Source organism: Megascapheus bottae, chromosome 18, assembly GCF_031878675.1.
Source record: "Megascapheus bottae isolate mThoBot1 chromosome 18, mThoBot2.hap1, whole genome shotgun sequence".
Classification (NCBI taxonomy): Eukaryota; Metazoa; Chordata; class Mammalia; order Rodentia; family Geomyidae; genus Megascapheus; species Megascapheus bottae.
The window spans coordinates 6651099-6772994 of NC_143526.1; the positions used below are offsets into that span (position 1 = coordinate 6651099).

The 121896-nt window shown below is 42.3% G+C and overlaps 3 protein-coding genes and 1 pseudogene across 3 annotated transcripts in view; 1 reads left to right on the forward strand and 3 right to left on the reverse strand.

The window, feature by feature from the left end:
- Positions 1-16086, forward strand: part of Cmtm7 (CKLF like MARVEL transmembrane domain containing 7) — a 29545-nt gene extending 13459 nt beyond the window's left edge. The window contains exons 2-5 of the mRNA XM_090351802.1: positions 5926-6099; positions 9165-9263; positions 13583-13664; positions 15646-16086. Coding sequence (XP_090207928.1) covers positions 5926-6099; positions 9165-9263; positions 13583-13664; positions 15646-15659 — 369 coding nt within the window. The 3' untranslated portion in view covers positions 15660-16086. The remainder of the gene's footprint in view (positions 1-5925; positions 6100-9164; positions 9264-13582; positions 13665-15645) is intronic.
- LOC150050037 (large ribosomal subunit protein eL39-like) lies at positions 8181-8948 on the reverse strand (annotated as a pseudogene).
- Positions 16087-26285: 10199 nt separating the features above from the next.
- Positions 26286-49868, reverse strand: Cmtm6 (CKLF like MARVEL transmembrane domain containing 6). The gene is made up of 4 exons (XM_090351803.1): positions 49681-49868; positions 36066-36242; positions 32640-32738; positions 26286-29143 (listed from the first exon to the last, which is right to left on the reverse strand). Exons 1-4 carry the CDS (start codon positions 49813-49815, stop codon positions 29012-29014), a joined length of 543 nt encoding a protein of 180 aa, XP_090207929.1. The 5' UTR covers positions 49816-49868; the 3' UTR covers positions 26286-29011.
- An 11040-nt stretch (positions 49869-60908) lies between these two features.
- On the reverse strand, positions 60909-97974 carry Dync1li1 (dynein cytoplasmic 1 light intermediate chain 1). Its single transcript, XM_090351804.1, has 13 exons — positions 97722-97974; positions 97475-97548; positions 81985-82101; positions 80867-81097; positions 76693-76862; positions 74706-74799; positions 71699-71834; positions 70659-70770; positions 68874-68933; positions 68405-68449; positions 67734-67854; positions 65825-65974; positions 60909-61800 (listed from the first exon to the last, which is right to left on the reverse strand). Exons 1-13 carry the CDS (start codon positions 97865-97867, stop codon positions 61688-61690), a joined length of 1569 nt encoding a protein of 522 aa, XP_090207930.1. The 5' UTR covers positions 97868-97974; the 3' UTR covers positions 60909-61687.
- Between the last annotated feature and the right edge of the window lie 23922 nt (positions 97975-121896).

Below are 121896 nucleotides of genomic sequence, written 5' to 3' on the forward strand. Positions count from 1 at the left end.
CCTCCAGGAAAAGCACTGCGTGGTGAGATTGTCCTCCGTGCCTCATTGGTAACCCTGGTAACAGGCACAAGGCCGCATGTGTGGCTAGTACTTGATAAATAATTATCAGATAAATAACTGTATTCTTGTTTCCTTTTTCAAAATTAGGGTGATTGTGGTCTGGCATGGTGGCTCGTGCCTATAATGTCAGTTACTTTGGAGACAGAGGTAAGAAGATTGTGATCTGAAGCCAGCCAGGCAGAAATTCAAGTCAGTCTTTAAAAAAGGCAAACTAGGAGCCAGGAGTTTGGCCTAGTGGTTAAAGTGCTTGCCTCGCAAGCATGAAGACCCAGGTTCGATTCCTCGGTACCACATACATAGACAAAAGCCGGAAGTGGTGCTGAGGCTCAAGTGGTAGAGCTCTAGCCTTGAGAAAGTCCAAGGAAAGTGCTCAGGCCCTGAGCTCAAGCCCAGGACTGGCAAAAAAAAAAAGGCAAACTAAAGGCAAGAGAGCTAGGAAGGTCTCAGGATGTAGAGTAATTGAAGACCTGAATGCAGTCCCTAGTACTGCCAAGAAGAAAAAAATGAGAGGGGGGGATGGAGGGAGGGAAGAAAGGAAGGGAGGAAGGAAAGAAGGAAACTAGTGTTTTCCTTGGCCAAGAAGCTAAGGAAATTCTGAAAACAGATGTAGTAGTTAGCTTTTGCTGCATAACAAATACCAGAAAACCTAGCTGGCAGAGCATGTGTTTACTGCCCACGTGAAATTGTTCAGGTAGGGTCTGGCTTGTTGCCATAGCTCAGGTGGCTGCTGGTATCTGCCCTGGGCTGGCTCTAGTCATGGTAATTAGAGTGGCACCATATTCTCCACCTGTCTCCCAGGGACTAGCAGGCTGGTCATGTGGGGGTGCACATGTGTAAGAGCCCCTGCCCCAGACAGACAGACAGACAGATAGACAGACAGAGGGAGAGGGAGAGGGAGAGAGGAAGGAAGAATATGTCACTGGCATTTTTGGAAAGCACAGCCACAGAGCCCTCAGCAAGGGTGGGGACTTCTTACTGAGGCCCAGAACTTAATGTCTGCAGGAAATTGGTTTGAGTTCCCAGAAGTTTTCTAATCTTGGTTTTGCTGACCTGCCCACATCCCATGCCTTGACTACAAACAAGGCAGCAAGCAGTACACAAGATACAGAAGGTAAGAAGCAGACTGGTGTGTAGCCCTGGGACTTTAGGCCATGCCTCCCTGCCTCAGTCTCCCCACCTATAGAATGAAGGGAAGAATAGTGCTACAGAGATCTAATCATTCAACAGCCTTACACCCGGCACATGGAAAGTGCCTATTAACTATTAACCATTCCTTAAAATAATCACTGGTGGTTGTTAGCATGATTTCAAGCACCTAGTGGAAAAGCTCACATCTCAGTATGTACTGTAGGTTCTGCTTATCCTTACCAATCCAGAAAGTTTACTGGGGAACCATCACATTTTTTTGTTGTTGGTTTTTGTTTTTTTAGTACTATAGTTTGAACTCAGGACTTTGCTCTTGCTAGGTAGAGGCTTTACCACTTGAGCCATGCCTCCAGCTCTTTTTGCTTTGGTTCTTTTCAAGAAAAGGTTTTGAGCCAGGCCTGGTAGCTCACACCTGTAATCCTAGCTACTCTGGAGGCTGAGATCTGAGGATCAAGGTTCAAAACCAGCCTGGGCACAAAAGGACCTGAGACTTATATCCAATTAACCTCTAGAGAATGGCTCAAGGGTAGGGTGGTAGCCTTGAGCTGAGGAGCTCAGGGACAGCGCCTAGGCCTAGGCCGAGTTCAAGCCACAAAAAAAAAAGAAAAGAAAAGAAAAAGAGGCTTTGAACTTGGCCTAAGCCTGTCTGGAATACAGCCCTCCCCTTTCTGTTTCCCCACATCCCTGTGATAACCAACACATACTACACCACATGTAACTATTGATTGTGTCTCAAAAACATTTTGCCAGGCTGGCCTTGAGCCAAAGTCTCCAAATCTTAGTCCCATAAGTAGCTAAGATTACAGGCATGAGCTATTATGGCCATTTCTGTTTTAGAGGCGGCTGTTTTAGTTTTTGTGGATTTAGTTGCTATGGGTACAGTACTAAGCATTGAATTCAGGGTCTTGCACTTGCTAGGCAGATGATCTACTATTTGAGTAATACCTCTAAGCAATGTTTGCTTGTTTTCACTTTAGTGAAGATAGGTTCTTCCCCATAATGGCCTCAAGCTGTGATCCTTCCTTTCTGCATCCCTCCATGGTAGGATCTCTGCTGGATCCAAGGCATGTCTTGATTTAATCATTTAACCTCATTAGGGAAGCTCTGGAGCCATTAATTAGCTCCTGATCCTAGAAAAACCCTACTTGTATATAAAGAACTTGTCTGGGTTCATCCAGTTCCCTAGGCCATAGAATCATGACTTCCTTAAAAAAAAGGGGGGGGGCGGGGGGGGGCTGGGGGCAGGAGTTTGGCCTAGTGGTAGAGGCTTGCCTAGGATGTACAAAGACCTGGTTTCGATTCCTCCAGACCACGTACACAGAAAAAGCTGGAAGTGTTGCTGTGGCTCAAGTGGTAGAGCTCTAGCTTTGAGAAAGCCCAAAGACAATGCTCAGGCCCTGAGTTCAAGCCCCAGGACTGGCAAAAAATAAATCAATTAGGAATAACTTGTGCTTCATATAACAAAAGAAAAAAGCCATTTTTCCTTTGTAAATTTTTTTTTCCTGGGCTGGGAATGTGGCTTAGTGGTACAGTGCTTGCATGCATGAAGCCCTGGCTGGGTTCCATTCCTCAGTACCACATAAACAGAGAAAGCTAAAAGTGGCACTCTGGTGCATGTAATAAAGGCCTTGCCTTGAACACAGAGAAGCTCCAGGACAGAGCCCAGGTCCTCAGGTCAAACCCCAGAACCAGAAAATAAGAAAATTCATTAAATTTATTTCCTGTTTGTTGTTGTAGAAAAATATGAATTTAACCAGGTGTAGTGGCTCATGCCTGTAATCCTACCTAGCTACTCAGGAGGTGAGATCTGATCTTTAGTGCCAGCCCAGGTACTAAAGACTCTTACCTCCAATTAATCTCTAGAAAACAGGAAGTAGCGTTGTGGCTTAAGGGGTAGGGCAGTAGTCTTGAGTTGAGGAGCTCAGGGACAGCGCTCAGGCCCAGAGTCCAAGTCCCACGACTGACAAAAAAAAAAAAAAGGTGGTTCGTTGGAGGTGAGAGGCTCAAGGACTTTCCACCAGGGCTAATTCTGAGCTACGACCCTCAGACCTCAGCCTCCTGAGGAGCTAGGATTACAGGTGTGAGCCACCGTGCCCAGCTCCATGGGCCTGTTTATTCACTCATTCCACAAGTGTTATGGAGAGCCCACAAATGATTCAGCATCCCAGCACTTGTGAAACACAGCAGTGAAGCAATGAAAGCACCACGTCTCAGGGCTTCTATTCAGGAAGTAACAGACAGCAAACAGACAAGTAGAATGGACACCTTGCAGGCCCTCTGAAGGACTGAAGCAGAATGATTTAGTGTGTGGCGTCTACAAAGGATAACGTCTTTATAACTTAGTTAAAACTCAATAGGCTGAGATGTTGGGGCCGGGAGTTTGGCCTAGTGGTAGAGTGCTTGCCTAGCATGCACGAAGACCCAGATTTGATTCCTCAGTGCCACATACTTAGAAAAAGCTGGAAGTGGTGCTGAGGCTCAAGTGGTAGAGCTCTGGCCTTGAGAAAGTCCAAGGACAGTGCTCAGGCCCTGAGCTCAAGCCCAGTACTGGCAAAAAAAAAAAAAAAAGCCTCAACAGGCTGAGATGTGAGGATCATGGCTCCAAACCAACCCAGGCAGGAAAGTCCCTGCGCTTATTCTCGCCAATTAATCACCAGAAAACCAGAACTGAAGCTGTGGCTCAAAATGATACAGTGCTAACCTTGAGCAAAAGAGCTCAGGAACAGAGTCCAAGCTCAGAGACAGAGCCCAAACCTTGTGATGATCTAAAAAAAAAATGGAGCTACAGTCTGCAGGCATGAATCCTTGTATGGCAGGGTAACTAGCTGCAGTCCTTTACAGAAAAACAGTTACTCATTAGCAATATGAAGGATGGCCGGTGCCAGTCTTAGCCTTCGGTTTGGATCAGCTAAGCAGAGTCTTCTTTGTGAACTCAGTGAACTGTATTTGCAAGCTGAGAGTTCTTTTGCTATTACCAAGGATGGGAAATAAAAGTTTTTTTTTCAACATTTAGCACTTTAACTGCAGTTTCATGATTTAATTCTCATTGTAAACTCTTTCTTTTCTCTCTCTCTCTCTCTTCTTTTCTTTCTTTTTCTTTTTCTTTTTTTTTTTTTGCCAGTCCTGGGGCTTGAACTTGGGGCCTGGGCACTGTCCCTAAGCTTCTTTTGCTCAAGGCTAGTACTCTAGCACTTGAGCCAAAATGCCACTTCTAGTGTTTTCTGTTTATGTGGTAATGAGGAATTGAATCCAGGGCTTCATGTATGCTAGGAAAGCACTAAGCCACACTCCCAGCCCTGCAAACACATTTACTATGGTAGGGTTTTTCAACAGTAATGCAATGGTGTGGGGGACAGATGATTCTTTGTTAAGGGCGTTTTCCTAGGCATTATGGATTTTTCACTGTTCCCTGGCATCTTTTTACTAAGTGCTAGTAACAACACATCCTTGCTGGGCTAACCAGCAGACATTGCCAAGTGTCTTATAGGATATAAAATCACACACACACACACACACACACACACACACACACACACACACACACACACACACACACACTTTGATACTGTTCAGTATTTTTGGTGATACTGGGGCCTTAACTCAGAACCTCACTTAGCTTGCTTCTTCCTTCCTTTCTTTATTTCCTTCCTTCCTTTCCTTCTTCCTTTCTACCTTCTTTCTTTTTTCCCAGCTGATACTGGGAACTCTGGACGTGAACACATAACCTAGGTGCTACCCCTGGGCTTTTTTGCTCTACTACTGGAGCCATAGCTCTATTTCTAGCTTTTTGGTGATAAGATTGGCGTTGAGTCTCATGGATTTAATTTCCCACACAGGGTTTTGAACTGTAATCCTCAGATCTCAGCCTCAGAGTAGCTAGGATGACAAAGAAGAGCCACCGACACCCAGCTTCACTGTGGTTTCCTGCTTCTGGCTGGTGCTCTGTTGAGCCACCCCTCAGGCCTACCTTTTTGCTAGTTATTTTGGAGCTAGACTCTTGAGGACTTTTCCAACCTTGATCCAGGTCAAATCTCAGCCTCCCTAGAATAGCTAGGGTGACAGGCAAGAGCCACCCCCTGGCTTGTCCTCTGTTCTTTGTGAAGGTCTGGCAAATGAATGACTGGTTCTGCTTGGTAATATCCTGTATCCCTGATCCCGTCTGAGAAGACGTCCTGCAGGTACGATGTAATAAACTTCAGATGCAGAGTTTGTGGTTCTAGCCAGTGTTCACAACTGGTATGTGGTTGAAAAACTTGTCCTCCATGAAATCAAATTCTGTCCCTCTTCTGATCCATTTCTCTTGGAAAGAACCTGACCTGTGACAGTGTATCAGTCCCAGCCTGCAGGAGACATTGGTTGTTTCTCTATTGTTTGTTCCCTGGTGCTTGTCTTTAGACAGTTGGCTTTTCTGTGAGGTCTCTGTGTTTACTTATTTGATTGGTCTCTGTGTTTACTTATTTGATTATGTTGATCCTAGAGCTTGAACTCAGGGCTTTGTGTTTTGCTTGGTTTTTTTGTTTTTTTCTGCTCAAGGCTGATGCTCTACCATTTGAACCACGTTTCTAGTTGTCATTTTTGCTGGTTAACCTTTTGCTGGCTAATCAGTGGAATATTCTGCTGGGCTGGCTTTGAACTGGGATCCTCAGGTCTCCTAAGCAGCTAGCTAGGATGATGGGCCTGAGCCCCTGGTGCCAGCTAATGTCACGATGTATGTCTCAGGTCACTCTACTGATTGCCTTCATCTGCGTGCGGAGTTCTGCATGGACCGACTACAGTGCCTACAGCTACTTTGAAGTGGTCACCATATGCGACTTGATCATGATCCTCGCCTTCTACCTGGTGCACCTCTTCCGGTTCTACCGCGTGCTCACCTGCATCAGCTGGCCCCTGTCGGTAAGAGGGGGGACAGGATCTGCTCCCAGGGTGCCTGGATATTGGCTCAAGTCCTTCCTATCCACACATTCCTCCTCCTCCTTTTGTTTTTGTTTTTGTTTTTTCAGTCCTGGGCTTGACTCAGGGCCTGAGCACTGTCCTTGGGCTTTCTCAAGGCTAGTGCTCTACCACTTGAGCCACAGCACCACTTCTGGCTTTTTCTATGTAGGTGGCATTGAGGAATCAAACCCAGGGCTTCGTGCATGCTAGGCAAGCACTCACCACTAGGCCACACTCCCAGCTCCCACATATTCCTTCTTTCAAAACACCCTTTGCTGCTTCAGCTCTGAGTTTGAGATTCTACTGATTTCTGAAACATTTTCCAGCAGCAAGAAGGTCCTGGCTCTCACTTCAATGTTGATGTTTCGCAAGTGACAGAGAATAGCAGTGTAAGTTGGCGGAACACAGACGTATCCATGAGTAGCTAGGATTACAGGCATGCGCACCAGCACCCAAGCCAACCACCCATTTAAAGTATACAATTCAAAGGGTGGCATAGAAGTCCAGGTGTGCACTGGGCACGGTGGCTCACGCCTGTAATCCCAGGCTGTAAAGCCCATGGGACTCTTCAGTTAACCTCCAGAAAACTAGAAAAGGAGCTATGGATCAAGTGGTAGAGCTCTAGCCTGGAGCATTAAAGCTGAGGGACAAAGCCCAGGCCCTACGTTCAAACCCCAGAATCAGCATGCAGCCATAAAAAGTAGCTAGTGGGCACTGCATTCCTAGCTACTTAGGAGCTTGAGATCTGAGGGTTAAAGTTCAAAGCCAGCCCAAGCAGAAAAGTCTGTGAGACTTTTTGTTTGTTTGTTTTAATGATACTGAGCAGGGAGAAGGTGACAAGAACTCTGAAAAAGAAGAGACCCATGAGACTGTTCCATTCTTGAGATCTATTGGTATACCACTCAGCTGGTGAGCCTTTTCTTGCCTGGGTCCCTTGTTGGTCAGGGCTGCCCCCAGTCCCTCTTGTGCTTTCAATGGCATCTTTGCAGGCCCTGCAAGACTTCTGGACTCAGCAGCACTGGAAACTTGCAGCTAAATTTTAGGGTCTTGGCTCTCTATCTGGAGAGCTTCCATGTGTAGCTACGTTCAGTGAGAATTTGAGAAATATTCCTTTATCAGGGCAGACAGCTGTGAAATTGTGGAGAATCTTTGTCACCATTCCACTGTAAAGCTGCAGGTCCTCTCAAAAAAATGGATGAGATTATAAGACTTTTGGTTGATCAGTCAGTTGTAGGGCTTGAACTCAGGGCCTAGGCTGTCCCTGAGCTCTTCTGTTCAAGGCTAGCACTATACCACTTGAACCACATCTCTGCTTCTGGTTTTCTGGTGCCTGACTGGCCTCCATCCATGATCCTCATATCTCAGCCTCCTGAGTAGCTAGGACTATAGGTGTGAGCCACCAGTGCCCAGCTGTGTGTGTGTGTGTGTGTGTGTGTGTGTGTGTGTGTGTGTGTAGGTGTGTGTGTGCTCGCACGCGCACTGATCCTGGGCTTTGAACTCAGAGTCTGGGCACTGTCCCTGAATTTTGTATTCATTGCTAGAATTCTACCCTTTAAGCTACACCTGTACTTCCCACTTTTTCGTGATTAGTTGGAGATAAGAGTGTCACAGACTTCCAATCTTTTTTTTTTCCAAATGTAAGCTTTCACATATTATTCACTGTGCCCATCCTTAAAGCAACAAAAGAAATATCCATTTAAAAAATGCCCAACCGAAACCGGGTGCTGTGGCTCATGCCTGTAATCCTACTCAGGAGGCTGAGATCTGAGGATCATGGTTCAAAGCCAGCCTGGGTACTAAAGACCGTGAGACTCTTATCTCTAATTAACCACTAGAAAACCAGAAGTGGCGCTGTGGCTCAAGAGGTAGGGTGGTAGCCTTGGGCTGAAGAGTTCAGGGACAGCACCCAGGCCCAGAGTTCAAGTCCCAGAACCAACTAAAAAAACAATAGAAAATGCCCAACTGTCAGTCTAGGCAGTAGCGACATTTCAGCTTGATCAGTTCATGGCAGAGCATAAACCGTGGGCATCTGGTGCAATGCCTCACCGGCCCAGCATGGTTCTCCTCCAGTGTCTTAGAGTTGTACCTGTGTCTGTTACCAGTTTTCATTGGAATCCACTGGGGACTGGGGTGATTTTGCTTTTGTTTCTTGGCGAGAAACCACTTGATTCTGAAAGTCTTGTAAGAAGACATGATGGGAAGCCCGTGCTTGGCGCTGTAACCACGATGGTGAATGACAGCTGAGACTTCCCGTCTTGATCCTCAGATTCCAGCCTCCTTAGTAGCTAGGGTTACAGGTGTGATCCACCAGTGCCTGGCTTTGGCATCATTCTTTGGTCTCTTTTCTGTACTGCTTACCTGCCAGGTGTACAGCTGTGGTGAAGAGAATAGATCTGTTTCTGTCTGGCCTTTTCTTTTTTCTTTTTCTTTTCTTCTTGGGGGGGAGGGGGTTTCTGGGGCTTGAACTCAGGGCCCAGGTGCTGTCCCTGAGCCTCTTTATGCTCAAGACTAGCATTCTACCACTTGAGCCACAGTGCCACTTCCAGCTTTTTCTGAATAGTTAATTGGAGCTAAGAGTCTCATGGACTTTTCTGCCCAGGCTGGTTTTGAACAGCAGTCCTCAGATCTCAGCCTTCTGAGTAGCTAGGATTACAAGCGTGGGTCCACTAGTGTACAGCTTTTCTTTTCGTCTCTTTTCTTTTTTCTGGGGGGGGGGGGGGAACATGGGGCTTGAACTCTGGGCCTGGACGCTGTCCCTGAGCTCATCAGCTCTAGGCTACCACGCTACCCTTGCCACAGCCACATTTCCCTTTTTCTAGTGATTAACTGGAGATAATAGTCTCACTGCTTTGTAGTGCCCTAGCTGGCTTTGAACCTCCATCCTCAGATCTCAGCCTCCAAAGTAGCTAGGATTACAGGCATGAGCCACTGCATCTGGCTCAGCTAATTATCTTTTCTGATGCCCATTTGTTCCCTAATAGAGCCAGGAGTAACACTCCTACTCACTGCTTTGCTTTTGCCCTCAGGAACTTCTGCACTATGTAATCGGTACCCTGCTCCTCCTCATCGCCTCCATCGTGGCAGCCTCCAAGAGTTACAACCAGAGTGGACTGATAGCCGGAGCGGTGAGGGCACCCTCGAACCAACCCTTACAAACATTTTCTTGACTCAATGCTCATTTTCCTCCTGGTGGGTGGGGAAGAAAAGGGAGTGATTTCTAGAAAGGGGTGGTGTTAGGGGGGAACTCTGTGTGTGTGTGTGTGTGTGTGTGTGTGTGTGTGTGTGTGTGTGCGCGCGCACGCACAAGCGTGTGTGCGCGTGCGTGCGCGCACCAATACTAGAGCTTGAACTCAGAGCCTAAACATTGACTAGAATTCTACCACTTCAGCTACAACTCCACTTAAAGCTTTTTTTGGTGATTGACGAGTTACATGGACTTTACTGCCTCAGCTAACTTCAAATCCTGATCCTCAGATCTCAGCCTCCTGAGTAGTTAGAATTACAGGCATGAGCCACTTGCACCCAACCAGGGGCCTTTTCCTTTTTTTTTTTCTTTCTTCCCTTTCCTTTTCTTTTTCTTGGTTTTCTTTTCTTTTTCTTCTTTTTGCTAATCTTGAGCTTGAACTCAGGGTCTGGGCACTGACCTTGAGCCTTTTTGTATTCAAGGCTAGTAATCTACTACTTGAGCCACAGCACCACTTCTGGCTTTTTCTGAGTAATTTCTTAGAGATCAGAGTTCTGTGGGCTTTTCTACTCGGGCTGGTTTTGAACCTCGATCCTCAGATCTCAGCCTCCTGAGGAGTTAGGATTACAGGCATGAATCGCTGTCACCCAGTGAATGCATACCACCGAAATCCATCCAGCCTATCTTCAAAGAGTCTGACACTGCTCATAACAGAGGGTCCCAGAAGGTCCCAGGATGTCAGGATGTAGGCAGATTCAGATGGCCTTAGCAGTCCAGGCCAATCTCTCTTACATCTGTGACTTAAAACAGGCAGTAGATGCCTGTTTCCAGTGCCCTGGAAAGCATTTGCCTTAGCTCCAGGCAGAGAAAGATGTAGGAGGCCTCGTTTGGACCCAGGGAACTTTCTATAATCAGTACCATCTGCCATGACCCTTGGCATTCTGGATTGACAACAGTGTTTTGTGACCAGGAATCTTCCCACACGTTCAGAAGGTGAGAATTTTCCCCTGCTTAGCACCATGGATGAAAGTGGCAGGGGAAATACAAGATATAGTGGTGGGAAGACATGTACGTATACACGTGGATGCAGTTACTTAAGATTGATAAATTTGCCTGCTTTCTGATTCCAGCTCATTTATAACCAAGTGGCCTATGGTCTAGCAGTCATTTTTGAGAATTGCAAGGAGTTTTTTTTGGTTTGGTTTGGTTTGGTTTTTGCCAATCCTGGTACTTGAACTCAGGGCCTAGGCGCTGTCCCTGAGCCTGTTTGTTCTCAAGGCTTGTACTCTACCACTTAAACCCCAGCACCACTTTGGGCTTTTTGTTTTAGTAGTTTGACGCAATCCTTAGATGTCAGCCTCCTGAGTAGCTAGGGTTGGAGGCCCATGTTGAGAATTGTGAACAATTTTATAATAAGCTCTGCCAGGCACTAGTTGTTCCCACCTGTAATTCTAGCTACTCAGGAGGCTGAGATCTGAGGATCGTGGTTTGAAGCCAGCTGGGGCAGGAAAGCCTGTGATACTCTTACTTCCAATTAACTAACAAAAAGCCGAAAGTAGAGCTGTGTCTCAAGTGGTTGGTAGCGTATCAACCTTGAGTGAAAAAGCCAAAGGATAGCGAGCCAGGCCCTGAGTTCAAGCCCTAATATTAGACGACCCCTACCCTCCCCCCCCAAAAAAGAGGGTACCTAGTGGTAGAGTGCTCATCTCTCATGCACAAAGCCCTGGATTTGAATCCTCGGTACCACATGCATAGAAAAAGCTGGAAGTGGTGTTGTGGCTCAAGTGGCAGAGTGTTAGCCTTGAGCAAAATGTTTCCATGAACAATGCCCAGGCCCTGAGTTCAAGCCCCATGCCTGGCAAAGAAAGAGAGAGAGAGAGAAAGACAGAGAGGAAAAGCTCAGTGCTATGATGTCTTGATTGTTATATTTCAAAATTCTTCTGGATGTGGCGCCTGGGGGTAGGTTTGCTCCTTGTAATTTCACTAAGATACAGAATGTTTCTTTGAACATCACTCAGAGACAACCAGCTTCACCTAAACCCTAATGCCCTCCTCCCCCCCAGACAAGCTCCCATAATCCCCAGCTGGCCCCTACTCTGTGCAGTCTTGTGAAGGCTAGGGCGGGCACCTGCAGGTTAGGAACTGACCGAGGAACGCATGCCCGGTGCGCTTCAGGCGTCACACATCCAGATTCCCCCTGGGCTTTATAATCAGGTTTCACATAACTGTCAGTCCTAGAGTCCTGATAGCTAATGTGTGTACATGCGTGCACACGTGCACACGTACGTATCACTACTGGGGCTTAGCTCACAGCTGGCACTTCACCACTTGAGCCACACTTCTACTTCTGATATTTTACTTGTTACTTGGACATAAGAATCTCTTAGAATTGTCTTGCCTGAGCTGACTTTGAACATAATCATCAGATCTCAGACTCCTGAGTAGCTAGGATTACATTTGAGTCCCCAGTGCCCATTAAGCTTGTTTGGTTTTAGTGCCCTTGGCACCTGGCTCAACTAACAGCTAGCATTTATCATCTACCAACTTTGGACCTAAGGCCAAAACTAATTCAGAAGAAATAAAACAAGAGGGAGAAAGAAAGAGAGAAGGAGGCAGGGAGGGAGGGAGGGAAGAAAATGTTCATTTAACTTAGGACATGGCACAATTAGCACAAAAGCCTTTGTCTTCTAGAATAGCATTCTCTACTGATTTAATCATAAACTGTTTAATTATGCAGTGCAGGCAGTCAGAGCATGTATGGTATGTAATGTGCTAATTGTTCAGAGCAGACAATGCCAGCCTGGCCAGGTCAGGCTCTAATGGGCTAATTATGTGCTATAGACAATTGGTACAATTGAGAACAAAGGGAAGAAGGCTGGGGGAGGGGGTGTGCAGGCCGGGGTGTGGTGTGATGGTGGGGGTGGGGGGACAGTGGTAACCAGCAACCAGCCTGAAAAAGGAAAGCAACTCTTGCTGAAAATCCAATCTATCTGGTGGCTCCTTGAGCTCTTTCCATCCATCTAAAGACTATGGGTCTCAATGATGTGTTAGCATTGTTAGCATTTTTCAAGACCATGGCCTTGAACTAGGAGCCTGGGCACTGTCCTTGGGCTTTTCAAGGCTAGCACTCTGCCACTTGAGCCACAGCATCACTTCCAGCTTTTTCTGTGTATGTGATACCAAAGAATCGAACCCAGGACTTTGTGCATGCTAGGCAAGTACTCTACCACTAGGCCACATTCCTGATCTGGGTTTTAGTTTTGTTTTTTCTTTCTTTCTTTCTGTCTGTCTGTCTGTCTTTTTAATTGTCAGTTGTGGGGCTTGAACTCAAGGCCTGGACACTGGCCCTGTGCTCTTCAGCTGAAGCCTAGGGCTGTACCAGTTGTGCCACAGCACTACCCCTGGATTTCAGTGGTTAACTGGAGATGAGAGTCTCACAGAGACTCTTCTGCCTCAGCTGGCTTTGAACCTCAATCCTCAAATTTCAGCCTCCTGAGTAGCTAGGATTACAGGCATGAGCCACCAGCACTCCGCTTGGCCTGGGTTTTCCTTTAACAAGCATGTCCTGGTATGCTTATATACTATAATCAAGAGACCAGAAGTATATAACTCTGTTCTTTTTGTTGTTGTTTTGCCAGTCCTGGAGCCACAGCACTACTTTTGGCTTTTTCTGTATAGGTGGTATTGAGGGCTTCATGAATGCTAGGCAAGCACTCTACCACTAGGCCACACTCCCTGCCCTGTAACTCTGTTCTAAAAGCAGTGTAGGAATAAAGTTTTGAATGTGTCACAGTGAAAAGAAAAAAACAAGTACAAATATAAAACTAGATACCCAGGCCTCAGCCTTTGGCTTGTACACCACCACAAAGGCAGAAAAATGCTAACAATGCTAACACATCATTAAAACCCAGTGCAACACTAAAAACTTAAAAGTCCAGATAAAAATATTCAGTTCTATTTTTGTCTTAGTTCTTGGTCCAGAACAAAGTCCAACTCAGTTATAAATGTAAACTTGAGCCCAGGCTCCAAGATTGCTCAGGGTGGTGACCCAGAGATCCAGCCAGCCCTGACCAGGGCATGTGAGGACAGAAAGCTGGGGAGCAGGCTTCTCTGGGCTTCACCTGCTCCAGGAGGAGGGGCTATGCCAGACTAACTTCTAAGCCTTCTTCCGTGAGAATGGGGAGCACTCACAGATGAGAATCGGATAGGATGCAGTAGTAGACAAGGCCGGTAACCATCCTCTCCTCTGTCTCATTGCAGATCTTTGGGTTCCTGGCCACGTTCCTGTGTCTGGCCAGCTTGTGGCTGTCCTACAAGATCTCATGTGGAACGCAGTCGGCAGGTGAGTTCTATCATCTGTACTCACAGCACCCCCAAAACACTACTCAAAAGTACGGAAGGTCTTTTTGCCCTACGAGACAGGCCCACAGACAGCTCAGGGCACTGGAGAACAAGAAAGGTCCATTGGCTGATTCTTTTGGTAACTCCTCACAACTTTTACCAATGCCTTTAAACAAATATATACAGATTTATGACTTTTAATATTATGTATTAATTTTGATAGTCCTGGGGCTTGAACTTAAGGCTTCAGCGCTGTCCCTAAGCCTCTCTGTGCTCAAGGCTAGCGTTCTACCACTTGTTTTATTTATATTTTTCTGTTTTCTGGAGAATCCAACCCAGGGCTTCTGCATGCTTGGCAAGCACCCTACCACTAAGCCACATTTTCAGCCCATGAACTGTACATTGCCTTTTGTGCCTGTGTGTGTATGGTATGCAGGTTTGAATTCATGCCTTGTGTAGACCCTCCACTACTTGAGCTATACCTCCAGCTGGGATTTTTTGTTGTTTTTTGTCAATTGTGGGGCTTGAACTCTGGGCCAGGGCATTGTCCCTGGGCTCTTTAGCTCAAGGCTACCACCCTACCCCTTGAGACACAGCGCCACTTCTGGTTTTCTGGTGGTTAATTAGAGATGAGTCTTACAGTCTTTAGTGCCTGGGCTGTCTTTGAAACAAGATCCTCAGATCTCAGCCTCCTTAGTCGCTAGGATTACAGATGTGAGCTCCCATACCTAGCTTGTTTTTTGCTAGTTATTTTGAAGATGGAACTTTTTGTCCAAGCTGGCCTCAAACTATGATCCCCTACATCTCAGCCTCCTTAATAGGTAGTATCACAGGCATGCACTACTGGCACTAGCTGCTCAGGAGACTGAGATCTAAAGATCATAGAAGCCAGCCCAGACAGACACTTATTTCCAACCAACTACCCTCAAACCAGAAGAGGAGTGGTGGAATACCAGTGGGAAAAAAGCTCAGAAACAGTGGCTAAGGCCTGGAATTTAAACACACACACACACACACACACAAGCAGGGGGCAGGGCAGGTGCCAATGGCTCATGCCTAAAATCTAGCAATTCAGGAGGCTAAGATCTGAACATCAAAGTTCAAAACTAGCCCAGGCAGGAAAGTCTGTGAGACTCTTTTATCTCCAACAAAGTACCAAAAAATAAAAATTAGGGGCCGGGAGTGCTTGCCTAGCATGCATGAAGACCCAGATTTGATTCCTCTGTACCACATACATAGAAAAAAAGAGCCAGACATGGTAGTGAGGCTCAAGTGGTAAAGCTCTAGCCTTGAAAAAAGTCCAAGGACAGTGGTCAGGCCCTGAGCTCAAGCCCAGGACTGGCAAAAAAAAAAAATAATAATAATAATTAAAATTAAAAAGTCAGATGTGAAGCTGTAGCTCCTATGATAGAGCACTAGCCTTGAGCTAATAATAAAGCTCAGGCACAGTGCTCAGGCCCTGAGTTTGAACCCCAGACCACCAACAGAAAAAGGAAGGAAGGGAGGGAGGGAGATAGGGAGGGAAGGGGGAAGGGAGGGAGTGAGATAGGGAGGAAAGGAAACTAATGGAGTTAGAGGGCTACCACCTTCAGAGAATGGTCTCTAGGAGGGGAGGGGAGAGGCAGGAAGCCCCTCTGTACTGCTTATCGCTTATAGAAATGTTTTGGGGTTTTTTTTTTTTGCCAGTCCTAGGGCTTGAACTAGGGCCTGAGCATTGTCCATCACTTGAGCCACAGCGCCATTTCCAGCTTTTTCTATGTATGTGGTACCAAGGAATCAAACCCAGGTCTTTGTGCATGCTAGACAGGCACTCTACCACTAGGCCAGACTCCCGACCCTACAAATGTATTTAAGAACCATAAAATGTTCCGCAGAAGCTGGTGCGGGATGGAGGAGCGCATGGATCAGGACTTGGCTCCAGTCCATGCTTCCTGGGTGAGCTCTGTTCCCAGCAAGCTGACTCTGACCATTTCCTTCCTAAGATGCATCTGCCTGATGGAGCGGCCACAAACCTCTGGAGACAACCTGTGGGTTCAGGACGTTTCACACAGGCGTATATCAGGCATGGCTTCTGGACTGTTCTACACCAAGTCCTGCCCAGGCTGGTGGGTGCCAGGAAGAACCCCCTCCCGCCTCCAGACCCCCTGAAAGAACACTTTCCTTTGGGGAACCTCTCTGCTTCCTGCTCTTAGCGGCACCTCAGGTACTGATGGCCCAGGGGTTTCTGCACTGCGCAGAAAGGGCCATATTCATAGAAGCAGCCACCTCAAATTCCTCAACTTGTCATCCGGTCCTGAGGTCAGGGCCTGTGTAGAAACTCCTTGTGATCAGCCTCTTTCCCCCTCCTTCCCTGGTGCGTGCGTGTGCGTGTGCCTGTGCGTGTGTGCGTGTGTGGTTTTTAATAAAATGTTTGATTACAGTAAGTTCTTTTCTTTTTCTTTTTTTTTCTTCCATTCCTGGGGCTTGAACTCAGGGCCTAGGTGCTGTCCCTGAGCTTCTTTTACTCAATACTAGCACTCTACCACTTGGGCCCCAGTGCTACTTATGTCTTTTTCTGTGTATGTGGTACTGAAGAATGGAACCCAGAGCTTCAAGCATGCTAGGCAAGCACTCTCCCAGCCCCATGCAGTTTTGGGTTTTTTGGAGGGGAGGGGGTTTGCCAGTTCTGGGGCTTGAACTCAGGGCCTGAGCATTGTCCTTGAGCTTTCTCAAGACTAGAACTCTACCCCTTGAGCCACAGCACCATTTCCGGCTTTTTCTATGTATGTGGTACTGAGGAATCGAACCTGGGTCTTCATGCATTCTAGGCAAGCACTCTACGACTAGGCCAAACTCCTGGCCCCTATGTACAGTTTTTTAAATTTAATTCATTTATTTATAGTTGTGCCAACACTGGGACTTGAATTTAGAGCACTGGGTGTTGTCTCTTAGCTTTTCCACTCAAAGCTAGTACTTTATCACTTGAACCACAGCTCCACTTCTGACATTTTGCAGGTTAGTTAAGGAATCAGAGACTTTAGTTCCCAGACTGGTTTTGAACCTCCATCCTCAGATGTCAGCCATCCCGAGGGATTAAGATTACAGGTATGAGCCCCGTTCCATATACAGTTTTTAAGTTGGTGTTTGCATCCTGGTTTTTCTGGATTATAGGCTTGCTCATCTTGAAAGGAGAAGCTCAGAGTTCTGGTCCCAGAATGGCATTTCATCTTGTCCTAAATTTGGTCATGGGGCAGAGATCTATGGGCAGTATCTGGGAAAGTGTCCGAGCGTATGATGACTCACAGGGCATCTGAAAGGGCACCATGCCTCCAGGTGGCTGAGCAGTGCCAGCTTGGTTGGCTCCTCGGAGCCATACACAAAGGGGCCAGGTTTGACCAAGGGACGAAGAGCCCGGTTTATCCATTCAGGTCACCCTCTTAGAGAGCACAAAGCGCTGTTTTCTATCTATATATGTGTACTGAGGAATCGAACCCAGGTCTTCATGCATGCTAGGCAAGCACTCTACCACTAGGCCAAACTCCTAGCCCTGCCAGCTCTGTTTTTAAAGGGGGTCATACTACCAGCATCATGGCACTAACATTCACACAAGCAGAGCTAAAGGCCAGGGGGAAGAGAAGCAGGCTGGGAGTGACTCCACATGCCTATATTTGGGGCCTAGCTGCCTTTCTCAGCTCCTTATTTTTGTGCCAGAGAGAAGCAGCCAGGCTGCTGCCTGGAACTCTTGGAATTCAACAACATACCAATGTGCTTAAACTAGTGACTTTTCCAAGCTTAGCTGCCAGAACATCTTTTTTTTTTTTTTTTTTTTTTTTTTTTTTTTTTTTTTTTTTTTTTTGCCAGTCCTGGGCTTGAGCTCAGGGCCTGAGCACTGTCCTTGGACTTTCTCAAGGCTAGAGCTCTACCACTTGAGCTTCAGCACCACTTCCAGCTTTTTTCTATGTATGTGGTACCGAGGAATCGAACCTGGGTCTTCGTGCATGCTAGGCTAGGCAAGCACTTTACCACTAGGCCAAACTTCCGGCCCCTGCCAGAACATCTTGTAGGGAGGGAGAGGTAGGCGAGTCTTGGGGCTTGAACTCAGAGCCTGGGCACTTTCCCTGAGCTTTTATGTTCAAGGCTAGTGTTCTACCACTTGAACCACAGCTCCACCTCCAGATTTTTTGGTAGTTGATTGGAGATGAGTGTTTTACTGACTTTCTTGCCTGGGCTGGCTTTGAACCTCCATCCTCAGATCTCAGCCTCCTGAATAGCTAGGACTGCAGCTATAAGCAACCTGCAGGAAAAGGAGCATCTTAATGTTATCAAAGCTGACTGACGGGCAGGGGGCGAGAGGGGGACAGCAGAGAATATTAAACTAGTGGACCTGAAATACTTCTGAAGTTAGGTGGGAGGGAAGACTCGGTAGGAGGCTGCCAGATTAACCTCGCCCAGGGGGCCAGTGGTGTGGCCAGAGACTAAGGGGACAGCTTGGGGGAGGGAGGTGGGTGTGTCGTGGCCATCTCTGAAGCCCACTGGCTCACACCTAGCCTAGCAAAGGGAACACTGGTTTTGTTATTTGAGTTCAAGGGCTTGAACTCAGGGCCTGGGTTCCCAGGAGCAATTCAAGGAAAGTTCTCCATTGCTGTGTCTACAGCCACTCTGGCCAGCAGGGCCTCCTTCAGCCTGGCTGAGCCCCAGGGTGGAAGGGACTGGGTGACGGGGTCTCGAGCCTCGCCATGGGGGTGGGGGGGTGTTCTCAGTACCCATAAGAATACAGAAACAACCAACAAAGCTAGAAGTAGAGATTTGGATCAGGTGGTAGAGTGTTAGACTTGAGTGGAAAATTCGAGGACAGCAAACCACAAGACTGGCAATAAAGAAACCCCTGACCTAAAGAAGTTTCCTGGCAGTCGGGCTGTTTTGTACTAGGGAGATGCCAGGAGCAGTGGTCCAAGTGGGACCTACAGAAGCTTCCTCATGAAGACCACCACAGAAACCTGGTCCCTCTGAATCTCCGAGGTAATGGAGACAACTGGTAAGTTGTTAGGCTCTTATTGTCATTTTCTTTGTGAGAAGAAAACGGGGGGGGGGGGGGAGGGAAGGAGACACACACACACAAAAAACCAGAACCCCACAGAGCTGTGCAAAGAAAAAAAGGAACTAGCTGTCATCTGATCAGGCTGAAAACGGTAGAAGGAGAAAGGCCCATGAGCATTGCTCATGGCAGCCACAGCCTATCAGCTGGGTACTGGGAGGGGAACCTGCCACCTGTCAGCCCCTCACTGTTCACAGGTGCCCCATTCACCCAGAAAAAAAAAAATGAAATTTGGATTTTTTTCTAGCTAACCATCTCCCAATTTATAAATGTTGCTGAGAGAACTTCCTGAAAATACCCTCTAGACAAAAAAAAAAGAAAAAAAATCCCTGTCTGGGGTACATGTAGCCAGTGGGGGCCTCAGTTTGCCCCACTACTCAAGCAGGGACCTCAAGCAACAGCTTTCAAAGTCCCTGCAGTTCTAAGGGCAAAGTGGGGAAGTCAGCAGAAGTCAGGCCTCACTGGTCTGCCAGCTGCTTCCTGTAGCGGGCAGGTCCTCCCTGGGGAACCCCGGAGTCCCCTGCCAAGAGCTGCGTCTGTTTGCTGTCCTGTCTGTCCCCTCTCCTAGTGGATGGGTTCTGCTTGTTGTAAAAACAAAACTGCTGCCTAGGTGGCCTCAAGCAGCATGCGCCCTCTGGCGGCCATGGGTGCTCACTGCTACTCTAGTCCTGCCAAAGCAATATTAGAAAAGATGAGTTTGTCTGACCAGGGCTCAGCATAGAGGTAGCACTTGAATATTTTTTTTTTCTTTGGTTGGTTGTAGGACTTGAACGCTGGGCCTGGGTGTTGTCCCTGAACTCTTCAGCTCAAAACTTGAACCACAGTGCCATTTTCGGTTTTCTGGTAGTTAATTGGAGATAAGAGTCTCATGATCTTTAGTGCCTGGGTTGCCTTTGAACCATGATCCTCATATCTCAGCCTCCTGAGTAGCCTGGCCAGTCCTGGGCCTTGAACTCAGGAGTTGGGCTAGCTCTACCACTTTCGCCACAGCACCACTTCTGGCTTTTTCTGTGGTACTGAGGAATCAAACCCAGGGCTTTGTGCATGTTAAGTATGCATTCTACTACTAAGCCACACTCCTGGCCCCATCACTTGAACATTTCATGTGAGTCTTATGTGCAGATTCATCGTCATCCCCTTGATTCATGGCATACTCTGAACATTGGTCAGTGCCAGGCCTCCTTCCTTTGAGCTCATTTAGTTTCTTATAATGTAGTCTGCAGTAAATCAAGAATCCTGATAGCCTACATTTAAATGTAATTGTTTGCTTCTCCATCTTGTCCTATTCCAAATCTGAGAGGCATCGCACTCTCCACTCATCACCTATGTGCTTTCCTTATTCTAATCCAATTGCAGCTGTATCTATTGCTGTGAGTGCATATGTAATGCTGAGTTCATATTTAATTGAAGATACCATGCTGAGCCATCTTGGAAGATTTGACTATGCAACACTTTCATCCTATTTGTCTCACCTCTTCTTTGAGAAATGGGGGTGTTGCCTTCTTGCTCCACTTGCTCATTCCTGGATAGAATTCTACAACTCAAGCCACCCCTCCACTATGGCGTTTTGCTCATCATTTGGAAATGGAGTTTCAAGGACTTTTTTGTCCCTGAAGAAAACTGTGATCCTTACATTTTCAGCCTCCTGTGTAGCTAGTAGGATCAGAGATGTGAGACACTGATACCCGGCTTTACCTTTCCTTTAACCCAGTCACCCCTGGATCAAGTGCCAGGCTGGCAAGGACTTTGGTCATTTCATGCCAATGTGACCTGACAGCTCAGCTTCTGGAATCCATTCTCCTCTCTCAGCAGACATCTAGGAGCTTTATTTTCTTTTTGTTTTGGGATGTGTCTGTGTGTCTGTGTCTGTGTACTGGGCCCGGGCACTATCCCTCAATTTTTTTGCTCAAGGCTAGTGAGCCACAGTTCCACAACTGACTTTTTGGTAGTTAATTAAAGAGTCTCATGGACTTTCCTGCCTGGGTTGGCTTTGAACTATGATCCTCAGATCTTAGCTTCTGAATAGCTATGATGACAGGCATGAGCCACCAGTACCTGGCTTATCTGGAAGTTTTCTTGCAGACACTGTCCTGGACCTCCTTGGCATCTACACATGCGCAGCCTGCCATGTAGACAGCCTGTAAGACTCCGCCAAACAGTATTTTCTACTCTCTCCTAGAACAGATGGAGGCACTCTTTACACAGTCTCTTAGAGGCCAGTGCATAGGGACAGCTGGGCCAGGCCTCTTTGATTGGCTCTTCGATTCCTTCCCTGCTTTATGCCTGACAAGGGGGGTTGACTTGGATCAACTGGACACAAGCTGAGCATGTGTGGTGTCTATATCAACAGCCTTACTCAGGGCTGAACTCGAGAAACAAGAACAAAGAGAAATGTTGCCCCCTATTACTCCCAGGTTCCTTATATAAAAGTGTCATATTTGCATACATACAGCTTTTGTATATTTTGTGTATTTATTATGTTGTTATGTTTCATTTTATTATGTTGATACTGGAACTTGAACTCAGGGCCTGGGTACTGTTCCTAGTATTCTACCACTTGAAGCACAACTACATTTGTAGCTTTGGGGTGATGAATTGGGAGATAAGAGCAACAGATTTTTCAGCAGAGACTGGCTTTGAACCATGATTCTCAGATCTCAGCCTTCTAAGTAGCTATTGTAGGTGTGAGCCAAGATTGTAGGCATGAGCCATGAGCACCAGCTAACCTCCCATAATTTTTAAATCACCTCTAGATTACTTACAGTACCTTAATACAATGTCAGCAGGCATCAATAATGCCATGGGGTATTGTTTGGGAAATAGTGGGAGGAAAGTCTGTGTATGCTCAGAACAAATGCATTTTTTTCTGGGCATTTTCCTGCATTGCTTGAATCCACACCCACAGGGAACCTACAGACACAGGCTGACTGTTCCTAATGGGTGAGGCTTCATAAACAGTGCATTGTATCACTCATATACAGGGAGAAGCTGTCCAAGGAAAGAAGATGGACTGGGGAAGGGGAAGTGGCAAGAGGCTGTGGGACTGGTCTGGGCCAGAGGGCTAGAAAGAGATCCTTATGTCCAAGCACAGGGACAGGAGATGGGGGCAGAAAGAGTCTACTGGCCTCTGAAATTGTCAAAGAAGCAAGTCATAGAACCAGAGATCCATTGCCTACAAAATGAAAACCGAGTAACAAGACCACTGGATACTAGAAATAAAGTAACCCTCTACTAAAAAATAACTGCACATGCTCGTGCGCGCACACGCGCACACACACACACACACACACACACCATGACAAAAAGCCAGGGGTCTGATACGACACAGGCAGAGAGCTACCAAGAGCAAGGCTGCCAAATTACTCAAAACAGCAGTGAATTGATCATGAATCTGAGCCAGCCAGACATCAGTGGCTCACATCTGCAATCCTAGCTACTCAGGAGGTTAAGATCTGAAGTTCCTGGTTTGAAGCCAACCTAGACAAGAACATCTGGGAGACTCTTCTTTCCAACTAACCAGCAAAAAGTTACAAGTGGAGCTGTGGCTCAAGTAATAGAATACTAGCCTTGCACAAAAAAGCTCAAGAACAGCTCCCAGGCCCTGAATTCACAGAAACAAAAATCAGAACCCAAGCAACCTCCATAATTCCTGGGGTACAAGAACCTGAGGCTGTAATCTAAATTACAGCAGAGAGGCAAGGACGAGATGGGGTCCCCGATTCACTATCTGGGGTCCCAGATAGCCCCACATTTACTAGACATTGGCTATCGCTCCATGTGCCTGCTGCTTGCACACTGAAGACTACAGTGAGCTGTCGGTGGGTCTTGTCAGGGTAGACGCACGGGGAAGGGAGAACTTACTAGGTAAGTTCACCGAGGTAACTAAAGGAGCAGGGAGGTGTAATGTTCCTGGGTGTCATACAAAAATTCCTTTTCAGTTGAACATCCCGTCTGGCCTAGTGCATGCTGGGCACTTTCTGTGCATTCAGAAGCACACGCAAAACACAGCAGCCTTTGTTGCTAGAGTGCTAACATCATAAAAGCCAATTGAGTGTTACAAGTTTTGCAGCCTAGGATATGACCAATGCATTATTGTCTAAATCCTTATGTGGAAGGATTATGAATTTACTTTCACCTGGCCTGGCCTACAGTAAACTCAGGGGGTATGTGTGTATGGTGTGGTGTGTGATGTGTGCTGTGTCTGTTGGTACTGCTTGCTCTGGAACTCTGGATCAAGAAGCTCTCCCTTAGCTTTTTACCTCAAGGCTGACGCTGTACCACTTGCCTTCCCCCCCCCCCCCCCAGTGTGGGGCTTGAACCCAGGGCCTGGGTGCTGTCCCTGAGCTCTTCAGCCACTTCCACGACTTCCACTTTTTACCACCTAACTGTAGATCAGAGTCTCTCCTTAGGCCAGGAGTTTGGCCTAGTGGTAGAGTGCTTGCTTAGCATGGATGAAGCCCTAGGTTCAATTCCTTGGTACCACATACACAGAAAAAGATGAAAGTGGTGTTGTGGTTCAAGTGGTGGAGTGCTAGCCTTGAGAAAGCTCAAGGACAGTGCTCAGGCCCTGAGTTCAAGGCTCAAGACTGGCAAAAAAAAAAAAAAGGTTCCTCTTGGATTTATCTGCCTTGGCTGGTTTTAAACCCAAATCTTCAGATCTCAGCCTCCTGAGTAGCTAGGATTATATGTGTGAACCACTGTGCCCGGCTATCTTTGAATTCTTAACAAATATTTACATTCTCTTCTCATTCCAGCTGTCTGGGAGCAGTGGAGGAAGTAGGTGAGGTCAGTACAAGGTCCCCACTCAAAGGTGTATCTTCCTAACATGACTAGCTGGTCACAAGCAGCACACCTGCTAGTTAATTTTTTTTTTTTTTGGTTGGTTGGTCAGGGGACTTGAATTCTGGGCCTGGGTGCTGTCCCTGAGCTCTTCAGCCCAAGGCTACCATCCTACCCCTTAAGCACAGAGTCCCTTCCATTTAATTGGAGATAAGAGTCTCACAGACTTTTTAGTGCCCTTCCCAGGCTGGCTTTGAACCATGATCCTCTGATCTCAGCCCCCTGAGTAGCTAAGATTATAGGTGTGAGCCACCACGCCTGGCTGGTAGTTGCATTTTATTCTTTTACCTTCTTTGGTAAAGATTTATCTTCCTAACACGGCTGTCTGGTCACAAACAGTACAAAGAATACTTAGAACTGGAGTCGAGGGTTTGGAGTGTGGCCTAGTAGTAGAATGCTTACCTAGCATGTATGAAGACCAGGGTTGGATTCCTTGGTATCACATACATAGAAAAAGCTGGAAGTGGTGCTGTGGTTCAAGCAGTAGAGCTCTAATCTTGAGAAAGCCCCGAGTTCAAACCCCAGGACTGGCAAAAAAAAAAATAAAAAAAACTGAAGTTGAGAAACAAATCATTCCAGGAAATATACAAGATGAGGGCAACTTTTGTTTGACAAAAAAAGATTGCTCTTTCCCAAGTGTGGAAAGACACTATCAACCTCAAATTCTTTTTTTTTATTGTAATTAGTAAAAGGGTTACATGATATTTGCCAGGTAGAAGGTGCATTAATTCACATACATTGATATCCTTTCACATGTCTTGGTACCCATTACCCTCCCCCTCAAATTCTTTTTTTTTTTATTGTTGTTTTTCAACCTCATTCTATACGTGGCTACTTCTAAGAATCAGGCAATAAGCTGGTGGTGGTAGCTCACACTTGCAAGGTTAGCTACTTTGGAGGCTGAGATTGGAGGATTGTGGTATGAAACCAAATCCATGAGACACACCAACAAAGAACTGCAAGTGGAGATGTGGTTCAAGTAGTAGAGTGCCAGCCTTGAATAAATGAGGCAAGTGAGAGCATGAGATCCTGAATTCAAGACCTAGTGCTGACAGTCAGTCAGACAGATGGACACAATTTTAAGGAGATTCAGTGAAAAGGAACGTCTTAAGGAAAACAGGAAAGTAAACAATTCTTTTTCTCCTTTTGGACCCTGGGCCAGCCAATGAAATCTGGACATAGTTTCACCATTGCACAATACTAAAAAGAAGGAAGAAGCAGCTAAGAGCAGAAGATGGGCGGGCAGAAAATCATAGTAACTCCAGGCACTGGTGGCTCGTGCACGTAATCCTCACTACTCAGGAGGCTAAGATCTGAGGATTATAGTTTGAAGCCAGACCAGGCAGGAAAGTCTGTGAGACTCTCCAATTCACCACCGAAAAGGAAGAAAGGAAAGAGGGAGGAGGAAGAAGGGGAGGGGAGAAAAAGAAGGGAGGGATGGGGGAGAGAGGGAGGGAGGAAATGGAGCTGTGGCTTAAAGTGGTAGAGCTAGCCTTGAGCACAAAATCTCAGGGTCAGCACCCAAGGCTCTTAATTCAAGTCCCACAACCACAAAACAAAACAAAAGCCACCACCTGAATTAACCTTTGTTGAGCCACTGAATTCCGGAGGTTAGTCTTGAACTGATGGGCTCAAGTGATACTCTTGCCTCACTCAGCCTTGTAAACAGCTACTGGGTCAGATGCCCGACTGGATGCCTTATGAAAGAACTTTTCCTTCCTGCTTGACACGTTGACTTAGGTTTTCTGTTTCTTGCAGTACACTGTACGTTGACACAATGCTCGCTCTCTCTCAACACCAAATAGCAAACTCAGAAGAATGTACCAAAGTCAGTGTGCTTCTGCTGACTATAAAGACCTTGCTATTCTCAAACTCACTGTAGGCAGGAATTCTGCAGGCTGTACAAATAGTCCCAGCCTCAGCAGAGACTCCCTGGCTTTGCTTCACACTTATGCAATCACTGAATGTGCTTGTTTTGTTGGTTACATTGTTTAGCCAAGTCTGGAAGTGTGATCAAGTCCAAATTTATGCCTCTGGAATTTAAAGGCACTGATACTGCAATTTTTTTTATTATTATTTTTGTTTTTTGCCAGTCCTGGGTTTAAGCTCAGAAAATTGAGATCTAAGAATCACAGTTTGAAGCCAGCCCAGGTAGAAAAATCCATGAGAATTTTTTTTTTGTCTGTGGTGGGCCTAGGTGCTGTCCTTGAGCTCTTCAGCTCAAGGCTAGCACTCTACCACGTTGAGCCATAGTGCCACTTCCAGTTTTCTGGTAATTAATTGGAGGTAAGAATCATATGGATATCAGATATCATTCTGAGTAGCTAGGATTACAGTCCCGGGGCTTGAACTCAGGGCCTGAGTGCTGTCCTTGTGTTTTCTCAAGGCTAACACTACTACGTGAGCCACAGCACCATTTCAGGCTTTTTTAAATGTATATGGTACTGAGGAATTGAACCCAGGTCTTCATGCATGATAGGCAAGCACTCTACCACTACACCAAACTCCCGGTCCCTCCACAAGATTATCTCTAGCTGACCACCAAAAAGACAGAAGTGACGTGACTCAGCTAAGGGAGACCTCCCAAACACTGAGTTCAAGCCCCAGTACCAGCACCAAGAAAAAAAAAAAAAAAAAAAAAGGCTACTCAGCCAGCTCCTACAAATGTCATGATTTTAATGACTAATAGATGACCACAGAAAGAAAATATTTTAATTAAATGGATTTATTTAAAAAGTAGACTTCAAAATTTGACATTGAGATAAAAAAAGACCCAAAGGATTTAAATCAACAAATACAAAAATGATTGGCTATAAATAATGTAAAGATATATTTCCCAGTTTCCAAATAAAGCATAATTTAAGTATAGCAATTATAAAATTTCATACTGTAAGTATATTCCCCTAAAATTCTTAAGACACATTCTAAACAATTATTTGTATAAAATGTAACACATTTACCACAGCTGTTAATAAAAAAAAATTACTTGATACCGACTATACTAAGGCTTGCCTGCTTCTGGTCCCACCTTCCTGGAGAGTTTGTTCACTACAGTAGGCCCTGCAATCCATCTCCTTCCACAACAGAATTAAAAAAAAACAAACAAGGAAATAAAGTAGTTTTCTAGAAGGAAAAGACTGAGTGTGTGCCCAGGAGGACACAAAGGGAGTGACCTCAGAGAGCAGCTGCTGCAGTGATGCCAGCTTGGAATGCCTGCCAAGCCTGACCAGGCCTGGTGCACAGGTGCTGCCAGTTTACATCTGGAATGGCTCCCAGAGGCTTAGGTAACTGAGGCTCCTTCCCCAGAATGACAGTTGCAGGTGATGAAGATTTTCTCAGTGGGGTCTAGTGGGAGGTGTTAGGCCACTGAGAGCACGCCCCTGAAGGTGGCTGTAGGGCCTTAATCTCTTTGACTTCTTCTCTTTTTGCTTTTGGATGTCACGGGGTGAGCAACTTGCTTTATCACACAGACCCTACCCTGAGGTACTATCTCACCACAAGACCAAATGGAACAGGGGCAAGTGACCATGCACTGAAATCCCCAAAACTCTTCCTAGGTTTGCTGTTTCAGTGTACTGTCGTGGCAATAGGAAACTGACACAGTGGTGACAGTGAGATAGCCCAGGTAAGTTGCAGTGAGATCTAGATAGCTGCAGGTAACGTTTAAAATGACCAACAGTAGAGTTTGATGTGAAATTCTCCAGGTGCCTACACAAACGGGTTACCTTTGAATGAGTCTGTGCTCTGGTCCTGCGGCCCAGCTCTTCCTCCTCTCTCAGATGACAAGCCCAGTAAAAACATCAGTTTCATTATCTCCCAAGCAGGCAGTGGTGATGCCAACACTAACACCAGCACCTACACTCTGACCAAGTTGTTAAATATAGAACCAGTAACATAGAGCAGAGCCATGTCTGACCCATTTCTGAGCCAACCATTTAACTGAAATTCATCTAATACGTGCTGAAAAACTGAAAAGGATGACATTAAAGGGGACATTAAAATGTACTGTATCCCTGGAAACCTGATTTCAAAGAAAACCTAGCCTAGAAAACCTCCACCAAAGTACAGGGAGATGGAACATATGGGTGCATAGCTCCAGTCTCAGGCAAGACCCTAGGAGGAAAATAAAGAAGTGCAAGCCTATACACAGTTTGGGCAAAAAGGGCACATATCCCAAGTCCTGCAACAGAGAAGTCGGCCAGCTATAGTCTTGTGAATGGTGTGCGTACTCCTTTCTACTTACTATCAGTAGTCTTACTGTGGGCAAGGTCCGGAGAATCACTGCCAAGAGAAACTCCAGCAGCGCCCATGTGGGAAGAAGGACCCACAAGTGACAGCTACACACTGCTCCAAGTACAAGGGCCCAAGATTCTGGAGCCTAATGCATCCTGCAGCATGTAAGAATCAGAGGCTCACCTCTGTCCCATGGGGAAGCGGAACATGGACCATCCTGACCAAAAGTCAGAAAAAGAAGCACCTGCAGAGAAATCAAGGGCTGTGGTTTTTAAAAGAAGACTAGCTCAAAGAAAACCCCAAGAGCCTGTGGAGCCACATTATTTAAGTAGAAACAACCACATGCCAACAAGGTGACTGACTGGTTTGTACCTTAACATGAACTCACCTCTTCACACACACACCAAGTGTCTGAAGTCTGTTTTTATGATTATTTCCACTGTAGTGGGCAAAACTCTAGCCTTATCTTTGGTCTTTAGATGTAGTATCAATTTTTTCCCATTTTTCTATGTGTTACATACCTCCAACCAAAGTGCAGTATGAGGTTGTTGATGATGCTTTATCCATATAATATACCAACATCTTCCATATATTTCATAGTAAACTCTACAAAGTCTCAGAAAAAGTTAATGATCATTCTAAAATGTTATCATAAGTTTAAAGCTGAGTGAGATATAGTAAGGCCAAGTATTATTTTTAAGGAAGAACCCAGACATCAATATCTTAAATATGGGTCACTTAAATAAACATTACATGTCTAATAACTGAACGTAATCTAATCTTCAACAGTAATCATTAACAGCTAAGCAAGTTAATTTTAAAATGAAACAATTTTTAAGAGGCTAAACACAACCATGCTGTTTACACAGCACTACAGTACAATTTAGAAGCTAAGTCATGTAACAGAATGCCCTGTAGCAGAGCAACATAATCATTTATCACCAGTGGAACTATGTGATTTAAACAAGTAATTCTTCCTCTCCTCCTAAAAAAAAACCTGCATTTGAGACAAATTTTAGTAACAAAATTTAAAAGCAATAATAAAAATCCCCCTGACCTAATAATTTGCAGTGACAGCACACAGTCCAATATTGACAGCACTGCCTTCTTGCCGCTGCCCAGGCTTGAACACTGAAACACATGAAGGCTGTCTGCCAGAGGGCATGTGTGCGTGAAGAGCCGCTCTCTTCAGGTCCTTAGCTTTAAGCATTCAGTGGTTCTGTGAGGGCTTCTGCTTTAGTAGTCTCCGGTTTTCTCAGCTGAGCCTCCTGTCGTTTTTCATACAACATAGCAACAAAATCAAACAGGAACATAAAACTTGCTATGAATCCAAACTTGAGGAGCAAAAGAAGAAAAAAAAATTGTATGAGAAAGAATAGAATATAATCTCACATTTCCTACAGAACTCTGCGAGTTCATCGTGCAAACAAGACTACTGATCAATTTTATCCAATACCTACTACTTTGCAATGGTGAAGAAGAAGAAAAAAAAAATAGGCCGCTGGGTGCCAGTGGCTCATACCTGTAATCATAGCTACTCAGGAGACTGAGATCTGAGGATCAAGCCTTGAGCTGAAAAGCTCAGGGACAGTGCCCAGGCCCAGAGTTCAAGCCCCATGACCACCCCAAATGAAAAACAAAGTAGGGGGCCAGGAGTTTGGTCTAGTGGTAAGAGTGCTTGCCTAGATTCCTTGGTACCACATACACAGAAAAAACTGGAAGTGGTGCTGTGGTTTAAGTGGTAGAGCTCTAGCCTTGAGAAAGCCCAAAGACAGTGTTCAGGCCCAGAGTTCAAGCTCCATGACTGACAAAAACAAACAAAAAAGTGCCAGCCACCAAGGTTCAACTCTATAATCCTGGATGCATAGAAGGCAGAAATCAGGGGACTGTACGTTTGAGGCCAGACAAAAACAGTTCATTAGACTGGGCTCAGTGATGTACACCTGTCATCCCAACTATAGAGCAGCACAATGGCTAGGTACAGTGGCACAGGCCTGTCATCCCAGAGACTCATCAAGGCATAGGAGGAATGTAGTTCAGGCTACCTTGGGCATAAAGAAAGACATAGCTCAAAAAATAACCAACACGGGAGTTTGGCCTAGTGGTAGAGCTTGCATAGTTGCATGAAGACCAGGGTTCCATTCCTTGGTATCATATACACAGAAAAAGCCAGAATTGGTAATGTGTGGCTCAAGTGGTAGGATTCTAATCTTGAGAAAACCCAAGGACAATACTCAGGCCCTAAGCCCAAGCCCAGGACTAGCCAAAAATAATTAAATAAAAATAAAAATAAATAACCAACACAAAAAGAAATGGTGAGTGGTTCAAGTGGTAGAGAACCTATTATACAAGTATGAGACCCCCAAGTTCAAATCTCCAGTAATGCCTCTTCTCCCTACCAAAAAATGGAAAGAAGTCATAAAAAAAAATTTCCAAAATAACAGCTGGTAGTCAAAGTTGTACAAGTTATAAATGTCCTGTTCTGTTTTTTGGGTTGTTTTTGTTTTTTTGGTTTGTTTGGTGATACAGGTGATCAGACCCAGGGCCTAATGTATGCTAGGCAAGTATCCCACCAAGCTCAAATATCCTAGCCTAGATGTTAATCTATAAAACTTAATGATCAGTAGAGGAGAAATAAGGTCCTTAAATAATGACATGACACAGGACATTTTAGCGATAGACTAACCATACATGTTTTTAGGTGAAAATGAAGTTACTGATGTCAAACGAAACTCCATTTTGAAAACAAAATGAGGTTAAAGTAAAATTTTCTAGGTAATTATCATACTGTAACGACACAGCGACATGACGCCACTACCTACTTCCTCTTCCTTAAATCACTTCCTCATTGTATTCTAACATATGACTAAACATTCTGAGAATTCTGTGGACAGAGAGAACACCAAGCTTCAAATTTAGCTTTAGCAAAACCTTTAAAGAAAATGGAGGCTAAGAGTGTCAGAAAAGGGAAATTACAGGAGTAATTTCCCACAACTGTATGTAGGGGAACCATTTTTGGCCCACGTGGCCTTGAGCTCATCATCTTCCAGCTTCAGACTCCTCTGAGTGCTGGCACTGAAGATATGTGCCATCATGCATGCCCAGTTTATACCTCTCTGACCATTAACACTCTATGGCAATCCGCTGACGTCTCCTGACCCTTACCTTCCCAAACTCTGACAAAACCACATTCTGTCATTCTGTCTCATAGCATCATAGAACTCGGCTTATTTGGTCCCTCAGTTTTTCCTACTCAAGGTTAGTACTCTACCATTTGAGCCACAGTGACACGTGCTGTTTTTGGTGGTTAACTGGAGACAAGAGTCTCACAGTCTTTCCTGCCCAATCTCAGCCAGGATTATAGGTATGCCACGGGTGCCCAACTAACAAACTGCACTCTTGAATCCATTAACCAGGGGTCTCCAGCAAACTTAACTTTATCACCCACTCCCACCAGATCTTTCTCTAGTCTGGAGTGTGTTTTGTCTTGATGGCATGTATGCATTCCTTCACTTTCCTTGTACGCTTCCTAAATGTTTCAAATACAGACCACATGTCATCTCTACGATGATGTCTGACCACTAGAGATCCAGTCCACACTGGACCTTCTATGTTACACAATCCTGACAAGTGATCTTCTGGTCTTTTGCTCACATACTTCTCAGTTTTATTTGCTTGCTTTTTAAGTTGATTCATTTAAGTCATTTTTCATAATTTAAATATTTACAAAAGGCAATCTCCAGACTATGACTGTCGCTATATTAAATACGTCCAAAGAAAACTGAATACTGAAACAATCTAAGACTTCATCTAAATAAATATATACTTTAAAAAAGGCATTGCTGCCTAGCACAGTGGTTCACACCTGTAATCATAGCTATTCAAGAGGCTGAGATCTGAGGGTAGTGGTTCAAAGCCAGCCCAGGCACTGAAGTCCGTGAAACTGTTATCTTCAATTAACCAACAGAAAACTGGAAGTGGTGCTGTGGCTCAAGGGGTAGGGTGGTAGCCTTGAGCTGAAGAGCTCAGGGACAGTGCCCAGGCCTAGAGTTCAAGCCCCATGACCGACGACAAAAAAAAAAAAAAAAAATTATGAAACTGGGCACCAGTGGCTTATACCTGTAATCCTAACTACTCAGGAGGTTGAGATCTGAGGATCAAGGTTCAAAGCCAGCACAGGCAGAAAAGTCCCCATGAGACTCATTTCCAATTAACTACTCAAAAACCAGAAGTAGGGCTGTGGCTTGAGTGGTAGAGCGCTAGCCTTGAGTACAAAGAGGCGTGGGACAGTGCCTAGGCCTTGACTACAAAAAGCTGGAAGTGGTGATATAGTTCAAGCGGTAGAACACTAACCTTTAGAAAGCCCAAGGACAGGGGATAGGAGTTTGACCTAGTGGTAGAGTGCTTGTCTAGCATGCACTCTGGGCATGCACGAAGACCCAGGTTCAATCGCTTAGTACCACACACATAGAAAAAGCCAGAAGTGGTACTGTGGCTCTTCAGCTCAAGGCTCCTGCTCTACCACTTGAGTCACAGCACCACTTCTGGTTTTCTGGTGGTTAATTGGAGATAAGAGTCTCATGGAAGTTCTTTTGTGCAGGGGCTGGCCTTGAACCGCAATCCTCAGATCTCAACCTCCTGAGTAGGTAGGATTAAAGGCATGAGCCACTGGTGCCTGGCTTATTTTAAGGTTTTCTATTGAAACTTACATTAAAAAAAAAAAGTAAACTACCTTCACATATTTCACATATTGTAAAACTTGCCAACTACTTCCCAAATTCTCTATCTCTAAGGACATGAAAATAAGCAAAAACAATACAAAATACATACACTTGAAGCAACGTTAGCTTCGGTTTGGACATCAGTGGAAACAAATATGATAGACGCCAACAAAAATATGCATCCTATTCCCAGCGTGATGTAAAAATCCTATGCACACAGAAGGAAAACAATGTAGTTAGACTTATGGAAATGTATTTTTAAATTTTAATTTCAAAAGCTTCAGCGACTCACTTTTATACCCAACTTGTAATTTTTCAACAAATTTGGCATTCAAATTCTATCCATGCTCTGGGCTGGACATATTCAGAAAGTACAGTAAGAGATAATCTTTTACTAAGGAAGCTCTAAGGCCATATATGTAATCTTCTTCCTAGGGCATATTCAAATGACTTCTTGATAAGAAAGTATTTAGGACTTGCAAGCACCAGGCCTTGAGTTCAATCCCCAGAACTGAGGTTTAAAACAAAACAAACCATTTTTTTCTCCGTTTCAAAGTATTTATGCTAGGAGAGCTTTTCAAAGAAGACATCAGTACTTTCAAACACCACGGAAAAAAAAGAATGAAAAAAAACTACCTATTAGTATGCAAATCAAAGTATGCGGCAGTGTGCTTCCCAGACATCTGAGCTATTCCCTGTTCCAAGTGGATAATCCAAAGCAAGCTTAGGTGATGAAGTTCTCTACTACAAAGATTCTGTGTCTCTCCCGAAGCAGCTCAGGACCTTGAGGTCCCTCACTGGTTTCAAAGTACTTGCTCTGTACGGCTCACATGCCAACGGAAAACACACTAAACATGTATTCAGAGAGGAAAATTGATAATCACTTCAAAGAAGCTTTACCTGACATTTGAGTTTTCTCCACTACAACTTCCACTCAACCTAATATCTATAAAACTACCCAAACAGAATTCATTTAACATTATACAGAACTTAAGTTTTTCTCTTTGCTTCTGAGAGATATTTCAAATCTACTACACAAACATTCCTATTTATCTGACGTGCATCCAAGACAATTATTTTGGGGATAATATAGTTCTCAATAAATATAACACACAAAATTCATGGGACACAGTACACACCAAAAACAGTTATTAGCAATGTCCACATATTGGCCATGCCAAAAGCTACCAAGCATATTAAATGTTCGATATTGCTTTTAATTTGTTACTCCTTTTCTAGAAGCTGAAATTTTTTTCTTGCTGGGTGCTAGCAACTCACGCCTGTAATCCTAGCTATTCAAGAAGCTGAGATGTAAGGATCACAGTTCAAAGCCAGGCCAAGCAGAAAAGTCCCTATAAGGATCCTTCTCTTCAGTTAACCACTCAAAATAAAAACTGGAAGTGGTACTGTGGCTCAAGTGGTAGAGTGCTGGCCTTGAGCACAAAAAGGCTCAGGGACAGTGTCTAGGCCTGAAGGACAATGCTCAGACCCTAGTTCAAGCCCCAGGACTGGCAAAAAAAAAAAATTTTCAAGAGATATGGGGCTGAGAATGTGGCTTAGTGGCAGGGTGCTTGTGCATGCACAAAGCTCTGGATTCAATTCCTCAGTACCACATAAACAGAAAAAGCTGGAAGTGGCACTGTGGCTCAAGTGGTAAAGTGCTAGCCTTGAGCAAAAGAAGCCCTGAGTTCAAGACCCAAGAGTGGCAAAAAAAAAAAAATTCCAATGTACTATGTTATCTCTCATCTCTTTTACTGTCCCTAGGTTATCTCATATTGTTACAGTATCTCACTTTGTTATCTGATATATTGGATATATTTGTATTTGGTTATTTGAAATTGGATAGGAAAGGGGGAAAATGGGGACCAAGACATGAGAAAGGGTATCAATGTATGTGAAGAATTGCACCTTCTATCTGGCGAATATAATATAACCCTCTATTAATTACAATAAAAAATATATGAAAAAAATAATTCCAAGAGATACGAAAAGGTATATAGATTAAAGTGCTTCAGCACACACACACACATTAAGTATTAACCCAAGCTACTTCTCAATTTAAAATCAAATAATTCTATTTTCTTTTTGTATGGTCATCTCATCAGTAGCTAAAAATCTATGTGGTCATTTTTTTTCTTTCTTTTTTTCTTTCTTTTTTTTGCGGGGAAGCTGGTCCTGGGGCTTGAACTTGGGGTCTGGGAGCTGTATCTGAATCTCTTCATACTCAAGGCTAAAGCTCTACCACTTGAGCCACAGCACCAATTCTAGTATTCTGATGGCTAATTGGAGCTAAGAGTCTCACAGACTTTCTTGTCCAGGCTGGCTCTGAACTGCAGTCCTCAGCTCTCAGCCTTCTGAGTGGCTAGGATTACAGGTTTTTTCCACCTGTGTCTAGCAGTAATTTTTGTTATTGTTTTGTGCCAGTAATGGCTCTTGAACCCTAGGGCCTGAGCACTGTCCCATAGCTTTTTCACTCAAGGGCCAGTGTGCTCTACCACTTTAGCCACAGATCCACTTCCGGCTTTTTACCAAAAGGTAAGTCTCATGAGCTTTTCTGCCTAGGCTGATTTTGAATTGTGATTCTCTGAGTATACAGGTGGCAATTGACTTCTATGGCAATTTCTATGCTTTCCCTCAGAGATGTATGTTCTTTTATATCAACATTGGCATGCGTACAGACCACTACTGACAATTTCAAATACTACTTAAGAAGTAAATTGCTTAGCTGGGCAGGGTGGCTTATGCCTGTAATCCTAAATACTCAGGAGGCTTAGATCTGAGGATCGAGGTTCAAAACCAGCCCAGGCACTAAAGAACTAAACAACGTGAGACTCTTATCTCCAATTAATCACTAGAAAATGGGAAGTGGGGCTGTTGCTCCAGGGGTGGGACAGTAGCCTAGAGCTGAAGAGCTCAGGGACAACACCCAGGCCCAGAGGTAGGGTGGTTGTCTTGAGCTGAAGAGTTCAAGGACAGTGCCCAGGCCCAGAATTCAAGCCCCATGATCCACAAAAAAAAAAAAAATCCAAACCTTACAAATAATAATATAGGGTTAGTAGACTGTCTTATTGAGGCCTGAGTTTATATTCCCACTACTGTCCCCACCCCCTGAAAAAAGAGGTATCTCTAATTTTGTGAAAATAATGCTTCCCTAAGAGACAGTAATTATAAGGGAAATTTCTGAATAAGCAATCAACAAATACATTCTGTATGCACTATTGGCAATGTTTTTCGGACAACTCATAATCAATGAGCAACACTGAAATATGAGAAATAAGTTTAAGCTTTAAAAAAGTGGACTCATTTCAAATCAATAAGTAAACTCTGGGCAGTCTTGCCACGCTTATTACCACCTTACTTTCACTCTCCATCACAACAAAGTCTGAGTTGATTACAAGCAGGGAGTTAGAAAAATGGGTAGTGTCTCATAATAGTGTTCAGTTTTGAAGGCATGTATTATACACAATAAAAGCTCACAAGACTTTTAGATAGTGTTTTATGCCCTTCATACAAAGACTGGACCTTCCCCACTTACCGATGACTTGACCTTTCCTGCATCAACCCGGTCATACAGTGGAGTGCAGTACACAATCAGCAGGAGAAGGCTCAGGAGAAAGGCGCTACAGCTTACAAATTCAAAAAAGTATAGTCCTCCGCACAAAGTACATACTGATATAACCTCTTCACAGATGAAGGCCAGCAGAGACAGCAGCTACAAAAGAAGTGAAACATTTTACATGTTTTTCAGACAACCCATGGTATTCAGTATGTACTTGTAGCCCAAGCTACTGAGGGAACTGAGATAGGAAGATCGAGAGTTTAAGGACAGTCTTGCCAATATACACCAAGACTCTCTTTCCAAAGCCAGCCTACCATCTCTTTACTCAATTTATAAAGACTGTAGCAAACAAAAGCAGTGACTGAACTCCACCTACACATAACTTAAAAGTGCTTTTAGGGAAATACAAGTAGCATTTAGATAACACTGTGCTTACATGTATGTTAGAAAAGTGTACCAACTGGGCAGTGGTAGTTCACACTTGTAATCCTGGCTACCCAGGAGGCTGAGACTTGAAGATCATGATTCAGTAAAGTTTGTGAAACTTAGCTCCTATTCACCAGAAAACCAGAAGTGGTACTGTGACCCAAAGTTGTGGAGCACTAGCACTAGACTTGAGCAGTTTTAGATTTGACAAGATTTCTTTTGCCAGTTCTGGGGCTTAAACTCTGGGCCTGGGATTGTCCCTGAGCTTTTGTGCTTAAGGCTAGCACTCTTATCACTTGAGCCACAGCTCCATTTCAGCTTTTTGTGGTTAATTGAAGATAAGAGTCTCATGGACTTTTCTGCCACAGCTGGCTTGGACAGTGATCCTCAGTTCTCAGTTCTCCAGAGTAGTTACAAGCGTGAGTCACTGATGCCTAGATAGATTTGATATATTTTAAAGTAAAGGGGTGACATAGTCAGATTTATGCTTTTATACATCTTACTAGCCCCAAAATTGAGAGGAAACTGGAGCTAATGAAAATTTGGGGCACAAACTAGCTAGCTGAGAAGCTAAAGTAGGAAATCAGGGAAGATAATGACTAGGGATCATAATAAGAAGAAGAGGGGTTAATCACTAAGAGATGCAGACAAGAGGACATAGGATAATGTACATGTACCTTAAGTTGGTTATTTTGTTTTCTGTGTGTGTGTGTGTGTGTGTGTGTGTGTGTGTGTGTGTGTGTGTGTGTGTGGTTGTCCATTGTGGGGTCCCTAAGCTCTTCTAGTCATGGCTAGTGCTCTACCACTTGGAGTCACAGCTCCACTTCCAGGTTTTATGTGGTTAATTGGAGATAAGACTCTCTGGGGACTTTTCTGCCTGGACTAGCTTTGAACCGTGATCGTCAGATCTCAGCCTGCTGAGTAGCTAGGATTGCAGGTATGAGCCACCAGCCCCTAACTATATCCTAAGTCTTGTTTTGTTTTGTTAGTCCTGGTCTAGGGGCTTGAACTCAGGGCCTAGGTTCTGTCCTTGAGTTATTTTACTCAAGGCTAGTACTCTACCACTTGAGCCACAGCTCCACTTTGGGTTTTTGGTGGCTAATTGGGGATAACAGTCTCATGAAACTTTCCTGCGCTGGCCGGATTCAAACTACAATCCTCAGATTTTAGCCTCCTAAGTAGGATTACAGGTGTGAGCCACGGATACCCAGCTTAAGTACTAAGTACTTTATTTTTGCTTAAAACAAAAAGGCACATTCATTCACGTTTTTTTTTTGCCAGTCTTGGGCTTGAACTCAAGGCCTAGGCACTGTCCTTGGGTTTTTCTCAAGGCTAGAACTCTACCACTTGAGCCACAGCACCACTTACAGCTTTTTTTCTGTGTATGTGGTACTGAGGAATTGAACCTGATGCTTGCATGCTAGGCAATCACTGTACCACTAGGGCATACTCTCAGCCCCACATTCACTATTTTTTTAGGTATATCTTCAAACTGTACATCATGGTTATGAATATCTTTTCATCATTTATGCACTAGCACTTCTAGATTGCTTTTACTTTCAATGAAAGTGAAGCAAGGTCTTGGGCACTTGTGAAACAGTATAGAACCTTTCCAGAGTCAGACTAGTTTTGTTGCCTTAAGAAATTCCTCAACTGATGAATACTTAATTAACTTACCTTTCAGTCCTCCCAAAGCATTCAATATAGTTTTCACAGAAACAATTACTTTCTGCAGCCAATTTTAATCTGCATGATGTTTGATTCTTTATTGTATTAATAGTATTAATAGAACAACCTGGCATGGGAACAGCACACTTCAACTGAGAACAAAAGAATGCAGAAGGCTCAACGGGCTCCTTACTGTCCATGACAGGCTGTGGTGACAAGTGTGGGGTCTGATGCTTGGCACAGTGACCAGAAAATGGTTAGCTGATTGACCTGGAAATTCCTTTCAATGCATGTGCATTTTAACAGTACATAGGCCATTTGTGGTATTGACACTGATATCTCACTGTAGAAATACTCAGGGTTTTTGTTGCTGTTGTTTAAAAGAGGCAAATGCTAGGGAGAGAATCCCATTTTAATGTTCTATGGTTGGGGGAGTATACATAAAGTTAGGTGTCAAGGCAGTTAGCAAATTTATGAGACATGAGTCTCAGAGGAAAGGTATGAGATGCAGAGGATGATAAGGGAGGCAGTGAAGAGGATGAGATCATTCAGAATGAGGAAAGCTCACCTTATACAGCTGGACTAAGGGGTCCCAATTTCTTTTCCTTTCTTCTTTCTTTCTTTCATTTTTTTTCTTTTCTGATGCTGGTCCTGGGGCTTAAACTCAGAGCTTAGACACTGTCACTAAGGGTTTTCCTATTCAAGGCTAGAGTACTAGCAACTTGGGCCACAGCTCCACTTCCAGCTTTTTTTTTTTTTAAAGTAGTTTAATAGAGATAAGAGTCTCATGACTGACCTCAAACAGTGATCCTCTGATCTCAGCTTCCAGAGTATCTAGGATTATTGGCATGAACCACCAAGGCCTGGCAGAACTGCTACTTTTAAGGGATTTGCAAAAGGAGTAACATTAGCAAGAACAATCAGAAACAGCAGTCCAAGTAGGGCAGACAAAGGTGTTTCCATAAGAGTAGTCATAAATGCTAAACAGTATTTAGAGGTCAAGGGTGAGCAACATAGAAACATCAGCATTTAACTGAGCTACAAGGTTGCTAGCTAGTGACATCAGCAAGAAACTCCAGGCAGGGAGAGAAGCTAGGTTACAGAACAGTGTGCCAGCAAGTAAGTGAAACCTAGACAGTGGACTAGATAGAACAGTGGCTTGAAGTATGTCTAGGAATGAACAGCCAGACAGGCCTGGGATGGTGAAGCCAACAGGACAGGAATTTCAAGATAGGGTGTACCAAGCACACATGTTCATGCTTAGACAAAACCAACAAGATAGACAGGTCTGAAGACAGGTAGTGAAGATGCTCCGTGAAGGTAGGCTTCAGTTTGGGACTGGGGCTAGCTAACATTTCTTCGGAATGTAGGAGAAAGGGACCTGGGAATGTGGCTTAGTGGCAGAGTGCTTGCTTCACATGCATGAAACCCTGGGTTTAATTCCTCAGTACCACATACACAGAAAAGGCTGAAGCGGCACTGCAGCTCAAGTGGTAGAGTGCTAGTCTGGAGCAAGAAGCTCAGTTCAAGCTCCAGGTCTGGCAAAAAGAAGCTTCAGGAAAAAAAGGCAGAATGTTCATTTGTTAGTTGGTGTAGTTTTGTGGAGGCTGAGGGAGTTTCCTTCCGGGTGCCCAAACTATGAAAATAACTGATGGATTAGTCATTGTGGCTGAAAAGAATGCTATCTCACTCCTACAGGGCCAATGCAGCAAGGTTGGAACTAAAAGCGAACCAATATATTTCATGGTATTTTCACTAAAAACTCAACGTGGACAGTCACTTAAAAAAAATGTATGAATGCCCTGTGGCCCTGCAATTGTATTCTTGAGCATTTATTACAAAGAAATGAAAATATGTTAATGAAAAACAAAAAAAAAATATGTGCTAGTCAGCTCAAGCCTGCAATCCTAGATACTCAGAAGGCTGAGATGTGAAGATTTCAGTTCAAAGCCAGCCCAGGCAGAAAAGTCCACAAGATTCTTATCTCCAATTAACCACCAAAAATCCACAAGTGAAGCTGTGAGGTTCAAATGATAGAGCAGCAACTCCGAGTGAAAAGGCTCAGGGGCAGCACCCAGGCCCTGAGTTTAAAATCCTGGTATCAGGAGCCTGGTGTGGTGGCTCATGCCTGTAATCCTAGCTACTTGGGAGGCTGAGATCTGAGGATTGAGGTTCAAAGTCAGCCTAGGCACAAAAGGACCTGAGACTTTTATCTCCAATTAATCACTAGAAAATGGGAAGTGGGGCTGTGGCTCAAGGGAAGAGTGATACCCTTGAGCTAAAGTGCTCAGGGACAATGCCCAGGACCAGGGGTAGGGCGGTAGCCTCAAGCTGAAAAGCTCAGGGACAATGCCCAGGCCCAGAGTTCAAGTCCCATGATTCCACACACACACACACACACACACACACACACACAAACCCTTGGCATCAGCATATGTGCACACGCGTGTGCACGCGCATGTGCACACGCACACACACACACACACACACACACAAATCATACTGTATGATTTCATTTTTTAGTGTATATGTGCCAGTCCTGGGGCTTGAATTCAAGAGTCTTGAGTGCTTCCCTTTGGCTTTTTTTCTTCCTTTCAAGCTAGTACTCTACTATTTAAAACATAGCTCCACTTCTGGCTCTTTAGCAGTTAATAGGAGATTAACTTTCGTGCTTGGGCTGCAATCTTCAGATTTCAGCCTTCTGAGAAGCTAGGGTTACAGATGTGAGTCACTGGTACCCAGATTACTTTCATTTTTACAGTATACTTTGAACTAAAAAAAATTACATAGGCAGAACAAGTCCATGTGGCCATAAATAAGTAGTGGCCAAGAGCAAAGGGGGAGGTGCAGCTCTAAAGAGGCAGCACTAGAAGAGGATATTACAGTAGAACAGTTCAGTGTCTTCATTATGATGTTGACTACAGGAATATACATGTGGTAGAACTGCACAGAATTACAACACACACAAATAAGTATACAAGACCTCTGTTCAAAAAAAAAAAAACAAAACTTCTCGTAAATCTAGAATTACATGAAAATAAAAATAAAGGGAAAAGAAAAAGTCATTATATACTCCCAGAACGGTAAAGAATTTATATATAAGGACAAAAACACATAACACTGCTCTGATTTCCTGCAAGTTATCAGTGAAGGGTAAGATAATCCCTCACCCCAAGAACTTCTCTAGGAAAGATGTTAGAAGTATTACAAATCACTACACTGTGGGATAGAAAGCTACACAATGAGACAAATCACAGAAGGCCACCAGGCAAAGGTATTTCCTCAATCTCCTACAATTATAACTATAAAATTCTTATTACTGTAACAGAATACAAACCAAATGTCTAATATTCCATTTGGTTGGTTGGACGAATAGTATTGGTTTTAGTACTAGAGCTTGAACTCAGGGTATACACAATATCCCTTAGCTTTTTCATTGAAGGCTAACACTCTACTACCTCAGCCTCAATGCTACTTTTGGCTTTTTGCTCAGTAATAGGAGATAAGAGACTCATAGACATTTTCCCCCCCCCGCCCCCCCTAGGCTGGCTTTGAACTGGGATCTTCAGCTATTAAGTCTCCTGTGTAGCCAGGCATAAGCCACTGGTAACCGGCTCAGTGCAAGTTGTAATAAGAAAATCTGCAAATGAGGGCCAGGAGCATGGCCTAGTGGTAGAGTGGTTAATATGCACAAAGACCTGGGTTCCATATCCTCGGAACCACATACACAGGAAAAAGCCAGAAGTGATGCTGTGGTACAAGTGGCAGAGTGCTAACTTTGAGCAAAAAGTGTCCAAGGACAATGCCCAGGCCCTGAGTTCAAGGCCCAGGACCGGCAAAATAAATAAATAAATAAATAAATAAATCTGCAAATGAAACTTCAGGAGTATAAACGTTGATTAACTATGAATAGATACCAAACTCTAAGGTTGGAATTAATGCTCTAAAAATTAAGATTATTGGGCTGGGAGTTTGGCCTAGTGGTAGAGTGCTTGCCTAGCATGCATAAAAACACAGGTTCGATTCCTCGGTACCACATACATAGAAAAAGCCAAAAATGGTGCTGTGGCTCAAGTGGTAGAGCTCTAGCTTTGAGATAGCCCAAGGACACCACTCAGGCCCTGAGTTCAAGCCCCAGGACTGGCAAAAAAAATTATTTTAAGATTATTATTACTCCCTGGGGCTGGGAGTTTGGCCTACTGGTAGAGTAGCCTAGCATGCACTGCTTGCCTAGCATGCACAAAGACCTGGGTTCGATTCTTTGGTACCACATACTTAGAAAAAGCCAGAAGTGGTGCTGAGGCTCAAGTGGTAGAGCTCTAGCCTTGAGAAAAATCCAAGGGCAGTGCTCAGGCCCTGAGCTTCAGCCCAGGACTGGCAAAAAAAAAAAAAAAGATTATTATTACTTCTTATGCAGGACTAATCTCTGAAGACTCTCTGACAATAATGTCTTATCTATATCACAAGACATTAACTGCTTGTCTGGTTTAGAAAAGTGCAGGATGCAGCCATTCAGAGGCAGTGAGTCTCAAGTCACCAACCAGTTTTGCACTGTATTCTATTGGCTGAAGTCATCTTACAAATCTTCAACTTCACAACATTCTTTTATTTTGGTTTGGTTTTTTTTTTTTTTTGCCAGTCCTAGGCTTGAGCTCAGGGACTGAGCTCTGTCCTTGGGATTTCTCAAGGCTAGAGCTCTATCACTTGAGCCTCAGCACCACTTCTGGCTTTTTCCTGTGTATGTGATACCGAGAAATCGAACCCGGGTCTTCATGCATGCTAGGCAGGAACTCTACCACTAGGCCAAACTCCCAGCCCCGATTTTGGGTGTTTTTTTTTGCCAGTCCTGGGCTTGAGCTCAGGGCCTGAGCCCTGTCCTTGGACTTTCTCAAGGCTAGCACTCTACCACTTGAGCCTCAGCACCATTTCTGGCTTTTGTCTATGTATGTGGTACCAAGGAATCAAACCCGGGTCTTTGTGCATGCTAGGCAAGCACTTTAACCACTAGGCCAAACTCCCGGCCCCCACAACATTTTTTTTTTTTTTGCCAGTCCTGGGCTTGAGCTCAGGGCCTGAGCACTGTCCTTGGACTTTCTCAAGGCTAGAGCTCTACCACTTGAGCCTCAGCACCACTTCCGGCTTTTTTCTATGTATGTGGTACCAAGGAATCGAACCCGGGTCTTCCCGCATGCTAGGCAAGCACTTTGACCACTAGGCCAAACTCCTGGCCCCACAACATTCTTTTAATAAGGCAGGTTCTACCTGGCCATCCTAAGGGAATCAGAGTGCAAAGTTAAATCTGAATGTTTACTAGTTTTCATTGCCAGTGAGTGTCCCCCACCCATCTCTCTTTTCTTTTGGGGGCTTGAACTTAGCACCAAGATATTGTCCCTGAGCTTCTTTTACTCAAAGCTAGTATTCTACCACTTGAGCCACTTCCGGCCTTTTCTGTTTATGAGGTACTGAGGAATGGAACCCAGGACTTCATGAATGCTAAGCAAGCACTCTACCACTAAGGCACATTCTCAACCCCATTATCCCATTTTAAAAGCCTAGAAATTAGCACAAACTATCATTTGTATGAAATTCTCTGCTGCTTTCCTCAGAGGTCACTAGCCTTCCTTTATAATCATAGCACTATTTAATTTACAGTACACTTTGTTTTGTAGCTAACAGATAATATGTGTAGAATACAAATTCAGTGTCCAAGAAACAATAAGAAAAAAAATTTTATACCATATAACTGAGCATTCACCAAATGTTAACAAAAATCTCAGGAAAATACTCAGAAAGCTGGCCATGGTGGCTCATGCCTGTAATCCGAGCTACTCAGGAGGCTGAGATCTGAGGTTCAAGGTTCAAAGCCAGACCGGAGGCAAAAGAACCTGAGACTTTTATCTCCAATTAACCTCTAGAAGTGGAGCTTGGCTCAAGGGTAGGGCAGTAGCCTAGAGCTAAAGAGCTCAGGGACAACACCCAGGCTGAGTTCAAGCCCCATGACCCACCAAAAAAAAAAAAAAAGAGTATCTGAACCATGGCATAATGGCAAAGTAGGACTCAAGCAAAAATGTGAGACACACAAAATCTGCACAGGAAGGGACATCTTTGTAGGACAAATCTAAAAAAATAAAGCAGCTAACCTAACCAGATTGGAATAATGGTTACATGAAAATTAGTAAGAGAATATGAACTTTAGATGGAGGAACAGAGAATGCTGACTGATTTTAGTAGGTTAGAAGACAAGTGCAGAAAACAAAACAGTGATTGAAGGAATTTCACAATTTCAGAGCAGGAGGAAAGGAGCAACTAACTCTGTATCAGCAAGTCCAAAAGAATGTTATTTGAAAAAGAAACAAATGAACACCAACAACAACAACAAAAAAACAACACTCTCAGAACAACTTACAAAGCAAGTACAGCAGATCCTTGGGTGAGTCTATGGTTCTAAGAGAACACCACTAAGGAAAAACTACATGTCTGGGATGTGTTGTTTTGGTCTGTACCTCACATACTTGATACATTTTTTTACCCTATTAACACTGCCCTACTTCCACCACCTTTCAACAAATCTCTTCTTTTTACCTAATCTCTTAAATTAAGGGCATTCTTTTTTTTTTTTTAACTAGGGTACCATTTGCATTCAGGAAAGCAGATTTTCATACAATTAAGGGCAGGAAAACAAAAGAATCACACAATGATTTAAACAAAACTGACAATAACTCAGGATTGACTGAACACTGCTTCAACTAAACCACACATTGTGCACTTAGAAATTTAAAATTTTTGATTTTGAAATTTCTTATACATTATTTTATCATGCTTAGTCAAAACTGTATATAATAACTGCCAATAAAGTAGGCTTACTATAAACTGTTAATCAAACCATGATCCTAGTAGTGAGTGTAAGGTAGAACGTAACTTAATGATATATTTAATTTTTGTGTATGTGCTGGCCCTTGGACTTGAGCTTGGGGCCTGGACACTATCACTGAGTATTTCTTTTTTTTTTTCTATTTTTTTTATTGTAAATAGTAAAAGGGTTACATGATATTTGCCAGATAGAAGGTGCATTAATTCACATACATTGATACCCTTTCACATGTCTTGGTACCCATTTCCCTCCCCCCCCCACACACCCCCCACCCATCTTGGTTTTCCCCTCTTCCCTATCAAATTTCAAATATCCAAATACAAATAAATTCAATATATCAGATAACAAAGTGAGATACTATACCAATATGAGATAACCAAGGGACAGCAAAGGAGATGAGAGACAACATAGTACATTAAGGACAACAATCATTCATTATATGGCTTTTGTTTCAATATCCTGGAGGTCCTTTCAATTAGCTTCACATTATATGGCCTTATGTATCCAGATTTTGCTCTATTGCAGATCTCTGCTAGTAGAGCCCAAGGTTTCTACTGATTATGACAAATGAGGGAAACCATTGAGCCTAGGTTCCTTTGAGTCTGGCTTACTTCACTTAATATGATTTTTTCTAAGTCTTTCCATTTCCTAACAAATGGGGCGATGTCATTCTTTCTGACAGCAGCATAGAATTCCATTGTGTACAAACACCACAACTTGTTGATCCACTCATCAACTCAGGGACATCTAGGTTGGTTCCATATCTTTGCTATGGTGATCACTGAGTATTTCTGCTCAAGGTTAGCACTCTACCACTTGAGCACAGCTCCACTGCTGGCTTTTTGGTAACTGGAGATAAGGAGTCTCATGATCTTTCCCTGGCCCACTGGTTTCAAACTGAAAGCCTCAGTCTCAGCTTCCTGAGTAGCTAGGATTACAGATGTAAGCTACTGACACTCAGCTTAATGGTTCTTAAGTTTTTGTTTGTTTGTTTGTTTTTTGTCAGTCCTGGGCTTGAGCTCAGGGCCTGAGCACTGTCTTTGGATTTTTCTCAAGGCTAGAACTCTACCACTTGAGCCTCAGCAACACTTCTGGCTTTTTCTAAGTATGTGGTACCAAGGAATCGAACCCGGGTCTTTGTGCATGCTAGGCAAGCACTCTACCACTAGGCCAAACTCCCGGCCCTCTTTTTAAAATTTTTACAAGCAGATTTTATGTGTGCTTAAAAAATGAAAAAAGGAAAATTTTCAAGAAGAGAGTTAAGGGGCTAGGAATATGGCCTAGTGGTAAGAGCGTTTTGTCTAGCGTGCACAAAGCCCTGGGTTCGATTCCACCATACCACCCACATACACAGAAAAAGCCAGAAGTAGTGATGTGACTCAAGTGGTAGTGCACTAGCCTTGAGAAAGCTCAAGGACAGTGCCCAGGCCCTGAATTTAAGCCAAAGAAAGAAGGGAGGGAGGGAGGGAGGGAGGGAGGGAGGGAGGGAGGGAGGGGAGGGGAGGGGAGGGGAGGGGGAAGGGGAAGGGGAAGGGGAAGGAAAGGAATTAAATACTAAAATGGTCAAGGATAGGAAGAAAATGTCACTGATATAAGAAGTTAGGAGCAAATATAACCCATGTGTAAAAAGGATAGTTTGCTCTCAATACCAGGAAGTCATCATACTCAATATTGCTTATGGAATGTTAAGTACCTCTAATGACAAAAATTTACCCAAATATAATTAAGCAAATTATCAAGCTTCCAGAGTTGGTGGGGTATACAGGGAGAGGAGGAACCTTTTCAGTTTCCCATCCTCAAGTCAACACATGTAATTAGGATTTATGGCTCAAGTAGTAGAGCACTCACTAGCTGTGAGCCAAAAAAAAGAAGAAAAAAAAAAGCCGGAAGACAGCACTTAGCCTCTGAGTTCAAGCCCTAAGAGAGGCACCAAATAAAAGGCATAAGGATAAAGCTATGTACAGAATAAACTGAAAAAATGCATATAATTTAGGGATCCAGTAACTCCCTACATTGTTTTATCAACTGTAAGTCTTCTTCTACTGTAGAAGGATATGCTGCATGTTAGAGATGCTTATATTTTGGATAAGTCTGACAAATTTCAAGTCATTATCTGAATGAGTAATACAACTACACAACTAACAGCTAGAAAAAGGTTGCTCTTATCTGTAATCTCCTGTGTATACAAGTTCCACACTATACCCCTCAAGTGTTGAGTTTATCTGTAAACCCCACTAGGCCTCAGAGATTTGGAAAAATAAATCTTTGAGGAGTGGTATGAGAAACCTGGGTGCCAGTGGCTCATGCCTATAATCCTAGCTGTACAAGAAACAGATCTAAGGATCTCAGTCCAATGCTATCCTGAGCAAGAAAATCTGTGATTCTTATTTCCAAATAATCACCAAAAGCCAAGAGTTGAGTATTAGCCTTAAGCAAAAAGGCTCAGATTGGGGTTGGGAATGTGACTTAGTGGTAGAGTACTTGCCTAGCATGCATGAAGTTCTGGGTTCAAGTCCTCAGTACATCATAAACAGAAAAGGCTGGAAGTGATGCTGTGGCTCAAGTGGTAGACTGCAACCCTTGAGTAAAAGCAGCTCAGGGACAATGCCCATATCCTGAGTTCAAGCCCCAGGACTGGCAAAGAAAAGGAAAAAAGAAGAAAAAGAAAAAGATAAAAGTATGACTGTGTGTGTGTGTGTGTGTGTGTGTGTGTGTGTGTGTGTGTACACGTGTGCATGCACGTGCTGGTCCTTAGCTTTTTTGCTCAAGTTTAGCACCCTACACTTGAGCAACAGCTCCACTTCTGGCTCCATTGGTAGTTAATTGGAGATAAAAGTTTCACAAACTTTCCTGCCCAGGCTGGCTTTGAACCATGATCTTCAGATCTCAGCTCCTGAGTAGCTAGGGTTACAGCCACCAGTGTCTATCAAAGTAGGACATTTTGAACCCAATTTCACAGAGTTTGCAGGTCCCTTGCTAAAATACTGTTCCCTTACTGGATCTCTATTGTTCTTTTTTATCTTAACAATAAGTCATCTAAAGTACGACAATCTAAATACAGAGTTTGAGTGAGAGTAAAGAAGATCTTTCCTACTGTGCTAGGCAGGATGGCAGTTTTGAACAATTTCATCTATCACTTCCTTGGACTTTCTGGGTAACTTTAATATACTGTTATTATGAAGCTATAACATTTTGAAAGCAAATGAAGCAGGAACAAAAAGATAACCATCAAAATGAAAAGGCAAATTGAAAAAAATCATTTTAAAACTCCACAATAAAGATGGTGTCCTTTTACATTGCAAGTTACTACTCTGGAATTTACTAAACCACATTGAGTAACAAGAAAATGTAATTTAGACTTTCCACTTCTGACTGAAGAAATAAAAAAGCAATCTAAAAATATACTTATGATCAGACCAACACAGATCTCTTTTGAGCAGCAAGAACGCTTCAGACCCACAGTACTTGTTTTCTAAAGAGTTCTCTACTCATAGACAAACATTTAACCTTCACTGCAGAGACACAAATGATATGGAAAGATCATGTGAGAACTGACAAGGGGAAAAACGAAGAAAGCTCTTTTAGTCTACGTACAGGCTGTGCAAAGGGACAGTGGAAGGACAGAGTCTGATGGCCGTGAAGCCCGCCTAAAGAAGGCCAAAGTGGACCCACCTAGAGGGAGGCTGGAGAGGCACAGGGCAAAACCCTCTTGGGTTCCACAGGGCACTTTATCCCTTGTCTCCAAATGATTTCCCAAACATCCCTAGATACAGGCATTCTGGCTGCTAAAAGCAATGCCAACTTTCTGACTGCCGTCTTTCTTAGGCAATAAAAAATTAGGTCATCTGAAGTCTAAGAATTTAAAGCTCTAGTTATCTGAGCTGTGAGAATTCTAAGTTCTCCCTAAGGTAACCCAGTGAGCTGTTTTCAACCGGGATGGTTTATTAAAAGAGAGAAAGGACGGAAAAGAAAGAAAGAGGAAGGAAACATAGAGGAGGACAGGATAGAAGGAAGGGAATCAAACTCATAAACATCCTAAGCATTCTGATTTTGTTCCTCTTGCAGAAAATGATATCCATCAGTGTCTGACACGGTCCCACGGGGGCTCAATTCTAAATCCAGGCTCCCAGATACTCTACTATCTAGTCTGGAGTCCATACCCTGGGTCTGGGGACCGGGACTGTCCGGTGCCGTCGCACCTCGACTATCCAGCAAGGAGAAGCCGCGGCGTCCCCGGGGCCAGGCAGAGCCAGGAGGCCCGCAAACGCCGGGAAGGATCAACAGGAAGCACTGGACGGCCCGCAGGCCGGCGCTGGGGTGACGGAGGGAGGAAGGAAGCCACGGCGCGCGAGGGGCCGCCAGGGTCGCCCCGACTCATTTCCTGCGCCCTCCTAGCGCGCTGGGTCGTCCTGGGTAACCCTCGGGGACGCGAGGGACGAACCCCCGAGGTGCGGCGGCCAGGCGAACACCGGTAGCAGGAGGAGGGCAACGCCCCTCTCCCCAGGTGGAGAGGGAAGGAACTGGGGTGTGGAAACGGCGACTTCCCGAGCAACCGCACTGAGGGGCCGCGCGCGCGCGGAGCAGCTTCCCCAGCCCGCGGGGCCCCGGCCCCCGGAACCCACTCACCAGCTGCAACCCCTTGAAAAGGCGTCGATACCACGGGAGCCGGGTCAGCGAGCAGTAGGCAGCGAGGCCGCGGGCGCCCCTGGCGGGGCCCGGGTCCTCCTCGGTGGTAGGGCTGTACACCGCTCCGTTCTCCATCCTGCCGTCGCCGGCGTCGGAACCGCGCGGCAGCCTCGACGCGCTCTCCACAGAAGTCCCCACCCCGGAGCGCGGGGGAGGGGGTGGGGGCGTCACTTCCTGAGCCTCCGCCCCCGCTTCCGACTGTCTCCGCCCCGGCCACGCCCCGGCCACGCCCCTCTCGTAGCCACGCCCCCCGTCCCCGGCCTGACCACTGTGAAAACAGGTCTAGGTGTTTCCGAGTCGGGGAATTGGTACTTTTGGGGCATTGATTCCTTTTTTCTTGTGCCGGTCCTGGGGCTTTCTCAAGACGAGCGCTGTATAACCGAGCCACAGCTCCACGTCTGGCTTTTTTGGTGGTTAATTGAGGGTGTGTCTCGTGGACTTTCCTACCAGAGCTGACTTTGAACCTCGATTCTCAGATCTCAACCTCCTAAGTAGCTAGGATTGCAGACAGGATCCATCAGCGCCGGGATTCTGATTATTATTATTATTATTATTATTATTATTATATTTTGCCAGTCCTGGGCCTTGAACTCAGGGCCTGGGCACTGCCTTTGAGCTTTCTCGAGGTTAATGCCCTGCCACTTGAGCCACAGCACCACTTATGGCTTTTTCTGTGTATATGGTACCTAGGAATGGAACCCAGTGCGTGCTAGGCCAGCACTCTACCACTAGGCCACACTCCTGGACTTTTTTTTTTTTTTTTTTTTTTTTTTTGTCCAGGGCCTTGAGCTCTGGGCACTGTCCCTGAGCTTCTTTTTTCTCAAGGTGTCATTCTACCATTTGAGTCACAGTGCCACTCTGGCTTTTTCTGGGTATGTGGTACTGAGCAAATGAATCTGAGGCTTCACACCTGGTAGGTGAGCACTCTACCACTAGGCTATAGTCCTGGCCAGATTTTGTTTTACTTTACTACTATGTGAAATTGATATACATCCATATTTGGATGTATGTTGCATATTTGGTTGGTTGGACAAGGTGACAGTTACCACTGGCATCAGTTCCCACACTTATCCCCACCTTCCTTTCTTGTTCTGGGGCTTGAACTTGAGGCCTAGGTGCTGACCCTGATCTTTCTTCCTCAAGGCTACCACTTTAGCTATAGCTCCACTTCTAGCTTCTTTTTTGCTATTTAATTGGAGATCCAAGTTTCATGGACTTTCCTAGGCTGGCTTTGAACCACAATCCACAGATCTCAGCCTCCTGAGTAGCTAGGACTATAGATATGAGCCACCGGTGCTTGGCTTTATTGTCTGTTTTCTGTGTTCCCAAACCACCTTTCTTCTTCTAGAACGAAAACAAAAGGTCCTATTCAGATAAATACAGACAAGTAGATACAACTCCATGGAGGCTGTTTGCATCCAGCAAAATCTTTCCTTTTGTCTTTGACTAAATGCGTTCCCAGTGTCCACTTAAGCTAAGTAGCCGCCAACTTATTTTTTTTATTGGTTTTGTTTTGTTTGTTTTTTTATTTATTTTTTTACTGGTCCTAGGGCTTAAACTCAGGGCCTGGACATTGTCCTTGAACTTTTTTGCTCAAGGCTAGCACTCTACCACTTGAGCCACAGCTCTACTTCTGTTTGTTTTGTTTTGTTTTGTTTTAAAGAAATGAGAGTCTCATGGATTTTCCTGCCCTGGCTGGCTTTGAACTAAGTTCTCAGATCTCAGCCTTCTGAGTAGCTAGAATTACAGGCATGAGCAGCTGGCACCTGGCACCAGCACCAGTTTCTTTTTATTTAGTTGTTGGGGTGCTGGTGATGGAACTCATATACTGAGCTATACCTTCAGTGTTCATCCACAACTACTGAATCTATACAATTAAAGGAGGACATTGTGTTTTCACCTATGCTGCAGCAAACGGCTGTTAGACTTTGCTTTATTCCTCACTTCGGTGGCACTAGAGTTTGAACTTAGGAACTTGAGCTTGCTCAGTTTGCTTACTCACAGCTAGAGCTCTGCCACTTGAACTATGCTTCTAGCATAGCTTTTTCGCTGAGCCTATCTTGGAGATAGACTCTCCTGAAGTTTCCTGCCTGGGATGGTCTCAAACTGTGTTCCTCCAGATTTCAGCTTCCAGAGTGTCTTTGATTATGGGCATGCTGCCTGGTGCTCTGATAGTGATCTTCACTATCCTGAACTGAACATGAGGACATCTGATGCTTCCTATGAAACCAACAGCAACAAGAAAAAGGTGGTTTCACAACTAGAGAGATAAAAAGGATAGACTCATAGTAAAATAGCTATAGTCACATGATAGTAGTAGAGTATAATAGAGCTTATAGGTGTCTACTGTACAAAATATCCAATTTCTCAAGAGAAAATACCAGTGCAAGGATGAGAACCAGCAAAATCTGAAAGTGGAAGTGTGGTTCAGGTGGTAGAACACCAGTTTCGAGCCAAAAGGCCAAGCAAGAGCAATACAGGCAAGCCCCAATATGGGCACGTGCATGCACATGCACATACAGACACATACACACAGAGAGAGAGACAGAGAAAGAGAGAGAGAGAGAGAGAGAGAGAGAGAGAGAGAGAGAGAGAGAGAGAGGTAGAGAGAGAGGTAGAGAGAGAGAGAGGAGAAGAAAAAGATGAGAAATCTTATTTATGGTGGAATATACATCACAAATAAAAGAATATGATGCATCTCATTTAAGTCTAAAGAATATTTGTTTTTCTTCTTTAACATTAAGTGTTGCTGTTAAGCCAGGCGCCAGTGTCTTATGCCTGTAATCTTAGGTGATCAAAGAGGCTGAGATATAAGGATAGCAGTTCAAAGCCAGCCGTGAATCATTCATCTCCAACAAACTACTCAGAAAATGTGGTAGAGTGCCATCTTTTAGTAACAGAAGCTCAGGGAAGAAAACCAGGACTGGAACATACACAAAAAAATTATTGCTACTGATATTTTAAACAAGAGAAAGAAAACATTTACAAGAGGAGACAGCTTGTAAAAATATGACTGGATGGGATGTTAGAAAGAATTTGATGTGGTTTTCTATTGGAGAAAGTTTTTCATCAGATGCCACTCAGCAGTTTTCACTGAGGATTATCTATAAGTTAACAATACTATGGATACAAAGTTAATTGTAGACACTGACCTAAAGTGAAGCTACAAAAGTATCCCTAAACACACACAAGTCACAGAGAAAACGTGATATGTGCCATGAGAGAGCTACCAGTGAACTTTGTTGAGAATTTATTTTTAATTCTTTATTGCTATTATGAAGGTGATATATAGAGGAGTTACAGTTACGTAAGTCAGATAATGAGTACATTTCTTTTTGGATAATGCCTCTCCTATCCCTCAGTTTTTCATCTCCTCTTCCTTACAAAGTTATATGGTTCATTCTCAACATAGTGTCTAATGAGTATCACTACTGCATTTGTTCACTCTTTGTCCCTCCATTTCTGTGCCCCTCCCATTATCCTCACAAAGACAGATAAACAAACAAGACAAAAGGAAACAAAGCTGGCCAGAATGTTGCCTAGTGGAAGAGTGCATGCCTCATATACACAAAGCCCTAGGTTTGATTCCTCCGTACCACATACAGTAGAAAAATCTGGAAGTGGCCCTGTGGCTAGCCTTGAGCAAAAAGTGTCCAAGGACAGTGCCTAGGCCCTGAGTTCAAGCCCCATGACAGGCAAAAAAAAAAAAAAAAAGAGAAAGAAAGAAAGAAAGAAAGAAAGAAAGAAAGAAAGAAAGAGCAACAACAAAGATACAAACTCTTGTTTCCAGTTCTTGGAGTTCATTTTTCTTTTTTTTTTTTTTTTTGCCAGTCCTGGGCTTGAGCTCAGGGCCTGAGCACTGTCCTTGGACTTTCTCAAGGCTAGAGCTCTACCACTTGAGCCTCAGCACCACTTCCGGCTTTTTGCTATATGTGGGGTACCGAGGAATCGAACCCAGGTCTTCATGCATGCTAGGCAAGCACTTTAACCACTAGGCCAAACTCCCGGCCCCTGGAGTTCATTTTTCTAAGTATTATTTTCTAAGTATTATATGATCAGAAGCACATAGGCATTATTCTTTGTTGGGAAGTTAGAACAAAACTGAAAGTGCCACTGCAGGGACACTTCAAGCTGGAAGTTAATGGTGCATGGTTTGGAATACAGAGACCTGGGGTCAATGAGGGTCCAGGCAAACAGGCCATGTGTAGGACACAGGGAAAGTAAGCAGAGTACCATGATGGACAGGAGGAAATATAAAGGGGGGCGCAGTTTACCTCACGCCCAAGTTTGGAGGGTGATAGGAATCAGGCTAAGGAAGTATGTTTTTTGGGGTTTTTCTTTTGCATTTTTTATTGTAATTAGTAAAAGGGTTACATGATATTTGCCAGATAGAAGGTGCATTAATTCACGTACATTGATACCCTTAGGAAGTATGTTTTGCCATTGACATTGGATCACAAGGAACCACCAAAGGGTTTGTGGTTGGGTGTAAGATGGGCTGGAGTGTTTTCTGCTTTTTGTTTGTCTGGCTTTTTTGCCAGTCCTAGGGCTTGACTTCAGGGCCTGGACATTGTCTCTGAGATTCCATGCTCAAGGCTAGTGCACTACCACCTGAGCCATAGCTCTGCTTCTAGGTTTTTTTGTGTGAATTGGACTTTTCTGCCAGGGCTGGCTTCAAAACATGAACCTCAGATCACAGCCTCCAGATTAGCTAGGCTTACAGTTGTAAGCCACTAGCCCTCACTGACTGGAACCTTTTCTTTTCCCTTCTTTTATTTCTTTTTGTTTGTGCCAGGACTAGAGCTTAAACTCAGGGCCTAAGCACTGTCCTTTATGCTCAAGGTTAGCAGTCTACCACATAAACCACAGGTCTACTTCCAAATTTTTGCTGATTAATTGGACATGGAGACTCACAGATTTTCCTGCTCAGGCTGGCTTTGAACCATGATCCTCTCTAAGGATCTCAGCTCCTTAGTATGTAAGATTACAGGTATGAACCACTCACAGAGCTATTAGAGCTATTCTTTGTCTTTAAGGGAATGGGGAGTGTTCTGGGACTTGAACTCAGGGCCTGGACACCATTCCTGAGTTTTTTTGCTCAAGGCTAGCACTCTACCATTTTGAATCACAGCGCCACTTTCAGTTTTCTGGTGGGTAATTGGAGACAAGAATCTCATGGACTTTCCTGCATAGGCAGGCTTCAAACTATCATTCTCAGATCTCAGTCTCCTGAGCAGCTAAGATTATGAGACATCAGCCCCCAGTTAGAGCTTTTTACTTAAGTGCTATTTTCTAAAAAGCCCTGAGCAGATTGAATTGATTGTTCAGACCCAGAATTGATGATCTAAAGATTCATACAAGTATACAGTCACCAGGATGGATGCTGGATGCTCACATCTGTAATTCTATATACTAAGAAGGAGTCTTGGAAAAAAATCAAGGTTCAAAGCCAGCCCAAGTAGAAAATTCCATAAAACTCCCCAATGAAGTGACAAAATGCCAGACAGCAGGTGTAGCTCAAGTGGTAAACTGCCAGCCATGAACAAGCAAGTTAAGTGAATTTGGTGCCTGAATTCAAGCCATGGTATGAAAAGGAAAGAAAGAAAGAAAGAAAGAAAGAAAGAAAGAAAGAAAGAAAGAAAGAAAGAAAGAAAGAAAGAAAGGAGAGGGAGGGAGGGAGGGAGGAAGAGAAAGAAAGAAAGAAAGAAAGAAAGAAAGAAAGGAGAGGGAGGGAGGGAGGGAAGGAAGGAAGGAGAGAAAGAAAGAAAGAGAGAAAGAAAGAAAGAAAGAAAGAAAGAAAGAAAGAAAGAAAGAAAGAAAAGAAAGAAAATTAACAGGACTTGTCCTGTTAACTTGTAGTTAAGTCTACCAAAAAGCAATCTTTTTTTTAATCTCTTTTAGACAAAAATAATTTGCAAGTTATCAATCTTCTATAAAGAATATATTTTTTGAGCCTGGACCCAACCTGATAGTAAGCAATAACTCACCTAAAACTCCTATTCCCTCTAACATGAGACTTCAGAAGGGTGTGGTACTCCCCCTCTCACCTCCTACCTTCTGATACGAAGCTGCCTTGCTCTCCTAACTCATATGGCTCACTGACCAACCTTCCCTGCAATGTCTTCCCAGGAATCTTATCACAATCCCCTTCTTATTCTCCACAAGATGTCACTCCTGGCCTTATCTGAAGGTACAGGGCTTACTGGCCAGAACTGCAAAGATACCACAAATCTAAAACAGGATTTCTTCTTCTTCTTTTTTTGTGTGTGGGTCATGGGGTTTAAACTGGGCCTGGGCACTGTTCCTGAGCTCTTCAGCAGAAGGCTACTGCCCTATCCTTGAGCCAAGCCCCACTTCCTCTTTTCTAGAGGTTAACTGGAGATAAGAGTCTCAGGTCCTTTTGTGCCCAGGCTGGCTTTGAACCTTGATCCTCAAATCTCAGCCTCCTGAGTAGCTAGGATTACAGGCATGAGCCACTGCACCTTGCTCAAAACAGGGACCTTCTACTAGCCCTAGAAGGATGTTACAAATCTCAAACTCTCACACTCAACTGTATTTAAACCCCCAAATCCCCAGATCCCTTATCCCATATCTCCAATTCTGTTCAGTGCTCCTTGGCATCCCTCTTCATCGATGATTAAATCCTGATCTAATCTGTTGAGCTGGCTACTTCTTTCCTGTCACCTGGTTAATCTTTCCTAACACCCTCCATCCCCTCACCCCCTGCTCTAGATCAGGGTAGGCAATCTTTCTCTGTAAAGGACAGGAGCGTTGGACACTTCCGGCTATGAGGAAACATGGGGTCTGTCACAATTCTTCATCTAGGTTGTATCGTTAAAGGACAGTAGCTATAGATAACATATAAGCAAATGGAATAGCTGTATTCCAATAAAAAATGCAGAGGGCTGGATTTGTGATGTGTCCTAGGCCAGAGGGGGCCCCAGGAATCCCAAAGGATGAGGTTCAGCCATTTGCCCTAACAATCAAATGGGAAAAATGATGACAAAAAGCAGGAAGTGTGTGTGTGTGTGTGTGTGTGTGTGTGTGTGTGTGTGTGCTGATACTGAGGTTTGAATTAAGTGTCTCAAGCGCTCCCTTAGCATTTTTTTTTGCTCAAAGCTGGTACTCCTCTAACTTGGACCATACTTTCACTTCTGGCTATTTTGCTGGTTAATCAGAGATGAATCTCTTAGATTTGTTTGTTCAAGTTAGCTTCAACTTGAATTCTCAGAATTCAGCCTCCTGAATGAGTAGGATTACTGACTTGACAGGAAAAGCATATATTCAGTACATTCAGTCCTCTCTTTGGGGCCCTGAGAAGGGCATTAGGACTGCAAGATTATATAAGGGAACAATTGGAACAAAAGCGAATGTTCAGCCATGTTGGTCAAACTGTGGTTTTTCACTGACCATTATTCAGATCTGGTTCTGGAGAGCCTGGTGGCTGGAAGAGAGGGAAGAGCTGTTGTCTTTCCAGCTCTCATCAGGAGATAATTGCTTCTACTTAGGGAATTGTCCCATCTTGGTGTGGTGACCTATAAGGCTCACTGTTGCTTGAATCCTGAAAATATCTCACTTTTACACTTCAGTTTTTATGGAGGACAAGAGAAAATTTAGGGTTAATCACCTGTATTAGTAGTGGTGTGTGTGTGTGTGTGTGTGTTTGTGTGCCAGTATCAAATCTTGAACTCAGGGTTTGGGCATTGTCTCTCAGTTTTTTTTTTCCAATTAAAGCCACAGTTGAGCCACAACTTCACTTTCAGCTTTTTGGTGGTTATTTAGAGATTAGAGTCTTATGGACTTTCTTGCCCACATTGGCTTTGAACATCAATTCTCTGATCTCAGCTTTTGAGTAGCTAGGATTTACAGGTGTGAGCCATGGACACCTGATTACCTTGTATTACTCGTTTTTCTACAGACACACCTGAAGTACTTAACATATCCATGTGCCAAGCTGTGCAAGAATCTGACCCAAAGTTGACACACAGAATAGAGGCAGACATGCCAAGCTTCTCTGCTTTTAATTACTCATTAGATCTCTGCAGACCCAAGTGAAGACAGGACTTTTAACCAAAGTAACGTATAAGCCCATTACAGATTGGGCCACCAAACTACAGTTTGCTGGCCGCTGCTTTAGTTCAGTAACTCTCAAACTTCAGTGATTAGTAGAATCACCTAGAAGCTTCCTGGAAGACTGCAAGGTCCCACCTCAGTGTTTTACCATGTCTTCACCTGAGAATCTACATTTCTAGCAATGTTCTCTGGTGTTGCTGCTGCTAGTCCAGGCCCATGGCTTCTAAATGACATTAGGAGCTACCTCTTGCCTTATTCTTAGATGATGGGAAGGAAGATGAACAGATTAGAGCACAGTGAGGTTTATGGAACAGAAGCATGATGTGGAGTATGGAGTTTGGAGTGAATAGTGTTGGATATGGATCTGGAATATTGGTGGAAAGCATTTGAGAAATACAGCACGAACACACACACACACACACACACACACAGAGAACACAAAAGAACAGTGCTGTGAAAGGTGCTTTTCAAGAAGTCTGAGGGCCAGGCACAGTAGCTCCTGCCACGATCCCAGCTAGTACAGAAGCATAGCAAGAGGATCTTGATCTCAGGCCGAATCTTTGGCCAGTGAAAGTAAAAACCCTGTATGAAAAATAACAAAAACTAGGGCCGGGAGTTTGGCCTAGTGGTTAAAGTGCTTGCCTAGCATGCATGAAGACCCGGGTTCGATTCCTCAGTACCACATACATAGAAAAAAGCCAGAAGTGGTGCTGAGGCTCAAGTGGTAGAGCTCTAGCCTTGAGAAAGTCCAAAGTCCAAGGACAGTGCTCAGGCCCTGAGTTTAAGCCCAGGACTGGCAAAAAAAAAAAAAAAGAAAAAAGAAAAATAACAAAAACAACAGTGGTAAGGAACTTGCCTAGCAATCTTGAGGCCAGAGAATTCAAACCCCAATACAAAGAATAACAACAAAAATTTAGGCTTTATCATTATTTCCAACTCCATAGAAATGAACAGATAAAATGAGCCAGATAACCAAAGAAGTTGGGATCACAAATCTGGATTCCCCCTAAAGCTGAAGCAAACATGTTCAGCCTCTGCCTCTCAGTTACACCAGCAGAGGGCAACAAAGGGAAAGAAATACTGAGGGCCTTTTGTTTGCAAGCTTATACTTCTGTCCATGTGGGGAGCTCTATTCTGAGGGGTTTTAGGGTTTTGAAAAAAGGCACTGATGAAGATATTAGAAAAATATACAAAAGGACTTGGAATGTGTCTTAGTGGTAGAGTGCTTGCTTATCGCCTACCATGCATAAAGCTCTAGGTTCTATTCCTCAGTACATTAACAGAAAAAGCTAGCAATACTGCTGTGGCTTAAGTGGGTAGAGTGCTAGCCTTGAGCAAAAGGAGCTCAGGGACAGTGCCTAGGCCCTGAGTTCAAGCCCCAGGACTGGCCAAAAAGAGAGATACACACAAAGAAAAAAGAAAAACAAAAATGTATACTTGGAAAAATGTGGCCCATCCCCTATCCCTTCCATTCTATTCCTGCTTGCCCACCAACCCCAGAACTGTGAGCAAAAGTGCTTAATCCTATCTTCCTTCTTCAGTAGACAGATATAGAAGTGTATATACATATACACAATATATGTATATATGTACATATGTATATATGTGTATATATATACACAAATACATGTATACATGTGTATATATACATATATGTATATATCACATACCCAAATTTTAACAGTATATCCTTGAAGGTGCTTATGTCAACCACCTTTTTTCTTTTTCAGTGCTGGTATTGGAGCTTGAACTCGGCCTGAATGCTCCCTGAGCTTGTGTGTTCAGATCTAGTACTCTTTCCAGTTGAGCCACAGCACCACTTCTGGCTTTTTTAAAACTGTTTTTTCAACCTTTTTGTTGTTGTTGTTGTTGTTATGGGGACTGAATCTAGGATGCTGCACTTGCCTGGCAAGCAACTTGCCACTGAGCTACACCCCAGACCCACTTCTGACTTTTTGAAGGTTAGTTGGAGACAATTTCATGAAGTCTGTTGAACCATGATCTTCGGTTCTCAGCCTCCTGAGTAGCTACGATAAGCATCAGCCAGTCACCTGGCCCTCTCATGTAACATATTATAAAGTGTTCAATATTAAGAGTTTTTTTTGTCTTTTGGGGAGGAGGGGGATAGGGTCTCCCAACATAGCCTCAAAGCTGAGATTGAGACAGTCTCCCAAGTTCTACAATTACAGATGTACACCAACTAGATTCTAAAGTTGTTTTTTCTTTTTTTTTTTGGTCAGTTGTGGGGCTTGAACTCTGGGCCTGGGCCCTGTCACTGAGGTCTTCAGCTTAAGGCTAGCACACTACCACTCGAATGACAGTGCCACTTCCAGTTCTGAAGGTTAATTGGAGATAAGAGTCTCATAGACTTTTCATGCCCCAGCTGGCTTTGAACTGTGATCCTCACATCTCAGCCTTCTGAGTAGCTAGGATGACAGGCATAAGCAACTGGCACCCGGCTAGACTCTAAAGCTTAAGAGAAAAAATTGTGCCATGACCGGATAAATTCCCCAAGGCCTCACCTCTGATCACTACTTTGTGGACGAAACCGTCAACACATGAGCCTATGGGGGAAGGATACTTCATTTTAAACTGTTAATAAAGGCTGATTTTTAAAAGCAGTAGCCATTTTTCTCTAAGAGGTCAAATGAGGATGTAGTACTGGAGTTGGAACTCAGGGCTTTGTGCTTGCTAGGCAAAAGCTCTACTTCTTGAGCTGTGGATGTGTTTGGGCAAACTCTAATGAATAGATTTGTTCTTCTGATTGTTCTAAAAGAAAGAACTAGCAATGATTATTTCTCACTGATTAGTTATGTTAGTGTATCCACCGGAGCTTATGAAGCACCATGCTATGATAAAAGGCTGGAAATGCTGACATGAGATTCTGGTAGCTGGAGACATGCCTTTGGGGTACAGCATGTGAATCAAGGATAGCACCTAAATTAAGACACTTCCAGAACCAGTCTCACTCATTTGTCTCAAAGAACTATCAGGGCTAAGTAACTACATTAAACATTTCAATAATAATCTTATTTCTTAGCTGACAAATGCAAATGTAAGAAAATGCAACAAGTTATTTGAACCTGAATGCAGAGAATAAATACTTTATTAACTGATTACAGTTGAAAGTCACAAACAAAAAAGGAGTATATTAAGGCAGAGCCATATATATAGATATATATATGTATAGACAAATCCAAAGACTGTTATCTCTTTACATTTTTATAACCTCTGCATTTTTCTTTTACACATTTAGGCAGTGTGCTTTCTTTCCTTCGAAGTTAAAGAAATGTCTTGGCCAATAAACCTAAATCATATTTTGATGATTTCTGATTAGAGACAATGACTAGTTTGCCACACACTATCTGATAAGTTTCCTCAGTATTTCCCGATGTACATTTATGTTGGTGTGCAAAATCTGACAATTGATCACTTTTTCTTTTTCAGCAAAAGACACAATTATTTTTTAAAAATGATTTTAATAGTCTTAACTAAAACAAGTTTGGACTTCCAAGTCAGTCAAATGCCCAAACTATATATTTTCTGCCCTTCCCAAGCCCCTGTGTACGGTTTATATAACCTTTAGAATATGATCACATGGTTCTATTTTAGGTCTATAAATTCGGACATTTTCAAAATCCCAAATTATTTCCTTATGCAAAATGGCAATGCAAATAATAATTCCACATAATGCAGAATAAGATTTCTTTGTATAGCTCCTTTTACAAAAATGGGTAGCCACAAAAAAAAAAAAAGAGACATAAACTTAATTGTCTGTAAAGCACTCCAGCTCCCTAATTCCACCTTTAAAGAAAAGGCAGAGGCAAATTTACATTATCCCAGAAAACTGAGTACATGGCTTTATTTGGTATCTTCAAGAAGCTTCTCCTTCTGTAGGAGATGTGGGTGATGTGGGAGAAACTGGAACTGGTTTCCGTGTAATTCTGTCTAGTTCCGCGTGAACGTCTGATAAGACAGGCTTCTGACCTACAATGAAGGAAAAGAAAAGAACAACATTTAGATATAGGCAGTGTCCTTTTCACCAATGTCTGTCTCTCCATCTAAAAACTGTCAATGCTTTCATTAATCTTTTCTAGCATACTGTTATATAAACATCCTTAATTTTAAAATAAATTTCTTTATTTTAAAGTCAGACACTGTGAATAGGCTGAATGCCTATTCAAGAGGCTGAGATCTGAGGTTTACTGTTCAAAGCCAGCCTGAGCTTTTTTTCTTTTGCCAGTCCTGGGATTGGGCTCAGGGCCTGAGCACTGTCCCTGGATTTTCTCAAGGCTAGGGCTCTATCACTTGAGTCACAGCACCACTTCTGGCTCTTTACTACGTATGTGGTACCGAGGAATCGAACCCGGGTCTTCGTGCATGCTAGGCAAGCACTCTACCACTAGGCTAAACTTCTGGCCCCAGCCTGAGCTTTTATAAAAGTCCATGACATTCTTTTTTTTTTTTTTTTAAGTTTAATTTTATTTATTTATTTATTTTTTGCCAGTCCTGGGGCTTGCACTCAGGGCCTGAGCACTGTCCTTGGACTTTCTCAAGGCTAGAGCTCTACCACTTGAGCCTCAGCACCACTTCTGGCTTTTTTCTATGTATGTGGTACCGAGGAATCGAACCCGGGTCTTCGTGCATGCTAGGCAAGCACTCAACCACTAGGCCAAACTCCCGGCCCCTCCATGACATTCTTATCTCTAAAGAACCAGCAAAATGCTACAAATGTTGGTATGACTAAAATGGTAGAGCAAGCATCAGCCTTGAGTGACAAAGACAAGCAAGGCATGATGATCTGATTCCAAATCTCAGTACTGGACCCACATATGAAAAATTCCCTCATTTTAAATTGAGGAGCTTTGTCACCAAATAGAGGTAAAACTATCAGTTATGTGTAGTGGTGCATAGCTATTAAAAATTGAGATTCTATCTCAACAAACAAATCAGACATAGTAGTTCACACTGAAATTCCTAGCTATATAAGAAGCATAGGTAAGAAGACTCAAGTTCAAGGCTGTCACCAAGCCAAAACCTTATTAAGACCTTATCTGAAAAAGAACTAAAGCAAAAAAAAAAAAGTGACTGATAGAACACTTGGCTAGCAAGCACCACTAAGGTCCTAACTTTAAACTTAGTAATGCTCCTTAGAAAACAAAACCAGGACCGAGCACTGATGACTCAAGCCTGTAATCCCAGCTGCTCAGAAAGCTGAGATCTGAGGATTGAGGTTCAAAGCCAATCTGGCCATGAAAGTCTGTGAGACTCATCTCCAATTAACTAGTGCCTGCCTGGGCACTAAAGTCCGTGGGACTCTTATCTCCAATTAACCACTAGAAAACCAGAAGTGGTAATGTGGCTCAAAGTGTTAGAGCGCTAGCCCTTGAGCTGAATTATAGACCCACACCAATTAAAAAAAACAAAAACAAAAACAATTATTAATCCTTCTCCCTCTCTCTTTGCCAGTGTTGACTGCTGCTTGAACTCAGGGTCTCCAGCTTTCTTGGCCTTGCTTATAACTTGACTAAGTGAGCCAGGCTTCCAGTTCAGCATTTTGTTGGTTATTTATTTATTTATTGTTGGTTGTGGGACTTGAACTCTGGGCCTGGGCATTGTCCCTAATCTCTTCAGCTCAAGGCTACCACCCTACCACTTGAGCCACAGAGCCACTTCTGGTTTTCTAGTGGTTAAAATTAGAGATAAGAGTCCCACGGGGAACCGGGAGTTTGGCCTAGTGGTTAAAGTGCTTGCCTAGCCTGCATGAAGACCCAGGTTCAATTCCTTGGTACCACATACATACAAAAAAGCCGGAAGTGGTGCTGAGGCTCAAGTGGTAGAGCTCTAGCCTTGAGAAAGTCCAAGGACAGTGCTCAGGCCCTGAGCTAAAATCCCAGGACTGGCAAAAAAAAAAAGAGTCCCACGGACTTTAGTGCCCAGACAGGCTTTGAACCATGATCTTCAGATCTCAGCCTCCTGAGTAGCTAGGATTACAGGGGTGAGTCTGCTGGTTTTTTTTTTTTTTTTGGTGTGTGTGTGTGTGTGTGTGTGTGTGTGTGTGTGATAAAATCTTGAGGACTTTCCTGCTTGTATAGGCTGATTTTTTTTTTTTTTTGCCAGTCCTGGGCTTGAGCTCAGGGCTTGAGCACTGTCCTTGGACTTTCTCAAGGCTAGAGCTCTACCACTTGAGCTCAGCACCACTTCTGGCTTTTTTCTATGTATGTGGTACCGAGGAATCGAACCCGGGTCTTCATGCATGCTAGGCAAGCACTTTAACCACTAGGCCAAACTCCCGGCCCCTCAACTTTCATATAATCTCTTAAATTTATTATCTCTCCCCAGCCTAGCAACCTGGGAGCTGCCCCTGGGCTTCTTTATGCTCAAGGCTAGTGTTCTACCACTTGAACCACAGCACCACTTGCAGGTTTTTCTGAGTAGTTTATTGGAGATAAGAGTCTGATGGGAACTCTTCCTTTTCTTCCCAGACTGGTTTCAAACTGGGATCCTCGATATCAGCTTCCTGAGTAGCTAGGATTATAGGCATGAGTCACCAGCACCTGGCCAAAATGCAGTATTTTGAAAAAGTTTCTGGCATTTCTTTAAAAACTTAAAACATAGTTACAGTGACTCACCAATTCCTTAAGGATTTACTGGAAGACAAACTAAAGTTCAGGTGGGCACTGTTAGCTTAATGCCTGTAATCCTAGCTATTCAGAAGGCTAAGATCTGATGATCATGGTTTAAGGCCAGCTTGAGTAAGAAAGTCTGTGAAACTCTTATCTCGAATTAAGAACCAGAAAACTGCAAGTAGAGCCATGTTTCAAACTAGTAGAGTGCTATTTTTTTTTTGGTTTTGTTTTTTTTGCCAGTCGTGGGCTTGAGGTCAGGGCCTGAGCACTGTCCTTGGACTTTCTCAAGACTAGAGCTCTACCACTTAAGCCTCAGCACCACTTCCGGCTTTTTTCTATATGTGGTACCTAGGAATCGAACCTGGGTCTTCATGCATGCTAGGCAAGCATTTTAACCACTAGGCCAAACTCCCAGGCCATAGAGTGCTAGTTTTAAGCAAAAAAACTCAGGAACAGTGTCTAGACCCTTAGTTCAAGACCATGACCAACAGAAAAAAAGGAAGAAAAACTAAAAGTTCACACAAAATGAATGTTCATAGGAGCAGTTTTTCTTAGTAGCTAAAAAATGGAAATAACCCAATTCTCCAACAATAGACAATAACAACAGACAAAATCTGCCTTATCCACACAATAGAATACTAGTCCAACATGACCACTTCAAAGACATGTTAAATAAGATGTACTATATACCTGCATTTATAGGAAATGTCTACATAGGCAAATCCATAGACAGATTTGCTGATTGTCACTTACCTAGGATTTGGTAGGCTATAAAAGAGAAAAGCAGAAATAAGGCAGATCTCCTAAAATGAGATTATGCAGATAGCTTCCACAACTCTGTGAAAGTACTCAACCATGGAATTGTACATTTTTAGCAAGTACGCTTCATGGTCTACAAAATTCACCTCAATAAAATTCTGTTTAGGAAGTGGCACTGTGGCTCAAAGTGAAAGAACACTGCCTTAAGCTGAAGAGCTCAAGGACAGTATCCAGGCCCAGAGTTCAAGCCCCAAGACCAACAGAAACACAAAACAAATCAAATAAAAACTCTGTCTAGCAAGGGAAGCAGTGACACTCTTCAAAAAGATTTTTTTTTTTTTTGCCAGTCGTGGGGCTTAATCTCAGGGTCTAAGCACTGTCCTTGTGCTTTCTCAAGGGTAGTACTCAACTATTTGAGCCACAGCACCACTTTTAGCTTTTTCCATGTATGTGGTACTGAGGAATGCTAGGCAAGCATTCTACCCGTAGGCCAAACTCTTGGCCCCAAGAAATGTAACTGTAACCCCTCTATATATTACCTTTACAATAACAATTAAACAAATAAATGAATAAATAAAGCAAGCTGTGTGTGTAGAAAAGTGATCTGCTCCAGGTTAACATACCTGACTTTTTGGCAGATGGTGGAAGAGCGCTGCTTCCACCTCCAGCCCCAGGACTTCCACCACCAACACCAGGGCCCCCAGGAGAGCCAGTCTTTTTACTCAGCAGGCTATTGAAGAAGTTCGCCAGGACACCCTCACTGGTAGCTCCAGCTATCAAGAAACAAAACAAAACCCTTGTTATTCAAAATATTGGGTTGTTTGTAGTAATTTTGCTGTTAAAACAATGATCATACATAGGAAAAGAGTAACAGGCTTGAAATTTAACAGCTGTCTTTCCCAAATTCAAGTGCAGTCTAATCTTTGAGGCTCAGCAAACTATTCTACAGTAAGCCTACCTTATTCAGAGTTTGAACAATCATGGTCAAAATAGATAACAAATAAAATTAACTGAAAAATTAAAAACAAAAAAAATTCTTAGGCATGCATTAACACAGCTTGATTGGTGTGGAGAAGTTCTCAGCTGGTTCTGAATTCTTTGTTTAAATGGATGTGTGGTCTGCTAAGCGTTTCCCTGCCTGTCATTTTGTGGAAATCTGCCTCCTGGGCTCAGAATATGGCTTAGTGGTAGAGTGCTTGCCTAGCATAGATGAAACCCTAGGTTCAATTCCTCAGTACCACATAAAGAGAAAAAGCTTGAAGTGACACTGTGGCTCAAGTGGTAGATCACAAGAAGCTCAAGGACAATGCCCAGGCCCTGAGTTAAGCCCCAGAGATCTGAGGATCGTGGTTAGCTAGGGTAGGTAAGAAACTCCACAAGACAATTTCCTCAATTAACCAGCAAAAAGCTGGAACTGGAAGTTGACTCAAGTGGTAGAACACTAGTCTTGAGCAGAAAAAAGCTAAGGAATTGCATTCAGGCTTTGAATTCAACCCCCCCTACCCCCCACACACAGAGAGAAGGGGAGCGAGCACTAAATCTTCAACTGTTGAGAAACTGTTCCCTTGAGTATTTTAAAATTTACCTAGTCCTATAAGAAAACCAGTTTCAAGAGATAAAACAAGCAAAAGATGGCAATAAACAATTTACAGAAGGGAAGTAATAAGGAAAAGTCTCTAAGTATTAAAAGAATATTAGATTGTGACAAAATTGTAACAGCTAAGTGCGGTGGTACATTCTTATAATCCCAGCACTTGCAGACTGAGAGAAGTGAAGGGGGTTTTCTTTCTTTTTTTTTTTTTTTTGCCAGTCCTGGGCCTAAGCTCAGAGTCTGAGCACTGTCCAGCACCACTTCTGGCTTTTTTCTATGTATGTGGTACCAAAGAATCGAACCCAGGTCTTCGTGCATGCTAGGCAAGCACTCTACCACTAGGCCAAACTCCCGGCCCAAGAAGGGAGTTTTGAAGCCAGCTAAGGGTACAGCTTGAACTACATAATCAGACTCTGTCCCAAGGAAACAAAATAAACAATAGAGGCTAACAATGTTTGGACCAGAAATGTACTCAGTCCTTACTTATGTGACTGTAACCCTCTGAACATCAACTTTACAAAAAATAAAATTTAAAAAAGAAAACAAAATAAACTACAATACTAAATGATGATGACCTGTAAAAAGTAATAATCCATTTTAATGATGTCAATAGGTATAAATGTACAAACTCTTCGTCTACTAATCATACGTAAAGCATTTACACTTATAGTTCTATATTAATTGCAGATTGTCAATTACAGTATAAAACTAGTTTCTCCAATGTCTTATTATAGGAGAATGATTAAATAGAATTTCCACCATGGACACAGTGATGAATTGAGATGACACTGTATGATGGCCCACCATCAGATTCACTATGAGACTGTATCTACAGAGACAAAGCTTAGAAGGAACAGGACAAAAAGGACAAGAGCTTTATTTAGGTGAGATTCTACATAGATTTTTGTTTGTGTTGTTTTTTCTAAGAATGAGAGACATACCTTTCATATTTGGATCAATTTTTTTTGAGCCAGCAGGAATAGGTGACACACTGGCAACATTGGATGACACAGATCTGTTTGGTGTCCGAGGAGAGCCTCCAGGGACTCTTGGTGATGCATCCTAGGTAGAAAACAAGAAAAGTTCAAATAGTAAAATCCCAAACTTTGCACTTTACATATGTGAAGAAATTACCTTGCCATTATCCCCCACCTCTCCTACTGGCTATACAGACACAACTAACAGAAATGTCAACAATCTTATCCTCATTATTAAAGGCCCATCATATTTGAAATACCAAATTTTCCTTTGGTGAAAAAGAATGGAGTCAGATCTGAGCTTGAATGTGAACTTGTATCCTTCAAGTATAATTGCTGACAAGCCACAGAATGGGGCTATAGTATCTCAGGATCTGGTGAGAATTTGTAAAAGAATAAACACATATATATAGCTCAGTATAGTAAATGATACATAATAAAGATTATAAAATAGATCTTACATGATTCAAATCTTCTAGAAAGGAGTATACTTTCTTTGAAAAGTCTTATAATCCTAGAAGAATGCTGACTTCTATTTTATATTGAAGTATATCCACATGAGAGACATATGATTAAGAAAAGTAAAACAGTATGTACTTAGTTTTAACAATTTTGTCAAAATCTATAATACTGACCACAGGCCTTCCAGCTGTAGTTGGTGGCTGCTTTGCTAAAAGAGACTGAAAATAAAAGAAAAACAAGAGAACCCTATTTTAGAGATTCATTGCATGTACTTGTATGTTTTTTTTAAGTACTCCAACTTTTGCACCTACTGTACATTAAAAAAACATTTCAAAGTAAATAATACAGTTCATCAAGAATTTCAAAAGTGTGAAAAATTTACAAATGAGCTATAAGGCAATTTATTTTTTATTTTTGGCAGTCTGGGGCTTAAGCTTAGGGCCTAAGCACTGTCCTTAAGGCGGTCTCATGGCTCTACCATTTGAGCCACAGCACCATTTCCGGCTTTTACTATGTATGTGGCACTGAGGCATTGAACCTGGGGCTTCATGCATGCTAGGCAAGCACTCTACCACTAGGCCAAGGTCCTAGCCTTTAAATAATCAGTTCAGCCATTGTAAGTCTACTGTTGTAACTGCATACCTGTAACTTCATAAGAAACACTTGGTCATCTTCTGCCATAATTTCTTTCTCATGTACAAACTGAAATGAACAATGCATAAAAATGAGCAAGTTTAATACATTTTGCAAACACCATTAATAACTTCTCTCTCTGGATTTGACTTATTAAATACCAGTTCAAGAGGAAGTACCTCACCCATACTTGTATTACAGGTACATGAATGAGCTACCTACAATGACATAAATTGCCTACCTCCACGTAGCTTATCACTCTAATCAAAAGACACCAGCGGATAATCAGCCAGTGTGACTAAGGTAAAGAGTTTTTAATTTTATTTAATTTTACATTTAAAAGCACATGGGATTACTGTATTTAATAGCTCAACCCTAAAGCCAGAGGCAGAGTAATCACAATGGTATAATTTTCTAAAAAAACATTTGACTGCTTTATTTTATTGGTATTATCATTTTCTTTATTGGTGGTATGAGGGTTAGAACTCTGGGCCAAAGCCTTGCTAGACAGGTACTCTACTGTTGGACCATGCCTCAGTCAAATGTTTTATAATGTAAGTACCTCACCCCAGTTGGGTGTTTTTATAAGGGCCAGGAATATTTCAGTTGAATAAATACTGTTTTCCTGAAATAAAGATATAATGACTCTTCCATCACCTTAGGAATCAGGCCTCTAGTCTTGCTGCACAAAACCCACAATTTTCTTCCCACGACCTGAAGTTAGATCACATGACTCTTCTGCTCCAACTCCCTTTCCACCTCACTCAGAATGCAATACAGAAAGCCCCTTAAGATCTTAAAACAGTCCCCTACTGTGGCCACTCTCCTCACAGCTCTATGTTCCTACTCTATGTTCTCCTTTTTTTTTTTTTTCCTCCCTTTTTGCAGTGCTGGGGGTTTGAACTCATGGTACATCCCAAGCCCTAACATTCTTCTTATCCACTCTCTGATCCTCAACAGTGCCCAAGATAGTTCTCAATAAATATCTGTGAAATGAGAAGACAGCTTAAAGAAAGCATAATAGGAAACTTCTTTATATGTTTTTTTAAATGTGTACATGTCTTTTAATATTATTCAAATGAATTAACATGCCAGCTGAATTTTCACTGGACCTCACTAACAACTTACAATAGATACCAGTTGCTCTGCATGTGTCTGAATTCTTAAGTTATTAATATGGGCTGGGTTAAAATTAGTTTTCCTGAAATATTTATAAACAAAAAAACCAGTGGTATATACTACATGTAGATATTTTACATAACTTTTCAGAAACATCTATAGCTATAGAGCATTACACTGCTTAATATGAAATCAAGACATATATGCATGAACATGATTTAATAGCCATAGAGAAGTCAAGACTAAACCTGACAAAAAGTAGGAGCACTTGAATAGTTGTAGGATGATGTGGGTAACTAATGAAAGGAAATGACCCATCATCTGCCTAAAAGGGTAGTGTAAACTAAAAAATTATCCTAGTAATGATTTCTTGACTCCTGGCTGACAGGTAAACTGGGAGGTTGACAGCTTCTAACTCTTCACACTGTTCAAGACCTATGTATTTGTTTACACCAACCTGGGATCTCCAAAGTACTATATTATAAAATGGACTTAGCAATAATATTTCTAATGTAAATATACCAAAGACTAAAGTTTGCTGATCTGAAGTTTGCTGAAACAAATCCTTACTTTATGTTAGAAATACCAAAATTAGAAATTCCAATAAAGCTTTGTGCTTTGGACTACCCATCAGTTTAAAAGTCTAATATTGAAAGCATTTACTAAAGTTGTTACCTTTCGGACAGGTGGTTTAGTTATGATGTCTTCAAAATTATCTTCTACTTTCAGTGTTTGAAAATTCTCATGTAATATTCCTATTTTCTTATCATTATCCCACCCTGCTGGACTAAAAAGAAATGCACAGGATAAAATCTCAAACATTTATATAATTTTTTTACATTAATCCATGACCACATAATGGAAACATCTTAATGAAGTCAAACTGACCAACTGAATTAATTTTTTATTATGAGGTTCAATTTCCACTTCAGTAATTTCTACTCAAAATCATTATTAATATTCCTGATCTTTAAATGTCACTATAGGTCTGCTTTTGGTTTGTTATCCTGAGGAGAGCAGTAATTATTACTTCTCCATTTAAGGAATTTCTTTTGTAGTGTTGGGGGCATTAAAACTCAGGACTTTATGCAGGCTAGATAACAATTCAGAAGTAAATGAGCTATGTTCCCAATCCCTAAGGAAAATTTTAGAATATATCTAAAGTACGTAGTCATTTTATACCATCAATAAAGTATAAGTAGATGTATTAATATGGACATTCAATACCAAATTCAGCCTAAATAGCAAAAGCCTTTGGAAAAGACCTGTAGTAAAACTAAAAGGAATGATAAACACATTGAGGCAGTTTAAAATGATCAAAGAACAGGTGTTTACTACTCATTACGGACAATCTACTAGTTCTCTCAAAACAAAACATGAGCTGGGTGCTGTTACCTCACACCTGTAATCCTAGCTATTGAGGAGGCTGAGTGCTAAGGATCACAGATGAAAGCCAGCCTAGGCAAGAAAGGCTATGAGACTCTTATTTCCAATTAACCATCCCCCTGGAAAAGACAGAAGTAGAGGTGAGATGGACAAGTGGTAGAGTTTTAGCCTTGAGATAATGCCCAGGCCCTGAATTCAAGCTCCAGAAACAGCACAAAAAGTAAAAAAATAAATAAAATCAAAAATGAAAAACTAAGGACATGGTAATTCATGCTCACAAAAATATAGCAGCAATACTATATGACAAATATGCAGAAAAGCACACTTACATAAATACTGCATCCTTTTCCACAACAACAGCAGGAATCTTATAGGGAAATCCATAGAGTTTTTGAACAATGTATTTATACACTAAGTCTATATTTTTGTTTTCTTTTACTGAAGTGTAAATAAGTGCTGCACCATCTGAATAAAACTGTTAAAGAAAACTTCGAACAAATTCCACAAACATCTCATAGAACCATGTGTTTTCAATTTAACTCTTATACGTGTATAAATAGTAGTTTAAAAAAAACAAGCTTTCACGGCACGGTGGCTCACACCTGTAATCCTACCTACTCAGGAGGCTGAGATCTGAGGATCAAGGTTCAAAGCCAGCCCAGGCACAAAAAGGACCTAAGACTCTTATCTCCAATTAACCTTTAGAAAATAGGAAATGAGGCTTGGCTTAAGGGTAGGATGGTAGCCTTGAGCTGAAGACCTCAGGGACAGAGCCCAGGGCAGTTCAAAGCCCAAGAATCTCTCCAAAACAAATCTTCAAAGAAACAGCCATCACATTAAAAGATGGATTAGGCTGGGAGTTTGGCCTAGTGGTGGATTGCTTGGCTAACATGCATGAAGACCCGGGTTCCATTCCTCGGTACCACATACAGAGAAAAAAAAGCCAGAAGTGGTGCTGAGGCTTTAGTAGTAGAGCTCTAGCTTTGAGAAAGTCCAAGGACAGTGCTCAGGCCCTGAGCTCAAAGCCTCAAAACTGGCAAAAAAAAAAAAGGGGGGGGGGGCTAAAGACTTAAAGAGAGACTTCTCAGAAGAGGAAATAAGAATGGGTTATAGACACAGGAAGAAATGCTTAACATCTCTGGACATAAAATAAATGCAAATCAAAACAACTTTTAAGATTCCGCCTCACTCCAGTTAGAATGGCCATGATCAAGAAATCTAATAACAGCAGATGCTGCCAGGGATATGGCCAGGAGGGATATGGCCAGGAGGGATCACTACTACACTGTTGGTAGGAGTGTAAACTTGTTGAACCACTATGGAAAGCAGTATGGCGATTCCTCAAAAGACTAAACATAGAGCTTCCCTATGACCCAGCAATTCCACTCCTTAGTATTTACCCAAAAGTCCAAAAACAAGGACATACTAAAGCCACTAACACAATGATGTTTACTGCAGCACTATTTACCATAGCAAAGATATGGAACCAACCCAGATGCCCCTCAGTAGATAATTGGATCAAGAAGATGTGGTACTTCTACACAATGGAATTCTATGCAGCCATCAAAAAGAATGACATCGCCCTATTTGTAAAGAAATGGAAAGACCTGGAAAAAATCATATTAAATGAAGTGAGTCAAACCCAAAGGAACATAGGCTCAATGGTTTCCCTCATTTGTAATAATTAGAATAATTAGTACATATCTAGGACTTTCTTAGTAGAGGATTACAATAGTTCAAAACCTAGAACATAAGGTCATATAGGATGAGACTAAATGAAATGATCTCTAGCATATTGAAACAAGAACTTTACCTTGTATGATTGTTGTTCTTAATGTACTATGTTATCTCTTCTCTTTCAATGTGTGAGAAGTATCTAGCAAATATAAATGTAACCCCTGTATACATTACCCCGACAATAAATAAGTTAAAAAAAAAAACAAGCTTTCAAGGAAATTCAATTATCAAGAATCCCTAACCCCCTTTTTGGTGCCAATACTGGGGCTTGAACTCAGGGCCTTGTGTTCTGGCTCAACAGCTCCACTTTCAGCTTTTTTTTTTTAGGGGGCGTGGTTCATTGGAGATAAAAGTCTTACTGACTTTCCTGCCCAGACTGGCTCTGAACTGTGATCTTTAGATCTCAGCCTCCCAAGAATTTCAAAAATATAAAATGCTTACAAAAGCCCCAAGATAAATAAAATCGCCCTTACATAAGAGGTTTTATTAATGCTGAAAAGAATGAACTCAGTGACTACTAGACACTGACATAACAACATATGTGGATGCTGTAGTGGTAGTACACAAACTGTGAGTTTGATCAAATGTAAAATCTTTCTATGCCTACAGAAACAGACTTAAAACATCTCTAGGCTGGGAGTTTGGCCTAGTGATAGAGTGCTTGCCTGGCATGCACGAAGACCTGGGTTCAATTTCTCAGCACCACATAACACAGAAAAAGCTAGAAAAGGTGCTATGGCTCAAGCTCTAGCCTTGAGAAAGACCAAGCACAGCACTCAGACCCTTAGTTCAAGCCCGAGGACAGGCAAAAAAAAAAAAAAAAAAAACCTCTAAAAAAATGTATGGAACAGGTGCTGTGGCTTAAGTGGTAGAGTGCTCGCCTTGAGCACAAAAGAGGCTCAAGGACAGTGCTCAGGACCCGAGTTCAAGTTCAGTTGTAACTGACCAAAAAACAACAAAAATGATGTACGATACAGTATTTTTAATTTAATTACTATTATAGGTATGTTTTCCAGGAATACTCTGAGTACCTAATTGCAAAATATGATATAAATTTTTTAATGGTATGGGGTTTGGACCCAAGCAAAATTAAAGATATTAAAGCTAGGCTGGTGCCCAGCTTGTATTTATAAGAGTCTCAGGTTCTTTAGTGCCTGGACTGGCTTTGAATGGATTCTCAGATCTCAGTCTCCTGAGTAGCTAGGATTACAGGCCTGAGCCTCTGCACCAGCTAGGAGATCCTGTTTTTTAAAAATTAAATTAATTTAAATTGAAACCTTGCCCTGTACAGGTGTTATCAATACTCATTCCCTGCCATTTTGTGTCCCATAAAAGTCCTTCGCACTCTTCAACCTCTCCTGCTCACAGAGATTTGAAACAAGAATGCCTCCTCTATTTCCTTCAAGTTTTTGATAAAGCACTGAGCAGTTAAACTTTACTTCCTAGTAACAATATCTCAAAATATCCACATCTAAATGAAGGAGCTAAAATGAAATTTTCAACAGAAGCAATCCTTTGCACAGAATTTCTACAGACCACGACAATTCCTTTAATAGAGAAACCAGATTAGAATAAAAACAAAGGCATTAAAAAGGATACATTGTAAACAAAACTTCCGGATGTGTGACTGGATAAAATCAAAATGTTCATCTCTGTAGTCATGTTCTTTCTCCAATATACTAATGGCATCACACTGTTGAGTTAAAGAGTTAAAAAGACTGTTATATTATCTTTAAATGACCAAAATTAAATAAAATAATTTAAACAGTTTAATTTTAAATGGGAAAATGTCATAAAACTACTGCTATGTTATGATGATCAAGCACAAGAACCTGGAACATCAACAGACACTTATGGTTGAATGACAAGTCTTTGTTTTTGTTTGGCAGAACTAGAACAGAACTTGGGTCTCACACTTGCTAGGCAGCCACTCCTGTGCTAAGCCACACCTCCCAGCCCCACTATGTAAGTCAAATAATTTAGTTGCTACTCAACTAACTACATCCTAAAAAATGTTTTTTAATTCTAAACTCTAGTCCTGTTCTGTAAAACACACCAGCATATCCTATAGTCTCCCTTTACCGTCCTTTCTGCTGCTATTTGGATCTTTACCACCTGGTTCTCTTTCTGCAACTTCTCTTGCTCTCACTAGTCTCCTTGGAGCAAAATGAGACTATGTGAAATGCTACCTGCACAGTTAATGAGACAGTTAAGGAACATACAAGTCACACTCAAACATCACGACATCCAAATAAATTCACCAAACTTTTAAAAACTGAACGTGTGAAACATGAAATATCGTTAGGAATGTAATCTAACCACTTGGGATGCTGAGGCAGGAAGATCTTAAGAGCGAGAGCCCAGCCAGAGACCCCGTCCAAAATTTTTTTTTATTTCACAAAAAGCTGCTGGCCAAGGAAAGACTGAGAAGATTCATCCTCTCTTCAAAAAGGAATCTTCTGACCAAGTAGGGAGTCAGACAATAAAAAACAAGCTTTTAATCACCATGGATGAAAGACACAGTAGGGTAACAGGAGAGCTGTACATAAAACATTCAGACACATGCAGCCTGATGTAAAAATGACTGGACTCTGACAAAATTCAAAAGGTAGCAGCACAGAATACTGTGGTTTGGATAAGTGGCAAAAGGATAGCTGAAGGACTCTGAATCCACATTCCTTCTCTAAACACAGACATCCTCTGCATCAGGATTAGCTACAGTATGGGGATCGGAACTAAAAGATATATCCCCCAAGAATTTGTCTCTAGGCCAGGAGTTTGGCCTAGTAGTACAGTGCTTGCCTAGCATGCATGAAGACCTGGTTCCATTCCTCGGTGCCACATGCATAAAAAAGCCAGAAGTGGTTCTGTGGCTCAAGTGGTAGAGCTCTAGCCTTGAGAAAGCCCAAGGACTGTGCTTAGGCCCTGAGTTCAAGCCCCAGGGCTGGCAAAAAAAAGAAAAGAAGGAAAAGGAGCTCATCTCTAAATTTACTTTTTTTTATTTTTGGTGGGTCAGGGGGCTTGAACTCTGGGCCTAGGTGTTGTCCCTGAGCTCTTCAGATCAAGGCTACCATTGTAACCCTTGGGCCACCGCGTGCTACTTCCAGTTTTCTAATGGTTAATTGGAGATTAGAGTCTCATGGTCTTTAGTGCCTGGGCTAGCTTTGAACCGTTATCCTCAAATCTCTGCCTCTGATTAGTTAGGATTACAGGCTTGAGCCACTGTACCTGGCTTCTAAATTTACCTTCTATAGACAAAAGCAATTTAAGTAACTGTAGGGTAGTATTTCTATAGGTAAAATAAACAACTATGAAGGAAAGAGTGGGGGGAAAAATCACAAAAGCAAAATGGGAGTATCATTTCATATTTCTATGATCTTTTAAAAATTAAAAACAATTATCCTAGCACTTGGGGAGGCTGAGGCAGAGACAGCAAGTTCAAGACTAGCACAGGCTATACACCAAGATCTTGTCTTGAAAAAAAGAAAAAAATTATCTAAGGAAACTAATGTAACTCCAACAAAAGCTCCATAAAAACAAAAACAAGTATTCATCCTTGGTGAATATCTCCAGGAAGCAAACTAACCTTGGTGCAAACGACTAGTACCGGAATGCCCAGGTTATGTGTAAGTGTGTCCGCACCCAGAGGTAAAACGATACTGTCATCTCTGTCCTCCTGTGCTGCAGTGTTTCTTCTCTGAGGAGAAGCTGGAAAGTCTTCTCCTGGTTCTACGTATTCCTGAAAGTCTCTAATCACTGAAAATCAAAGTAAACAGATTTAGAAACTTTTATTTCAGCAAGTAGGTTTTTTTTGCCATAATCTAAATATGTGTATCACTTGAATTTATGCTTAGTCTTAAGTAAGAGAAGAAAAAGGTTTTTAAGAAATGTTTCAAGGGAGTATCTGAGCAGTGGACAGAATTAATAACACTGGGGCTCAACACTGTAATGACACCTTCACAGAGGAGGCTTTGACGCAGTGCTAGTTGAACCTGTGGGAATGACTATGGGGCAAGGCACACTCTGGCTCTGGTTGACTACCATCTACGAAGGAAAGACACTACAAGGACAGAAGAAAAATGTGGGAGAAGAAAAATAAATCCCACAATTCAAAATACAGTGCTGCTTTCTAATATTAGCTTCCTTTCTGTACATCCTTTATTCATGTCTCCTTTTACCTAGGTTCAATCTTGGAGCCATATTCTTTAACAATGGCAAAAGTTATGAGACATTACCAATACAGATAAATTTTTATAAGTCACTTGTGAGTTGTAAATTTTTCAAATTATCATTTGAAAAAAATGTAGGTTTAAATGTGTTCAGAGCTTTAATAGTGTATACTGTAACTGAGTAATTACCTTGCCAAGTATTCTCAAGGACACAATCAGAGATATGCATACTCGGAAATTTCCAGACAACACTGTTTTTCATATTTAAGAGCCAAACAACCAATCAGGAAAATCCACTACATAGGACTAAAATAGAATATGAGGAAATGTTATATAAATATTAAATTTCAAGCTTACAGAGAATAGGAACTAACACAATTGAGAAAGAAAGCAGGGTGAGGAAACAATAAGAAAACCAAAATACAACACCAACTTCACCAGGAAAGATACACTAAAGAATATGTTATGATATTAAGGTGTGTATATATATATATATATATATATATATATTTACTGCTTGTAAAATTGGGGAAAATGTACTTTAAAAAAAAAAGTAATGAGGGGCCGGGAGTTTGGCTTAGTGGTTAAAGTGCTTGCCTAGCATGCATGAAGACCCAGGTTCAATTCCTTGGCACTACATACATAGAAAAAAAAAGCCGGAAGTGGTGCTGAGGCTCAAGTGATAGAGCTCTAGCCTTGAGAAAGTCCAAGGACAGTATTCAGGCCCTGAGCTCAAGCCCAGGACTGGTAAAAAAAAAAAAAAAAAAAAAAAAGTAATGATAGGCCAGATCCTTTTTGGCTTCCAAATAATGACTGACTTGTGAAGGGAAACTTACTTTTTTTTTTTTTTTTTTTTTTTTTGTCAGTTGTGGGGCTTAAACTCTGAGCCTGGGCATTGTCTCTGAGCTCTTCAGCTCAAGCCTACCATCCTATCCCTTGAGCCACAGTGCCCCTCTTCCAGTTTTCAGACAGTTAATTGGAGATTAGAGTCTCATGGTCTTTTGTGCCTGGGCTGGCTTTGAACCGTGATCTTCAGATCTCAGCCTCTTGAGTAGCTGCACCTGGCTGGTGGCTACCTTTTATGAAGGTTAGAGTTTGATATCTAACAGTAGTAGGAGGGAAGGGGTGATATTGTCCAAAAAGAAAGGTCACCTCACTTACAGAACTACAACCCCTCTGTACATCACCTTTTAATAACCATAAAAAATTAAAGAAAAATCTAACAGTGGCACTCAGATTTCAGTATATACCAAACCCATCCAATAAGTTTATTAAGTCATATTATTAGCTCTATCTTCCAAGAGCTGTTTTTTTGTTTGTTATTTTCTTCCCTTTTCAGTAGTACTGTTCATTAAGTCAGATTACTAGCTCTACCTTCAAGGGCTGCTTTTTTTTTTTTTCTTTTCTTTTTGCTAACAATGGAACTTTTAACTCAACGTTCTCTGTTTTCACTCAGCTTTTTTGCTCACAGCTGGCACTCTACCATTTGAATCATATCTGTACTTCTGGATTTTTGCTGTTAATTGGGGATAAGAATTTCTTGGACTTGTTTGCCTAGGCTGGCTTTGAAACTCAATCTTCTGATCTCAGCCTCCTGAGTAGCTAAAATTATAGGCATCAGCCACTGGTGTCCAGCCCAAGAGTCTCAAATCCTATCTAAGCATGACTGAGCTGTGTTTATTTTAGGCTTTCCATCAATCCTTGGGCAAAAAGGCTCAAACTACAGTGTCTAGCTTCCCTCTGTTAAGATGGAGTTTCATGGACTTGTTTTTGGGGGGGCTTTTGTTTTTTTTAATTTTTGCCAGTCCTGGGGCTTAAACTCAGCGCCTGGGCACTGTCTCTGAGCTTCTTTTGCTCAGGGTTAGAGCTCTGCCACTTCAGCCATAGCACCACTTCCAGTTTTTCCTGTGCATGTGGTACCAACGAATCAAATCCAGGTAGGTCTTCATGCAAGCACTCTACCAGTAGGCCACACTCCTGGCATCTCATGGACTTTTGTTTTTGGTCCAGGCTGTCCTGGAACTGTGATCCTCTTAACCTCAGCCTTTCACATAGTTTAGTCTGTTACTGTGCTCAGCTATGAATTGGCGAGTTTTTCTGCCTTCGCTGGACTGGAAGCATCTTCCATGAACCACCAGTGTCTGGCTTCCTCTCCTTACTGCCTCCAAACAGGTATAGTCCTGGTATTCATTATCTTCTTGCCTTAAGACTCCAGAGGGCTGGAAATACAGGTCTGTACCATTACTCTGATTAAGTTTTCAACTGAGTAGTCTGGAGTGCATTTCTGACAAGTTTCCAGTTTCTCAATTGTACTGATGGTGATTGCTGCAGGAACAGAGATCATGAACCACTGTTCTAGTATAAACTTGGGTTCAGAAGCATCAGGGAATGAAGATAAAACAATAACTCCAAATCCATCGTCACCAAAGAAGGAAAACTACAGATTAAAAGTGTTTAAAAATAACTGGGCAGGACTGGGAGTTTGGTCTAGTGGTAGAGTGCTTGCCTAGCATGCACGAAGTCCTTGGTTCGATTCCACAGTACCACATACATAGAAAAAAAGCCAGATATGGTGCTGAGGCTTTAGTGGTAGAACTCTAGCCTTAAGAAAGTCCAAGGACAGTGCTCAGGCCCTGGGCTCAAGCCCAGGCCTCGCAAAACAAAACAACAACAACAAAAAACTGGGCATAATCCCAGCACTCAGGATGCTGGGGCTAGTCTTCCAAGTTTGAGGCTAGACTGAGCTGCAGAATAAAATTCTGTCTTGAAAAACATAATTTTTTAGACATATCCAATGACTTTAGAATATAAACTCATAAGTTTTTATTTACAAGTAAAAATTTAAAACTCCTAGCTAACAGTGGCAAAGTCTTTAAGTATTTTCTTATGCAAAGTAAAACTGGAAAGTGAAGAGCTCTCAGTGAAGCTTAAAACTATTGCTGATTTACAATCTGTAATGTTCCTGTAATCATTTTCTTAAGTTCCATGAAAATATCTAACCACATGAGTAAGTACAACATAGTAGGTAGTGATAGTGTAGTGGCACATGCTTGTAATCCCCAAGCACTTGAAAGGTAAAGTCAGATGGAATGCCAAGCTCAAAAATAGCTGGGGGTACAGATTAACATCCTGTCTCCAAAGGAAATATATATAAACATATACACATCATACTTGTAAATAGTAAACTCAGAAAACTTTTTATCTATGTTAGCATTCTCAGGCACATTTCATTTTGATAAAGTTTATATGATTATCAACCAAGAAACTGCTGAAAACAAGCAACTGAAAAAGATACAATTTTTTTTGCCCTTAAAATCTGTTTTTCAAAATGAAAACACAGTTTTTTTTTGGCAAGAGACAGTACCTATATTAAAGAGCTTTCACACATGTGTACATACACAACACACACATACACACACACACACAACTTAAATTTATATTAAAACCTAGTATATCACTCAAACTAAATTCCAAAACAGTTCTCACATTATGTTTCCTTCATTAAACCTTATTCATATGAAGGAGTTACAAGTGATTCTTAGTCAACTAAGGTATTTGGTATCTGACACCTACATTAGTATGTCTACTCACACTTTTGTTCCATTTCTTTCATCTCTTCAGGAGGAATTTTCAACTTATCAACGTGCTCTCTCACAACACTTGCCCATTTCTGTAAAGAATCCAAAGCAGTCCACGGCTTTGACATATCAACGATCAGCATAACCAGAGTGTCCTTTAGAGAAATGGCATCCAGTGAAAATTTAAGGAGCCCTTTGTGATACAGGTCTCCATCTAAGATCCATACATTACATCTTGTTTGATCTACAACAGACAAAAGAAATCCACCAAGGCAACAGTATTAAGTAATTTCATCATCTCACCGACAACTAAGTATATTTTTTAGAGCCTTTCCACAGGAAATATATGCTAGTTTTGATGGACTTCAACAATTTAGGGTCACATCTACTCATATAGTAAGATCCTAAAACAATTTAGTGGACAATCAAAGCACCAAGTAGCCTCTAGTTCATACTTCTTAATCTAAAGCCAAGAGATTAAATAACATGATTTTTTTTTCCCTTTTTCTTTCTTTCTTTTTGCCATCAGTAGACAGAGCCATACATACTCAAGAAACTAGAAGGCTAGTGTTCTACAGAAGAAAAAATGGCTGAAAATAGCTTGGGAACATTACTCAGAAAGATAAAATGGGACTTAGGAAAACAATGACTACCTGAAGAATGTATTTAAAAACTGAAATCCTTTTTTTTTCTTTTCCTCCCAGTCCTGGGGCTTGAACTCAGCTGGGTACTGTCCCTGAGCCTGTACTCAAGGCTAGTGCTCTACCACTTGAGCCATCGCACCACTTCCAAGTTTTTCTGTTTATGTGGTATTGAAGAATCGAACCCAGAGGTTCATCCTTGCTAGGCAAACACGCTACTATACGCTACCACTAAAGCCACATTCCAGTCCAAAACTGAAATTCTTCAAGAATGTCAAGACAACTAATAATAGCAACACCAGAACTCCCTAAAGTACTTTAAAATATCACTATAAAAATGCCAACCCTAAATCAATACAAGCATACCTAAACATAGCTATATATTTACCCTGGTGACATCAAAGAGCTCTTAATGACGCTAAGAAAGTCTGAGACAAACAGCAGAGCCCTGCAGAACAAACTTCATGAAATTTAAGTAAGTAACACTTACCGTCCCTATCTTCATCGTGCACATTTAAGTACAAATATTCCAATCCTCTTCCTTTCTTGTATTCTTCTATTCCCTGAATTTTTCTTATTAAGCTTGTTTTTCCAGCTCCATCTTCACCTAGATACAGTAAAAAAAAAAAAAAAAAAGGATAATTCTTTTCTCATATAGATTTAACAGTGCTTTCTGGCACCATATGAAAAGCTCAGCTGGAACTAGTGTCAGCAAAAAGAAAAAAAAAATTGAGTAGAGAAAAAAAATTGAGACAGCTGCAGAGCTGATGATGTAGACTCCACTGCCACTCAGTTTCTCCCTGCTCCACGGCTCTTCTTGCTAGGTCCTGCTCTATACTGGTACAAATACCTCCCACTATGGGTAATTTTCAGGGGAAAGAGGGATAAAGACATCACAGCTTCACGAAGTGCCACAAGTATGTCAATCCCAGACTGAGGAGTGACACAAATGATAAGAGCGCCAGCCGAACAAGCAAGTTGAGCAAGTGCAAGGCCCTATGTTCAAGACACTCCCTTGGTTTTCAGTCTGGAGAATCTCAGATGAAGACTTGCTTTATTTTTCTGAGACAGGGTCTCACTATGTAGCTGTGTCTGTCCTTGAACTTATGATCCTTCATTAGCCTCCTTAGTGCAAGGATTACACAAGCACGCCATGATGCCCATCTTAGTGGAGACTCTGAATGGTAGGTACATCAAGACTCATCAGATTAGGGAATTATGACACTCATCAAAACTGTCAAGCCACAAGAAACATAGCAGAAAAGAGAGGGGAAAGCTGGGGATAGGTGGATTGAGCAAGGAAAGAGAAAGGAGGGAAAAACTGGGAGAAAGCAAGGGAAGGGGTGACATTGCCTCAAGGGAAACATACTTTTTGCCTGACATAACTGTAACCCCTCTGTTTTTAGCATTTTTGAATAAAAATTTTAAAAAAGAGAAAAGAAGAAATACAGAACAAACTATAAAATGAGTTATGTAAAGGAAGGTAGCTTAGTAGTAGAGTGCTTGCCTAGCATGCATGAAGCCCTGGGTTCCATTCGTCAGAACCACATAAGCAGAAAAGGCCAAAAGTAGCACTGTGGATCAAGTGGTAGAGTACAAGCCTTGAGTAAAAGAAGCTCAAGGACAGTGCCCAGGTCCTGAGTTCAAGCCCCAGGACTGGATTAAAAAAAAAAAATCATGTTGCTCAGGATTTATCTTATTTAAATTCCATCTTTCTCCCCCTTTATCTTGAGATTAGGATCTCACTATGAAACCCAAGTTGACCTCTAAATGATCCTCCAGCTTCAGACTACAAGATGTTTATTTCTCACTTTAATGTTAGAAAATAAAAAGGTACCAGCTTAATTAAGTGATCCTACAACTTACATATAGTTCAAATTATGTTGTATAAAATATATGTAATTTATTTGTGAATTTGAAAAAAGTAAAAAGGTACCTTTGTAGGAGCTAAAAAATTCAATTGTGCTTATTTCTAAATATTTCAAATGACTTAAATGTGAACATTTCTGAATAAATATATGTACTTGAAAAAGTATATATTTATACATATATACTATATTTTATATAGTATATATTTACTTACATATATTTTAGCATACATACTTCAGTTTAAGCAAAAGAACTAGATACAATATCACCTAGAAATAATCACTGAGAATTTATTTCTGACAGTTTGTGTGACTTTTTTGAATAAAAAGTCTATATCTTCCAGTTACTTTATTTCATATTTTTAATTCTTGCTGGTATCAAGGCTTGAACATAGGGCCTTGTACTTGCTCAACTTGCTTGTTCAACTCCCATACTTGTGTCACTCCTCGGTCTGGCTTTTCGCTGGTTAAGAATAGAGTCTCAGACTTTTCTGCCTGGGGGTGGCTTGACCCTAGAACCTCTGATCTCAGCCTCCTCTGTAACTAGAATTACAGGCATGAGCCACTAGTAGAAGGATAGTTTATTTAATTTCTAACTAACTAAAGGTTTAAGTCAGGGGGCTGGGAATTTGGCCTAGTGGTAGAGTGCTTGCCTTGCATGCACGAAGACCCAGGTTCTATTCCTCGGTATCACATACATAGAAAAGCGCCGCAAGTGGTGCAGTGGCTCAAGTGGTAGATGTTAGCCTTGAGAAAGCCCAAGGATAGTGCTCAGGCCCTGAGCTCATACACCAGGACTGGGGGAGGGGGGAGGGGAAGTTTATGTCAGTGGACACAGGACAGATTTGGGGACTGAATTCAAGACATCAAAAATAGTTAGCTGGGTACTGATGACTCACACCTGTAATCCTAACTACTCAGGAGGCTGAGATCTAAGGACCGAGGTTCAAAGCCAGCCCACACATGGAAGTCCATGCGACTTCCATGATAGGTACATATATATATATATATATATATATATATATATATATATATATTCTCCATTTGTTGTTCTATATTGACACTTTTGGTCAGCCGTGGGACTTGAAGTCTGGGCCTGGGTGCTGTCCCTGAGCTCTTCAGCTCAAAGCTACTGCCCTACCCTTGGGCCTGGGCATTATCCGTGAGCTCTTCAGCCACCACGTCCACTTTGAAATCTCTTTTTACAGATGAGGAAAGAGGGGCCAAACTGCTGTTACAAAGATTGGTACTAAGGCAATAATCTAAGCCTCTCAAGAGAATCCAAATCCATCTCTCTCAAGATTCCCCATAGATCCAAGGGACAGAACTGGGTACAGAGCCTATAAAAATTTTTGAAGGAGGGGCCGGGAGTTTGGCCTAGTGGTTAAAGTGCTTACCTAGCATGCATGAAGACCCGGGTTCAATTCCTTGGTATTACATACATAGAAAAAAGCCAGAAGTGGTGCTGAGGCTCAAGTGGTAGAGCTCTAGCCTTGAGAAAGTCCAAGGACAGTGCTCAGACCCTGAGCTTAAGCCCAGGACTGGCAAAAAAAAAAAAAAAATTTTGAAGGAGCACTTTGCTTTACTGAAACAAGTTTTTTCTAAGAGTAAAACTTCTATGAAATACTCTGCTCTATCATCTGTTAACTTTTAATAGCCAGACATTATAAAACTGATGTTCGTGTTTCATCAAGTTCTAGGCCCATTGTTTTCATAACTCTTAAGCCTCATTATGACTATTGTCTGCAACTTCCACATTATACCTATAAATATACTACTTAAAAGTTACTACTACTGCTGGGCACAGGTGGCTCATGCCTGTAATCCTAGCTACTCAGGAGGCTGAGACCCTGAGGATCAAGGTTCAAAGCTAGCCTGGGAAGAAAGCCTGTGAGAATCTTACTTCAAATTAATCACAGAAAAAGTCAGAAGTGGTGCCATAGTTCCAAAGGCAGAGTAGCTAGCCTTGGACAAAAGCTTAGGGACACCCGCACCCTGACCTAGGCCCAGACAGGTCCTGAGGTTAGTCTAGGTAGCTCAAAAAATAAAAAATAACCTACCTAAAAAATAATTAAAAATAAGCAAAAAAAAAAGGGGGGGGGGTTAGTGTGTGATTCAGGTGATGTGTACCTGCTTTTTTAGCATAACACACACATACCAGAACAAAACACTTTGTTTTGGAAACAAACAGTAAAATTCAGGATGCCTGTCCTTTGTCAAGCATGATCATGCAGGCCTGTCATTCTACCACTCTGGAACAGAAGGCAGGAGAATGAAGAATTCAAGATCAGCCAGAGCAATGTATCATCATAAGCTGTGTAAGCGTAGGCAAGTCAAGTAACTCCATTTGTCCCACAACTTCTGAACAGATGGCATTAAGATCAGATCACCTCTATAGTAAAGTATTAAAACTTTTAGGACTAGTATCATTTATTATTTCTTGATTATGTAACATTCTGGAAATAAAACTCCCTATGACAGCAGTAAGTGATTTAAAACTCAACACAAAAACATGATGTGGAAATTAGTAGTACAGTAAAAGCAAACTCCTTAAGTACACATGTTAATGATAAATGCTATTCTCAATATTTCTGAAGTATGCTACTGTTTGGAGTGTATTGCAAACGTTACTGCCTATAATTCTCAAGGAGGTAAGCAGTACAACCTGAAAGATAAAGGACTTGGATTTAGCCAGTGATCTTTCCTGACCAGAACACATTGCCACCTCCCTGTTTCTGAAACAGCTCCCTGTCATCCTCCTCTGGCTCAAGATAAATACTCAATGGGTAAAAATCAAGCTGTGCTCTGCCTCTTCATTCTCTCCATTTTTTTTTCTTTTCCTACAATTTCCATGCCTGTGTTGGATACATTATGGGACATAGCATCATAATAATCAGGACAGGAGTTCTAACGTGCACAGGTCCCCCTTGTCATATAAAAAAAGTGAGAAAACCCACCCCTGCTGCTGCCTGGGCAAGGGGAAGGGGGGCACGGTGCCTGTAATTATTAAACATGAATTCAATTTAAAAAAAAGTGAGATATCACCACCATAAACATGACAGTTTGATCTGGCTTTGAATGAATCATTCATATATATATCTCACATATCTCATGCTACCTGATAGCTAACAAGTATCATGTGACCCGAACCACATGGGAACACTAATTGAACTGACTTGGGATTTAGATCACTAGCAAGCAAGGTAGTCTTTTGGTCTGCTCTTCATCTCACAGACAGCACCTCTACCTGACCTTAGTGGGTCAAAGGAGAGAGAAGCTGTTAACCAGTTACAGGGTCTGATGATTCTAAATGTCTGTGCACACCTGTTCAAGACTACAAAATCGCAGAAATGTCAAGCAGTACCTATATAGCAGAAAGACAAACCCAATTTTAAAACCTACCTAAGCTGTTAAACCTGGGCTCTTTGAAAGAGTAAACAAACTACATAATAAATCTCCTAGCAGAATCCTCAACTGAAGTAACAGGCGCAACATACAATAACTTTGTCCCTCCTATGGTTTTTCAAAGCCCAACATTTGGATTTAATTATTCAGCAATCCACATCACATTGAAAAACTAAAATTATCTTTAATCACTCTCCTTACTCTCAAAGACTGACTAGATGTGAATTTAAATAATTTAGATAAATTCAATAAATATTTGCTATTGTCAATAAATGATAATTCCAATGGTCACCAACAGTTTCTATACTCCATGAGGTCAAAGTCCTACTAAAACCATGGTTCTTTATTAACAAATATGGCATATATCCTATAATTAAATTATCTAAATGAAAATTTAATTCCTTAAATAGTCTTTAACTTTTCAAACTAAGATTTACTAAATAGGCAAAAAAAAAAAAAAAAGTGTTGAGAACTGTGCCAGACAAATGGTGCTGTGATAGAACACTAGCCTTGAGAAAGCTCAAGGACAGTGCCCAGGCCCGTTAGAGAGAAAAGAAAAGAAAGGTAAAGTGGTATATCTTTCCTAGGAAACTAACCATATATTGTATGACTTAAAAGGCATATTGTTTTTTCAAGTTTGTTTGTTTTTTTTGGTTAGTCCTAGGGCTAGCCTGGGCACTGTTCCTGAGCTTCTTTTGCTTGAGGCTAGCACTCTACTGCTTGAGTCACAGCACCACTTCTGGCTTTTTCTGTTTATGTGGTACTGAAGAATTGAACCCAGGGCTTCCTACATGCTAGGCAAGCACTCTACCTTGGGCCACATCCCAGCCCCTGTCTTTTTCAATTTTTTAATTTATTTATATTTTGGGGCACTACTGAGGTTTGAATATTTGAGCCATGCCCTCAGCTTCTAAATGACACAATTCCATTTCTAGAAATTTATTCCAAAGATAATAGTAGGTAAGTAGAAAATAAGGTATGACAATAACAACCTGTTTACCAATCATTTAAAATTCCAGTGTAACAATAGATACAATTCAGTCAATAGAAGTTAAAAAGCCAGATCTTCATGGAGAAAAAGGTCATGCTACGCAAAATGCACCATAATACATTAAAAAACAAAAACAAACAAAGGGCTGGGAGTTTGGCCTAGTGGTAGAGTGCTTGCCTAGCATGCAGGAAGACCCAGGTTCAATTCCTTGGTTCGCATATATAGAAAAGCCGGAAGTGGTGCTCTGGCTCCCAGTGGTAGAGTGCTAGCCTTGAGGAAAGCCCAAGGACAGTGATTAGGCCCTGAGTTCAAGCCCCAAGACTGGCAAAAACAAAACAAACAAAAAACCCACGCAGGCATTGGCTCACACCTACAATCCTACTTACTCAGGCGGCTGAGATATGAGATCTCAGTTCAAAGCCAGCCCAGACAGAATAGTCTGTAAGACTCATCTCCAATCAAACCACCAAAAAAGCCAGAAATGGAACTGTGGCTCAAGTGGCAGCGCACAAAAGGTCAGGAGCAGTGCCTAAACCCTGACTTTAGAGCCTCAGGACACACACACACACACACATCACAGATTACAAAATGTAATTTATAATTTGTTAATACCTCAAATATCTCAGCCCTTTTCAACAGGTATTAGACCACCATACATTTAACAAAGCCTTAATTCAGATATCCTTTCCACAACATCTCTCCTATACATTATTTTATACTGGCTTTTTCCCTACAGGAGTTATAAGCTTCTGGAGGGCAGGGACTGAGTAAGAATCAGCCCCATTTGCTTTGAATGATTCAGTAGTGTTTTATATGCAAAAAATTTTAACAAATGTTTTGATTGACAAATGAATTAAGAGGTAATCTGCAAGATCTAATAGCTACTGCCCTTATTTTACAAGTAAACAAAACAAGTTAGCTCAAAGCTCACACACTTATAAGTAATAGGATACCAAGCCAAATTTTGGAGTTTTCTTTTTCTACTCTCAAAGCTTCTCTCTGTTTTGCATTTTCAAATTGCTTTTGCTGACATTCTCTCTCACACAGACTTCACAGAAGCTGACAAGTATTTTGTCAGTCTACATCTTTGATTATTCTAGCTCTGTTTTCTAGTTTTGACGATAGCACTGGGGAAGAAATTAAATGACGTCCTCTTTAATTCTTAAACCTGTAACTAACTGTTATATCTGAATAACAAAGATACTTTAAATAGAAGGTGTTCATCATTCATGCAACACTACTGAACACACACCATATCCCACAAACTAGAAGCCCAATTAATTGGCCTTTCTGCTTATTGATAAAATTGATGACCACAAAATAGGAATAACAAAAAACAAAAAAAAAAGGATTCACAAACTTCACATAATAGGCCAAAATTGCTGCCTGCTTATATAAATAAAATTTTACTCAAATACTGCCATGCTCAGTTCATTTATGTAGTATGAGACTGTTTGGGAACTATAAAAACAGAAATGAAGAGTTTAACAAAGATAATTATGTTCCTTACTATCTGGCCCTGACCATTATAAGATACCAATATGTCATCTGACTCACAAAACACTTCACATTTAGTATATTTTAGTAATAATACATGATAAGCACAAAATTTTATGTGAATTTTGTAAAATCACCAATGAGTAGCATGTATGTGGTTTTTATTCCTAGCATCATTCTATCCCTTGGATCCATATTTTTATGATCAACTATACAAAAAAATAGCATCGACTAATTCAACTACAACATAACTCAGTTAATAAAAAATGTTTCTCAGGGCTGGGAGTTCAGCCTAGTGGTAGAGTGCTTGCCTAGCATGCACAAAGACCCGGGTTGATTCCTTGGTACCACATACATACAAAAAGCTAGAAGTGGTGCTATGGCTCCAGAGTTAGAGCTCTAGCCTTGAGAAAGCACAAGGACAGTGCTCAGGCCCTGAGTTCAAGCCCCGGGACTGGCAAAAATAAAAAATATTTCTCACAGGTCATCAAACTCAGCTGCAGCAAGACTAATAGTTTCAAACTAAACACTATTTGTCATTAAAAAAAAAAAGTCTCCAGCCTGGCACTGGTGGCTCATACCTGTAATCCTAGATACTCAGGAGGCTGAGATTTAACTGGCTCAAAGCCAGTTAGGGCACTATAGTATATAAGTTTCCAACTAACCACAAAATGTCCGAAGTACAGCTGTGGCTAAAATGACAGAGTGCTAACCTTGAGCACAAAAGCTCAGGGATAGTGCCCAAGTCCTGAGCTCAAGCCCAAGGACTAGCACCCCCACCCAAAAAAAAAAAAAAAAAAAAAAAAAAAAACCCTACCCCAATTAGTATGATGGCCTACCTATGCTGCTTATAATCCAAGCTGTTTGGGAGGCTGTGTGAGAGTGCTGCATTTCAAAGCCAGAACAGGCAAAACTTATAGCAATCTGACCTGACAAGCCAGGTATACTGGCATGTCTTTGTAGTCCCAATTATTCAGAAAAAGAAGGAAGGAGAATCAAAGTCGAAGACCACACCAGGCAGAAGGGCAAGACCCTGTGTCTAACACAAACTAAAAGCACAACAATGGTAAATGGGTAAAACCTGACTGAAATAGTACAATACTTGCCTAACAAATAAGTTCAAGACTAAATTTCAATCCCTAATACTACCAAACATATATACCTATATACATAAAAAGCACCTACCCACTGATAGTTTTATGTTACTTCTCTGAAATGATAGGTAGTTTCACTGTACACACACACACACACACACACACACACACACACACACACTTATCTTGATGTTTCCGACTCTCTAGAATTCAATAGAGGTTAGTTTTGTTCCTGAGCTTAAAAAAAAAAATTGTTTCCACAAAAACATGAGAAGAGATAGCAATGTGTGAGAAGTAATGCATCTACTACCTGGTGAATGTAACTGTAACCCCTCTGTACATTATCCCTACAATAAAAAATAAAATTAAAAAAATTGTTTCCAACATGTATTACAATGAAACTTGATATTCAACATTGTATAAAACTATTTTTGTGGGTGAAGACTACACAGTACCCTGAGCTAATAATGCCTTCAAAGCACAAACAATGTAGATTTCCTTCCTGGATGTAAATGAACAGCTCAGTCACAAAAAGAATGCCTTATTAATTTAAACCTAGTTGCAGTATACCTTATAATACTTCCTTTAAAAGATTTAAGCATAAGATTTAAAATAAAAACATTCAGAATGTCAGAACCAATTAAAGCTCTGGAGAATACTAAATCCTAATGTCTTAGTTTGCAAACGAGACCAATAAAGTTTAAATGACTCTAAAGGAACAGCTAGTTTTAGTAACTGACACTACCTGCATATCAGAAAGTTAATTACTATTGGGGGCCGGGAGTTTGGCCTAGTGGTTAAAGTGCTTGCCTAGCATGCATGAAGACCCGGGTTCGATTCCTCGGTACCACATACATAGATAAAAGCCAGAAGTGGTGCTGAGGCTCAAGTGGTAGAGCTCTAGCCTTGAGAAAGTCCAAGGACAGTGCTCAGACCCTGAGCTCAAGCCCAGGACTGGCAAAAAAAAAGAAAAAAAAAAAAAGTTAATTACTGTTGTCTATGTAATGCTAACATTGGAACCAGTGATTACATATGCAATATGCAATGTTAACAATGAGTCTAACTAATCTACACAAATGAGTTGTTTTGTGCTAACTCAGGAATATTAGATATAATCTTTAGTAGCACCATCTTAATTTTCTCTGGTGGGGAGAGGATGGTCCAACATATAGAGTAAGAGTACTGTCTCTGGACCTAGGCTGCACAATTTTGAATCCTGATTTTTGTCTCTGACTGTATAGGCTGTATAACAGTACAACAATTTACTTAACATCTTTGTCTGTTCACTGATTTTTTTTTTTTTTTTTTTAGATTGTAAGGCTTGAACTTAGGGCCTGAGTGCTGCCCTTGAGCTTCTTTGTGCTCTACTATTTGAGCCACAGCATCAAACTAATTGAGTGGTTAATTGAAGATAAGAGTCTCATAGGAGGAGTCTTTGTGGCCCGGGATGGCTTGGACCACGATCCTCAGATCTCAGCCTCCTGAGTACCTAGATACCAGGATTACGGGCCTGAGCCACAAATGCCCAGAATGTTTGCTGATCTTTATGGTGATAAAAATATGTAAGCAACTCTTATATGACTAGTATATATAAGTGCTTTTTATTATTAGGGGTGGTATTATTTTCCTTAGGAATTTTATCAAATCATGAGAAAGTAATCAAGATATGGAGAAACTGCACTTAAATGTAGACATTAATACCAGGGATGGCTCATGTCTATAATCCTGGCTACTCAGAGGAGGCTAAGATCTGAGGATTGATGTTCAAAGCCATCCTGGTCAGGAAGACTCTTATCTCTAACAAACTACTCCCCCCTCCAAAAAAAAAGTGGAAGTGGTATTGTGGTTCAAGTGGTAGAGCATTTGCCTTGAGCAAAAGATGTTCAAGGACAGTGTCCAGGTAGAGTTCAAGCCCCAAGACCAGCAAAAAAAAAAGCAGATACTAAAATATATAGGATGGGCTGGGAGTTTTGGTCTAGTGGTAGAGTGCTTGCCTAGCATGCACAAAGACCCAGGTTCAATTCCTCAGTACCACATATGCAGAAAAAGCCAGAAGTGGTGCTGTGGCTCAAGTGGAAGAGCTCTAGCCTTGAAAAAACCCAAGGACAGTGCTCAGGCCCTGAGTTCAAGTCCCAGGACTGGCAAAAAAATATATATATATATATAATATATATATATGAAAGAGAAAGAGGATACTGGGGGATGAAGAGGATCACAGCATATTAAATAAATATGTACATGTATTTGTATATATATTCTAATGAAACTCATCAAATGCTATTGAAAAACTGGAAGGGCAATGAGGTGAATACAGTGAAGAGCTGCAACTATTCAAATACACTGAGTATATGTATGGAAAACCACAATCAAGTTCTCATATTACACACATGCTAACCCAAAAACAAAATTTAAAACTGCATTATAACCAATTGTAGTAAAAAGTATACTACATATAAAGTAAAAAAATAAAGTTTCATTATTATTAATTTTTTAGACACAGTCTTGGGCCACTGTGATAGACCACAATGCCATTACATTTGTTCTGTCAACATGCAGTTGTATATATTTGGGGGTACAGTGTAAGTTTGATGCATAGGTATTATGTGTCCTGATTAAATCAGGGTCAAGAACATTTCTACTCCTTCATGTTTCTCCTATAGTTCCAGCTACTCAGACAGCAAAGATAGGAGAATCTCCAGGCCAAAAGCTCAAGACTAGCCTGGGCAACACAGTAAAACCCTGTCTCTTTAAGAACTAAAATTAACAGAAACAAGAGCTTTATCTTGTGTTTTTGTTGTTCTTAATGTACTATTATTTCTCCTCTTTTTGTACTCTTAAGTTGTCACTGTATCTGACTTTGTTACATAGTGTAGTGTATATATGTTTATTTGTTCATTTGAAATAGGGAAGGGACGCTGGGCACGGTGGCTCATGCTTGTAATCCTAGATGCTCAAGAAGCTGAGATCCGAGGATCGGGGTTCAAAGCCAGCCTGAGCACTAAAGACCTAGAGACTTGTCTCCAGTTAATCACTAGAAAAAGAGAAGGGCACTGAAGCTCAGGAGTAGGGCAGTAGCCTTGAGCTGAAGACCTCAGGGACAACGCCCAGGTCCAGGGGTAGGGCAGTAGCCTCGAGCTGAAGACCTCAGGTATGATACCCCGGCCCAGAGTTCAAGCCCCATGACCTACGAAAGAAAGAAAGAAGAAAGAAAGGAACAAAAGAGAGAGAAAGGGGAAAAAAACAAGATGATTGGGAGGGGTGTGGGGAAGGAAACGGGGACAAAAACACAAGAGGGTATCAATGTGCGAGAAGTAATGCACCTACTACCTGACAAATGTAACTGTAACCCTTCTACACATTATCTCCACAAAAAAGAAAAAAAAAAAAAACTGAGACCTAAGGATCACGGTTCAAAGCCAGCCTAAGCACTAAAGTCCATGAGACTCATCTCCAATTAACCACCAGAAAATAGGAAGTGGCACTATGACTCAATGTGATAGAGAACTAGCCTTGAGATGAAGAGCTCGGGGACAGTGCCCAGGCCCAGAGATCAAGCTCCACTTTAGCTTTCATTTTTCTGGTTAATTGGAACTAGAGTCTCATGGACTTTACCACCCTGGATGGCTCCTCAGATCTCAGTCTCTTGAGTAGCTACAATTACAGGAGTAAACCACTAGTGCCCAGCCTCTTTTTTTTTTCTTCCTTCTTTTCTTTTTTTGAGACAGACTTCCTGTATAGCCCAGGCAGCTAAGCAGGGGTACTCACAAGGTTAATTTATGAGTTAGGTCAATACATGCACAAGAAGTTTATCTTTAGTATTCAACACAAACTGTACAGAAATCTATATAATACAGTTTTCTTTCAAGAAAGATTTCCTAACATTCACAGAGACCTTGGGTTCCTTCCCCAGTGGAGGAAAGGAGGGAGGGAGAGAGGGAGGTTGTTAAAGTCTTTCTGTATATCACTAGTAGTCAAGTCTAGATAAATTAACTGCTTAAGCATGTCAGGACCATAGTTATGCTGTGTAACTTAATCTGGCATCTAATTTGCAATCCTCCTGTCTCAGCCTCTCAAATGCTGGGAATACAGTTGAACTGTCCTTTAAAATAATTACTTGTACTTTGGTCAAAGATTACTGAGAATGAAGAGTTTTATACCTGACACTCTCTTCCTTGTAGGTATTTCTATTATTTCTGTGGCATACCAGAGCAATAGAACACAGGGCCTTATAGCAGTTATGACTCTGGAAAATCTATTTAACAAGTCTCTCAAGTTCATTATCTCATATATAAATTGGTGCTATTATCCGCATTGCACATCACATGAAGGGAAATGGGAGACCAAATGAGATTTTTACTAAAATACTTTGAGTATAAACTCATGCCCACACTCATATTTCTGGTCTATATATCTTTCTTCCATTGGGAAGTTAAGGACACATAGCAAGCTAAGTTAAAGTATGGTGTATGTTCACATGTAAGTGTGCAGTTGGAACATGATCCTGTATCATTTCTCCTATACTGGAAATACAAGTCTTCTTATAGTCTCAGATTTGGTTTTCTGAATATGGGGTTCCAAAGACCACCATTATTCATGAAAGACATATTAGGGTCAACCCTCAAACTCCGAACAAGAAACCCACAATCCCTACTGTTTTTTCTTCCTCTGCCACCACAGGCTGAATGCCTACATAATATGTGATGGTCAATGTCAATGAATCTTAATAGAGAAATTTTAGAAAAATAACCTCATATACATATCAGTTTTTTTAAAAATATGCTTCTCGTGGCTGGCAGTTTGGCCTAGTGGTAGAGTGCTTGCCTAGCATGCACGAAGACCTGTGTTTGAATCCTCAGTACCACATATATAGGAAAGCCAGAAGTGGTACTGGGGCAAAAGTGGTAGAGCACTAGCTTTGTGGAAAAAACCCAAGGACAGTTTTCAGGCCCTGAGTTCATGCCCCAGAACTGGTAAAAAAAAAAAAAAAAACTTTTCCAAAGCTGGAAGAAAAGCTTCCTCTGAAGCTGAAACTTCATGAATACTTCTGAAAGTATTAAATTTAATGAAAGTATTGAATTTCAACCTTATATATCGACGCCAGCCAGAGCTTTCTAAACAATTTAAGTTCATATTTTAAAAAAGGGAAATTAGGCCGGGAGTTTGGCCTAGTGGTTAAAGTGCTTGCCTAGCATGCATGAAGACCCGGGTTCGATTCCTTGGTACCACATACATAGAAAAAAGCCGGAAGTGGTGCTGAGGCTCAAGTGGTAGAGCTCTAGCCTTGAGAAAGTCGAAGGACAGTGCTCAGGCCCTGAGCTCAAGCCCAGGACTGGCAAAAAAAAAAAAAAAAAGGGAAATTTAATCTCCTTTAAGTGAGCATGAGTAAAAGAATCTGGGCTTCTAAGTACACTTAGTTTTATGTCTGACCCATTGTCAAAGAGTATTTAAAAAAAAATGAAACACAGGCAACCTCAGTGCACATTATGTTCACCAAGAAATAAACAAAAAGTGCCACTATTGTTTTCACCACAAATAAAGCAATCCTTAACCATCCATGCAATACCCAATACACAAGAATTTATAAAATGAAAAAAAAAAACTAATCAATGAATAAAAAATAAAGGTAAACCCAAGATGTACTGGCACAGACAAAAAAAATGAGCATTATCTTTACAATGACAATGTCTGTAGTCTTACTTAGCTTCGAGTAATTAATCTATAATTTATTTCAGCAAGAGAATCTTAAGTCTGTTTTATTTAGCAGTCTGTCTGTATCATTAGTAATTAACATTTCCTAAAACTTTTCTCCTTTTTTTTGTTTTTGGATCCTAAGTTTCTCTATCTTACCAATATGTTATATAAGCACTAATTCAAAATTTTAAAGCATTCTGACAAACCTCTATTTTAGTTAAATCCATCACAAAACGATTGTGTCATCTTCACTTTACAATCAATAAACCATTTAATCTTCCCCCAAATCCCAGGAGGCAATTATTATTTCTACATTTTTATAAAAGATGAAGAAACTGAAGTTTACAGATAGCACAAAACTTGCTTCAGATCATAGTGCTTGTGACAGGGCCTTCCCTCAAATCCAGGCTAATCCGAAGCAGTAGGTGCTTTTGATCACATTACAAAGAAAGGTACAATGCTTATTTTCAATTAGTATTCTGTGGCTTTAAAGAATATAAAGATATGTATTCTATCTCTGCGGCAGTTCACAAAAAAAATAAGTAATTTCTTTCTTCCTAATCACTCCTATAGTAGCATTTCTTTGTTTTTGCTTTTAAATGTACAGAACATAAAATCTCCAGATATCACTAGTAATGTTTTAAAATATGTGCTTTATAAGCAAAATTCCAATACCTTGCATGTAAAAAGAAATTTTGCCTGTATGACTCAGAAGCTGAACTTAACAGAACTGTGAACCTGACATATTCCTAGATCTTCTAAATCCTGCCACCACCCACAGTCAATGAAAATAACAACACAACCGAGAATGGAGAGGGTACAAAACAATAAGGAAAACTGAGACATTCGGCCATTTCTAGTATATCCATCAGGGACTGATGAACTAAACTAGCAAAGGTGTATGTACCACACAGCCTTGCAAATTTCATGATTACTGACTGACAATCAAAAACGGCCATTGCAACGGCACCGCCAAAGCGCTGCATCAAATAAGGAACACTGATCGCAACTACCAGGTCTCAGTCCTAGCTTCTCAGTCAATTACACAGTCAGCAATTAAATATTAATGGCATGCCATTTGCACTGGAGCGATCAAGGTCTGTTAGGAAAGAAAAAGACTGTCCTCGTTTTCTGGAAGCCCACTGAGAATCGCTCTCGGGTGGACTGCCCGCTCGGTCCGTCCCAGGGAAGGCTGGCAGGGCCACCCTCCGCACCCCAGGGAGGCGAGGCCCGAGGGTGGCTGGGTGTCTTTCTCCCCCCCCCCACCCAGCTGTCAACGACAGGTCGGGAGGCGGGGCGCGGCCGGGCGGGGCTGGGCCGAGCCCGGCCGTCCGTCCGCACAAAAGAAGGGGAGCGGGAGAGCGAGCGGATGGGAGGACCAGAGCCTGGCCGGGGTGCCCCGGGGTGGGGCCGGGAGGGGTGGGGGACGCTTACCCAGCAGAAGCACGTTCTTTCCCGCCGGGAGCTTGGAGCGCGAGCGCGTGGAGACCTCACTGAGGATGCAGGACCTAACGGGGAGCAAGGCGCAGGCTGAGGCCGGGACCCGGGCGCGGCGGCGGGGACGGCGGCCGAGCACGCAGCGGCCGGCCCGGAGCCGAGCTCCGGCGGGCGCGGGATTCCCCCGACGCGTCCGCCGGGCGGGGAGAACCCACGGGGGACCCGGGAGGGGTGGGGTGGTTACCAAAGGTTCTGCCCGTCCTCGTCGTCGCCCGCTGCGGCACCGCCACTGCCCGACGCCAGCTCGTGGGTCAGGGGGCCGCCAGAGTAAGCCGAACCCAGTCCCGGTGGAGAGGAACCGAACGAGCCTACCCGCCCCACAGCCGCCATCTTGGTCGGGAATCACACCACTCCCAGCCGGACTGAATGAGCAAGGCTGAGGCGGCCGCGGCGGCGGGGGCGGCGGCGGCGCAGGCGGCGGCCGCGGCGGGAACCCGGATATGGTCGTTCAGCTCACGGAGTGGGCGGAGCTTGTAGGGGCGGGGCTGGCAGGTCGCGCTGCGCAGGCGCTGCTCCGGTCTGCCGCAGGGATGCGCATGCGCGAGCGGTGAGACACCTCACCCTGGGTTTGGTGGGTGCTTCGGCGTTGGAGCGCTTCCCACCCGGCTCCGGCAGCTACCGATGCGGCCGGGCGGGCACGTAGTCATCAGGTGAGCAGTGTAACCCTCCACTATTAGCGCGATCCTCTGCCTCACCCACGATGGACCCGGGCAGTTACTGAAGCCTGGGGTTGGAGCGTCCCACGCTCCTGGGTTTCTGGGCCTTTTTGTGTCTTATGTCCCCTGTTGGGTTCACTAGTGGAAACAGGTTCCCCAGAGCTTGCCTTGGACGGAGATGCCCGCGTGAGATTCTCTCCATTCGCCATAGGTTTCTTCCAACCCTCCAGGACCTGAGAACCTACTGAGCTAGCTCCAGAGAACTCCCTTCCGACCAGACCCTGACTGCTTGGGGCGGGAGGGCCTGAGCCGCTGGCACACTTCGCGGCCTCATCCCGTCATAGCTGAAGGTCACTGGCTAACGTGCCACCTGAATAACGCGGTTGTGCTAAGTAAGAAAATACACGGCAAAACACTATTTGCTATAGTTTAGCATTGCGGTTAGAAGTCTAGAAGGATTTCTGGAGTCTGGTTAATCTGAGTTCAGGACTAACTTTGCCAGTACACTGGCTAAGTAACCGTAGGCGCCTCTCTACGTCTCCAAAAGGCCTTTTAACTGGAAGATGGGGAGTAGAGTGCCAGTCTTGTGCCGAGGAGTCTTCACATTTATTATAGTTACCTCTGACTGTCAGATACCCAAATGCACACTTGAAACTGAGGTCAAAATTAGATATCTCTGGTTCTATAATATCCCTATTCACCCTTCTTCTATCAAGGTGGCTGATAAAAATTGTAAATTATGAATGCCTAGGATGTGCCAGGTATTTTTTGTGGTGGCTTGCTATTCTCATCCTTTGAAAATTCAACAAAATTAGATAACCTACCCCAGAACCCAGAGAGCAGAGGATTATTGATAAGATTTTGGCTCCTCACTCTGTTAAATGCTATAAGTCCAATCATGTTAAAATAAATGCCCTGAAAACTTTAGGTGCCATTATGGGTAACAGCTTCTGTGAAAATCTGTACAAGAATAGAGAACTTATGTAAGGAGGCTATAAAAGGAAAGACTAAAAAAAAAGGAGAGACTCAGCATTCCCTTGGAAATTGTAAGTATTCATTCTAACACCATCTCCTTTAAGAGCTTTTCTGGCCCTTATCAGAGCCCTAATCAGAATTGGTTGCTCTATGTACCAAGATCCTGTCTATTTCCTTATTTTATTTATTTTTGTCAGTCATGGGGCTTGAACTCGGCCTTGGCACTGTCCCTGAGCTTTTATGTTCAAGACTGGCACTCTACTATTTTGAGCCACAGCACCACTGGGCATTAATCAGAGATAAAAGTCTCATGGACTTTTGTGCCCTAACTGGCTTTGAACTACAACCCTCAGATCTCAGGATTACAAGTGTGAGCCCCCAGCACCCAGCTTACTCCCCTTATTTTAATGGTGAACTTCCAACAATGAAAAGTTACAGGTAAAAATTTTAGGGACCTGTCCAGTCAGGTTCCACTCAAGAAAAAGATAACATCCTTAAGCATTTTCTGGAACATTGTTTAAAGAGGAGACTAGCAATAACAAGAACTATGGACCTGAAGAAAAAAAGAGGAAGATGTATTTTCTAGAAACCAGAGGGCTGCAGCCATAGGAAAGGGATACCCAGGCTGGGAGTTTGGCCTAGTGGTAAAGTGCTTGCCTAGCTTGCACAAAGACGTAGGTTTGATTCCTTGGTACCACATACATAGAAAGAAAGCCAGGAGTGGTAGAGCTCTAGCCTTGAGAAAGTCCAAGGACAGGGCTCAGGCCCTGAGCGCAAGCCCAGGACTAGCAAAGAAAGAAAAAGAAAGAAAGAAAGAGAGAGAGAGAGAGAGAGAGAGAGAGAGAGAGAGAGAGAGAGAGAGAGAGAGAGAGAGAGAGAGAGGAAAGAAAGAGGGATACCCAGCAGCCATCAGTAAAATAATACAGCACCAACCTCCCTCTTTATACCCACTGGCCTCCTATCAGTGTGGCATTTAGACCAGACCCAACAGACGAAAGGTATGACAGTCCAAGTGAAGCAATTCATGCAGGTCTAGCTTCAAGACAAAGCGGAATAGAGAAAGAATTGGAGGGGCAAACAAAATGTCCAGCATAACATTTGAAAGTAAATTTAGTCTACCCTCACTAAACGTAAAGCTCAAGTTGCAAATGATGCTGAGTTTTTCAAGCTTTCGGCGCTTGTGTGGCTTCTAATGCTGCCACTGAGAAATCTGAAACCATTCTGATTTTTTTTCTTTTTTCCCTCCCCCATCCAAACCATTCTGATTCTTAATCTTGCACTATGTATTCTTCTCTTTTTCTTTATAATTTATACCAGTTTCCACTCATATATCTGCTTCCAGTTTCTGCATTTTCATACTCTTCCTTGCTGCCAAGTATCAAGAATAATCCATAGCCTTACAGTAAAGCAATCTATACTCAAGATCTTATCTCCTGCTGTCAAGAATAAATTGCTCCAACATCTGTCCTGTTATTCTTTTCTTTTCTTTTTGCCAGTCCTGGGCTTTAAGCTCAGGGCCTGAGGACTGACTTTGGATTTTTTTTATCAAGGCTAGAACTCTACCACTTGAGCCTCAGCACCACTTCTGGCTTTTTCTAAGTATGTGGTACCAAGGAATCGAACTCGGGTCTTCGTGCATGGTAGGCAAGCACTCTACCACTAGGCCAAACTCCCAGCCCTTGTCCTGTTATTTTCTAAATAACTTTTCTAATCTCAATTGAATTATTCCCATTAGCATGTAAACATAATAAATCTCTTGAAAGAGGGCTGGGGGTGAAGCTCAATGGATGATTTGTCTAGCAAGTTTTAGGCCCTGAGTTCAAACCATAATACTACCTCCCTCCCTCCCTCCCTGCAAAAAAAAAAAAAAAACAAAAACAAACAAAAAAAACCCACATTTATTTGAACTCCATTCCTTCACTAATTAGTGCTACATGGCTTTTTCTCCTTTAAAAAGTTGTTTTTGATATCGTAAATATCACTTGCCCCTTGTTCATATGACCTACTTTAAGTTTTCATTGTATGACTTTATAGATACTGCTTTTTTATCCTTGTCAGTGACTGCCTTGTTGTTCCATCCAATAGAAACTTTTGCACCCTTGTCTATCTCAAACTAGATTCAGCTGATCATTCTTTCTGAATAACCTTCAGTAGCTTCCAAGTCACCAGAACCTCCTTCCCCTATTAGTTATCCTTTGATCTGCTTTTCTGTTTCCTCATTTCCTGATTGCCAATACTGAAGGACCCTAAGTTTATGTTTTGGCTTTGGTCCTTCTCTATCTACACTCATTCCCTTGGTAATGACGTCTAGTCTCTTTATTTCAGATCCCATGTAGAATCGGTCCACCACAGCCACAGGATCTGTACCTGCAAGTTTACATCTTCAGCCAACTAGCCATGGATGGACAATTTCCTTAAAAAAAAGTTGTCTTTGGGCCAGGAGTGTAGCCTAGTGGTAGAATGCCTGCCTAGCATGCACGAAGCCTTGGGTTTGATTCCTCAGTACCACATACACCTAAAAAGCTGGAAGTGACAGAGCACTTGAGAAAGCCCAAGGACAGTGCCCAGTTCAAGCCTCAGGATTCACACACACACAAAAAAGTTGACTGGGCACCAGTTGCTCGTATTTGTAATCCTTCTACTCAGGAGGCTGAGATCTGAGGATCACAGTTCAAGGCCAGCCCGGGCACTAAAGTCCATGAGACTCTTACCACCTGTTAACCCCCAGAAAAGCAGAAGTGGCACTGTGGTAGAATGATAGCCTTGAGCTGAATTGCTCAGGGACAGTACCCAGGCCCAGAGTTCAAACCCCACGACTGGGAGAAAAAAAAAAAAATTGTCTTTGTGCTGAACACAGAAATACTTGGACAGTGGGTGGGGGGCCGGTCATTATTTGGTAACTATAATATAGCAACTATCTATCCAGCATTTACATTTTACTAGGAGTTAGTAATCATCTAGAGTTGATTTAAAGTGTATGAGATTAGCATGATGGTGTATGCCTATAATCCCAGCATTTAGGAAGTTGAAGCAGGAAGATGATAAGTTCAAGGCCAGCTTAGACTGTATAACATCCTGTTGTGAAAAAAATAAAAATAAAGGCTTGGGGAAATTTTTAAAAAAATAAAGACTTGGGAGATATGCAGAAGTTACATATCAATACTATACCATTTTATGTGAAGGGCTTGATATCCACAGGGAGTCCTGGAGTTTTTCCCCCTCTCTGCTCACTCCTGTGGATACTGAAGGATGTCTGTATATGATAAAGACTTCTAAGCTCTCTCTAGCTTAGAGCCCCATCGGGAACTCCAAATTAACAGATTCAGCTACCTGCTCTATATCTTCATTTAGATTTTTTAAATAAGCATTTTCAAACTCAGTATACCCTGAACTAAACTTCTATCTGAACTTTCCCTACAGTAACTCCTTTATTCTTTCCTCAGCAACTCCTTGCTGCTCAGGGAAAAACCTGAGCCATCCACTATTCTCTATTCTATTTTCCCTCAAAGCACACATTGAATCCATGAGCCATCCTGTTGTCTGTATTCGGGGTGTGTGTGTGTACCTACAACCCAACTTCTCACGCACCCATTGTCTGAATTACCTTTAAAAGCTCTTCAAAATGGCATCAAAAGTGTTTTAATCAATGTATTAGAACAAATCACTGCACTGGTCTCAAAATTTTACGGTGGCTCTTCATTTCAATCAGAGTAAAAGCTGAAGTCATTGAGATGTCTAATTTAAGGAGAATTCTTTTTAAAGCTATAGAAGATGTGGCTCCAGGGCCAGGAGTTTGGCCTAGTGGTAAAGTGCTTGCCTAGCATGCACGAAGACCCGGGTTCGATTCCTTGGTACCACATACATAGAAAAAGGCCGGAAGTGGTGCTGAGGCTCAAGTGGTAGAGCTCTAGCCTTGAGAAAGTCCAAGGACAGTGCTCAGGCCCTGAGCCCAAACCCAGGACTGGCAAAAAAAAAAAAAAAAAAGAAGATCTGGCTCCATTGCACTCTCCCCTTCTATTTGCCCTATGTAGACAGATTTGTATCTCTTTGCTTTGAGGCCTTTATTCTAGATGTTTCATTTGTCCTATGGAAAGCTATCTAGACAGTATCCTTCCTCTCTTCCAGCTGTGTGCTTGATCAGATCTCATTAAAGTCTGCTCTGGCCCCTCCATGCGATATTACAGCCAGAATTTTTCCCATTTCAGAGTCTCCTCCAAGCACTTAGTTTCTGGAACATAGCAGACAACCAGTAAAGTTTGTGGAAGATACAAAAAAAAACAGTGTGTGCGGGGAGGTAATCTATCTCTGTTACCAGGATTCTGAAATTTCAAGATGTGTGAGTCATGTGTGTGCTAGTGTATTCTAGTCCCAGCGCTTGAACTCAGGGCCTGGGCATGATCCCTTAATTTTGGTGCTCAAGACTAGCACTCTACCTCTTGAGCCTCAGCCACTTGCAGCTTTTTGATGGTTAATTGAAGGTAAGTTTCAGGCATGTTCCTTCTGTCTTCGAACCTTGATCTTCAGATCTCAGTCTCCTGAATAGCTAGGTCTACAGGCATGAGCCACTGGTACCTATCAGGAATTCTTTTTTATAATGCTTAAACCATTTAAAATTAATCCTACAAGAATGTACTACTTACTCTGCTTCTTTCCTATTTCATTATATGACTATAGATTTACTTTTTTCTTGAAGGTTTTTTTTTTTTTAACAAACACTTATATGAGCTAAGGATGGTAGATGACTTTATTTGCCTTTACAGGCCTTGATCTTCAGATAGAATTCCAGCTCCTTGCCTTCTAGCACATAATGGGCCAGTAATGTGGCCATATGGTAGAGTGCTTGCCTAGCATGCATAAAGTCCTGGGTTCAAATCTGAAGTACCACATACACAGAAAAGCCCAAAAGTGGACCTGTGGTACAAATGGTAGAGCATTAGGTCTGAGAAAGCTCAAAGACAGTGCACAGGCCCTGAGTTCAAACCCAGGACTGGCCAACAAACAGTTTCTTACAGTTGACCATTAAGCTATATAAGATTTTAGTGCTTTTTTTTTTTTTTTTTTTTTTTTTTTTGCCAGTCCTGGGCTTGAGCTCAGGGCCTGAGCACTGTCATTGGACTTTCTCAAGGCTTGAGCTCTACCACTTGAGCCTCAGCACCACTTCCAGCTTTTTTCTGTGTATGTGGTACCGAGGAATCGAACCCAGGTCTTCATGCATGCTAGGCAAGCACTCTACCACTAGGCCAAACTCCCGGCCTTTTAGTGCAATTTTTAATGCAAAATACCAAAACCTTAAATAAAAGCAAGATCAGGGAAAAAATGGGGGAGGGGTTATCAGGCATCTGAGCTCTGCAGAAAATTAGTTTTGCAGGAAGGGGAACCTTCTGTGGGTCTGAGGTAGGGGATACAGAACCACTTCCCCTCTCCATTGGGGATGCCTTCCTCTGTGTCTGAGAATGAGAACAAGACAGTCACCTCTCAAGCTGCTTCCTCTTGTACTAGCTCTCACAAGCTGCCACCTGCAGGTTTTCAAATAGATTATGTCCCCTAGTGTGCCAAATGCTGGCAGTTAGTTGGAAGAAGCCAAATCCAAAGAAAAAGGACAGCTCAGGTTTGACTTTATGAGCATGTCAAATAATAGTGTTAAAAAGGACCTCAGGAGCTAGGTACTGGTGGCTCACATCTGTAATCCTAGCTACTCTGGAGTCTGAGATCTGAGGATCACAGTTCAAAGCCACTCCGGGAGTTGGGAGTTTGGCCTAGAGGTAGAGTGCTTACCAAAGCATGCATGAAGAACTGGGTTCGATTCCTCTGTACCACATACATAGAAAAAAGCCGGAAGTGGTGCTGAGGCTCAAGTGGTAGAGCTCTAGCCTTGAGAAAGTCCAAGGACAGTGCTCAGGCCTTGAGCTCAAGCCCAGGACTGGCAAAAAAAAAAAACAAAAAAAAAAACAAAGAAAAACCCAACCATCCCAGGCTTGAAAGTCCATGAGACTCTTATCTCCAGTTAACCACCAGAAAACTGGAAGTGGCTCTGTTGTTCAAGTGATAGAGCACTGGCCTTGAGCTGAAGAACTCAGGGATAGCACCCAGGCCCAGAGGTCAAGCCCCATGACTGAACAAAAAAAAAAAAAAAAGAAAAGGACATCAGGATTTTAATAGTCTTCTACACAATATGTGTATCTTCTTTTGTGTTCTTGGTTTTGAAAAAAAACTCCCTGATATTTGAGATAAAAAAGTAATGCTAGAACGATGGCATCCTTGTTTGCTACTAGCTACTCAGGAAGCTGAGATCTGAGGATCTCCAAAGAAAGTCTTGTGAAACTCTTAGAGTTGTGGTTCAAATGGTAGTGGTTTAGCCTTGAGCATAAAACCTCAAGGACAGCATCCATGCCCTGAGTTCAAGCCCAAGTGGTTACACACACATAAAGAGAAAAAGCTGAAGTGATGCTGTGGCTCAAGTGTTACAGTGCTAGCCTTGAGCAAATAAAAGCTCAGAGACAATGTCCAGGCTTAGAGTTCAAGCCCCAGGATTGGCAAGAAAAAGGAGAAAAGAAAAAAAAGACATGAATACATAATAAATATTTAAAATATAACAATTTATATTATACATTTTAATGAACACCAGTTTTCATTATAGACAATGAAATATTCATGTTAAAATTCGAAACAACCGAATACTTAGGAAGTACTCTTGTTCTGTAGACTTTGTTATCAAAGAAAGTGAAAGTCTTTATCATCGGTTTAGCAGGCTTGACCTCAGCCTGTCCAGACTCCTCTGGTTCCTTGTTGGTCTGCCAACTTGAGGTGTCAATTGCATCCTCCTCATTGTCCTCTGTATTTGGAGCTTTCTCTGCTGAGTTATCTCTACCTGGACAGAAATAAACTGCTTTTGATTTTTGCCAGGAGCAGATCACTCCAGGCAAGCTGATCTGAGTTCTAAGCTCTCACAAAGAGCTAAGTGGTCTGGGATCTCATAAAGCATTAGAGCTGAAAGGGACTCTGTAGCTTAGCACTCGGTGTGGAAACTGAAAAGCGGTTTTCATGCCCTGTCTCATGATTACCTAAAAGCCTCTCAAAGCAAAAGCAAATTATTATGCTCTAAGTTTACCTTAATGTATTGTTAAACTTTTTTGCAAGTTCAGTTACTTTAAACTAACAGGGAAAAATCATATTATTTCCATGTAATACACACTTGATTTTGTTTGTTTGCTTTTGTGTGGGCTCTGAGGCTTGAACTCAGAATGTTTTTTGGGGGGTTTTTTTGTTGTTTGTTTTTTTCCAGTCCTGGGCTTGAGCTTAGGGCCTGAGCACTGTCCTTGGATTTTCTCAAGGTTAGAGCTCTACCATTTGAGCCTCAGCACCACTTCAGGCTTTTTCTATATATGTGGTACCAAGGAAACGAACCCGGGTCTTCGTGCATGCTAGGCAAGCCCTTTAACCACTAGGCCAAACTCCAGGTCCCTGAACTCAGAATGTTGTCTTGAGCTTTTTGCTGTAAAGCAACCACTCTACCACTTGACCCACAGCTTTATCTCCTTCTTTTTGGTGGTTAATTGGAGATAAGAATTTCACAGAATGACTTCAAACCTTGATTTTCAGATCCCAGCTTCCTGAGAAGCTAGGATTATAGAACTGATCCACTGGCACCCACATTACACAGTTTCTTTAAAATCACTGAGCAAGAAAGCAATATTTAATGTCCATACTGACTTTTAGACTAGTCTGGGGCTTCACTTCAGGACCTAGGCACTGTCCCTGAGCCTTATTTACTTATTTATACTAGTACTGGGGTTTGAACTCAGGGTCTATGCAATGTCTTTGGGCTTTCTCAAGGCTAGCACTCTACTACTTGAGCCACAGAACCACTTCCAGCTCTTTCTGTGTATGTAGTCCCAAAGAGAATCAAGCCCAGGGCTTCATGCATGCTAGGCAAGCACTCTACCACTAGGCCATACTCCCATCCTGTCCCTGAGCTTTTTGTTCAATACTAGTGCTCTACTACTTGAGCCACAGCTCTACTTCTGGCTTTTTTGGTGGTTAATTGGAGATAAGGGTCTCGGGGTCTTTCCTGCCTGGACTATGATCCTCAGATTTGATCCTTCTGAGTAGCTAACATTATAAACATGAGCCATCCCATACAGGATGTTTTTGCTGTCGGTAGTCAAGAAGCTTGAACTCAGGGTCTGGGTGCTGTCCCTGAACTTTCTCACAGCACAACAGTGACATTTGGGGTTTTCTAGTGGTTAATTGGAGATAAGAATCTCACAGACTTTCCTGCCCAGACTGGCTTTGAATTGTGATCTTCAGATCTCAACCTCCTGAGTAGCTAGGATTACAGGCATGAGCCACTGGTGTCCGACCTTCATACTGATTTTTTACACAGCTGTTGTACTTCTGACTTAAACCCTTGAGGAAAAGTTAATACTCCTCCTCTACTTGTGTCAAACAACTGCACAGTAAATTTACATGACTTATCCTCTTAGTAAGTTTATATGACTTATATGGAAAATAGTGGTCTTTTCCATTTGTTTTGTGTGTGTGTGTGCCAGTCCTGGGCTTGAGCTCAGGGCCTGAACACTGTCCTTGGACTTTCTCAAGGCTAGAACTCTACCACTTGAGCCTCAGCACCACTTCTGGCTTTTTTCAATGTATGTGGTACCGAGGAATTGAACTGGGTCTTTGTGCATGCTAGGCAAGCACTTTACCACTAGGCCAAACTCCTGGCCCTTACTATTTATTTTAAAGAGGACAGGCTTAGCATTTCTTTACTGATGTCACCCACATCCTTATATGTTCAAATCTCAACATTTTGTGGTTGTTTTATTCTTGTCCTTAGACTTTCTCAAGGCTAGAGCTCTACCACTTGATCCACAGCACCACTTATGCCTTTTTTCTATGTCTGTGTTACCAAGGAATCGAACCTGGGTCTTTGTGCATGCTAGGCAAGCACTACCACTAGGCCAAACTCCCAGTCAGCCCCATACTTCCAAGTCTTTAATGGTTAATAAAAGTCTCTGAATTTTTTGAACCACAGTCATCAGATAGAAGCTTCCTGAGTAGCTAGAATTACAGAATGGGACACTAGCACCCAGCTCAACAGATTCCTGTTCTTTACAGAGGATACAGCATTGCAGCATGGCAGGAGCTCCTGTTAAGCCAGACTCTGTTTTTATTGTTGTTGTCTTGTTTTGTTTATTGTTATAGTGGTAGAGCACTAGTCTTGAGCAGAAGGGCTCAGGAACAGCACTCAGGCTCCAAGTTCAAGCCCTTGTACCAGCATTGGCGGTGTGTGTGTGCGGGGGGGAGACAGCTATTTAAATGTAAGCCTCTTTTCAGTTAATACATTCTGCAGCAGGCATCTTTTCTCTATGCCTATCATAGTGTATTCTATAGGTCACTTCAGAAAAGCATGTTCCACTGGTTTCTTTGTTGATACAGACATACTTTGCATATTAATTTTTTTTTTGGCGCCAGTCCTAGGGCTTGAACTCAGGGGCTGAGCACACTGCCCTTGGACTTTCTCAAGGCTAGAGCTCTACCACTTGAGGCTCAGCACCACTTCTGGCTTTTTCTATGTAGGTGGTACCAAGGAATCAAACCTCAGTCTTCTTGCATGCTAGGCAAGCACTCTACCACTAGGCCAAACTCCCGACCTGAACTGTTATTCTTTAATTAAATGGCCACATAATCTTTTCCAAACCCAGGTACTATTGAGAATGGGAGGGATCCTATTGATAATGATAAAATGGGCTTTTTAGCAAGGAAGCCCAAATTTCATATCAATTCCAGCAATATACACCAAATAAAAAGATATGAGGGCTAGAGACGTGACTCGAGTGGTATAGTCCCAGTCTAACCCAAAGTACTGTCAAAAAAGAGATATGGTGGACTGGGAGTTTGGTCTAGTGGTAGAGTGCTTGCCTAGCATGCACAAAAACCTGGATTCAATTCTTCAGTACCACATACATAGAAAAAGCCAGAAGTGGTGCTGTGGCTCAAGTGGTAGAGCTCTAGTCTTGAGAAAGCCCAAGGACAGTGCTCAGGCCCTGAGTTCAAGCCTTACGACTGGCAAAAGAAAGAAAAGAAAAGAAAAAAGAGAGACATGGTGGTGAAGGGCAGAGAAAAGATTTATTATATGGCATGCATGCCAAAGAAAGACAGCACTTCAGTGCCTCTTCAGGATATAGATAGGTTTAAATTGACAGAGAATTAGGGACCAGAAGCAAAAGGTATGCATAGTTGAAGTAGACCTGGTCACAGACATCTTCAAAGCCAGAGGTTGTTTAACAGCCCATTGTCTCAGGTTGTCTCAGGAAAGCCTAATGGTCATTTGTGCTTGGCTGATTCTCTCTCCTAAGCTCTTTCCTAGCTTCCAAGATGGCGGCAAGGTGACTACAGAAGAGGATAGCTCAGGACGAAGGACATAGACACAAAATGAAGGGTGGGATGCCTAGCTTTTGTCCTGCTTTTAGGTAATTTATGGGCTCAGGTAAGGGGCTACTGTTTTTCAGCGAAGCAGTTTTTAAGCATCTATTAGAATTGTACCTAGATTACAAGTATAAATCAGGGCGATCCTATTGTTAGGGTACCACCATGTCCCAACTCCTTCCAACATTGATTGATTGGTTGATTTCGTTCTCCCTTAATACTTTATTAGAAGTCTTTTTCCCCCCAAAGAACAAGTTTTATTGTATGTATTTAAGAATGTAATGGGATGAATGTTAACAGTTGTTACTATAGCAAAGCATGTTACTAACATAATTTTGTTAGAAATAGCTTGAGTTGTGGGAGTATCACAAAGGAATAAAGATACCAATTTGAAAGGAACTCAGCAAGGTAAATTTTACTTTTGCAGAACTGTGCAACTTCAGCCAAAAACCTGGCAAGCAAGTGTGGAGAAGGCAGGCTGCTACCTTTTTATCCCTAAGCCAGCAGGCTGGCTTAGCTCTGGTTCACAATCTGCAAAAGGATGTGGCTTAATTAACAGGATATCTTTAATTAAAGTGCTCAGGAAAAAAAAAAAGGATACATATATACGTGTGTGTGTGTGTGTGTGTGTGTGTGTGTGTGTGTGTGTGTGTGTGTGTATAACAAAGGCCAAGCCACCTAGCCCAAAGCAGGAACCCTTCAAAATTAACAGAAAGGAAGCAAGCAATTTTGATAGAAAAGATCCTTTGCTCACAATTGTCATCATCCTTAGTTAATTATTGTGACAAGAGCAGCTCAATTACATTTACTAAATCTCTCCAGTTGTTCCTTCTTCATCCTTCTAGACTTTCTAATCCTTCCTTTCATTAATTTATTCATTTTTTTCCATTTATTTTACAATACTCAGGGATTACACTACATCCCAGTACTTTTTATTTTATTTTATTTTTTCTTTTTTTTATTTTTTCTTTTTTGCCAGTCCTGGGCTTGAGCTCAGGGCCTGAGCACTGTCCTTGGACTTTCTCAAGGCTAGAGCTCTACCACTTGAGCCTCAGCATCACTTCCGGCTTTTTCTATATATGTGGTACCAAGGAACCGAACCCGGGTCTTCGTGCATGCTAGGCAAGCACTTTAACCACTAGGCCAAACTCCCGGCCCATCCCAGTCCTTTTTAAATTTATTTGTTGTAGATAAGGTCTGGCACTTAGGTCTAGGCCAGCCTACACCTCTGTCTTCCTGTGTATACTGCCCAAGTAGCTGGGATTACCACACACAGCTATTTATTGGTTGAAATGATTTCCAGAAACGTTTTTCCCTGGGCTGGTCTCACACTTCGATGTCTCTGCCTCCTGAGAAGCTAAGATTGTGGGTGTAAGTCACCATGTCTTGGGGTTGTTGTTTTTCTCGCTTCCTTGCTTGTTTGCTTGAGACTGATTTTGCTGTGTATCTCAAGCTGTGCCGGGGCCTCCCGGCAGCAAATTGGGGTTCCTGAAATAAGGGGCAGGGACTGGAAAAATTAGAAGAGAGACAAACACATCGGGTCCAGGAGGTCTGCAGCCCAAGCAAAAACTGCCGCCCGTTTATTCTTAACTCAAAGTTTTTATCCCTTCCCGAGACCAGGGCACTGCCAGGTGTTACATCCAGATGGTTAATCAGGGAACTGTTGGGGGTTACATTCATATGGTAAATCTCAGATCAATAGAACAGGAGAAGGCCAAAAAGCAATAAGACAATCAAGCAATTATCTGATGCAAATCAAAGTACAGTTTGATTCCACTCTTGCTCCCGACATATCCCCCATCTTTATTTTAAAAGAAACACAAGTGTAATTTCTATTCTTTCCACTATCTCTAATTATCTCATTATCCTGTCTCACTTTCCAAAAATGACTGGTCCCTTCATCTAAAGGGGATAGATGGGCGGAGATTCAGCTTCTGTGACTTCTTCAAGCTGACTCAGGGGCGTTGTCTCTGTGCTTGACCAGGGACCTTAAGAAGTCTAGCCTGTTTTATTAGGGATTGCAAGGATTAGATATCAGGAATGATAATTTGCTCCAAACTGGAGATCATATTTTAACATTTAACAACTGCACGAACCATTTTTGGTTACAATAGTGTAGTTACATAGCACCCATTTGCAAAGGCCTTTTCTTGATTGTCTGGGGAACTAAATTTCTGCAACCTTAACAATGCTTCAGTTGTCAGATCTAAACAGATTAATAGAGACACAAGTCTCAGATCCACAAACTTTTCCCGAATTTGTGGCTGGTGTCAAAAATAAATAAATAAATAAATAAATAAATAAATAAATAAATAAATAAAAATTTCGCTCAATTAGGGCTTTAAACTACCCACTATCACAGAAGATTGACAAGTTCCTGCCCAGTTATGAAAGGCACGGGCATTAGTAAGGCATGCTTACAAACTATTCTATGACCTCCCGGCTCTGATTAATTTGATCGGCCAAGCACAAGTGACTAAGATCTGACACCATCTCTGCCATCCAAGCAGAGGCTTTCTGCATCGTGTCCCAGTAGAGTTTCTCCACACAGGGATAAATGTCCCATTGGCAATTCACTTGCTTAGTTGCTGGACTTGAACTCAGGGCCTGGGCACTGTCCCTCAGCTCTCCAGCTCAAGGCTAGCACCCTGCCACTATTGAGTCCCAAACTCAGGGCCTGAGTGCCGCACCTCAGCTCTGCAGCTCAAGGCTTGCACTCTGCGGCTTCGAGCTCCAAAGCAACTCTGCTGCCAGATTAGACCCCACAATCTCACAGGGACTTTGCTTCGCCCGGGGTTGGCTCAAAACTGCAGTTATCAGATCAGTGAGTCCTACAAAAAGGCCACGTCTCTCCAATTAGAGCAACAAGGTGGTCGACACAGAAATAGTCTCTAAGCATGAGCTTACCTAGAACCTGGAAAAGGCCAAAGTTACATCTGAATAAGGATTGCTGTTCTTCTCCAATGGGCTAGCTGGAAGTTACAAGAGCAAGCTGAAATAGTAATTAAGCAATTACTTTGGTAGTCCTGATTTTCCTTTTCTCTCTTTCTTTAAACATTTAAGACAACGTCACTTTCAAATATTGTTTAGAAACCCATTTCCAATGTTCTTAATAACTTTTACTGATACTGGCTTAAGCAATTAACACCTTAGCCTTTATTTGCAATTGAAAAACCTTTAAGGGCACAAAGAACTCCTGCCCTCAGGCCCCCTAGGGCCCAAGGCACTCCTCTTGCCTTTTAGAAAAAAGGGGGTCTTATGCAGTTTAGATTACTGTCTAAAACTCCAACAACAGTTTAAACTCAAATAACAGTTTTTCCCTAATGCAAGAACTATAGACATCAGTGCACCAAAAGTCTAAATCTGGACTTAGTTTCCTTCCCTTTTTTTTTTTTTTTTTTTTTAAACATTCCTTTAAAATACTAATCACATTGTCCACATTTTACCATCAGATTTCTAGTATCAGTTTGCAAGAAAGGACAGGCAAAGTTTCTGACGTTAATGAACAATTTTACATTTAAATCTCTAATACATGTTTCCAAACTTTAACTTAAAGTAATAAATCCCAAATTCCCTAACACCTCTGTGCTGAACAGGATACAATGTTTACAATGTAAACAGCTGTATGCCCTGCAATAAAATGCAGATTTCAGGATCTAGAAAAATATTTACCAGTTTTTCTTTAAGACAACACAATAATTCTATGAGACATTGTAAAACATTCAAACCTGATATTTTTCTTGAAGTTTTAAGCTTAGATTTACCCAATTGTCTTTGTGTTTAAGTATAAATTTGTCCATTGTTTTATACAGCATGCTGACAATTTAACCTTGAACATGTTCACTCACTCATTCACACACATTCATACTCAAAGATCATAAAGCGCGCAAAATTAATATCGGCCGTTCAATTTCCGGAAGTTTGTGTCAAGAGAGTTTTGCCAATTTTACTCTTACAGGTGAGAACCAGGTTCGAAACAAAACTTTTTGCAAGGCAACTTAGCTGGAATTTATTTTTCCAGGGCTTGTTACAACTGCAGACATGGGGGAGTGGCCATGCTAGGCCCAGAAATGTTCAAATAAATAACAAGGATGTGTGCTTGAGTACGCACAGAAAAACCATAAGGATCCATACTTGGAAATGGTACCAATTTTAAAGACAAAAACTGGACAAAGAAAAATATGTAACACGAACAAGACAGAGAAGCGGAGACTTTTAAATAATCAGACATTGACATATAACAAGAAAATTGGACTCAATTAAATACACTTAACACAAAAAACATGAGCTCAAATGAATGTTTTCACCAAACAGTTATTTTTAAATTTAGACATGTCTTGCTGGTGGGACTCTCAGGTATGCCTTGTTATCGACAAGAAACTCAGAAGGGGAGGGGGGGTCAAGGCGTCCCTTGACCACCCAGGCCTCTGTTTTAGGCTCACAGTGCACCTTTTCAAACAAACAAACAAAAATAAAATAAAATAAAATAAAAATAAAATGCAGACATACAAGGGGGTCGGCCGACTTCTACTTACCTCTGGAGGCCTTTGCTTTTCACCTGGGCATCTTTTACAAAAAGTTATTAAGAAGAGGGCTGGTAAAGACAAAATAATGTCACATATTAAATTGTGTAGAGTCAATAAATATGTTAAAAGGTCCCTACATAATAGTAAAAGGAGGAGAAACACAGCTCATATGAATGTGTGGAACAAGTGGATCAGTAGCAGTCCCGATTGACATGCACAAATAACTCAGGTCCTTCCCACGTCGCAGGATGCACCACTGGAGGGTTGGGGGTGTAGGCCCAGTGAGTCGCTGCTTGGATGGCCACTGTCACTCTCCACGATCCGAACGCAGCGTTCAGGCAGCCAGCGGGCGTCATTTTCTCCTTGTGAAAAAACACATACATGCCCTCGACCCCAGGTTAGAACAGGATCTGGTCCGTGCCAAGCACCAGTTAGGGGATCCTTCCATTTTACTAAGGCAAAAGGACGCTGCGCTCTTTTTTCCCAGAATCGCTGAGCAGCAGATAAATTATTTGAATCCAAATTCAAAAAATTTAAAACAAATAAAGCATGATTAAGTATATTCACAGGGGTAGCGGGATATGACTCTCCTTTCTGTATTTTAGCAATTTGATGTTTTAATAATCCATTAGCTCTCTCCACGATGCCTTGACCTTGAGGATTGTAAGGAATGCCTGTAATATGAGTGATATTATAGGAATGGCAGAAGGATTGAAATGCTCGGCTTGCATAGCCAGGGCCATTATCTGTTTTTATTTGCGAGGGAATCCCCATCTCAGCGAAGCATCGAATGCAGTGAGAGATACAATGTTTAGTGGCTTCCCCAGCAAGGGGGGGTGGCCAAGATAAAATTAGAATAAGTATCTACAGTAACATGAACATATTTTAATCGGCCAAATGATGGAACATGTGTGACATCCATCTGCCAAATGTGATTAGAAAGCAGTCCTCGTGGATTTATGCCTAAATGGGGGGCTGGTGAAAAAGGGACACAGTTGGAGCAAGTCTTAACTATTTGCCGCGCGGCTTCTCTAGATAATTTAAACTGTCGGCGCAAGGCTCGACTGTTTTGATGATGGATGGCATGTGACTGCTTAGCAAGTTCAACCTGAGTTAAGTAAACTCTGGTGGCGGAGTCAGTAACTGCATTGCCCTCACTTAAAGGGCCAGGAAGATTAGTGTGAGCTCGAACAAAGCCGAAAAAACAGGGGTGGTTGCGAGAACAAAGCAAAGTTTGTATTTGGCAAAATTGGGTCTGAATATTGGAGTTAGTAGTTCCAATAAAGGGAACAGTTTCTATGACTTGAAGAGCACGAATTACATATTGACTGTCTGAGTATAAGTTAAAGGGCTCGTCTTGTAACAGGACGAGTGCTTGTAAAACAGCCTCTAATTCCACCTCTTGGGCGGAGGAAAAACCTGTAACCCAAGATTGAGTTTTCCCATTAATGGTCAGAGCAGCCGTTCCATTTGAGGATCCATCTGTAAATACCAAAGCGGCAGAAGATAAAGGCGAGGCCTGTACTATGGAAGGAAATAGAAACGTATGACACGCAGCAAATTGGAGAAGTTTGTTAGACGGGTAGTGATGCAAAATTTTTCCCGTATAATTGGCCCAAGCAATGGCCCAAGGATCGCAATGGGCGAATAGCCAATCTTGTTGTTGTAAATTATATGGGACACAGATAAAATGAGGTTCCTGACCTAAATATTTACGGGAATCCACTCGGCACATGTGTATCAGATTAGCTACCAATTCGTAGTAGGGGGTCAGCACTTTGCCGGGTGTTGATGGTAGATAAAGCCATAAAAGTGGGCCATCCTGCCACAATACAGCAGTTGGGGAGTGAGAAGTAGCTAAAATGTAAACTCCCCAGGGTTTAGAATAGTCACAATAGGTCATTTGTTGCTGGGAAATTGCCTTTTCTACAATTTGGATGGCCCTCCTGGCGTCAGGATTTAATTCACGCAAGGATGTAGGGTTGGTATCTCCTTTTAAGAGATCAAAGAGGGGTTTTAACTCTCCTGTGGAGAGCTTTAGATAAGGCCAAAGCCAATTTATATCTCCTAAGAATTGCTGAAAATCATGAAGAGTTCTTAAGTGTGAAGTTTTTAATTGTATTTTTTGGCTTTTAAAATAGTGTGGGCCTAATATATGGCCTAGATATGTAAAAGGGGGGTGTTCCTGAACCTTTTCAGCTGCTATTATAAGGCCAAAGAGGCTCAGATCTTGCTTTAGTTGTCCAAAGGCTTGTCGTACGACGATAGGGTCAGAACAAGCCAACAAGATGTCATCCATATAATGAACAATATAAACAGAAGAAAATTTTTCACGAGTGGAAGAAATGGCTCTAGCTACAAAACTTTGACATAAAGTTGGGCTATTTGCCATGCCCTGCGGAAGCACAAGCCAGTGATATCGCTTCATGGGTTCTTTAAAATTAACAGAGGGGACGCTGAAGGCAAAGCGCTTACAGTCTTGAGGCGCCAGGGGTATAGTATAGAAACAATCCTTCAAATCTATAATAATCTTATAAGTATCCTTTGGGATTGCCATGGGTGAAGGCAAGCCAGGCTGTAGGGCCCCCATCAGTTCCATTGTGGCATTTATTTTTCTCAAATCCTGTAACAGCCTCCATTTACCTGACTTTTTCTTTATAACAAAAATTGGAGAATTCCATGGAGAGTTAGAAGGGGCCACATGCCCCAAATCCAGCTGTTCCTGTACCAGCTGCTGTACTGCAATGATCTTTTCTAGTGAAAGAGGCCACTGTTCAACCCATACCGGTTGTTCAGAGAGCCAATTTATGGGATCAGCATGAGGGGGAGGGCAAACGACAGCTCCCGTCAAGGGATACCCTAATCCTTGTCTCGTAGGGTGAGACTGGGGTTGGAGTGGCTCTAGCTCCCCCTGTGCTGCTCGGCCTAGTCCCCTAAAGGGGAGGAGGCCTTGATCAAGTAACTGCTTAGTGACCGCAGCACTAGGACTAAACATATACACTCCCATTTTTTCCATGATATCACGACCCCATAAATTAATTGGCAGATGATCCAAGACAAATGGCTGAAAATGACCAGAGTGCCCTTCCTCATCTCTCCAAACAAGGATCGCACTGCTCTGCTGTGGGTCAGTTGCTTGCCCAACCCCCTGTAGGGAAGTCATAGAGGTTGTCAGGGGCCATTGGGCTGGCCAATGTTTTTTAGATATCACAGACACATCTGCTCCAGTGTCTAATATTCCTTTAAAGGGCTTTTCTTGTATAAATATAGTCATCTCAGGCCTCTCTTGTTTTATGCTTTGTACCCAATAGATATCAGAAGATCCAAATCCTCTCTGTCCACATGGGGAATTAGCAGTCTCCCCGGGAGGTAAAGGCACAAGTATTAATTGTGCTAATTTTTGACCGGCTGGGATCGATACCACGTGTTTCGGGGCAGAGGCCATAACTTTGATTTCTCCAGTAAAATCCTGGTCAATTTTGCCAGGTGTAATCTGTATCCCTTTAAGGGCTGAGCTACTTCGCCCTAACAGCAATCCAGCCACTCCCGGGGGAAGGGGGCCGAAGACCCCCGTGGGGAGAGCTTGTGTCCCCATCTCTGGGGTCAATACTGAGCAGGTGGAGGAACAGAGGTCCAATCCTGCACTTCCTGGGGTGGCACGGAGGAGGCCGGAGACTGATCTTGGGGGGTTGTTAGAAGATGCACTTGTGGCCGAGAAGAGGGAGGGACTGCCCCATGGTTTTGCGGGGCCAGGGGCTGGCCCCTCCTCCAGTTTCCCGAAAGCGGGCGGCCATTGCGATCTGTTCTTGACCTGCAATCTTTAGCCCAGTGCTTCCCTTTACCACAGCGTGGACATGTGCCAGGTGATTTTTCTCTCTTTTGCCTGGCCTGGCGTGGGCATTGCGTCATCCAATGTCCTATTTGTCCACAAGAGAAGCAACGCCCTGGGGGTCTAGCATCCCGAGAATGCCGCTGACCTCTATATTTTAGAGACTCACTAACAGTCTTTCCTTGAGGAGCGGCGGCTAAAGTAAGGCCTTGTACATGGGAGGGTCCAATATCAGCACACAGTGAAATAAAGTCCGTGATTCCTCCCTTATTCCTATGGGGTCTGATAGCCGCCTGACAGGCGGCGTTGGCATTTTCATAGGCTATGTGTCTAACTATACTGTTCCTTGCATTCTCATCTTGTACTAGGCAGTCTGCAGTCTCCATTAATCGAGACAAAAATTCTAGATAAGGCTCATTTGGTCCCTGTTTAACTTCTACTAGATTTTTTGTACGATTGGAATTGCGTAACTTTTTCCAAGCCTCTCTCGCCGCAGCATTTATTTGTAAATAGGCCTCCTTTGCATAACCCAATTGATCTTCGGTGTTTTTATAGGTTCCCTCTCCTAACAACTGATCAACAGTGTAAGGCAGGTTCTTAGACCTATTTGTTTCAATTTTAGCCCGACACTGTGCAGTGAACTCTGTCTCCCATAATAAGTACTCTCCCGCACTAAGGCATGCTCTGGCAAGCCGCTTCCAGTCATTTGGGCATGCAATACCAGCACACGCGGCCTCCAATATTACTTGAGTAAAAGGGGCAGTTGGCCCATATTGGGAGCAGGCATTTTTTAAATCCTGTAATAGTTTAACAGGAGCAGGTTGATGGTATACTTGTTCATCATGATCAACTAAACTAGGGAAGCATCGAGGCCCTGAAATACCTTCCCTCTCTCTAGCAGCCTGAGTCAGGTTTAATTGCGATGCACTGTGCCTGGTTGTAGTGCCTGTTAAAAGGGACTTGTTGCTAGGGCCTTTAGGCTTGCCTAAAGGTTGAGAAAGGGATTGAGGCCGTAAGGCTGCAGCCGGAGGCGGTGGGTGTGAGGGGTAAGGTTTAGAATCAGACACCATAGTGGCCTGAGGGTCATCTTTCTTTCCTACTTCTGGGGGGGCTCTCTGCTCTGTCCCCATTTTCGATAGAAGATGTAGCATTTCTTCTAACTTCTTCTCTATCGTAGCCACCCGGCCCTCCAATGACTCATCATAACTTTCCTCCTTGGTATTCAAACCTGAATTCTGATACTCAATATCTACTGGTTGTTGTTCCCTTTTCAAGATCTCACTTGGACTCTCTTGGGCTGCGGCATATGGCTCAGCCTCAGGTTCTTCAGAAGGGTCCTTTAACTCATAAAGTTCCCTTAATTCAAGATTAAGTTCAGCATTTTCATGTAGAGGATCTATGTATTCACTTACTAAATTCCATACAGTAGCAGCCTCTACTGGGGTCTTTTCGGGGCCATATACATCATAATAATCTAGAATTCTTTTTCCTATCCGCTGCCAGGCTTTTTGGAATTCCTCCTCTATAGACCTCGGGCATGCCTCCTCGAGAAACTGTAGGAAGCTCTGAAGCACCCCTTTTTCCACCCACGTTCCGTGGGCTTCAAATAGGCCTGTTAAGATCGGTAGAAATAACCCATGGCTATTAGCTTGACCCATAATTTTTACTCCTGACTATACTCTCTTAATAGTCCTACGATGTGTTACTCACCACAGGGAGGGGTCCTTCACCTTCGTCCCAGATTTTCAGGTCCCTGTTCGGGCGCCAGATGCCGGGGCCTCCCGGCAGCAAATTGGGGTTCCTGAAATAAGGGGCAGGGACTGGAAAAATTAGAAGAGAGACAAACACATCGGGTCCAGGAGGTCTGCAGCCCAAGCAAAAACTGCCGCCCGTTTATTCTTAACTCAAAGTTTTTATCCCTTCCCGAGACCAGGGCACTGCCAGGTGTTACATCCAGATGGTTAATCAGGGAACTGTTGGGGGTTACATTCATATGGTAAATCTCAGATCAATAGAACAGGAGAAGGCCAAAAAGCAATAAGACAATCAAGCAATTATCTGATGCAAATCAAAGTACAGTTTGATTCCACTCTTGCTCCCGACAAAGCTGGCTTTGAATTTCATTATTCTCCTCCCTTATCTTTCCAAGTGATAACTCTCTCTTAATTTCCCCCACTCTTTATTCCTTTTCTTCCCTCCTTGCACATATCCTCAGAAAGTTTTATCACATTACTTTGAAAGCCATCACAACAGAACAATGATTTGCTTTGCCAAGGCAGAAGATAGCATACCATTGCATAATTCCCTCTCACATTTGGAGTTCCTGAAGGTAGACGAAAATAGCCCTACCATTTCAGCTGTTATAACCCATTTAGGAGTAAAGATGTTATTTTTAGGGCACAGTAATGTAAAAGCTTTTGTAGAAGCCTAGGGGAAATGTCTTGAATGCTTTAGGGAAATGAAATGACTTGCCTTTTATTTCCAGCGAGAGTCCAGAATGTGATCTTTGAGAAACAGAAAATGATTCACTGCTCACTTACAGCAAAGGTTTTCACTGTTGCTAAATATATTCAATTTAGAGCTTCAAAATACTGGTATTTAAGGTGTTTTCCTGCTTGGGGGTCTTTGTTTACTAAGATTTAAAAAAATATTCCTGCCGAGAGTTTGGCCTAGTGGTAGAGTGCTTGCCTAGTATGCACAAAGACCCGGGTTCGATTCCTTGGTACCACATGCACAGCAAAAAGCCAGAAGTAGTGCTGTGGCTCAAGTGGTAGAGCCCTAGCCTTGAGAAAATCCAGGGACAGTGCTCAGGCCCTGAGCCCAGGACTGGCAAAAAAAAAAAAAAAAATTCTTAATTCAGGGCTAGGAGTTTGGCCTAATGGTATAATGCTTGCCTAGCATGCACAAAGACCTGGGTTCAATTCCTTGTTACCACTTACATAGAAAATGCCAGATATAGTATTGTGGCTCAAGTGGTAGAGCTCTAGCCTTAAGAAAACCCAAGGACAGTGCTCAGGCCTCAGTTCAGTCCCTGGGACTGGCAAAAAAAAAAAAAAAAATGTATTCCTAATTCTACCATGGGAGATAAGAGTAATTCTCTTTATTCCAAATGACACAAAGCATCATCAGATACAAAAAGAATAGGGTTCTCTCCAGTTTTTTTCCCTCCCAACAATCATACCCTGAGACAAGGATTTGGGTTCCATCAGTTTACTTAGATCCACAGGCGAGTTGACCAGGAGAAAAGGAATGGGGAAAACCATTTGCTAATGAGCAGATTTCTTCTGGGGAAAACTGGGACTTCATCCTCTAAGAACTTAAGAATTGGCTAGAACATGCTGAAAAATTATCTTGAGTAGGGAAGAGGGCTGGGTATTTATACACCAAATCTCTGGAGTAAGTGGAATATCCTCTGCCCAGAGATCAGAGAATTTCCTTCCATAGATTCACAGGAAGTCTGCCAGTGGGAAAAAGACATAGGGGAGGGGTTACTGCCAGCATCTGCTACAAGGATCAAATTCAAGCTCATAAATGAGCCATGTATATGGTCTTTGAAAAGGCTGTTTTTGTTTTATAATGTTTGACTTTAAGTAAAATAGGAGAAAATAGATATTGCTATTAAATATAAACACAATTTGGAACTGAACACCTTACCATACCCTCTCTCTGTAGAGTCAGCACACAAGTCTAGGCGGATGACACCATTAATGGTTGGTTGAAAACGAGCATTTGCCAGTCTCAGAGGTAAGAGTCATCATATGTAGACAATGAGGTAGCAATTATCTGTGACATCGTGACAAACCCAGTGAGTTAAAGATTTTCAGGGAGCTCGGTGCTGGTAGCTCACACGTGTATTCATAGCTACTCAAAAAGCTGAGATGTGAGGATTAAAGTTAGAAGCTGGCCCAGGCAGGAGAGTCTATGAGACTCCCAATTAGCCACCCG

Excerpts from the sequence above, each read along its gene's own strand:
- Cmtm6 (XM_090351803.1), bottom strand. The coding sequence starts at position 49,815 with ATGGAGAACGGAGCGGTGTACAGCCCTACCACCGAGGAGGACCCGGGC. Across the intron at positions 36,243-49,680 it reads TTTTCAAGGGGTTGCAGCTG|CTGCTGTCTCTGCTGGCCTT; the intron begins GTGAGTGGGTTC and ends CTTCTTTTGTAG. Across the intron at positions 32,739-36,065 it reads CAGGAAAGGTCAAGTCATCG|GATTTTTACATCACGCTGGG; the intron begins GTAAGTGGGGAA and ends CTGTGTGCATAG.
- Dync1li1 (XM_090351804.1), bottom strand. The coding sequence starts at position 97,867 with ATGGCGGCTGTGGGGCGGGTAGGCTCGTTCGGTTCCTCTCCACCGGGA. Across the intron at positions 81,098-81,984 it reads GCACGATGAAGATAGGGACG|ATCAAACAAGATGTAATGTA; the intron begins GTAAGTGTTACT and ends TGTCTGTTGTAG. Across the intron at positions 68,934-70,658 it reads CTAAACCACCTGTCCGAAAG|TTTGTACATGAGAAAGAAAT; the intron begins GTAACAACTTTA and ends TGTTCATTTCAG.